At 45.5% G+C, this 137939-nt stretch overlaps 1 protein-coding gene across 3 annotated transcripts; it reads right to left on the bottom strand.

Annotated features, from left to right (window-relative positions):
• Nucleotides 1–29890: 29890 nt before the first annotated feature.
• Nucleotides 29891–124514, bottom strand: TMEM116 (transmembrane protein 116). 3 transcript variants are annotated; one of them, XM_030219758.1, is made up of 11 exons: nt 124494–124514; nt 105033–105079; nt 103304–103367; nt 73285–73416; nt 65559–65651; nt 52390–52439; nt 51276–51359; nt 47953–48070; nt 47440–47584; nt 41598–41674; nt 29891–31234 (listed from the first exon to the last, which is right to left on the bottom strand). In XM_030219758.1, exons 2-11 carry the CDS (start codon nt 105035–105037, stop codon nt 31037–31039), a joined length of 966 nt encoding a protein of 321 aa, XP_030075618.1. In that variant the 5' UTR covers nt 105038–105079; nt 124494–124514; the 3' UTR covers nt 29891–31036. The 3 variants fall into 3 exon arrangements, with proteins under 3 accessions (XP_030075618.1, XP_030075617.1, XP_030075616.1); XM_030219757.1 differs by lacking the exon at nt 124494–124514 and adding an exon at nt 124439–124483; XM_030219756.1 differs by lacking the exon at nt 124494–124514 and adding an exon at nt 121368–121835.
• Nucleotides 124515–137939: the final 13425 nt, after the last annotated feature.

The raw sequence follows: 137939 nt of genomic DNA, 5'->3' as shown, positions 1-137939 counted from the left end.
ACACTGAAACAAGAAAATCCACATGAAACCTAAAACTTATCTCTCTGAAATCTCAATTACCGTACAGAACATACATACACGTGGGATATTTCACTAGACATTTATTGTACAAATCCTACTGAGGTAGGTACAGAGAATAGGCAAGAAATAGTTAAATGTATATACAGAGAAACAAAAATAAGAGAAACAAAAATTGTAGAATTTTTTCTTTTTATTCAACTGCCATTTGGATGACAGGGCTATGCAAGAATATTACATAGGAAGCAAGTATAGGAACAATCTCATCAAATACAGAGATGAAGTTGCCTGTTAAGAAGTTGCTTGCTAATACAATTGTCTCCTTTCTTATATGCACATAATTCTGGCATCATCACACATTCCTTGCATTTTATTTAGCTCGTTACTAGTTTATCTCAAACCTTCTGGCGTCTAACTTTCTCTCCCCTTTTTTTCCCTTCTGCAGTACTATCAGACACCTGTTTCACATGTCTTGCCAACCTCTGTTCTTACTTTCATCTCATGGTCATGCTGTAGACATCCTGTTACTCTACTCCCTTCTTTCTCAGGACTCTCAGCACATTCTTTATAAAGGTTATTATAATGTCAGATTTTCTGTGTCAGCTATTCCAGCTGCACTTCTGGAGTCCATTTTATATTTGTGACTCCATTTTGTCAGTTTTAATATATACAAAGCGCATGTCATCTCATTTATAATCTCTGTTATATGCAAATTAATTTCTCATATATATATTCATTGTGGGTGCCCCCAAAAATCTGAATGGCTAAGTGTGTCCTGAGAACCTCTGCGTTAGGGATACCTGAAAACCTGAGCTGTTTCTGGCGCTTGAGGTCTGAACTCCTGCATTTCTGCACCAGGTGTTTTTTCAGTCCTCAACATGGACCTTAAGTGCATTCCACTGAGTAATGACTGGCTCCCACTAAGGGCCATGGACTCTACTTCTGCAGTACTTCTAGCAAGCCCATGTAGCAGAAGCTGGCTCTGAAATCAAACCCAGCTCTTTCAGTGGGGTGGCCCCAGGGATGTGCTGGTAAATTTTTAACAGGCTCTTTCTCCGGACGTAGCTAGCTCTGCAGTTGGAAGGGCCAGGGGTGGCTGGGAGGGGGGGGGGGGCAACACTTGCCTCTCTCTCCTCCCTCCGTGCGGGCACGCTAGGCATACCTTTGCTGGCAGCCACCACTCCCAAGGTCTTGCTCTGAGCAGCATGCTGGAACTTCTCTCACATGCTCGAGAAGTCCCAGCCTGCTGCCCAGAGCTGGAAACAAGGAGCGGGGAGCAGCAGTAGTCTATTTACTTGGTTGGCAGGGCTCAGCATCCCCACCAGCAAAGTAAAAGAGAATTCAGCAGGGGGTCCAAGCCCACATTTTGGGAGCCAGTTAAAGTAGCCATGGAGGGCCCTACTTTAACAACCGGCTCCCAAAATTCTTAAAAACTTAACAAGCGGCTCTTGCGAGCCTGTGAGAGCCTGCTCCAGCACACCACTGGGTGGCCCCTAGCTGAGTTGGAGCTGTTTATACACTGTGATAGATCAGTCCATGGCTTCAGTCTGCTGTATGACACACCTATTTGTCTGAAATAGAATGCTGGCCTGTTACGTACCAGCAGATGGCAGCGTTAGATAGGGTTATGAAAGGAGCTCAAGCAGGTTTTTAGATACTGTGCCTGAGCAAATGAGCTTTTTTTTGACCTGGGATTCTGTTTGCATTAATCATAGCATGAAAATATTCATATTAAGTACATAAAACTTTTTGCTACATTTGTCTATATCCTTGACATTTTTCTGTTACACCAATTCATAAGCATTAACGTGAATTTATATTCATGCAGGTCACGTGTGTAGGTAGACTAAATATATTTGACTGCATTTGCTTATTCCAGTATAACATTTGTTGCTCTGTTCTTGCAGATTATTTTATGTGTACAGATGTTTAAAATTAATATGATATAATAAATTTTAAAAATGGGACACAACCATTATGTTAACTGATGTGTGGGCCAGGAGGTTTACATTCACCATATGCAGGCCGTGTCGTTATCTCTAGAGAATGGTTCTCTGTCAGAGTTAATGTTAGCTGTTGTAGTGTTACTGATTTACTCTTGAAGTGTGTATTTATTGGGCATATTTGATAGTGAAGTTAGCACTTGAAGGTACTTTTTAATCTAATCTTGTCCCTAAGCACTTGATAACTGCTTCCAATGTTCCAGGAGAAGTTTATCAAGTGACTGCAGCAGAAGGATGGAGCAGCCAGGGCCGAAGGCTGAGAGTTAACGTGGCTGAAAAAGTGACTGTCGGTACTGCTGTAACAGCATGGAGAGAGCACCAGAGTCAGAGGATGCTGAAGAGTAAACAGCAGATGGACAGACATGAAGGATGCTGAGAGAACAGGCGAAATCAGTGGTTCCCAAACCTGATCCTGGAGGCACCCCAGCCAGTCAGGTTTTTGGGATAGCCACAATGAATATTCATGAGAGATTTGCATGCAGTGGAGGCAGTGCTTGCAAATGTCTCTCATGAATATTCATTATGGATATCCCAAAAACCTGGCTGGCTGGGGGTGCCTCCAGGATCAGGTTTGGGAACCACTGGGCTAAATCGATATCAGCCGGCAATTTGTATCAATCAGGCTACTTTTGAATTCTCTTTGTTTATTAAAGATGATAATGCCCTTTCCTTAGAGAATCAAGTTTCCTTTATCTTTAGTTAAGAGATGTTTTCTCTTAATGAAGAAACGGCAATGTGTTTTCAAGTTACTTTGAAACCGATCAATTTAAACTTTTAATATAGGACTTTTTAGTCTCTCAATTAAACTATTGTAATCTCATATATCTGGGTTGCAATAAGGGCCTTATTAGAAGGATACAAACTATATAAAATACTGTAGTCTATTTGATTTTTTTTTTATATAGCCTTTTATTGTTAACCAAGCATTATACAATCCAACCAAAACAGAAACAAAATTCGCTTGTACAAGCAATCATCCCCATCCCCAACTGTATAGATTTCCTCCCCCTCCCCCTCCCCCCTACTCCATAGTCTATTTGATTTTTGTTTTATCCAAATTTGATAACATTTTCTCCACTGGTTGCCTATCAAGGCCAGAGCAATTTTGAAAGTTATGTATGGACCTACACCCAAATTATTTTGATGATCATTTCCAGTTTCTTGCTGCCAAGAGGGCATGAAGAAAGGGTGATGCGGCCTTCTCGTTCCTCTCGGTTAGGGGGAAGAAGAGACTACATTTACTTGAATTAACTTTGGCCTTCCAGGCAGCCAGACACTGGAAGGATCTTGCTGACATTTTTCACTCAGTCTACTTCGTTTTCAGGAATAGGGTTAAATCTTTTCTGTTTCAGAAATTTGTCTTGCATCAAAATCCCCGATTGTAATTATTTTCTCTAGTTCCTTATTCCTAGAAGATAGTTCTGGTTTCTTGTGATTGTTACCTGCTTTGTACTGTGAGGCATTAGCAGGATGCAAGACCAGATTATCATTATCATATCATATATATACTGGAGTGTTCTATTCATATTGGAATGTCCTATTTATATAGTGGATTGTTTTGTCTTTTATTGTAAACATACGCATTTAATCAAGTTTGTATGTGTAAATAAATCCAATATGCAGTGTGTTTTATTTTCTAGCAAAAAAGGTGCCGTACTCAAATGCTAGGAGGCCACATTTCAGAGGTGGGGGTCTCACCTCACAGTAGCCAGGCCCCCTGCAACCAGTCACAGAGTCTATGACAAGGCACAATTGGTGTGTAGAGCTTTAGCTCTTTCATTAAAACTTGGGATCCTGCTAATATGTAAACTCAGGTTTCTAATGTTATATGGTCTATTTTTTTTTTTCGCCAATTGTGAATTTTATGGATGGAAGACTTGTTAACTGTGACTTGTGCTGTGTTGATAATTAAGTTAAATTACTGTAATTCGTTGTATATTGGGGTTGCCCAAGAGACAGCTGAGTTGCAACCAGTCCACAATACAGCATCTCGTTTGTTTCAGGCCCTGCTATACTGGTCCTGAAGTAACATAACAATACAGTTTATATTCCGCGGTCAACCTCATGGTTCTATGCAGATCACAGTGACCTGTTGTAGGAGGTGGAAGGCCTCCAATTGTTTAATATACAGAATAAATTCCTCATATTTGGACAGGGAGAAATGGAGGTTTTTCTCTTTCCAAAAACAGGGGCAAGCTTGCTGGAATAGCAAGTCACTTCACACTCTACCTCCCCCCTCTTGCCAAGTCAGGTGATTAAACCTGATTGCCCACACTATCTCTCTCATTGAGCAAGATCAGGCCTCAGGGAATACTACAGACAGAAGTCTTTCTCAGGTCTTTTGTATAAGGCTATTTCAAAGCAAATGAGATTGACTTTATCTTGTAACAGTGAGGGAAATAACAGTTGCAGAAGACCAGGTAACACCTTATTTCCTTCTCTGCCTAGAACAATTCAAACACTATCTCCCTGATCCCTGGAGTCAATAGCAATAGTTCTATTGACAAGAGAAACCTAACATCTCTATAGCAACTGGAAGCAGTAGTTAACTTTTGTCTCCTCTTTTAGAATAGGGGAAATACTAATTAAAGGTTTGAGAAATGTATTCTTGTGTGAGGCTGTAAAGATGAATAGAAGAGGTCCAAAACATTTGGACAACAGACCAAATGCATCTTCAAAAGGAAATATAAACAGATGCTATATATTTCTTTATTGTTAGGAGATCCTGCCTGACTGTAAGATGCTAATTAAGGGGGTAAGAAGAAACCCTCCCCCCTTCTTGTGCTCCTCTGGTATTGAAAGGGAAAAGAAATCCTATATAATATCTCTCTGCCAGATAGGAGGTTGGGCAGTGTACATCTCTTTTGGCTCCCAAGCCAGGGAGTCTGTGAATGTCCTGACCCCATTTTCCTTATATTTCAATTTCTATAATATGCTCTTCTTTCTATCCTGATCTGTATCTATTCTATTTCTTATTTTTTGTCCTAATTCTGGATAAAGAATAAACCTGTGTTTTCCCCCCAACAGAAGTTTCTCTTGGTTTTTTTCTTTTTGTCTTTATTTGTTGTAGTGCAAGTAGTCCTTAATCCAGCTGTTCGGTTTCTAAAAAGATAACAGTTGAGAGGGTTTGTCTGCGTAGTACTGCTGGACTCCGCTGGCGGCAGGAACAGGTGCAAACAGACCCAACACACATTTGACCCCAATTATTACAGAATAAACCTAAGAGACTAAAATTATCTATTTAGATATACAAATCTAGATTGCTGTAACATACATAGTAACATAGTAGATGACGGCAGAAAAGACCTGCACGGTCCATCCAGTCTGCACAACAAGATAAACTCACATGTGCTACTTTTTGTGTATACCTTACCTTGATTTGTACCTGTCCTTTTCAGGGCACAGACCGTATACAAGTCTGCCCAGCACTTTCCCCGCCTCCCAACCACCAGCCCCGCCTCCCACCACTGGCACTATTTATCAACTCTCTTATGGAAATGTCCTCTAATATTTAATTTATATTTACTAGCTAAAAATATGTTAAACTAATTTCTGAAGAGCATAAAATCACTCTTTAAGGTATTAACCACTAGTGTTCAACACATTTCCTAAATAAAAATATTTTAAGCTAATTTCTAAAATGCATATAATCTACATTAGTTAATATTAACCCCCTCCCCCAACCCTGCCTGTTTACTAAGCCCGCACTAGGTCTGCTGTGTGCTAATGCCTTAGAATGGGCTATGTCTGCATTGCCATGCCACTTAGTAAACAGGGCCTTAAGTTAAGTACCTCTTTATCTAACCTGCTGCTTGGAAGGCAAATAAGATATCCATTAATTTTAGGAGGTCTTTTACTAAAGCTTAGCTCAGTAATCTGAAGCAAGGCCCATAGGAATAAAATGGGACCTGCTGCAGATAGATGGGAAAATGTGGGATACAAATGCAATAAAAAAATAAATAAACTCGAGCTAAGCTTTAGTAAAAGCTCCCCTTAGTCTTTTTGTATTTTAAAGGCGGATAAGTAACTAAATTTACATTTCTAGTAAATTTGGTAGTTATCAAAAAGACAAGATGATCCAACAAATATAATGGAGAGAGACCAAAAAGCACCTTATACAATAAGCAGCAAAATAAAAAAAACAACCTAGCTTGTACTGGGAGCCAGTGAACTTTCAGAAATTACGCTGGCTGCCAGTGGCATTTAGAATATAGTTCACATTTGATGTCTGTCATTTTTTAAGATATCACAGTTGTGTGTGCCAGGTTACATAAGACAATGTATACAGTATTATTCTCCTGTGAGAAATTTGCAGGGTGCCCTTTTATATTCCCCATCCACAGTAGGTACAAAGGGGAAAAAAAGGCTTTTTCCTGTTGCTGGTCCTGAATTATGGAATCTAATTCCTAAAGAAATACGTTATAGTCTTATCTGACTTTTCATAAATAATGTAAAGCATTTTTTAAATAAAACATTTGAGCTCTGAGTGAGTGGTTTTAAACTATACAACCTGATTTTTTTTTTAAGTGGGAAGTTTTAATTGTAGTGCTGTATTGTCTTATTTGTGAGTGTTTTAATTTTGTTTCCTTTTCATGCTAGACCAGTGTAGAGCAATGGTTTGTGCTCCCCAACCTGCAGATGGTTGCAGGTTGGATTGAAGGCATATCAATTCCCCGTAGTCCACCTGTTTATGTAGGAAGAGCTTCTCTTTCACATTTCCTAGATGACTTCCTCTTTGAAGTTGGCAGACACACCCATGGAGGAATTTAGAAGGTCTGAAGAGACCCTCAATATCCTTCCCACTTCATAAGGTTCTGTGGCAGATGGTGCAGGAAAAGTGAGATAACCCAGATGGCATGCTCGGGGCACTAAGGTCATGGGGAGACTTTACCATCTTCTCTAGGCGGACCTCGAGCAGTTCTTTAGGCTCCCCAGGTTGGACATGCTTCAGATGGCTTTCATGAAGACAACAAATATCCTGGTGGAAGGAGGCATGGTACTCAAAGATGTCCAGGACAGGAGAGTTGAGTTGTATCTGAAGCAAGTTTTCATAGCTTTAGACATGGGGATCTAACCTGCGTTATGCATGAGCTGTGTAGCCAGGGCTCTGCTCCATTGGGTCCATCAGCTCCTGCAATCTCTGGAGATAGGTCAGTTGGAATCAGGAGCTGCTTTGTGACAGATGCCCTCTATGACTGTGTGTATTGGGGCCAAATCAGGAACCTCTGTGGTGATACTACTACTACTACTACTATTTAGCATTTCTATAGTGCTACAAGGCGTACACAGCGCTGCACAAACATAGAAGAAAGACAGTCCCTGCTCAAAGAGCTTACAATCTAATAGACAAAAAGTAAATAAAGTAAGCAAATCAAATCAATTAATGTGAACGGGAAGGAAGAGAGGAGGGTAGGTGGGGGCGAGTGGTTACGAGTCAAAAGCAATGTTAAAGAGGTGGGCTTTCAGTCTAGATTTAAAGGTGGCCAAGGATGGGGCAAGATGTAGGGGCTCAGGAAGTTTATTCCAGGCGTAGGTTGCAGCGAGACAGAAGGCGCAAAGTCTGGAGTTGGCAGTAGTGGAGAAGGGAACAGATAAGAAGGATTTATCCATGGAGCGGAGTGCACGGGAAGGGGTGTAGGGAAGGACGAGTGTGGAGAGATACTGGGGAGCAGCAGAGTGAGTACATTTATAGGTTAGTAGAAGAAGTTTGAACAGGATGCAAAAACAGATAGGGAGCCAGTGAAGGGTCTTGAGGAGAGGGGTAGTATGAGTAAAGCGACCCTGGCGGAAGACAAGATGGGCAGCAGAGTTTTGAACTGACTGGAGAGGGGAGAGGTGACTAAGTGGGAGGCCAGCAAGAAGCAGATTGCAGTAGTCTAAACGAGAGGTGACAAGGGTGTGGATGAGGGTTTTGGTAGAGTGCTCGGAAAGAAAGGGGCGGATTTTACGGATGTTGTAAAGAAAGAAACGACAGGTCTTGGCAATCTGCTGGATATGAGCAGAGAAGGAGAGAGAAGAGTCAAAGATGACCCCAAGGTTTCGAGCTGAGGAGACAGGGAGAATGAGAGAGCCATCAACAGAAATAGAAAACGGGGGGAGCGGGGAGGTGGGTTTGGGGGGGGGGGGAAATGAGAAGCTCGGTTTTGCACATATTTAATTTCAGGTGGCGTTGAGATATCCAGACAGCAATGTCAGACAAGCACGCTGAAACTTTGGTTTGGATGCAAGGTGAGATATCAGGGGTAGAAAGGTAGATTTGGGAGTCATCAGCATAGAGATGGTAGGAAAAGCCATGGGATGAGATAAATGAACCAAGGGAAGAAGTGTAGATAGAAAAGAGGAGGGGACCAAGAACAGAACCCTGAGGTACGCCAACAGGCAGAGGGATAGAAGTAGAAGAGGATCCACCAGAGTGAACACTCAAGGTGCGGAGGGAGAGGTAGGAAGAGAACCAGGAAAGGACAGAGCCCTGGAATCCAAGTGAGGACAGGGTATCGAGAAGTATGCTGTGATCGACAGTGTCAAAAGCAGCGGAAAGATCAAGAAGAATGAGGATGGAATATTGACCTCTGGATTTAGCCAGTAATAGGTCATTGGAGAATTTAGTAAACGCAGTTTTGGTTGAGTGGAGAGGGCAAAAACCAGATTGTAGTGGGTCAAGAATAGCATGTGAGAAGAGAAAATCAAGGCAGTGGCGGTGAACAAGCACGCTCAAGTAATTTGGAGAGAAAATGAAGGAGGGAGATGGGTCGGTAATTAGAGGGACAAGTAGGGTCGAGTGAAGGCTTCTTAAGGAGAGGTGTGACCACAGCAGGGACAGTCGCAGTGGAAAGTGAGAGGTTGAGAATGTGACAGATAAAAGAAATAAGAGCAGGAGAGATGGCAATAAGAAGGTGGGTGGGAATGGGATCAGAGGAACAGGTGGTACATTTTGAGGAAGAAAGGAGAAGTGTAGTTTCCTCAATAGTAACTTCAGGAAAGGAGGAAAGGGAATGAGGGGAAGGAGAGAGAGGGGAATGGACTAGTGGAGGGAGAGGTGGTGAGGTAGAGAAAGCAAGGTTTATCTTTTGAACTTTGTTGTGAAAGAATTCAGCAAGGGTCTGAGGAGATAATGAAGGGGGAGTTGGGGGAGGGGGCACCTTGAGGAGAGAGTTCAATGTGGTGAAGAGAAGTCGAGGATTAGAGCCAAGAGAGTTGGTCAGTTGGATATAATAATCCTGTTTGGCACGTAAAAGAGCAAATTGGAAGGAGGTCAGCATGAACTTAAAGTGTAAGAAATCAGCAAGGGCCCGAGATTTCCGCCAGAGGCGTTCGGCGGAGCGGGTACAGGAATGTAGGTAGCGGATATTAGAAGTCAGCCAAGGTTGGGGTTTTGTATGCCTTACAGGGCGGGTCATCAAAGGTGCAAGAGTGTCTAAGGCAGAGGATAGAGTAGTGTTGTAAGAAGAAACAGCCTCGTTGACAGACGTGGATGGTGCCACAGTAGAGAGGAGGTTTGAAACATGGGAGGATAGAGATGAAGGGTCAATATCATGAAGATTCCTAGATAAATTAGATAAGATAGGACGGGACTGGGAGGGAGGAGATTTAAGTGTGAAAGTTATAAGATGGTGATCAGAGGAGGGAAGATCAGAGGCAAGGAAACTAGAGGGTGAACAGTTGGAGGAGAAGATGAGATCAAGACAGTGACCATTTTGATGAGTGGGGGAGGTGGAGCATAGTTGGAGATTAAAGGAAGACGTTAAAGCGAGTAACTTGGAAATATAAGAGTTGGAAGGATCATTAGCAGGAATATTAAAGTCACCAAGGATGAGAGAGGGGGAGGAAGGATCATGGAAGAAGGCAAGCCAGGTGTGGTATGCACTCTAGTTCTAGAATTGGACCATGGATTTGGCTTCTAAGTTGTGGCTCAACAAACTTCTCTTTGGGGAGATTAGAGAAGTTGGTAAAGAACTTGAGTAAAGCCAGGCCACAGAAGTGAGGACAAGGTAAGGAGAACTGGTAAAGCTTCCTCCAGAAAGGCTTGCCATAGGGACTGGAGTCACACCCAGTCTGGTAAGCAGGTTACAATGCTAGATACTTTAAGAAGTCACAGTCCTTTCAAGGGGCTCATAAACCCAGGAAAAGGGAAGGGCCTTCCAGCATGGGAGCCAAAGGACTACAACAAGGGCCATCGAGTCTGTTCCAAGGAGATACAGCTAGTACAGATGGATGGTCGCTTCACTCTATTTGACTTGGAGTAGGCCAAAGTCACTGCAGACCAGTGGATCACTGAGGTGGTTCAGCACAGGTATGCACTAGAGTTCGCAAATGTCCTTTCAGAGACTTTTTATGTTTTTTCCCTGTGGCACGGATACCAAATGGAAAGCCATGACTGACACTTTGGCCAGCCTGTGCAGTTAGAGCATGGTTGAATCAGTTCCTTCAGCAGAAGAGGGCTAGGGTCGGTGCACCATCTACTTTGTGGTACCAAAAAGGGGGGGACCTTCCACTCAATCCTGGTTCTCAAGGGCATCGGCTTTTGTTGTTAACCACCCCAGCCTCATCCTGTTGTTCTTTTTCCTGACTTGAAAATTCTTCAGTCAGCGTGGTAACTCCCAGAGGTCAGGATTGTGGTCTGATTTTCTGTGGTTCAAAATGGTGATTTTGTCTTAAGACGAAGATGTGTTCATTTGCGTGGAGTAGCAGCTTAGTGGCTAGAGCAGCAGGCTAAATAGCAGGGAAACAAGAGTTCAAATCCCACTGATATACCTTGTGATTTTGGGTACATCATTTAACCTTTCATTGTTAGAAAAGACATGGTGAAAGCTAAAAGGATGCTTGGGTGCATAGGGAGAGGAATGGCCAGTAGGAAAAAGGTGATAATGCCCCTGAATAAGAGACTGGTAAGACCTCATTTAGAATATTGTGTACAATTCTGGAGACCTCACCTTCAAAAAGATATAAACAGGATGGAGTCAGTCCAGAGGGCGGCTACTAAAATGGTCAGTGATCTTTGTCCTAACGTGTATGGGGACAGACTTAAAGATCCGAATATGCACACTATGGTGGAAAGAAGATTATAAAATGGAGGGGAAAGTCCTGAGCAGTATAAAGGACAGATTTAAGATTTGTGCTCTTAGGAGAGGGAAGGGTTAGGTTTCTCTCCCTTACACTACACTGCATTTTTTTTTTTTACAATCATCCTCTGAGCACGTATTAATTCTTCCGTCAATTAAAGCAGCACATCTAGATTCCACCAAAAATTCTGTTGTTCCCCCCCCCCCCCCCTTTCTGGGCCCCCATCTCTGAAATGTACTTCCAGTGGATTTGCAATTTGAACTCTAATTCCCCAAATTCAATGCTACCCTGAAAACCCACTTATTCTTACTGGCATACGGAGTGTGACTGGGGAGTAGCAGAGTGAAGGGCATCAGCTCTTGACTCTTTCTGTTCTCTTACTCGTCTTGTCCTATTTATTTTATACGGAGTTCCTTTCTCCCTCATTTTGGGTTATCACTATTGTAAACCAGCTTTGACTGACAGAAAGGTGGTACATGAAATAAACATATCATAGAGCAAGGAAAGGGAAATGGGACGCGATATACCGCCTTTCTGTGGTATTTTTCAACTACATTCAAAGCGGTTTACATAGTATATACAGGTACTTATTTTGTACCTGAGGCAATGGAGGGTTAAGTGACTTGCCCAGAGTCACAAGGAGCTGCAGTGGGAATCAAACCCAGTTCCCCAGGATCAAAGTCCGCTGCACTAACCACTAGGCTACTCCACAAGGACTTAAGCCAAGCAAAATCACTCTTGTTTAGGCCTATTTTTGTTATTTGGTGCCTTCAGAATTTGGCACCCAGTCAGTTACCTACAGTATGCCTAAATCTGGGCCTGAATGTTATGACTAGAGGCCCATTCCACATCCCAGCCTGGTTGTGACTGAGCTGGAGGAGAAGCAACAGGAGCAATCTTCCAGGTCAGGAAAAAAAACAAAATTTGAAAGAAGCTTATTGTGTGGCTTGGATTTTATGGTCAATTACGATTTCCTGCTGTGTTTCATCTACTGTTTCCTTCCTTAAACTGCTACAGAAAAGGTGGGTTATAAAATAAGGGTGAAATTGCTGGTTTCTGGGGAAAGGCCCAGTATGCCAGGAAAGGCATTCGAGAGGCTGTGAAATACTTTCCAATAATTTCTCCACTCATTGTGGCACTATTGGTTTCAGGAGTGCTGGATTTCTAGCTGTTTGTGACTCATAGCACATGAACACACCCTGCTGTCCGTCCCCTGCCATGCAGTGAGGTAAAGTCTCGGGGATTACAACACATTCAAGTGTATGTCAAGTATAAGTCAACATACAGAGCCACTAAGGAGTTGCTCAATTCCTTCTGATTCATTTTCAAACTATGTCAAAATGGTTGTATTCGAGGAGGACAAATGCAGGACAAGTGCGGGTAAACTTTGAAAAACTGAGTTCCTTACATTCCTAGGGAGCTCTCTGGTATAGTTTCCAAGCTTCTCCTGCAGTGGGTGAGGTTTTTTACCTGTCTGATCAGGAAGCATGTATAGTATAAGAGGCCTTTGGTCTCTTCACTGTTGGCTTCCATGTCCTTTCACATACGTGCAGTGCATTATTTCTAGCAAAGAAGGTGCCGATATTTTAATGTCAGGCCCCCCTTCAGGGGTAGGGTGATCACTGAGGGACCCACCCCACAAGAGCTGGGCCTCCTGCAACCAAGAATCTATGACAAATCATAATTGGTGTGTAGAGCCTGAGCTCTTCCATTAAAACTTGGTGACCACGGGTCAATTTTAGCAGACAACAGAAAAGGTGCCGGTACTCAGTACCCCACCAAAAAAAGGCCTGCATACGTGTAAGATGTTTTTTTAACATACAAGCTCATTTGCCCAGATTCTGAACTGTGATGCACGATAGTTTACCATAGATCTCATAAGGATAAGTCCTTAGGCCAAGGTACAAGTTTTGATTTGTACATCAACAGTCTCAAAATGGCTAGGGCTCTTCAGCTTGGAGAAAAGGCGGCTGAAGGGAGATATGATAGAGGTCTATAAAATAATGAGTGGAGTTGAACAGGTAGATATGAAGCGTCTGTTTACGCTTTCCAAAAATACTAGGACTAGGGGGCATGCGATGAAGCTACAATTTAGTAAATTTAAAATGAATTGGAGAAAATGTTTCTTCACTCAAAGTGTAGTTAAACTCTGGAATTTGTTGCCAGAGAATGTGGTAAAGGTGGTTAGCTTAGCGGAGTTTAAAAAAGGTTTGGACGGCTTCCTAAAGGAAAAGTCCATAGACCATTATTAAATTGACTTGGGGAAAATCCACTATTTCTGTATTTGCAGGTGGGCTAAGAGGTATGGGACTAGACTGGAGCAGAATGGGTCTGTATAGGTTGTATGCATGTTTGGGGGCTGTTCTATCTTGATGGTGTGTGTTGCTTTTAAGGGGTTCAGGGGAGCAGAGCTGGCTGCTGCTCCAATTTGAAAACAAAATGAACATGAAAGAAGTGTTTTAAATATATATTTTTTTCAAAACAAAGTTTGATTTTGGTGGTTTCCTAAATTGTTTGAAAAAGTTGATTCCAAATAACTTCCATATGAAAGTAAATCTCTAGTTTTGTTGATACACTTCACAGTGTTCAATGGAAGTATTACTCAGAGTGGAGGAACACTCAATCCCTATGAGCATTGTCAGAGAAAATCCAGAGAGTAGGGTGGGCTGGCTCTTCCAAAGAAACCAAGGGAGATTCTTGCTCAATGATATGGTCTTTATTGAAGGTCATTAGGGCAACGTGCTCTCTACCTGAATCACTGCCAGCCCACGGCCACGAGTTGCTGATACACCAGGATGGCTCCAGCCTTGCTGAGTACCTGTAATGATATCTCCTGGGAGGAGGACACAGGACCGGTCCTCCGAAGTCACCATATGGAGCTCAAACTCACCACACTACACCAAAGATCACCACTAATGATACCTCTCAACTAGAATAATAAAGCCAGAAAAGCTGAGGACAAACCTATCAACTGGCAGCATTGCACATCAAACACTCCCTAAAAATCCAAGTTCACTGGATCTACACCTTCAGACCCTACTGATCTTGCCTTAAAATAACAGAAACCGATTAATCTATGATACAAAGTGGCAATATACAACATTGACGGGACACCTGGAACAAGACTCAGCTAATATTAAACTCTCTAATGCTCTACTCCAAATGAACCAAATTCACAATGAACACTGGCAAAGCACTCCTAGTAATCTACTCCTTATTGCTAATCCACCTAACACTCACCACCCCACTTGTAGAAATTAACACTATACCTATACAGCACAACTACCAAACAGATATACCACACCTCACTACACCGCTAACAACCAAAATGAAGGAAGAACACACACAAATGGACACCCCCAACAAAAGGGAAAAAAAGATCATAAAAAACCCTCACATATTATGAACCGACAACTGACAAAAATCCACATAACACCAAACACAAAAGACCCACACCAAATTATTCAAGTAGGCTACGTTAATGCCAGATCCATAGTAAACAAAACAACAACAACAATAACAGACAGGATCATGTCAGCAAAACTTGATCTACTCTTCATCACTGAAACCTGGATCCATAATCAAGAGGACCCAATCATCCTAAACCTATGCCCTCCATGTTATAAAATCACTCACTGGACCAGAAAAGAAAAGAGAGGTGGAGGCATAGCACTTATATACCGATCCCATTTCATTATCAAAACCACAGGCAAATCCATAACAATCCAATTCGAAATAGCTTTGATCAGAATCCAACACAAAACCTTGCTTGACCACCTAAACTGTGTCCTGTTTTACAGACCACCATGCAACTGGAATGAAAGCCAGTCAAACTTCATGGACTTCATTTCAAACACCTGCATACCCAATTCCAATGTACTAGTACTAGGGGACATTAATCTTCACCTTGAAGACAGAGTTTGTCTATAAATGAAGGAAGTCCTTGCATTCTTGTGCATTCGTACACAAGAATGCAAGGACTTCCTTCATTTATGTGATCTTAAATGGCTACATATGCAACCAACCCTTGAGAAAGGGCACACACTCGACCTCATCTCATGTAAATTGTCCACGGACCAGAACCTAACAATAACAGAAACTGAATAGTCAGAAACACCATGGATGGACCATTACAAACTAAACCTATCCCTAGAATGGCGGAAAAAAGGTTCTCTCCACATACGAGAACACACATCCTACACCACAAGAGGCCAAATAGACGCGGAAACATTCTGGAAACAGATATACATTAATGATTGGATAACACAAACAGACTCCATACAATACCTCTCAGAATGGGACAAAAGATGCAAACACATATTATACGAAATAGCACCCCTACGAACAAGAACCTCACGCAGACACAACTCGACACCGTGGTTCAACGAAGAATTGAAAAATGTAAAAACAAAATCCAGAAAATTGGAACACGCATGGAAAAAAAATAAAAGATGAACATACACTCAACACATAGAAACAATTACAAATGAAATACAAATACGCAATAAGACACACCAAAAGATCATACCACAAAACTAAAATAGGGCCGGATTACAAAGACACAAAGAAACTATACCATCTTGTGAACAAATTACTAGATATAGCGCCAATCACCACAACCAATACTAACATCCCATCTGTAGACAACCTTGCTAAATACTTTAACGAAAAAATTGCAAACCTACGCAAAACGCTACCTCAGGACAACACGGACATCGATAACTTCATCAATGAACTAGACCCATCCCCTGGGGAACACCCAGCTGACCGAACCTGGACAAATTTCGCTCCCCTCACCGCCGATACAGTCACCCACGCGCTTAAGAGGTACTCCAATAGTCACTGTCAATTGGACACCTGCCCCAGCTACCTAATAAAATCTGCCCCCCACTTAAACTTCATGCTTCAACAAGGTACCTTCCCAAAAGAAAAAGGCAACATTCTACTTACCCCAATACCAAAAGACACCAAGAAAAAAACAAATGACATTACCAACTACCATCCAATAGCATCAATCCCACTGGCAGTCAAATTAATGGAAGGCTTGGTAACTAAACAACTTAATGATTACATAGATAAATTCACAATACTACAGGAATCACAATCAGGATTCTGCCCCCTACACAGCAACGAAACAGTGTTACTTACTCTCCTACCTAAATTCAAGCATGAAATAGCAAAAGGGAAAAGTATACTTCTCCTACAATTTGACATGTTCAGCGCATTCGACATGGTCAATCACAATATATTTCTAAGAGGGGCATAATCGAATGTGAACACCCATCTCCATGGGCGTCTATGTCCGAGAACGGGTACGTGAAGGGGCGGGACAGACCGTATTTTCGAAAAAAAAATGGGCGTCTATCTTTTTTTTTGATAATACGGTTTGTGCCCGGCACATGCATCAGATTTGTGCGGATTTGAGCTGGGCAGTTTCGTTTCCCTGTGATAATGGAAACTGAAGGCTCCCAGCTCAAAATGAACAAATCCAAGGCATTGGGTCATGGGAGGGGCCAGGATTCGTAGTGCACTGGTCCCCCTCACATGCCAGGACACCAACTGTGCACCCTAGGGGCACTTGTAACAAGTAAAAAAAAAATTTAAATACCTCCCAAGTCCATAGCTCCCATCCCTTGGGTGCTGTGCCCCTCAAATCTCCCCCCCAAAACCCACTGCCCACAACTCTACACCATTACCATAGCCCTTATGGCTGAAGGGGGGCACCTACATGTGGGTACAGTGGGTTTTGGGGGCAGTTTGGAGGGCTCCCATTTACCACCACAAGTGTAACAGGTGGGGGGGGGGATGGGCCTGGGTCCACCTGGCTGAAGTCCACTGCACCCACTAACAACTGCACCAGGGTCCTGCACAGGGGCGTAGCCACGGGTGGGCCTGGGCCCACCCAATTTGGGGTCAGGCCTGCCCAGCAGCACAGCGATACCGGAGGCTCCGGTCCCCATCATCATCCATTCCCCCGTGGCGTGCCGCAACTTTCATCCCCATCTTCCCTCACCCTCGCAGGCCCGCCCAGCAGCGATTTCGATCGCAGGCAGCTCCTTCGGCTCGCACACGCTGCCTGCCGGCTGCCGCTCAAATCTCCTTGCAGCTACTAGCAGCGCTAACCCGGAAGCCTCTCCTCTGAGCTTCCGGGTTAGCGCTGCTAGTAGCTGCAAGGAGATTTGAGCGGCAGCCGGCAGGCAGCGTGTGCGAGCCGAAGGAGCTGCCTGCGATCGAAATCGCTGCTGGGCGGGCCTGCGAGGGTGAGGGAAGATGGGGGTGAAAGTTGTGGCACGCAACGGGGCAAGGGATGATGGGGAAAAGATGTTGGAATGGGGGAGGGAAGACGGGGACAGCAGCTGCACGGGGGGGGGGGGGAGGGAAGAAGATGGAAGGAAAGATGCTGCACAGGGAGGAGGGAAGATGGAATGATGAGGCATGGTGGGTGGGGGAGAAGCTGCATGGGGAAGAAGGGAGAGATCCAGTAAAGGGGTGGAGGGGTCAGGAAGGGAGAAGTCTTGGCTGCATAGGAGGTGGAGGAGAGGGAGACATGCTGCATAGAGAGGGGATAGGTGGTGAGAGGGGGAGAAATGTTAAACATAGGGGTGGAGAGGAGGGCAAAATGGTGGGCATAGGGGTGGAGGGAAGGGAGAAATGTTAGACATGCTGGTAGAGGGGAGGAAGGTAGATATGCTGTATGGGAAGGGGAGAGAAACGTTGGACAGTGGGAATGAGAGGGGGAGATAGACATGGAGGTGGATGAGAGGTACACAGTAGGTGGTGAGGGGGAAATGCTGGGCCATGGGGGAGAGGACTACTACTATTACTATTTAACAGGAATGAAGAGAGAAGGGGCAGGAAAATATAAGGCTACCATGGTGGGGTGGGGAGGGGATCAGATGCTGGTTAGAAGGGTGGAGGGAGAAGATGATGGAAATGGTGGAACCCTGTGGGAGAGGGCAAGAGGGGGAGGAGGGGGTGGCAAGGAAATGAATGAGAGATAGTGATTACAGAGGGTAGAAATATGGTAATGGGGAGTAGATTAAAGATAAAAGAGAAAGTAGGGATGGGGAGGAGTAAGATGGGGAATGGGAGAGCTAGTGGGTGAAAGAAGAAGATGGAAATTTGACAGGTAGTTGAAAAGTAAAAAGGAGACAAAGAAGGGTGAGAGAGAGGCAGAAAAGAGCTACAAAGGAATGACCAACATGTCAGAGGCAGGAATATTGAGGGAACAGACAGGAGAGAGGAGAAAAGACAAATGGACTACAGCCGCTTGAAGAAGAATTAGCAGACGGCAGAGAGGAAAGCAGAAAAGAGAAATTGGAACCAGCAAGATGGAAAAATAAAATGTCCAGACAACAAAGGTAGAAACAAAGCATTTTATTTCAAATGTTTTAAATGGAATATGTTAGCTTTTGGAAATGTGCATAGCAAATGCCTTTCTATTGTGTTCTGTAGAAAAGGAAATGCATCTCTGTTTTATGTCTCCAGTGTTGCAGTAATGCTATGTTTAACTTCTTAGGGTTCCCTTTCAATTTTTGTCTAAATATTTTTATTTCTAATTTGTGATCCCTTGTTCTGTGTTTGGTGAGGTTCTGTTGGTGTGATAGTAATGGCAGGTGGAAATTGGAAGGGAGGCAAAGAGGAGAGGGACTCGGGGAGGGGAGCCCTCCTTTATTTTCTGACCTGGGCCAAGTAGGTCTAACAACAGTCCTAACCCTTGCTGTATAGCTGGCGAGGATTCCCAGGCATCCCCAGCTAAGGACCTCCTCCAAAGGTGGCCAGAACTCCCTTCTACCAAGCTCTGGCAACAGCATCCTTGAGCCATCGACAGCTAAGCATGTGTGGGGTGCTGGCATCAGTGGCTTAGGGTCATTGCTGCTGCCTGCCAAGCTTGGTAAAAGAGAGTTCTGGCCACCTTCAGAGAAAGTCTTCAGCTGACTGAGCTTGAGGATCCTCATTAGCTAAAGTATTTATATTTTGAGGTGGAGGTAGGGCGGAGCAGAGAAAATTTTGTGCCCACCCACTTTGGGCTCAGGCCCACCCAAAACTGGCTGTCTGGCTACGCCACTGGTCCTGCATACTGCTGTGATGGAGCTGGGTATGGCATTTGAGGCTGGCATACAGACTGGGAAAAAAGTTCTTAAAGTTTGTTTTTTTTATGGTGGGAGGGGGTTAGTGACCACTGGGGGAGTCAGGGGTGATCATCCCCAATTCCCTCCGGTGGTCATTTAGGGCACTTTTTTGGGACTTGTTCGTGGAAAAAAAGGGTCCAAAAAATGACCCAAATTTGCGCTAAAAACGCCTTTCTTTTTTCGATTATCGGCCAAAGGTGCCCATCTCTCCTCGGACAATAAACACAGGCACAGTCTTGCCTTCACCACACCTCTGACACACCCCCATCAACTTTGCCCATTTCCGCGACAGATTGCAGTTGAAGACGCCCAAAATCGGCTTTCGATTATACCGATTTGGGCGCCCACGGGAGAAAGGCGCCCATCTCCCGATTTGGGTCAAAATATGGGCGTCTTTCTCTTTCGAAAATAAGGCTGTAAGACTCCTAGATTACTTCAGAATCAGCGGAACTACACTCAAATGGATCAAGGGTTTCTTAACCACAAGAACATATCAAGTGAAAGCTAACACAAACATATTGCCACCTTGGAAACCAGACTGCGGAGTATCGCAAGGATCAACATTATCACCAATCCTTTTCAAATTCATGATGACCCCACTAGCCAAGTCCTTATCCACTCAAGGCCTTAACCCATTCATATATGCTGATGACGTTACAATATATATCCCCTACAAACACAACCTAGCAGAAATCACCAATGAAATCAAGCTCGGTTTGAACATCATGGACTCATGGGCAAACGCATTCCAATTAAAACTTAACACAGAAAAAACACACTGTCTCATCATCTCATCCCAATACAACACATATAAACCCACAGACATAAACACCCCAGGCTACACCCTTCCCATCGCAGACAGCCTGAAAATTCTGGTAGTAACAATCGACTGAAACCTCTCACTAGAGAACCAAGCAAAATCTACCATAAAGAAAATGTTTCATTCAAAGTGGAAACTAAAACGTGTGAAACCGTTCTCCCGAGGGAAACATTCCGCAACTTGATCCAATCAATGGTACTAAGCCATGCAGACTACTGCAATGGAATCTATGCGGGTTGCAAAGAACAAATTATAAAGAAACTCCAGACCGCTCAGAACACAGCAGCCAGGCTTATATTTAGAAAAACGCGTTTTGAAAGTGCCAAACCCCTCAGAGAAAAACTGTACTGGCTCCCAATCAAAGAACGTATTGCTTTCAAAATCTGCACCCTGGTTCACAAAAACATCTACGGCGAAGCCCCGGGATACATGACAGACCTCATAGACCTGCCAACCAGAAACACAACGAGATCAGCATGAACATACTTAAATCTTCACTACCCAAGCAGTAAAAGGACTCAAATACAAATCAACGTATGCATCCAGTTTCTCTTATTTAAGCGCACAACTATGGAACACATTGCCAAAAATAGCGTACGACCACCTACATTTCCGGAAAGAACTAAAAACAAACCTATTCAGGAAGGCATATCCCACTGACCCAACATAACAGACCTACTACCCGCAACACAACACAACCAAAGATCGTTATGGACATATCCCAACTTCCCGCTTCCTCCTTAAATTCCCTATATACCTACCATTCATAACCCTATTCTACCATAATAACACCTTGTATTTGTTCATACCGGAACTGGTGAACGCCATTACGGTACTATGTAAGCCACATTGAGCCTGCAAATGGGAAAATGTGGGATACAAATGCAACAAATAAATAAATAAACTCAAACTACTAGATACAGCTGCTCTGTTTTGGCGCCAAGGCAATACATCTGACAGCAGAAGCCGAAAGATCAGTGAGTTTCCTCACTGATCTTTCAACTTCTGCTGTCAGATGTTGTGTGCATTCGCTTTACACTGCGAATAAACCTTATTTTTTTGGTTGAATTTGACCTTGGAATCACCATCGTACAACATGTATCATAAGACTCCTAAGGCAGGTGCCTTGGCGCCAAAACACAGCAGCTGTGTCGTTTGAGTTGTTTATGACCTTCAATAAAGACCATATCATTGCGCAAACATCTCCCTTGGTTTCTTTGGAAGAGCCAGCCCACCCTACTCTCTGGACTTTCTCTTTCAATGGAAGTATTACACAATATTGCTACGGGAGCTAGCTTAGACAATACATTGTTTGTTTGCTATAATTGCTAAGATGCATTCCGAACTGGCAGGGTAATTAATACTTTGAGAAGTCAAAGGAGACAGGAGTCTATGGCAGAACAGCAGCAGCAGAGCTGAACAGACCAGAAAAACCTTCCTGCCCCTATCTGCTGTTATTTTCTTTTAAGCAACAACAACAAAAAGGTGTTAATATTGGAAACCATGCTGCTCCTGCATTGTATAATAACAGAATAAGTCATAAAGCACACAAAACCAAGCAAAACCAACCAATACTACAAAACTGAAATTGGACCAAACTACAAAGACACACACAAACTCTTCCAACTTGTAAATAAATTATTAGATACCACTCCAGTCACCAACAACAGCAAAGACATACCGGGAGCTGACAACTTGGCGAAGTACTTCAAGGAGAAAATCATACAACTGCGACTTAAAATACCTGTCAGCCACACCGAAAACATCACACTCCTGGACTGCCTAGACCCAGATCCTGGAATATATCCAGCAGACAGAATCTGGATGGATTTCACAATAATACCGGAAGATCTTATCTCACAAACGCTTAAAAGATTCGCCAAATCTCACTGCAAACTAGATATATGCCCAAACAACCTCATGAAATCGGCCCCTCAACAATTTATAAAAGACCTAACAAACCACATAAACTATATGCTACAAAATGGACTTTTCCCAAGGGAAAAAGGTAACATTTTACTCACCCCTATACCCAAGGATGCAAAGAAAAATGCAAATGAACTAACGAACTAAAGATCAGTAGCATCCATCCCCTTAATTACCAAAATAATAGAAGGCATAGTGACCAAACAACTCACAGACTATCTAAACAAGTTCTCGATATTACACGATTCTCAATCAGGATTTCGCTCTAACCACAGTACTGAAACCGTACTAGTCACGCTCATGAACAAATTCAAACAATTGATAGCAAACGGCAACAACATTCTACTGCTACAATTTGACATGTCAAGTGCATTCGACATGGTTGACCATGGAATTTTATTACACATCCTCGAATACTTCGGAATTGGAGGCAACGTTCTCAATTGGTTGAAAGGGTTCCTCACTACACGCTCATATCGAGTGACTTCAAACTCGATTACATCAGCGACATGGAAACCTAAATGCGGAGTTCCACAGGGATCCCCCCTCTCACTGACCATATTCAACCTAATGATGACACCCTTGGCCAAATTACTATCGAATCAGAACCTAAACCCATATATATACGCTGATGATGTAACGATCTTCATCCCATTCCATCAAGATTTAAGGGAAATCTCCAATGAAATCAAGCAAAGCCTACATATTATGAATTCCTGGGCAGATGCATTTCAGCTGAAACTCAATGCTGAGAAAACCCAGTGCCTGGTACTCACCTCGCAAAACAATAAGAATAAATTTACCACCATCAACACAACTAAACTAAATCTACCAGTTTCGGACACCCTGAAAATCCTCGGAGTCACCATTGATCGACATCTTACACTTGAGAACCATGCAAATAACATAACCAAAAAGATGTTTAATTCAATGTGGAAACTAAAAAGAGTTAGACCATTTTTTCCAAGGATTGTCTTCCGCAATCTGGTACAATCACTGGTACTCAGTCATCTGGACTATTGTAATTCACTCTACGCTGGCTGTAAAGAGCAAATACTCAAAAAACTCCAGACAGCTCAGAATACGGCAGCCAGACTAATATTCGGCACACCAAAATACGAAAGCGCGAAACCCCTACATGAAAAACTACACTGGCTCCCACTAAAAGAATGCATCACGTTCAAACTTTGCACTTTAGTCCATAAAATCATCCATGGTAATGCCCCAGCCTACATGTCAGATCTAATAGAACTACCACCCAGGAACGCAAAAAAAATCTTGCCGCACACCCCTCATTCTTCATCCTCCCAAGTGTAAGGGTTTGAAATACAAATCAAAGCATGCATCTACCTTTTCCTATACGAGCAAGCAGGTCTGAAATGCGCTGCCACGTAACTTGAAAACGGTCTATGAACTGACCAATTTCCGCAAATTATTAAAAACCTCTCTCTTTGACGAGATACATCACAAAGATCAACATGTGTAATTGTATAATCTTTTGAACTTTTAGTACTGTCTTATAATGTCTTTTGCTTTAACACCATCATGTAATTCACCACCATGTAACACAAACCCTCTGTAAACCTAATGTATATTCACTTCTATTTCCAGTACCCATAATGTATTGTAAGCCACATTGAGCCTGCAAAAAGGTGGGATAATGTGGGATACAAATGCAATAAATAAATAAATAAATAAATAAATAAATAAATAAATAAATAAATAAATAAATAAATAAAATAAAATAAAATAAAATAAATGTTAAACTTGCCAAAATGAATCCTTGCTAAGCATGCTAAGAATTCTGCTGCTTATGTCTACCTATATTACTTAAATTGTTTCTTCACTGGTTGGATCTATACCTGATTTATTAAACAAAAAAAAATCTTACTTTGTCTCGCTAACAAAGAAAACAGTTGGCTAATTTCTAGATATCTGACTTTTTTTTACCCTACATGCTCGTTCTTTGTACATTGCTGAAAATTTGTGGCTCTTACCTTTAGAAATTCTAGCTTCCCTGTTTGACCTGTTTTCTTTGTTTTATAAGCAAGATTTGGGATTGCCCTCAATTCAGAAGGTCTTGTAGGCTTTGGGCACTTTAAGTCTCTCCCTCCCCATCTCTCACCCCTAGCTATAGCATTGGCGCAATTTGAACCCAATGCCAACAGGGGCATGGGGAATTGGGGATCCACTCCTGTCCTGGAACCCCCTGGACTTCAGGGATTGAGGTAGGCCGGGGGGGGGGGGGGGTAGGGAGAGGTCTGGAAGATGTTTTCAGCAGGGGAGGGAGGACCATGCTTTAACTTCAGCCCCTTTAAGATGGTGTTCAGGAATATCGGACCATGAATTAGTGGTCAGATGTTCTTGTGGTCGGATGTTCTTGCACAGGAAAAATTATGTCAGCTTTTAGCTGGTGTAATTCTTCCTACAATAACACAGCTTGGGATTTCACTGCAAGCTGTGCTCAGTTTATATAATAATGACGTGCTTTGCATCTCAATATGTTTCCCAGGGTGACTTAATGTGTATTGAGGCAGATATCATGTGTTATTGCATTTTAGCAACTACCCCCTAATTGATCTTTTTGACCTGAGTCTGTAATCCACAGATCTGGGAGGGATAGTGGTGAGGTCATCATAGGTTGATCCAAATTGTGGAGAGGGGTGGCTTAATTTGGTGAGAGTGCAGTACAGAGCAAGATGAAGGTATACCTAGGGTGCCTTATTCCTCCTTGAACCTTAGCAGAGCCAGTGCAAGGGCATGAACTTAAAGCCAGAGACTGGTCAGGCCTTGAAATCTTTATCTGCTTTCCAGGTCAGCAACCTGGAACTTTTTTGAACTGGAGCAAATTGCTTCTTCTTTCCCGGTGATGCTGGACTGGACTATGAAGACCACTGCTGTTCCCAGCCCAATACTGGCCATTATTTTCTATTTATGTGAGGTTCCAGCAGTAGTAGAGGTCCCTACCATGTGGGATAGTCATTCATTGCTCCGTGGTTGCCTCTGTGCATTGGGTGCAGCTTGGTGTTTCCACAGACACTAAGCTCTGAAGAAGAAGAGGCCAAATTCTACCAAGGTGCAGTAACAAGTGTGCCAGCATGCACAACACAAGAGAAAAAGCAGTAAGGCAACCACAGGAAACTTTAGTGGAGCAAATCATGAAAGGAAACCTGACACGACCACGCTTCAGCGAAAAGCATTGACAGACCATAGTTAGATGTGATTCTCTGTTTTATGTGAAGGCACAGTTATATTATATTACATTATAACATATATTTTATATTCTACAGTTAGCCTTCCGCTTCTAAGCAGATTACAACAAAAAGAAGCCGGACATGATCCAGGAAGTTACAAAGGAGAGACTTGTCAACCACAGGGGAACGATCAGAAGCAAACGCCGGCGCTAGAGACTGTTAGCACCATACTAGCACCGGCGTTTGCTAACACCCCATGATCAGAGCCCTCAAGCGCGTAAAACAACGCACTCGAGGGCTCTGAATGCAACTAGCATGCAAATGCATGCTAAACAGGGCTAAACATATTCATCCCCAATGATCAGCGGCCAGTGCGCCAAAGATTGTGTTGCTGGCCACGGCAAACCCTACGCCGGCTCCGAGCTGGCGTTAGGGTTTGCAGAACATTGGGGAGGAATGGTGAGCCCTGTCCAGCATCCATGTCCCCCCGACGTGCCCCCCCCCCCCAGGTTCAGGGAGGGCTGGAGATCCGGTGGGTCTCCAGCCTCCCCTAACTCCCCCCAGCAAAAGGTTCCTGGTGGCTTAGTGGGCGACCAACCAACCCCCCCCCCCTCAGCAACAGGGAGGCTGGAGGTCCGCTGCACCTCCAATCCCCCCCCCCCAGGTTCAGGGAGGGCTGGAGATCTGGTGGGTCTCCAGCCCCCCCCTAGTCCCACAGCAAGGGGTCCTTGGTGGTCCAGTCACCCCTACCCCCCTGCCTTGTGTATTGGAGGAGGAAGGGTAGCCTGCCTCCCTCCTCTTCCTGCGATGCCGCAAAATGGTGGTGCCCAGCCCTGCCCAGTGTATCCTGGGATGCGCTGGGCGGGGCTATACACCATATAAGGGAGAAACTTTTGATGGCTCAGACCTGTCAAACAAGTGCGGGATGATTGTGCTGAGCACATGCTCAGGCACAATTCTCCCGCACTTCTACCCCATGATCAGAGATAATTGCGTGCTTAAATTTGCATGCAATTATCTCTGATCATAGGTCTAATAACGCCCCATGCTGTTCCAGAGCTATTTTTGGAGTGCTGTTCGGAACAGCGCGGGGTTTTGATCATCTGTCTGCCAGTGTTTAAGCATGGGTGGCTGGGACCTGCACAGAGGGGCAGGCACGGCTCTGACCACCTTGTGGGGCAGACTGGATGGACCGTGCGGGTCTTTATCTGCCGTCATTTACTGTGTTACGGTGTGTAGAAAGATTACCTTTTGGTGGAGAAAAGGTTGTTTGCTTTTGCGGATGTCTGTTGTGCTGCTCAAGTTCAGAGGAAAGCTTTCCTGCACCAGGGACCTTGGGTATTGGCTTTTCTCCTTAATTTTCCTAATTTTCCATGTAAGTGGAGTGGAGGAGTGGCCTAGTGGTTAGGGTGGTGGACTTTGGTCCTGGGGAACTGAGTTCGATTCCCAACACAGGCAGCTCCTTGTGACTCTGGGCAAGTCACTTAACCCTCCATTGCCCCATGTAAGCTGCATTGAGCCTGCCATGAGTGGGAAAGCGTGGGGTACAAGTGTAACAAAAATAAAATAGATACTATTGGAGATTCTACATGGAATGTTGCTATTCCACTAGCAACATTCCATGTAGAAGGCTGCACAGGCTTCTGTTTCTGTGAGTGCAGGACATCAGACTCACAGAAGCAGAAGCCTGCGCGGCCACATTGGTGGAATAGCAACATTCCATGTAGAATCTCAAATAGTAGCAACAGTGGAAGAGTGGCCTAGTGGTTAGGGTGGTGGACTTTGGTCCTGAGGAACTGAGTTCAATTCCCACTTCAGACACAGGCAGCTCCTTGTGACTCTGAGCAAGTCACTTAACCCTCCATTGCCTGCTGCATTGAGCCTGCCATGAGTGGGAAAGTGCGGGGTACAAATGTAACAAAAATAAAATATTTGGTTACCCTTCAGAAAATCAAATAGCATTTCAAATATATTTATCCAAACAAAAATCTCTAATTGCACAGCTTCAAAGAAAATATGTTTTTCTTTATTTTGGGTAATAAGAGTTTTTTCTAGAGGGGTGAGTTTAAAATTCAAGTAATGTTATTGGAGAATATTATAACTAAGAGCTCTTTGATAATTTCTTTCTTTTTTTTTCTTTGTCTGTGGTTCTTTCTCAAAATGGGGTTATGTGATTATAATGAATTGGTTTACTAGATTGTGTGATTATGGGTTTTTCTGTATAATTTCTTTGATTTATTTAATGTATCATGTATTGTAAATGCTAATTTAAATCTTTCTGATGTCCTGATCAGAATGAGATGGGCAGGGCAGAATAAATATTTTTAAACAAATATACAATGTGCAGAAAGAAAGTAACAAAACAATAAAGCTGAATAGATTATAAGTAGGGGCTTGTATTCTTAGGTGTTTATGAATTGTAAATGTAGGTGTTTTGTTTTTTTTCTAACTAAGTAGTTCTTTTGAGGCTAAAAAAAAGTCTGGGTTAGATTAAAAAAAAAACAAAAAAACTATGAGCTCCTAAATTTGTGCCCTATGTCCAATTAAAAAGTCACCTTATCTGCTTAAAAGTGATAAATTTAGGCCTGTTGTTTGCCTAGATTTATGAGCTGGGCGATGAAAATTAGTGCTAACCATGCTAAATCTGCTCCGTTGCCAGCCACTTCTGTTCCTAGGTTTGACAAGGAAGAGAGTATTTGCTTTCACATGTCAGCCCTTCCCTTTGGAACTCTTTACCAGATGAATTGCACAATGCTCCTTCATATTTTAGCTTTCGTAAGCCTTTAGAAACGTGGCTGTTTCAGCAATGTTTTAATGAAGAATCTGCATTGCTCTTATTCCATTTCTTTGAATGATAGGTTTATGTTAGATTGAAATTGTTAATTAACACATTGTACAAAATGGTCTACAACATTAATAAATCCAATTCCATTTAGGAATAAATCCTTCTCCTCCACCGCTAACTCCAGACTCCGTTCCTTTTATCTTGCTGCACCATATGCCTGGAATAGACTTCCTGAGCCGGTACGTCAAGCTCCATCTCTGGCCGTCTTCAAATCTAAGCTAAAAGCCCACCTTTTTGATGCTGCTTTTAACTCCTAACCCTTGTTCACTTGTTCAGAACCTTTATTTTATCATCCTCACTTTAATATTCCCCTATCTCTTGTTTGTCTGTCCTAATTAGATTGTAAGCTCTGTCGAGCAGGGACTGTCTCTTCATGTTCAAGTGTACAGCGCTGCGTACGTCTAGAAGTGCTTTAGAAATGATAAGTAGTAGTAGTAGTCTTTGGATTCCGGAATCTTGCTACTTTTGGGGATTCCGCACAGAATCTTGCTACTCCTTGGGATTCCGGAATCTTGCTACTCTTTGTCCTTATCCCTTATTTGTCCTGTTTGTCTGTCTTGATTAGATTGTAAGCTCTGTCGAGCAGGGACTGTCTCTTCATGTTCAAGTGTACAGCGCTGCGTACGTCTAGTAGCGCTATAGAAATGATAAGTAGTAGTGGTAGTAATATTTTGAGTACAATTTTAAACACTTCCTAATAAATTTCAGTAAGGTTAATTTTGGAACATAAATCCTGTATAATCAAGCCTTCGGTGTTTTATGCCACAGGTACTGTTGCTGGGTAACTTCTCTGATGGAACCAAATATGTTCATTTGTACCATGTAGAAGTCATTAGCACACAAAAGGCACTGGAGAATTCCAGATAAGCCAAGTGAGCCCTGTGACCGAGTACCATGGGGAGTGGTGTTTTTCTGGTGTTTATCCAACAGACATCTTTTTTTTTTATCAGAGCGCTTTATTGGTGTTGATTGGTTAAAATCAGAAGCCCTAACTATAACCTTTCTTTCTTTTTTTTTTATCTTTATTTCCACACAGTCAAGTGGGCCAGCACAGCAGCCACACTCCTTTAATGCAAGAAAAATGCCTGGGCCCTGAACGGTTTCAATTTTACAAGTCTGTAATGTAGAAATGCCCAGAGCAGAAGACACATGCCTGGCATCGCAAACACTAGGCAATAGGACAGAGCAGTTTGCATATCCCTAGAATTCCAACATTTCTCTAGAATATAACAAAAGACATTCAAGTAAGATGCTGTTTTAATTAAATAGTTTAATGATACAAAAGAGAACTACTTATAAATCTATACTCTTGGAAGAATGCAAGAATATAGAAACACTCCATAAAAACGAGTAAACTCTTCTTACAAGTACAAGTGATTTTACGCCGGATCACTGAACCGGAACCAAGGAGACAACATCAGCAACCTTTACAGCCCGAGACAGGAGGAAGACGTGGCAGAAGGTTGCATGGGCCAAGGTAGGAGGAAGGAAGAAGGGTGATGTTGGAAGCCCTGAGGGAAGAACAGCAGGTGGGTCTGGATGGTGGAGAGGGGCTGAGGCCTGCAACTTATAGTAAGAAGGAGGTTGGGGCAGGGGCATAGCCAGACACCCAAGTTTGGGTGGGCAGCACTCCACCTTGTCCTACAAGTAATTTGGTTTCTCCCTCTCTTGCCTGCATGCCATATGGTCTTTCAAACATCCCCTCTCCCCCATATACCTTTTAAATACCAGATTTTCACCAGTAGCAAAAAGTTGTTGGGAGTTTTTGGCTGGTGGGGCTTGGGGTCCCTGCCAGCCACATTATAGGTGTGCTGCTATTTGGTGGGCCTGAACCTAAAGTGGGTGGGCTGGGAAGTGGGTGGGCCTGGGCCCACCCTTGGCTACGCCACTGGGTTGGGGGGAGGGGAGAAAGATGGTATTTAAGACAGGCTTGCCTTTTATTTTACTCTCCTCTTTGCCCTTTATCACTCCCTCCAGCACTAAATTAGCTCTTTGGCTCCAGAATCCAAATACATGCCATCAAATCTTATTTCCTTTTGACCAGGTGTCCATCACAGTTCTTCCATATTCTATAATTTCAGGCATGTAGCTAGACCTCACATTTGGTGGCTGGGGAGCCAGGGTTAACATGGTTGGCCATTAGATCAATAGACATGCAGGTCTGAGCCCCACCCCACCATGGCATCCACTGCTAGTAACAACCAGAGTCTACCATTCCACTCCTCACGGCTTTGCCTTCCTTCCCCCCATGTGCATCTGGTAACACATGCAAATTGAAACCTCATGGGCCACATTTTTTGTTACATAGTTACATACCAGCTAAAGACCTACATGGTCAATTAATTTTACTCAACGAGGTGGCCAGATTTGTACCTACCATTCTGGGCAGGATGCATTCCTTCACGATTCTTGTAAGACCATGAAAAGGAAGTGCTACTTATAAGGTTTTGATGCCGCAGTGCAGGTGGTTGCCAGAGAGAAGCTCTGGAGTGAATCAACTGGTAGGGCCTGGGAATCGCTGCCAGCTATGGGTTTGAACCCTGTAGGCCCACCTCTGGCTAAGCTCCTGCTAGATACATGTCCTTACAACCAATCATTTTTGAATAATACCATTCTTCATAAAAAAAATGTTTCTTTGTAATCTCTTTACTGTAAGTCCATGTTTGCTTTCACTGGATCTTTAGTTTTCAGAAGATGAAATGGTTGTACATTTTGTAATACACCTCTCCCAATGCTCAAGGTAGAATTACGAACGAATTGAATTAACTTAGTTTTTTGCTTTCCAGTTTTTTGGTTTTTTTTTGCTAAGCTTTTCCGTTTTCTGTGATCCAATTACCTTAAATCTTTAGAGTCTTACTGGTTCCACTGCCATTCCTTCGGCAAAATTTCCAGATCTGTGGTATTCGTTTTGCTGATCGTAGAACACCACAGCATTCATGCGATGATAAATAAATACTTTAGTTGAGTATAGTCTTGGCAGCCTCGTCCTGTGCTGCTCGAGGAAGGTACACGGCTAGTCACTAGCCAGACGAGTGGTCTCAGAGCCCTGTGCTGGTTGCCGAGTCTGCACAAGTAGTGGTGGGTTGGATGCTGGCATAAAATTTCTTCTGCTGGCGTGAAAGCAGAGTCTGTGTTGCCTCATCACAGCGTGTTACTTGTTTCTTGTAGGAAAGCATTTGCTGTGTCCTTCCATACACAAGACAGTTCAGTAGCCCCTGGGATACAGCTGTCAATGCCTATAGGAAATACAGCATAGATAATTCAACTTCCTTCACTGGCATTTAACAATTACAACTTACTGTGATCAATTATATCAGCTTATTAGCTGAATAAGACTCTCCTTCCTTGACATGCATGACAAAATGTATAAGTTCTCCCATGTTCTCTGGCACTGATGCCCGTGAGAGGCCTGGAGTACTGTCCCAGGCATCAGAAAAGGATGAAAGCATTTTAATAGAGCACAACTGTTAGAATAATTTTTACACCACCACTTGGCTCCCTTTAATAAATTCAGGCTCTTCCCACCATGCTGCCTAGTGGTGACCTTCTATACGACAGACTTAAGTTAACACTTTTTAGCATTTTTACAGGATGCAGCTGCATAAGGAAGCTTCTGGCAGGTATTTCGTAATATAAATGTAGCGCAACAAAACTGTTCTGTGCAATAACACATTTTTAAAAATGACCCTTCAGATTTGACCATGCAGGGCTAGTTTCATGGTTCGGGATGTTGCATGGCAGCATGCAGAAGCTGGGATCAAATCCTACATCCATCAGGGTCGGGCAAGCATGGAGGCAGCACAGAACTGGAGAAAGGGGGGGGGGGGATATTCTAGCAGCTCTTGCTGGCCAAAGATTGGAACTATACGTACTCCTCAAAGGCAGTATACCTTTAGCTTTGTGGCTGGAGCTATGCTCTGACCTACAGAAGGGGACTTCTCAAGGACTTGCCAGTCTTGTTGGGGGACAGGTCATATTTCTCTTTCCCTGAAACTTCATGTTGTGGAGCTAGTCTCACTAGAGTAGATTGTGGAAATCTTCCTACACTGATACTGGGCAATTCCACTTACTGGGTAAATCATTCTTATCTGTGCTTATCATCTCCACTGCCAGTTACAACCTCTGGTATTTTCACCTTGCTGTGCAATATGTCTGTGTTTATTATAGATAACTTAATTACTGTTCAATGAAAGGCTCAATGTCACAGTCCCAACTATGCCACAAAAATGTACAGTTTATTCACGGTTAATTTTTCACAGTTTTGTATTCACATATTACTTGAATTTTTTGCGCCAATGGATGGAGGGGGTTCTTGTCAATGATTAAACTCAGCCGCAAAGAGGTCTTTGAAGTAAAAGATAGGACCTGGTGTTTAATGAGACTCCCCCCCCCCCCCCCCCACACACACATTCAAAAATGAGTGTATTTTGAGATTACATGGTCCAATTTAGGTTATTATATAGATAAACCAGTTTACAATGCAAAAAATTAATTCCAGTGAATAACATAAAGCAAATAAAATCAGGATCTCCATTATTAATAGGAAAGCCCAACTCATTCATACAAGAGATATGCATACTAAATTGGGTTTCACAGTTTCTTTGATTCCCTCTTCACTGCCATTAATCACTTTCAAAAGTTTGAGTAAATTATTATTTGTTGCATTTGTATCCTGCGGGTTTACTAACACAGAAAGTGAGACTAGAACAAAGAACGGAGCCCGGAAGAGACCTCAGACTTGTGAAAATCCAGCACAACCGCTGGTAACACTCTGATTAGTGAATCACCATAAATCAATCCTTGGTCTCGGTCCAACCACCTCCCTTTACGTGGAACAAAATATATATTTTTTTATGTTTTCTAAAAAATGCTTGATCCATTGGCCTGCTTATAATCGAACGAGAAAAACACCCAAGTTCCGACCTAAATCGGGAGATGGAAGTTTATCTCACAAAAATGAATAACACGGTATAATCGAAAGCCGAACTTGGACGTTTTCAACTGCACTCCATCGCGGAAGCGTACAAAGTTGATGGAGGCGTGTCGGAGGCATGGTGAAGGCGGGATTGGATATAACAAAAGAGAGGGAACAAAGTACAAACTAAAGTCCAAACAAAAAAAACAAACAAACAAAAAAAAAAAACAGCACCACGGGCCTTTAAAAATGGAACACAGTTCTTTAATGAATGAGCCTGTGTTCCATTTTTAAAGGCCCATGGTGCTGTTTTTTTTTGTTTGAAGGCGGGATTGGGGCATGGTTATCACCCGAACAGAGATGGGCGTCTTTCGCCGATAATGGAAAAAAAGTATGCGTTTGTAGCTAGAATTTAGGGCACTTTTCCTGGACCCTGTTTTTTCACGAATAAGGCCCCAAAAAGTGCCCTAAATGACCAGATTACCACCAGAGGGAATCGGGGATGACCTCCCTTGACTCCCCCAGTGGTCACTAACCCCCTCCCACCACAAAAAATGATGTTTCACAACTTTTTATTTTCACCCTCAAATGTCATACCCACCTCCCTGGCAGCAGTATGCAGGTCCCTGGAGCAGTTGTTAGGGGGTGCAGTGGACTTCAGGCAGGTGGACCCAGGCCCATCCCCCCCCTACCTGTTACAATTGTGCTGCTTAATGCTTATTAGTTGTCCAACCCCCCAAACCCACTGTACACACATGTAGGTGCCGCCCTTCACCCCTTAGGGCTATAGTAATGGTTTAGACTTGTGGGCAGTGGGTTTTGAGGGGCTCAACACACAAGGGAAGGGTGCTATGCACCTGGGAGCTTTTTTAACCTTTTTTTTTTGTTTTTGTAAAAGTGCCCCCTAGGGTGCCCGGTTGGTGTCCTGGCATGTGAGGGGGACCAGTGCACTACGACTCCTGGCCCCTCCCACGAACAAATGCCTTGGATTTATTCGTTTTTGAGCTGGGCGCTTTCATTTTCCATTATCGCTGAAAAACAAAAACGCCCAGCTCACAAATTGTCGAATAAAACATGGACGTCTATTTTTTTCGAAAATACGGTTCGGTCCGCCCCTTCACGGACCCGTTCTCGGAGATAAACACCCATGGAGATAGACGTTTTCGTTCGATTATGCCCCTCTGTGTGTCCCAAAATTCAAACAACATATAATGTGTGAAAAACACTTAGCTCTACGCAGCCTCGGAAACGGGGTTCCCCACCCAACAGTCCCGTTTCGCCGAAAGGGCTTCTTCGGGGGAAACACGAACACCCGGTCCAAAAAACGCTGCTCAAGTGGTGGTCACCAAATTATTTAAACAGCCTAACTCACGGCTGAGCAGCTTTTTCAGTTTCCACAAGTGTGAAAGGTAGAGGGAGGTAGGGACCTGAGTCCCCCACTCCATAGTGCACTGCACAGACCACTACACTACTCCAGGGACCTGCATGCTGCTCTAATAGACCTGCCTTTAACATCTGAAGCTGTCATAGAGACTGGTAAGTCATATTTTTATTCACATTGTTGGGGGTTGGGAGGGGGGGGGGTCACCCCTGATTTCCTGCAGTGGTCATTTAGGGCACCTTTTTGTGCCTTATTCGTTGTAAAAACAGGTCTAGCTCAAAACATCTTAGTTTTAGTCCTGGACAGTTTTGCTTTATTCCATTATGGATGAAAAATGTCTCTAAGTCTTAGGAACACTCATATCCCGCTCTTAACATGCCCCTGACATGCTGCTCCCTTGAGATTTGGACACATTGCTGAAGAACAGCATAGAAAAACATCTGAAAAATAGGTTTTGAAAATACTGATTTGGACATTCAAATGTTGCTTTATGCCACTTTTTAGATGTTTTTCTCTCTCAAAAATGAGCCCTATAATAATCTATGGAACTTTGTATATCTAAGTGATTTGAAAATGAGCCCCCCACCCCAGTAGCCTAACTGCCATGTTTGTAGTTGTTTCAGATCTGAGTGCGCCATTACCATAGTCATAAGAACATAAGAGTAGCCACACTAGGTCAGACCAATGGTCCATCTAGCTCAGTATCCTGTTTTCCAAACAGTGGCCAAGCCAGGTCACAAGTACCTGGCAGTCTAATTTTGAGTGCGCCATTACCATAGTCATAAGAACATAAGAGTAGTCTAATTTTGAGACCAGGCACATATGTATTAATGTGTGTAGAGTGGGTTCATCAAAGCAGTGGAGGAGTGGCCTAGTGGTTAGAGCACCGGTCTTACAATCCAGAGGTGGCTGGTTCAAATCCCACTGCTGCTTCTTGTGACCTTGGGCAAGTCACTTAACCCGCCATTGCCTCAGGTACAAACTTAGATTGTGAGCCCTCCTTGAGCTACTACTGAAAAAGGTGTGAGCAAAATCCAAATAAATTATTTGAGATTCTACATGGAATGTTGCTATTCCACTAGCAACATTCCATGTAGAAGCCTGCCCTTTGAGATCAGCAACAAAGCCGCACAGGCTTCTGTTTCTGTGAGTCTGACGTCCTGCACATATGTGCAGGACGTCAGACTCACAGAAGCCTGCGCGGCCGCATTGCTGATCTGCAAGGGCAGGCTTCTACATGGAATGTTGCTAGTGGAGGAGTAGCCTAGTGGTTAGTGCAGTGGAACATCGAACGTTGCTACTATTTGAGATTCTACATGGAATGTTGCTATTATTGGTGATTCTACATGGAATGTTGCTGAGTGGAGGAGTGGCCTAGTGGTTAGAGCACCGGCCTTGCAATCCAGAGGTGGCCGGTTCAAATCCCACTGCTGCTCCTTGTGATCTTGGGCAAATCACTTAACCCTCCATTGCCTCAGGTACAAACTTAGATTGTGAGCCCTCCTGGGACAGAGAAATATCCAGAGTACCTGAATGTAACTCACCTTGAGCTACTAATGAAAAAGGTGTGAGCAAAATCTAAATAAATAAAGCAATGCTTTACTGATCTCAATTGACAAAGGGTATAAAGAACCCTTTATTATTAATTTGGAGACTTGCTCATCAAAATTCAGATTACAGCCAATAACTCCTAAATACTTGAAACTATTTACTAGTATCATAGTTTTACCAAATAAAATACGTATAATAGGTGGATTTGTTTAGCCTGTAATCTAGCATAGTATTATTTCTCAATATTTAACGTCAGACAATTTGTCTTTACCCAATGGGTTAGTGCTGATAAACAGTTTTAAAGATTAGATAAGTTAGAAACTAAAGAATTTAGCTGCTATTAAGATTTCATCTGCGTAGCAATAGGTACTGAGTCCAAATGATTGAATTAAATAAAGCAAGTAATGGGCTAAGATATATATTGAATAAAACTGGTGAGAGAGCCAATCCCTGTAGTACTCCATATTTCATTTGAAAACTCTTTACTTAGTAGTACTTTAGACATGACTATAAAAGTTCCGTTAAGAAAAGAGGTGAACCAAGCCAAGGCCACTTCTTTGCTCGGAATAGACTTCCTGAGTCTACATCATGCTTCAGTTCTGGCCCTATTTAAATTCAGACTCAAAGCCTACCTTTCTGAGGCTGCTTTTAAATCTTAACCCCTTAGGCTGCCTGTTTAATAGCCATGTTTTAATCATTCCCATAATAAATGAAACTCCTAATCTCTTATCTGTCCTGGTCTTATAACCCCTCTCCTCAAGTCACTTCACTGGCTTCCGATCAGATACCGCATACAGTTCACGCTTCTCCTATTAACCTACAAACGCACTCGATCTACAGCCCCTCCCTACCCTCATCTCCCCTTACATTCCTACCCGTAACCTCCGTTCTCAAGACAAATCCCTCCTGTCAGTACCCTTCTCCACCACCGCCAACTCCAGGCTCCGCCCTTTCTGCCTCGCCTCACCCCATGCTTGGAATAAACTTCCTGAGCCCGTACGCCAGGCCCCCTCCCTGCCCATCTTTAAATCCTTGCTCAAAGCCCACCTCTTCAATGTCGCCTTTCGCTCCTAACCACTATACCTCTATTCAGTAAATCTAGACTGCCCCAACTTGACATTTCGTCCTTTAGATTGTAAGCTCCTTTGAACAGGGACTGTCCTTCGTTGTTAAACTGTACAGCGCTGCGTAAACCTAGTAGCGCTCTAGAAATGTTAAGTAGTAGTAGTAGTTTGTAAGCTTAGTTGGGAGGGATGGTCTTTAACAAGTTTGTGTATGCCTGGTAGCAGTAGAATGAGCGTATCCAGGGAGCTCATCCCCACACTGATGGGTCGATGCTCAGAACTCCGGTGCTATTAGTAAATAGCACAGGAACAACACCGGAAAACAGCTGTTTAATGCTGGAAACTAATGCCATGCAAATTTTGTGTGCACTGTAAGAGGGAGGGGAATGTGCCTGGTGCATGTGCACAAAACCTTTGCAGTAAGCACGGCTCTCATGCGCTTGCCCAGGCAAACCTGGAAATGAAGCACACATCAGTGCTGTTCCTCTGAGACTTTAAATATAAGCCTTTCAAAATAATTTTTTTTTCACTGGAAGGCTTATATTTAAGTGCAGAAATCGGGCACCAATATGTGCTTTCATTTTTGGCTTTGCTCACACTCACACACATGCAATGGTGTAGGAAGGGCGGGGCAGTGGGGGCAGTCCACCCCGGGTGCACGCTGCTGGAGGGTGCAGAGAGCAGCCGCGCCTGTCGGCTCCTCTGGTTCCCTGCTCCCTCTGCCCGGAACAGGTTACTTCCTGTTCCGGGGCAGAGGGAGCAGGGAGCCAGCGGAGCTGACAGGTGCGCAGCTGCTCTCTGCACTCTCCAACAGTCAAGAATGCACCCGGGGAGGGGGGTGTCATTGTGCTGGGGGGGGGGGGGCTTGATGCGCCGGGGGGGTGTCATTGCACTGGGGGGGGGGGTATCGTGCTGCACCCTGGGGGGATGACGGATGCTGCTGCACCCGGGGGGGTGGTGGCAGTCGGCCTTGCTACGCCACTGCACATATGTATCTCTCACTCCCAGTGCTTAGAAGCTTGCAGGGGCTTCCTTCTGCTTCCAAATTAAATCAAAACCAGCAGATTTTAAGAAGAAAATAATGGGCAATCCTCCCTTCAAAAACACCAGTGCAAGCTCCGATTTGACATTAGGTTCCCAGTGGTAAGAGTGGCTTTGTTTTATGTGCTGTTCTCTGATCATGGGGAGGGAATAGGACATGACCTCATTTGCATCCATTTGACTACATTTAAATACTATTTGCACTAATCTTTGGTACGTGTGTTTCCTGCACTAGATCCCTCTGAACGTCCAGTGCAGGTTAACACCAGCTCTAATCGGCTCTAGCAATGGCATTAGGTTCTGAGCATCGGTCCATGAGGGGATGGGGCTTGATATACTGCCTTTCTGTGGTTACAATCAAAGCTGTTTACATATTGTATACACGTACTTATTTTGTCCAAAGATATAGAGGCGATTAAGAGTCACTTGGTGAAGATTGTTCAGAGAACAAAAAGGGAGGCTGCGGATCTCCAGGCTCTTGGCCTAGGATGGGTGGGTAGTTTTTCTTCGCCCTTGTGGAAATGTATTCTTCCCCTCAGTTGGCCTGTCTCAGGAGGATCCAGGTTTAAAAGCAAAGTGGAAGACCACTTTGGTTGAATTTAAAAGGTAATGGGTGGATTGGTTACAGAACTGTTCTCACAAACCAGCTATTTTGATGATGTTTCATAAGTGGGAGAAGATGATTTAAGACTCAAATGGGTTCTAAAGGAGGTTCTACTTGGCTACTGCCAGGGCCGCCAAGAGGGGGGCAGGGGGGCAAAATTCCCCAGGCCCGGGCCTCCAAGGGGGGCCCGGCGCCAGGATCTCTCTCTCTCTCTCTCTCCTGCTCCTGATGGGACTTGGGTGATTGCGTTCCGACAGGAGCAGAAGAGAGAAAACTCCGGCGCTGGGCCCTCCTTGGAGGCTGAGGAGGAGCAGACACAGCAGGTCCCCACCAGCAGAAGAGGTCTTCCTCCAGCGCTGCTCTTCACTCTGCCGCATTGCCTGCCAAGTGGCTGCATTTCCCCTCAGGCCGCACATGCGCGACGTGAGAGAAAAAGCAGACGCAAAGGAAGGCCATGCAGCCAAGGCATTTGCAGTTGTGGTGGGTGGAAGTGGTGATCTTGGGAGGGCGGCAGTGGTGCCGATCCTGGGGGGGGGGGGGGTGGCAGCGGCCCTACCCTGGGTCCGGCTCAGTCTCTCGGCAGCCCTGGCTACTGCTAATCTATGGCAGCACCTTGAAGAACTGTGCTTTTTTTTTTCTTTGTCTATTATCTTTTTTTTTTTAATCCAAAATCAAATAAAGTGATATAAGACAGCAAAATACAGCTAGTTCGGAATAGTAGTGTTTCACTAGAAAAATTCTAATGCAAAATTGAACTTAACCCATACCTAAACAAGAAGTGCCCTGGGAAATAGGGCAATCAGGCATGCAAGGAAAGAATCCTACAGTGAAGGAAGCCAAATTATAGCCTTCTATTCAAGGCTCACAAATTGAAAACAGAAAAACCTAACTTCCTATAATCAGCTTCAGAATCTGAGATGCCAAGCAGGTCTAATTTTGAGCCTGCCTTCCAGCCCATGCCCCATCTCCAAAGCACTTTTCTGCCAGAATTGTGCACTAAGTCATCCCTCCCCCCCAGACAGGTCTGTCTGTTAACCTTGCAGGGGGACATGTCAGGGGATAGATTTGAAGTTGCTTGTGGCCACCTGCAGGGAGAGAGAAAGTGGTTGGCTAGTCCTGAGTCTCCTGGATTCTGTGGGAGTTTTCTAAGTTGGTTTTGGGAGATGGATCTCTGAAGCAGGGGCTGCCAACAGTATGGGAGACTTGGCAGATACAGAATCCATGTACTCAGTACTCACCCTGCGCTAACTTTAAGCAGCGTGGGGCTTGTTACTAGATCACCAAGGCAACCGATGTGATCCAAACTAATAATTATTTTAGAAAATACATGATCAATAATCCTCCTCATGAGCAATTGACACAGCAAAATCAAGACGAGAAACTATACAAATTCATCAGAAGGAATGAGCAAGTAGGATAACCAGGCAGGGTTATCCTTGCAAACGCCTCTCTGGTACTATGTAAGCCACATTGAGCCTACAAATAGGTGGGGAAATGTGGGATACAAATGTAACAGATAAATAAATAAAAGGTTCTTACCGCTCCCTCTCCCTCCACAGCCTATGTGGTTCGGAATAATTGGTTCTTTGAATTGTATAGATATTGTAGACATAAAATGCCACACGGCTCGAACAGCTGATCAGTAGGTTATGCAGGTTACAGAAGAGCATGTGTGTAATGGAACACAATATTCCATCACCACTTGAGCTGCACCAGTGAGCTCCCCGATGGGCATGTGCCACTTAAAGGGAGCTAAGCCTATAGACCAGTGTTTCCCAAATTGGTCATGGAGTATCCCCTTCCCAGTCAGATTTTCAGGATATCCACAATGAATATGCATGAAAGAAATCTGCATTCAATGGAAGGAGTATATACAAATGAATCCCCTGCATATTCATTGTGGATATCCTGAAAACCTGTCTGGCAAGGGAATACTCCAAGACTGACTTGGGAAACGCTACTATAGACAGCTTGTATCAGTGGTTCGCAAACCTCTCCTAGGGAACTGCAGCCAGTCAAGTTTTCAGGATATCCACAATGAATATTCATGAGAAAGAGAGTTGCATACACTGCCTCTACTGAATGCAAATCTCTCTCATGAATATTCATTGTGGATATCTTGAAAACCTGACTGGCTGGGGAGACCCCAGGACAGATTTGGGAACCCCTAGCTTGTATCTAGAAAGCCAAGCGAAAACTACAACAAAGAAAATGTTCCACTCAATGTGGAAACTCAAACGAGTAAAACCTTTCTTCCCGAGGGAAATATTCTGCAGCCTGGTACAATCAATGGTGCTAAGTCACCTAGACTACTGTAACGCAATCTATGCCGGATGCAAAGAATAAATCATTAAGAAACTCCAAACTGCCCAAAACACCGCAGCCAGACTCATATTTGGAAAAACAAGATACGAAAGCGCCAAACCCTTAAGAGAAAAACTGCATTGGCTCCCAATCAAAGAAAGAATTGCATTCAAAATCTGCACCCTGGTTCATAAAATAATTCACGGAGAGGCCCCAGTCTACATGGCAGATCTCATAGACTTACCAACCAGAAACACAAAAAGGTCAGCACGCACATACCTAAATCTCCACTACCCTAGCTGCAAAGTACTAAAATATAAATCAAAATATGCATCCAGCTTCTCCTACATAAGCACGCAACTATGGAATGCACTACCAAACGTCATGAAAACAATGCACGACCTAACAAACTTCCAGAAATCATTAAAAACCAACTTGTTCAAAAAGGCATACCATAACGATCCAACCTAAACACCTGAACCCTGCAACACAACGAAACTTATACTAGAACTGGACAAAACTTAACTCTTTCTCCTTGACTTCCTAATTTACTTTGTCACTCATGAACTTTAACGCAATACCACTCATACCGGAACTTTCTCATACCGGAATTGGCGATTGCCATCACGGTACTATGTAAGCCACATTGAGCCTGCAAATAGGTGGGAAAATGTGGGATACAAATGCAACAAATAAATAAATAAATAACAGTGAGCAGAAATATTATGAGGGGATTTACCTGAAGAAAAGACAGTATGATGTGGAAATCGGTGTGTTCCTCTGGATCAATCAGCTTTGAAGTTGAAAGAACAGCAGCTGTAAAAAGAATGATATAAAGCTACACTCGATTATCTCAAATCTCTGCTTTCTGCTTATTGCTGTTCTGCATCTCCAGTGTGTATGCTTTTAGTTAAGATTAATGAAACAAATTCTGCACATGCCAAAGCTGTGTGGCTTCCTTTAAAAGGGTATTTTGTATCAAAGCATTTTCTCCAAGAGCAGGCTTGTCCTAAGTTCAGTCCTTGAGGGCTGCAAACAGGCAAGGTTTCAGAATACCCCTAATGAATATGTATGAGAGAGATTTGCATGCCCATTACATCTCTCATGCATATTCATTACAGATATCCTCAAAACCTGGTTTGCTTACAGCCCTCAAGGACTGAACTTGGACGAGCCTATTCTAGAGCAGGGGTTCTCAACATAGCCAGTTTGGTTTTCAGGATATACCCAATGGATATGAATGAGCTAGATTTGCATGCACTGCCTTCATGATATGCAAATCTATCTCATGCATATTCAGTGGGCATATCCTGAAACTCTGTCTGGCTAGATGTCCCCCGAAGACTGGGTTGAGACACCCCTGATGTAGAACAAGCCATATATGCCTGTTTACAAAGCCATACCCATATACTATTTGGAGGGTAATGATTCCCAAACCTGTCTCGGAGGAACCCCAGCCAGTCAGATGTTCAGAATATCCACAAGGAATAGTCATGAGATTGATTTGCATATATTTTGTGGATACCCTGACTGGCTGAGGTTCCTCAGGTACAAGTCTGGGAATCACTGACTTTGACCTTGAATTCCTAAGATCATAGTTCAACCTTAAGCTGAACTTTTCAGATGCTTCCATACCATTCCTAAGACTGAAATTAAGTTTGCAGAGTGGCCTAGTGGTTAGGGTGGTGGACTTTGGTCCTGTGGAACGGAGGAACTGAGTTCGATTCCCACTTCAGCCACAGGCAGCTCCTTGTGACTCTGGGCAAGTCACTTAACCCTCCATTGCCCCATGTAAGCCGCATTGAGCCTGCCATGAGTGGGAAAGCGCAGGGTACAAATGTAACAAAAAAAAAAAGCACTAGAAACTGGCACCAAAATGCACTTCCATGAGGAGCAACATTGGCAAAACTAAGAGATGTCCAGGAGGCCCACTTACATAGTAACATAGTAGATGACGGCAGAAAAAGACCTGCATGGTCCATCCAGTCTGCCCAACAAGACAACTCATGTGTGCTACTTTTGTGTATACCCTACTTTGATTTGTACCTGTGCTCTTCAGGGCACAGACCATATAAGTCTGCCCAGCACTAGCCCCGCCTCCCAACCACCGGCTCTGGCACAGACCGTATAAGTCTGCCCCGCACTATCCCCGCCGCCCAACCTCCAGCCCCGCTTCCCACTACCGGCTCTGCTATCCAATCTCGGTTAAGCTCCTGAGGATCCTTTCCTTCTGAACAGGATTCCTTTATGTTTATCCCACGCATGTTTGAATTCCGTTACCGTTTTCACTTATTTTATGTCTTGGGCCCCGAGCATGTCTCTGACTAGCCCTGCACCAGTACAATTGAATAAATAGTGCTCCTTTTCCCCCTCATACAAGGGGCTCATTTTCAAAGCACTTTGACACAAAGTACCATAGGTTACTATAGTACTTTGTATGTCTTAGGACCCTGTTTACTAAGGTGCGCTAGCGTTTTTAGTGTGCGCTAATGCTAGAGACACCCTTATATTCTTATGGGTGTCACTAGTGTTAGCGTGCGCTAAAAACGTTAAGTGCGCCTACAGCGCGGCTTAGTAAACAGGGCCCCAAGTGCTTTGAAAATGAGTCCTTTTTCAAGTGAGCCTGGGTAAGTGACATAACCCTCCACTGCTCCAAGTACAAAACTTAGATTGAAAGCTCACTGGGGACAGAGAAAGTACCCGTATATAATAAATGTAAACCACTTTGGTTGTGCCACACAAAGGCAGTATATCAAATCCATGACCCTTTACCCTTTACTAAGGCGTCTAGACCAATAGCTCTCAACCTGGACCTTGAGGCAGTAGCTCAAGGCGAGGTAAGTTTAGGTACACTAGGTATTTCCCTGTCCCCAACACATTTACAAACTAAGAGCCCCTTTTAGCTGCGTTAGGCGCTAATGTGTACCTAGCGCTGCTTAAAATGGCCTACCGAGGGACGTGCTCAAGCGACCTTCAGTAACTGCTCAATGTGCATGTGCTAACCATGTCCTAAAAAAAAATATTTTTTTTTTCAGGGGTATGTCAGAAGGCAGAGAGTGGACATTTTTGCACTAAATAGCACATCTGCATAAGTGCATGCTAACTGGTTAGCACAGGAATAAAATGTGAGCCTTTACTGTCTACAAAATGGGTGGAGGTAAGTGTTCATGAGGTAATATATATATATATTTTATGTTTCAACGTTTTTTATTGAAGACAGTACAAAGGTAACAATTGCATCAGTGAATACACAACAGTCGAACTTAAACCATGTCCAGTGAAGCTCGAATAGTATAAACCGTCATCAAATTTTTATCCTTTCATCGCCTCCCCCTTTCTAGTTATGGAATGTATAAACCCATTCCTGCAACAGCAGGCGAGCTGCAAATGTCATCCTGATAAAACTTTAATATTACATAAATCCTATTACTTGATGTAACTTTATTAGTTAGATCCCAACTTAAATGCTAACATATGATTACACCACTCTACACCCAACACATACCATTAACAGTACCAAAGGTACTCGCATCAACAGGTTTAACATCCCTTCCCTACACCAAGAGACACCCCCCCAACACCCCTTACAACCTCTTCCCACTAAAGAGGCCTCCCAAAAACTCATAAATCCCCCTCCCTATCCACCCCTCCCCAATCCTACTTCCCCCCTCCCCCCCACCTAATGTCCCAATCATCTATAGCGATAGCTACAAACCAAACTGGACAATATTTTGCTCTTAAAGATCTTAAATCTATACTTTGTTCACTATTAAGCTGTAACTCCGAGGACTAAGAGACTGCAAATCTGAAAAAATTTCTTCTTGCATCCCGGGGAGCCCCTCGCCGACCTTGCCTCCCACGTGACCAAAAGGTGTATCTGATTCCTCCAATGCCAAAAAGCGGGAGGATCCGGTGATGTCCAGTACTGCAATACCATTTTCCAGGCTACTAAACTCAATTTACGACACAAAACACTGGCCTGCCTAGAAATGGGGCAAAAAGCCTTGGGTTTGTCCAACAAGAATTGAGCCTCTGTCCCTTGGATCGTACAGCCCATTAAGAGGGGCATAATCGAACGGGGTGCCCAAGTTTTCCTGGGGCCGTCCTCGCAGGACGACCCCGTGAAGGGGCGGGAAAACCCATATTATTGAAACAAGATGGGCGTCCATTTTTCGTTGCGATAATACGATCGGGGATACCCAAATCTAACATTTATGTCGACCTTAGAGATGGTCGTCCTTAGCTCATCCTTAGAGATGGTCGTCCCCGGTTTTCGGCCATAATGGAAACAAAGGATGCCCATCTCAGAAACTTACCTTCCAGAAATGCTAAAAGATCTTCCCGTACACTCCTCAACCTACACTTCCCGAATTGCGAAGGATTAAAATACAGAATAACACACGTGACTAGCTTTTCCTACCTGAGCATGAAGATGTGGAATGCATTACCAACAAATTTGAAAACAATTAATGAAATCTCCAACTTCCGCAAATCTCTGAAAACCTATCTCTTCAACAAAGCCTATCACGAGAACCCATAGCGTCATTATTCAACACCTCACCACTCTACCTTACGCTGAACGACACCCTTCTATGACTGTTTGCCTATCTCTTCTATGTCATCCTTGATCTCACTGTAATACCAAATGTATCTTCTACCCTGAAATGGCGATGCCATTACAGGTCTCTGTAAGCCACATTGAGCCTGGAAATAGGTGGGAAAATGTGGGATACAAGTGCAATAAATAAATAAATAAATACATGTATACTGTAGTGTAATTTTATCCTGCTCCCTTTAGGCAGTATACATTAAGAGGACTGGCTTGAAAAAGCATAGGCGAAACACGTGTTGGCATGTATCCCCTTTGGAAGACTATTTGAAGATAAGTATTTAATTTGTAGCAAAAAAAGTAAAAAGTGCATAAGTAAATAAGTGGAAAATAGAATTTAAAAAACCCCATACATATAAACAATTCCAGGAATAACATGTATAGAATGTTTGTACGTTTGGGAAGCTCACCAGGTGCCCTTGGCCTGGATTGGCCACTGTCATGGACAGGATGCTGGGCTCGATGGACCCTTGGTCTTTCCCAGTGTGGCATTACTTATGTACTTAATTTAAAAGAACTGTTATACGAACTGATGATGACATAAGGTGTTCCACCTACTTCCAAAAAAATTAGGTATCTTAATGGAAGCTCACCTCTGATGCAGTGGCGTACCAAGGGGGGGGGGGGGGCGGTCCGCCCTGGGTGCACGCCGCTGGGGGGTGCCGCGGCGTGCGCCTGCTTCGAGTTCGCTAAACTTCATCTCTCATTCACTGCAGCTCCCTCTGCCCCGGAACAGGCTACTTCCTGTTCTGGGGCAGAGGGAGCTGCAGCGAAGCGAAGTTTAGCGAACTCGGAGCAGGCGCGCGCCGCGGCACCCCCCCCCCAGCGGTGTGCACCCGGGGGGGGGGTGTCATTTAGCGGGGGGGCGCTGTACCCAGGGGGGGCGCATCGGCGCTCCGCCCCGGGTGCCATCCAGGCCAGGAACGCCACTGCTCTGATGGTCTGTTGCTAAATATATTTCATTTGGAGAATTTAAAGTGCAGATAGTTTATATTGTATAAATATACGCACACAGCCATTAATACAAAATACAGAAAATCAGCCATTTTATGACTGCAGTAAAATGGCCTCAACAAGGGAAAAATAAAACACATAAGGGCGCACTAAGGCCACTTTTTACTGCAGCTTAGTAAAAATACCCCTAAATTTGTAGCTGAGACAGTGGAAGGTTATCTGACTTGCCCAAGGTCACTAGGAGTGTCAGTGAGATTTGGACCTTGATGCTCTAGTTCTCAGTCTGCTGCTCTAACGACTAGAGGGGTCTTTTACTAAAGCTTAGCTTCAGTTATCTGCAGCAGGGTCCATTTTATTCCTATGGGCCCTGCTGCAGATAACTCGAGCTAAGCTTTAGTAAAAGACCCCCTAGGTTACTGCAAAAAAGGAGCATATCAGAAGCAGGGGCGGACTGAGACTACTCTGGCCCCCCCCACTATATTGTTGCCACGGCCACCAGTGCCCCACCCCCGCTGTGCTGCCTCCCTCCCACCGTGTTGCCGCTGTAAATCCCCCCTCCACCTTGGAAGCCCTGGTGGTCTAGTGGCTGTGGCTTCGTCAGGGGCAGGAAATAAATCCTCTCTTTCCTGCCCACCCACTGCCTCTACTCTGGTACGGCACCGTGTTTACAAAATGGCTGCCGAGACTTTCCATAGTAGTTTCACCTCTTGCATGTACCGCGGGAGTCTCGGCAGCCATTTTGTAAACACAGAGGTGCAACCAGGGAGAATAATGGCAGCAGCCACTAGACCACCAGGGCCCCGTGGGGGCTGTAGTGTGCGGCAGCGGGAAACTGGACACAGCCTCTGGGCCCTGGGGCACTGCCTGGTTCCCGAATGGTCAGTCCACCCCTGATCAGAACTGGGATTTAAACACACATCACCACTTGCAGACCAAGGACAAATGTTTAAGTCTAGCACCTCAGCTTTTCCACAAACCAGTCCTATTCTGTCATCTTTTAGTTTGCTTTCACACTAACCTGGTGTCCAACAGATGAAAAATACCACTGGATAGAGAACCATCCGCTGCTTTGCCACACTGATCACTGCCCACTTCTGATCACTCACAGATGTCAAGCAGCTAGTGTATTTTTTATACAAAACACAGGCTTTCAGGAGCAAAACCTATGGTGGTGAAAACAGACAGCATTCTGAAACAGCAACTCCGTCTAACCAGATGCAGAGAATACAACATTAATCATGCAAATAAATCAGTTTTTCTACAAAGAGCGTTTTTAAATCATTTTCTTAGTTCAAATACAAGCACACAATAAACAGAAAAAAAAAACTGAGCAACAGAACCATCTATTTTAGCACAAATACCAATTCCCCCAACCACCCCACCCCACTACAAAAGAGATTATAAAAACGTACACACTTCTGATACCCCTGGCCACAGCATTGTGCATGCACTTTCTAAGCATGATTATCCCTACCGTAATAGGATAATATTCATAATTTATATCTTTGTAAATTTGAAAAGCATTTCCTACCACAGTGGCTATCACAGTGACTAGGAAGGTGACTTGGAACACGCCACTTCCGTAGAAATACAAGCCCGTACAGATGGAGCTGTTTGGGTTTGGCACCCCCGTATGGAGTAGGAGACACCTGCATTTCAAAAAAAGAAGGATTTCCTGCTTAGCCAGGCAGTGTCACAGTCAGAGTTCGGAACTATGGCTCAGTTCACCACCATGCACTGAGGCCCTCATGATCAAACCTTGACGCTACTTTAGATAGCGCTCTAGAAATAGCGCTGTTCCAACGCCGTAGTAACAGGGTGCAACGTTATGGCATGATCAGAACTTAATACATGCAAAAATATGCAGCGGTGTAGCGGCGCAAATCTCTGTTGACGGCGTAGTCAAATGAGGGTAAGTTGCCGTGACGCATGCGCACTAATGTAACGCGCTAATCAGACACGCTAGTCAACGAACAGTACGCATGCGCGTTGGGGTGGTTGTCGTTTTGTAGTAAAGTGTGTTAAACCGTAAAACGTTTCTCGCGGAGGGTATGTATTTTTAAAGGGGCTGCATTTTATGTATTTTGCATGTAATTTACAATCGTGCATAGGATCCAAAGTGTTCAAAATTAAAGGGGGGTGCTAAGGCCAGTGGAAACAAGCCCTCCCTGTACACATACAAGGAATATCTCAAAAAAGAAAATATAACAGCAGTACAAACAATTTCCCCACCAACCCATAACAATACGTGCTCTGATGTTTACACCTTGCACTTCCGGCCCACATGGAGAAAGGAAGAGGAAATGACCTTTTTCGGGGGGGGGGGGGGAGGGGGGTTCTGATGGGGCCTGCCTCACAAGAACGCCAGCTAGGACCTGGCGTTATTCTGCGGCGCTGTTTCACAGCATAGCGTCGTTCGACAACTCTGTTCATGAGGCGCTAGTCTTTGATCATCAGAGAGGAATAAAAAAGGACCTCATTACATTGATTACATTAAAATGTCATTTACGCTAGTGCCTGGCGCGCTTCCAGTTTACGGCGGTAATCACGTTGATCATCACACGTTGTTAAAAGCGTGCGCAAAAACGGCGATAATGGGCTGCGTATAAGCATTGACTTTTAATCATGAAGCGTTGACTTTTGATCATGAGGGCCTGGGTGACCTGGACCATATCACAACTTTCCTGTGCTCAAGTTCAGACTGTAAATGTAGACAAGGAAAAATTGTAATCAGGCAATTTATCATGTACAACTCTTACATACTGTGCATAAATAATTATCTATTGTTATCTCTTTTCAGTCCTCTGGGCCCAGGAAATTTAGTTTAACCAGAGCACTGCTTTTTAACCTGTCCTGGGGAACACAAGCCAGTTGGGTTTTTAGGGTATCCACAATGAATATTTATAAGAGAGATTTGTATGCAATGGAGACAGTGCATACAGTTTTCTCTCGTGCATATTCATTTTTGATATCCTGAAAACTTAACTAGCTGGGGTCCCCCAGGACAGGTTTGGGAACCACTGAACTAGATTATTTGCAAATTCTTACTGGACTGATCACATGCACATGGGGGGAGATACCAGTGCCAGAAATGGTATTCAATGCTGATGAGCCAGAGAAACTTAAAACAAATCTCTGTAAACCTGGAAAATGTAATGGGGCAATTTAACAAATCGAAGAGTAGCAAATCACCTGGACTGGATGGTATACATTCCAGAGTACTGACAGAATTGAAAAATGAACTTACAGAGCTATTTTTAGTAATATGCACTTTATCTTTAAAATCAAGCTAGGTACTAGAAGATTGGAGGGTGACCAATGTAATGCCAATTTTTAAAAAGAGTTGCAGAGGTGATCTGGGAAATTAGTCTGATGTCTGTGCCGGGCAAAATGGTAGAGACTATTATAAAGAACAAAATTACAAAGCATGTACAAAGGCATGGATTAATGAGTCAAAGCTAACATGGATTTAGTAAAGGGACATTTTGCTCATCAGTCTTCTACATTTCTTTGAAGGGGTGAATAAACATGTGGAGAAAGGTGAGCCAGTCGATATTGTATATCTGGATTTTCAAAAGGCATTTGATAAAGTACATCATGATCAACTCCTGAGGAAATTAGAAAGTCATGGGACAGTAGGTAATATCCTATTGTGGATTAAGAACTGGTTAAAAGATAGAAAACAAAGTAGGGTTAAATGGTCAGTATTCTCAATGGAGAAGGGTAGATGGTGGGGCTCCCCAGAGATCTGTGCTGGGACTGCTGCTTTTTAACTTATTTATAAATGATCTACAGATAGGAATAACTAGTGAGGTAATTACACTTGCTGATGACACAAAGTTATTCAAAACTGTTAAATCACAAGACGATAGCGATTAATTGCAAGAGATCCTTACGAGACTGGGCATCCAAAAGGCAGAGGACGTTTAATGTGAGCAAATACAAAGTGATGCATATGAGAAAGAGGAACCCAAATTATAGCAAGGCTCCACATTAGGTGTCACCGCCCAGGAAAAGGATCTAGGTGTCATTGTTGATGATACGTTGAAACCCTCTGCTCAGTGTGCAGCAGAGGCTATGAAAGCAGATATTAGGAATTGTCAGAAATGTAATGGAAAACAAAACTGAGAATGTTATAATGCCTTTGTATTGCTCCACACCTCGAATACTGTGTGCAATTCCGGTCACCACATCTCAAAAAAGATATTATGAAATTAGAAAAGGTACAGAGAAGGGTGACAAACGGTGACAAACATGATAATGGGAATGGGATGACTTCCCTATGAGGAAAGGCTAAAGCAGCTAGGGTTCTTCAACTTGGAGAAGAGACGACTGGGGGGAGATCTGACAGAGGTCTAAAAAATGCTAGGACTATGGGGCACGTAAGGAAACTACTAAGCAGCAAATTTAAAACAAACCAGAGAAATATTTCTTAACTCAACATATAATTAAACACTAGAATTCATTGCCAGAGAATGTGGTAAAAGCAGTTAGCTTAGTAGGGTTTAAAAGGTTTGGATAATGTCCTAAAAGAAAAGTCCATAAGCCATTATTAAGATGGACGTGGGAAAATCCACTGCTTGTTTCTAGGATAAGCAGCATAAAATCTGTTTTACTCTTTTGGGATCTTGCCAGGTACTGGTGACCTGGATTGGCCACTGCTGGAAACAGGATACTGAGCTTGATGGATCTTTGGTCTGACCCAGTATGGCAAAGCTTATGTTCATATGTTCTTATGTTTAAAATGCAACTAACATGGAGAGCAATGTAATAGCAGGAGTTCAAACCTATCATTATGAGACCCACAGTTCTCTGACCCCAATGCAAAAGCAGGTTGATAGTTTTAATGCTTACCTGTGAGACTGATTAAAGTTACTGTAGCATTCAGTGTAATTTCCCAATGACAGGACAGGAATCACAAGCACCAAAGGTAGCAGACTAAAGAGAAGAAAAGTACAGAACTTTATTTCTGAATCCATTGACAACCATACAATATTACAACAGCTTTCTATAATGGAAAATGATAAGTCATCAGCTTTTCATATTTGCAACTCATTCTGTTTTGTACAACTGTCTACTTAAAATGTATAATCTTGTCCTCATATCATCTAATTAAGCTGAGTACTTCTGTCACAAAATGCCTAGCCACCCGCCTGGGGTAACCCCGCAGCCACTTAGATGGTCTATCCCCAGCACAGCTTATGTCAGCCTGTACCTGCTACTTGTGCCTAGCACCTTCCTCCCACCTACTGAGTCATAACCGCCTCTGGGCGAGTCTCCCACTCTCAAAACATCTCCAGTGATTTCTAGGTTACTGGAGTCACACTTCTAGTGGTCCCATAGCTCCCAGAAAGCACTCACAGATCCAAAACACAAACCACCAGGATTCTTTATCAGTCCAGACAAAGGCAATAAACTAAATATTGTTTACCGTCTTAAAAATTGAACAATGAACAAAAAATGTGCAATCAGCAGAACAATAACAGGTAACTAAAATATGGATCAATTATAACACTAATTAAACATCTGTATACTGTCTAAACAGTACCGAGGAAGATCAGATTATATAACTGTTCACAGAGCCTCAGCATAGAGTTCAGTCTCTCTTTTCTTCCTGGCTAAGACTGGAGGCAAAACCAGCACACTTCAAAGGAAATTAGCTCCTGGGCCAATCAGAGACCAGTCAACAAGATTTAAAAGTATACTGCTGCTTGCTTCCTGCTTGTGTTAAGGAAAAAGAACATTCAGTTCCCTGTAACAGCTTTACAGCAAAGAAACACCACCTGTTGGCCAAACAGGAGAAATACACTTCAGGATATAATTAAAGCAGGAAAATATCTAATACATTTTACAGGCTTAAAACACACTGTTTCTTCACAACTTACATCTATGGAAGGCAATTAATACCTTAGCATTCTGATGGATCTTTTACCCAAACAATAAGAAAGCAACAAGAATTATTTCTTACCCTGACAATATTGTCCCGATTCGACCCACCCGGTAAGCATATTCCGTGGCCTGTATAATTTGAAGAGATATTGTTGGTCATAATCATATAATGATATTATACAGATTCTTTTCTCTTTTTCAGTCAGCCTTCTCTCCATGTTCAATGCCGTCAGTAGTGTCACAATCTACTGTCTGTGGTGATGTTCCCTGTCATGGAAACACCTGTGATGTCACAGAGAGTAACTTATGACATCACTGATGAAGAATTGGTGGATTACAGAGGCCCATCTTCTTGGGCAGTTTCTCTTTAGCACACTGAGGACCCGATGATCAATTCCTCACGCTGTTCTGAAACAGCGCCATAAAATTGCATCGGAACAGCACAGGGAATTAACTCCACAATGATCAACTCTAATAACATGCAAATGTAGGCATGTTATTAGCATTGGTTGACCATCAGGGGCAAGCGCAGGAGGATTGTGCCTAGGCATGCGCTCAGGCACAATCCTCCCACACTGGCTTGACAGGTCCGGGCTGTCAAAAAAAAAAGCCAGGACCTGTCAAACATTCCAAGGGGCTAGAGGTCTGGTGGAGCCCCAGACCCTCCCCCCGAAAGGCAAGGCGGCCTAGTGCCCCTAATTCTTCCTCCCACCCCTCCCCCAACCAAAGAGAGGGTCACCGAACCTCCAGCTTACACCTGGTGGTCTAGCGGACCCATTCCTCCCCCTGTACCAGATGCCAGAGAAGGGAGTAGCACTTCCTCCTCCTTCCAGTGCCGCCTCCAAAATGGTGGTGCCCTGCTCTGCCCAGAGCATCCTGAGTTTCCCTTATATGGTATGGAAGCCCATTTTGGAGGAGGTGCTTAAAGGAGGGAGAGCTATTCCCTCCTCTGGCATTTGAAGGAGAGAGTAGATTAAAACCAGTAGATGAAGTGTTCTGTCAACACTATGGGTTTGTTTATTTATTTATTTATTTATTTATTGCATTTGTATCCCACATTTTCCCACCTCTTTGCAGGCTCAATGTGGCTTACAATACATCATGAATAAAGGTAATATATTAGAAAATACATATTTAGTGTTATAGGAGGGTCTTGGTCAACATGATAATGATAAAACATGATAGTAGTATTACAAGAAGATATTGTAAGACAGTCCTGAATATCTTTGGAGGAGTTGTGTATATTCACATTGGTTGATCTTTTGGTATGCCTTGTTAAAGAGATGGGTCTTCAGTAGTTTGCGGAAGCTCGTTAGTTCGTGGATCATTTTTAAGTTGCGCGGCAATGCGTTCCATAACTGTGTGCTCAAGTAGGTAAAGTTTGACGCGTGCATTAGTTTGTATTTTAGACCTTTGCAGTTAGGGAAGTGCAGATTGAGGAATGTGCGGGATGATCTTTTGGCATTCTTGAGTGGTAAGTCTTTCAGATCTGCCATGTAGGCTGGTGCATCTCCGTGAATGATTTTGTGAACTAGGGAGCACATTTTGAACGTGATGCGTTCTTTAAGTGGGAGCCAAACCCCTGATGCAGCCCTTTGAGAAGGTGAAACATGGCCGCGTCGGGCTTTTAATTATTTATGCATTTATTTTTTTTAGTGGTAGATAAATTGAACATTTTGTACATCTTGGAATTTTTGTGAGATCTACTGCTTTTTTTTTTTTTCTGTGCTGGATCTTGTAGATCGATTGCCTATTTGTTTTCTTGGAGGGAAGGAAGGAGACATAATTTGAACGCCCAAGGTTTGCCCAGATCTCTGGGCAATTAGATGCACAAGAGCTTTAAAACAAAACTGTGGAACAGGGCTATGAAACTGTAATGCTTGAAGATTATAAATTGTGTATCCATGCAAGGCTGTGTATATGTAGAAGCACTTTAAAAATAGAAACGGAGAAAAATGAAGGCAGATCAAGCCCATATAGCTTATCCAGTCTGCCCAGCCTTCACACATGGGCCATACTGGAGAAGGAGTGGCCTAGTGGTTAGGGTGGTGGACTTTGGTCCTGGGGAACTGAGGAACTGAGTTCGATTCCCGGCACAGGCAGCTCCTTGTGACTCTGGGCAACTCACTTAACCCTCCATTGCCCCATGTAAGCCGCATTGAGCCTGCCATGAGTGGGAAAGCGCGGGGTACAAATGTAACAAAAATAAAATAGATACTATTGGAGATTCTACATGGAATGTTGCTACTATTGGAGATTCTACATGGAATGTTGCTATTCCACTAGCAACATTCCATGTAGAAGGCTGCGCAGGCTTCTGTTTCTGTGAGTCTGACGTCCTGCACATACGTGCAGGACGTCAGACTCACAGAAGCAGAAGCCTGCGCGGCCACATTGGTGATCTGCAAGGGCCGACTTCTACATGGAATGTTAGAATAGCAACATTCCATGTAGAATCTCAAATAGTAGCAACAGTGGAGGAGTGGCCTAGTGGTTAGGGTGGTGGACTTTGGTCCTGAGGAACTGAGTTTGATTCCCACTTCAGGCACAGGCAGCTCCTTGTGACTCTGGGCAAGTCACTTAACCCTCCGTTGCCTACCGCATTGAGCCTGCCATGAGTGGGAATGCGCGGGGTACAAATGTAACAAAAAATACAGAAATTAACTTGTACTGCGGGTTATGTCATTATTTCCCAATCACTGCCCCACTCTCTCCACTTTGGTGAACACCACACTAGTAATTTAAAGGGCCCTTTTACTAAAGCTTAGCATGCACTAAGTGCCACCTGACCCATAGGTCTAAAATAGGATTAGCAGCATTTCGCATGTGCTAAACTGTAGTAAAAAGAGTCCCTTAGTCTTCATCCTTTGCTTTTAATGCTTATTCTTAAATAAGCAGTGCTATTAATGAATATGCAAAAGATATATGTGTATTATACACCTTGTCCTTAAAAAACAAATTCTTTAAAAAATGATTCTGTATTTTTATGCTTTCATCATTCTGTGCTTTGAAGAATGAATTCTTTCTTTTTTTTAATTCATTTGAATTCTGATATATGAGGGAGGGTAGTTTGTTTTCATTCAAGACTGAACTCATTTTGTCCATAGTAATTTGTGGAACCAACTTTACCTCATACACATTCATCAGGGATATCCTGAAAACAGGGCCAGTGTAAATGTACCGGGCACTCTAGATAAACCTTCAGCCTTGCTCCCTCCCCCGGTTGACGTTCCCCCAACATGTTGATAGATAAACTCAAAAATCATAGTCACCCCAATATCATGCTTCCCAGAAAGGTCCTATTAAAATACAGAATCAGACATCTTAATAGTCTAAAAAATTACCCCTTGCTATCCTGTCTTATATAGAAAGGGCTCCTTTTAATGAGATGCATAGCGCGTGCTTACCATAGCTGAAAAGGGCTTAGCGCAGGACACGCTGAGGCATCCAGCGGTACATTCCAAAAGTATGTACGCAAACTGTGCGCTAAAAATTATTCGCATGTCTGGGGACAGAGAGTGGGTGTTTCTGTGCTAATCAGTTACTGCATCTACATTGCCGCATGCTAATTGATTAACACAGGATTAGCGCAATATCACTGTATGAGCATTAATTTGGAAAATGGAAAATTTTCCTTTTTCTGGCTGTGGTGAAAACAGCCTTAACGCATGGGAAAAACCCACATAAGGGCAGTCTAAGGCCACTTTCTACTGCAGTTTTGTAAAAGGACCACAAACTGAGGAACTTTCCAAAATCCCATCCTCCCGGCAGTACAAAGCATGCCCTGATGAGGACTTCTTTTCAGGGGGTACTTGGTGATACTGAATACTGGCACCTTTTCCATTGTCTCCTAAAACTGACCTACTGTTCAAGTATTAATGAAAGAGCCCAGGCTCTGCACAGCTCAAACACACCCACAGCGAGAGCTCCACAGGAGAAGCAGTGTCATCAGCCAGCCCCCACAGGAGAGTGAGGAGCCAGCACATAGATAGAACAGCCTTTGCAAAGCGTAGGGGACATGGGCCACAGAGGCTAAGCAGGGGTGGGCAACCATGGTCCTAGAGGGCCACAACCCAGTCAGGTTTTCAAGTTTTCCACAATAAATAGGCATGAGAATGATTTGCAGGTCCTGCTTCCACTGAGTGCAAATCAATCTTGTGCAAATTCATTATGGAAATCTTGAAACCCCGACTGGGTTGTGGCCCTCGAGGACTGTGGTTGCCCACCCCTGGACCAAGCTAGCCTCACACTACAAGGTAGAAAAACAAATTAAGCTTTGGTTTAATGATTTGAATCTGAATGTGCATTTCTCTTTCTACGGTGTGGTACTGCAGACAGAGCCTAGCTTCCTGGGGTTTCCAGTTCAGTTATTGTCTGCATATTTTTATTTGTTATTAGGATTTATTTCCTGCCTTTTATTCTGTAGTTGGTAAGGTACCTGAATGTAACTCACCTTGAAAAAAAGTGTGATCAAAATCTAAATAAATATATAAGGCTCTATCTGTATTTGGCAAACATGTTGTTTCTTTGTAGGAATTGTTGCAGTCTGGCTTGTCCCTTTTTGTGACAATTAGTGCGTTCTAAAGGCTGAGGTAATATTTGCAGTGCTGCCTTTCCATAGTGTCATGCAAGGCGTAGTGCCCCATAGGGTGCACGCAGCCAAAAATAATATGGCGCCGTGCTCCGACGGGCATGCCCACCAAGCCCCAGCGAGCGAGGTATTTGCAGTGCTGCCTTTCCATAGTGTCATGCAAGGCGTAGTGCCCCACAGGGTGCACGGAGCCAAAAATAATATGGCGCCGTGCTCCGACGGGCATGCCCACCAAGCCCCAGCGAGCGAGGTATTTGCAGTGCTGCCTTTCCATAGTGTCATGCAAGGCGTAGTGCCCCACAGGGTGCACGGAGCCAAAAATAATATGGCGCCGTGCTCCGACGGGCATGCCCACCAAGCCCCAGCGAGCGAGGTATTTGCAGTGCTGCCTTTCCATAGTGTCATGCAAGGCGTAGTGCCCCACAGGGTGCACGGAGCCAAAAATAATATGGCGCCGTGCCCCGACGGGCATGCCCACCAAGCCCCAGCGAGCGAGGTATTTGCAGTGCTGCCTTTCCATAGTGTCATGCAAGGCGTAGTGCCCCACAGGGTGCACGGAGCCAAAAATAATATGGCGCCGTGCCCCGACGGGCATGCCCACCAAGCCCCAGCGAGCGAGGTATTTGCAGTGCTGCCTTTCCATAGTGTCTGTAGCTAGTTGCAGGGGTCTGGCCATTGTGGAGACAGACTCACAGTGCTCACCCCACCCTCTATGCATGCACATACTAGCGCCTGTTTTGCTAGAAAAAAAAAACAAAACCCCAAACAAAAAACACTGGCTCTGATGGTTCTTGGAGTTAGGGGACTGTCAGATGCTCATTAGAAGGTGCCACCCCAGGTGGCCACCTGTGTAAGGGTGAAGCTGGCCCTGCCTAAAAACCAGATGTGTTTGTGGGCTTTCAGGCGCAGTTTCATACCTCTGCCATTAAGGGAAATGGAAACAAACACAGCACATTTTCCACAGGCTGGTTCCAAAGATTACTCACCAGAGTAAATATTTAATGCAAAGAAACCAAATAAAATGCTACAGAACAATTATTTGAAGCTTTCAGTATGCAGTTTTAATCCTTGCTTTGGTTAGTAGGAGAACATTTGATCGAGCCAAATATCGCATGTAGCAGCTGTTAAGAAAGAATGATCAGTCCATGGTTGGTACAGTGTGGCTGTGCTTAACTGTCAGTAAAACTGCCTGACTGGAAAGTTTGCAAGTTTCCCAGACTCAGAACGTACAGGGCTCCAGGAAGTGAGTAGAGAGAGCCTCTACATACAACAGGAAGGGACAAGCAGAGAAGTCTGATGATGGGACTTTCTGTACCCATCCTCCTGCAAAAGGCCTTGCAATTCTGTGAGGTTACAGATCAAATTCTGCTTCAGTTGAAGGGCTGATTCTGTAACATTTTCCAGCATTAATACGTGTTTTGCTCAATAAGGCACAATTCATGGTTAGTCTTGGGATTCCCTTGCACAGAAAGGCTACATTTTGACACAGAAAAGGATATTTGATAAGTTTGGGGAACCAAAACGATCACATTGCATTAAACATCATCCTCAGGATATTCCTGAATCTCACAACCCGTTTCCTTTTATGGAAAACCACTTCCCTGTCATCCTTAAACCGTGGAACTGAGTGCAGGAAGGGAAAAGGGTACCCACCCAACAGGATGCTGCTGGCTCAGACTGAGGTCAAATATGCTTATTTCTATTTCAGTCATCTCACTGCTGCATTGAAATATGCTACAAAACATTTGCAGGACCTGTCTCAAAAGAAACCAAAATATTTATTACTGCTATTATTTGGCTTCTGTTTTTCTATTGGGAGCTCAAGGCAAGCTATAATCAGGTAACGTAGGACAAAATGCTTTCAGGAGCAGAAGGAAGTTATAGTGGATTTGCAGTGCCGTAGCGAGGGCAGCTGACACCCGGGGCAGGTCGCCGCTGCGCACCCCCCCCCCCCCGGGTGCAGCACAGCGCACCCTCCCCCTTCTGGAGCACCCCCCCCCCGGAGCGCGTACTTACGAGGGAAAGCGACGAGGGATGGGCGGGAGGGCCGAACTGCCCCGAGTGCATGTCGCTGGGAGCTGCATCGGCTCCACTGGTTCCCTGCTCTCTCTGCCCCGGAACAGGAAGTAACCTGTTCCGGGGCAGAGGGAGCAGGGAACCAGCGGAGCTGACACCCCCCCCCCCAGCGGCGTGCACCCGGGGCGGACCGCCCCACCGCCCCCCCCTTCCTACGCCACTGTGGACTTGGAAAATAATATCTGCACAATTTACTTCTCTTCCATCACACATCAGAAATGAGACGCGTTTATGAAGGGAATGATGCTAAGAACATAAGAATTGTCACTTGGTCAGACCAAAGGCCCATCGAGCCCAGTATCTTGCTTCCAACAGTGGCCAGCAGGGGCAGATTGACAGTGCTCTGAGCCCCCAGGCAGTAGGGGTCATCGGTCCCTCCCTCAGGCACTGCCTTTGTCTCCCATCCGCAAACCGCTGCCTCCCCCCCCCCCCCCCCCGGCATCCTGCACACTAGTGCACCCTCCCCGGCAGTGGCATAGCTAGGTGGGGCGGTTGCTCCCCTAAATCGATTTTTCAAAAAAACCGGCGCCTATGCGGCGTGCATGCAAGGCAGCATCTCACCTTCCCGCTTATGCACATGTGCCGCCAACTTCCCGCTTGCACGCGGGAACAGGATCGTCGTCCGGTCGTCGTCGCCTGCTGCTGTGAGCCGTCCAGTGTCCGCACACTCCCCGTCTCCCGTCCCCACACTGTGCTGCCTGCAGAAGTGCTTGAAGCCAGGAGAAGGAGAAAGTCGTCCAGAGAGCTGCTCAGCCGGAGCTGCAGCGGCTGTTGTGAGCTGTCTCAACAACATTCTTCTCCTCCTGCTCCTGGCTTCAAGCAGTGCAGGCAAGTGGGCAGCAATGTGGGGGTGCGTGGGGCCCAGGCCAGGGTCCTGTTCAGCGCACGGTCCTCGTCACCCGGTGTGTGGTCGATGCAGGGCAGGCTGCACTGCTGCAGCCCAACTGTTTGGCGGTGGCGCTTGGCCTTGGCTGTGTGAGGCTGATGGATGTGAGCTCCGAGCTGTTCTTCTTTCTTTTTTAACGGCTGGCTTGGCTATAGGGGATAAGGAAAGAAGGGTCCAGAGACCATTCCGCAGTGCGTGCTGTGTGTGTGCTAAAGCAGTAGCAAAAGATTATTAAAAATAAATGTGTAGTCCTACTGTAAAAAGTTTAAAGCTATGCCAGTTGGATAAGCATTAGGCAGTGCCTTCAAAGGTGGATGACAAAAGATTTTGTTTTCTTTTTTTACTTATTTGACAGCTTTTTAATTTATTTGAAAGCTTCCCATATCTAGATTTAAATACCATGAAATAAAAATTGAACATCACTAAAACAGCTTTTAGTGATGTTCAATTTTGATTATTTATTATTTTTATTTGTTACATTTGTATCCCACATTTTCCCACCTCTTTGCAGGCTCAATGTGGCTTACATAGTACCGTAAACGGCGTTAACCGATTCCAGTATGAACAAATACAAGGTATGAACAATTACAAGGTGATTTTATGGTAGAATGAGGTACATGTATGCTAGAGACAATTGGGAAGAACTTAGAGAGGGAGAGGAAGAGTTAGAATATGTCTATTAAGGTCTTTGATTACATTGTGTCGCAAGTGTCCAGGTTTTTTTAATTGGGTCAGTGGGATATGCCCTTCTGAACAGATCTGTTTTTAGTGCTTTCCGGAAATTCAGGTGGTCGAGCGTAGTTTTTATTATGTATAAGCCTTCCTATGCTTGGCCTGTTCCTAAGGGCTAGGCCTAAGGCCTGTACTTTGCTCAGTTTGGTTCTCACATGTTAGCCTACTAACTCAGCATCTTGTGTAACAATCACTGCTTTCTCAGGAGCTGAGAACTGACACTTCATAACATTTAGTTTGCAGCTGAATATGTTTTTCATATAAGGTGGATGTAACCTTGGCAGTTGCTGACAGACTGAGGACACAGTGTGAGGGCTAAGGGAGATAGACAGAGAGAGGACACAAGGGTATTGTTCTGGCTGTGCACGCAGAACTGACACAGAACTCATAAGTAATGAACCAATGGCCACCGACTGTTCATGTGCAAACACATCAGGAGAGACTGATAGAATACAGGAACAATTCCATATATGGTATAAGGCTACCTAATGGTTCTGGTTTATGGGAAATCACATGATTTCTGGGAAAACGTAACTTGTAACAGTATATATGTGATCTCCGGGGCAGTATTAGATGAGCAGACCTTGTCTTTCAGGATGTGCACTGCTGATTGGCAACCTGCTCCAGGGAGAGAACTATTTTGTATTTTTGGCTCTGTGAGATACTAATAAAGGTAATTTACTGGCTGCGCCTAATGGAGTCGAAATTCTCTTTCTTATTATTATTTTCCTATGCTTCCCCCTTTCCTATGAGGGCTAAGAAAGGGGAGGAAGTAATACAATTACTTTTGGTAGTGCGTTCCACAGTTGTGCACTCAAGTAGGAAAAGCTGGATGCATAAGTGGATTTGTATTTGAGGCCTTTGTTGCTTGAGTAGTGGAGGTTTAGGTATGATCGTGCTGATTTTGTGGTGTTTCTGATTGGCAGGTCGATGAGGTCTGTCATGTATCCCGGTGCCTCGCCGTAAACAATTTTATGAACTGTCGTGCAGATTTTGAAAACGATACGTTCCTTAATTGGAAGCCAGTGCAGTTTTTCTCTGAGTGGTTTGGCACTGTCAAAACGTGTTTTTCCAAATATAAGCCTTCTGCTGTGTTTTGGATGGTCTGAAGTTTCTTTATAATTTGTTCTTTGCATCCTGCATATATTCCATTACAGTAGTCTGCGTAGATATGGGAAGCTGGTAGAAACAAGCAGTTATCTCTGTATTTTGTGCTCATTTTTCTGCACTACATAGTAACAGTAGATGACGGCAGAGAAAGACCTGCACGGTCCATCCAGTCTGCCCAACAAGGTAACTCATATGTGCTACTTTTTGTGTATACCTGACCTTGATTAGTATCTGCCATTTTCATGGCACAGACTGTAGAAGTCTGCCCAGCACTAGCCCCGCCTCCCAACCACCAGCCCCACCCCCCACCGGCTCTGCCACCGAATCTCCACTAAGCTTCTGAGGATCCATTCCTTCTGAACAGGATTCTTTTATGTTTATCCCACGCATTTTTTAGTTCCGCTACCGTTTTCATCTCCACCACCTCCCATGGGAGGGCATTCCAAGCATCCACCACTCTCTCCGTGAAAAAATACTTCCTGACATTTTTCTTGAGTCTGCCCCCCTTCAATCTCATTTCATGTCCTCTAGTTCCACCGCCTTCCCATCTCCGGAAAAGGTTCGTTTGCGGATTAATACCTTTCAAATATTTGAACGTCTGTATCATATCACCCCTGTTTCTCCTTTCCTCCAGGGTATACATGTTCAGGTCAGTTCTATACAATACAGATGTAGAAATTTCAGTGAGAATATCCTGTTTCTTGATCTTGATCTTAACTGTTCATCTGTTTCTGTAATCTGCCTTTGGGAAGTCTAGTGTTATAAAGATGGAATATATTGAAATTAAATGGAAATAGAATTAAACTCTCTTTCCATTGGGGCACATGGAATCACATCTGCATCTGATGTCAGTTTTGGTCACTTGGTGGCTCTTTACTAACATCTCTGCGTGAATACAGGGGGCATCCCTATAGCCAGCCCCTCCAAATGACACTGATTTAAAATGTAGAACAAATTAGTACTCTAATCGATGAAACCAATACTTCCTCTATGTACATCCATATGCTGCATAAGCCAGCATGTTTGAAAATAAGTGAGATTAAATAAAAATGCTACCAACAATAAAGAACGACAACAAGGATGTAGCAGCTCATAGGTTTGCTTGCTTTGTTTTGAATGTACTAGATGACGGCTGCGCAGGGAAGGGGGAAACATAGACTAACTTAATTGGCTTCAACTTTTTGATGTCATCATCCCATCTCCTGTTTTCTTCAACCTTCTTGATGTCAGACTTGATGGGATTGGAAGGAGGCAAGGGAAACAAGGAGGAGATACCAGAACTTCGGAGGGGGGACAAGGGGAGGAATGAGGAGATGCTGGATCCGGGCAGAGGGAAGGAGCAGAAGATGGATGGGACTGGGAGAGGTTGGGGCAGAGGGAAGGAGCAGGAGATGGATGGGACTGGGAGGGGTGGTGAGCAGAGGGAAGAAGCAGTAGATGGATGGGACTGGGAGAGGTGGGGCAGAGGGAAGGAGCAGGAGATGGATGGGACTGAGGGGTGGGAGAGGGGAAGAAGCAGGATGTGAAAATAGGGATATGAGAAGAAGGGCAAGTAAAGGGGATGATGTGGGGAAAGGTTGAGAAATAATGTGAATGACCTGGAAGACTGGAAAGAGGATAAGAAGCATTGAAAAGAGATTGGGGTACTGGTGAGGGGTATAGGAGAAGGGGATGAGTTTCTGAAGGGAGTTTAATTAGGGTAGAAAGGGGTTAAAAGATGGTGAAAGAGAAGCTATTGGGCATGGGATATAGGGTAACAGACAGAAGAGTGACTTTGGAGGCAAGGGAGGGAAGGAGACGTGGATGGAGCTGGGACCGATAGGGTGATGAGATGCAGTGGAGGGTAGATGATGGCAAAGAGAGTGAGTACAGAGGATGGGAATTGGGGACTAATGAAGTGGGTGAAAGATGGGAGAGAAACTTAGGAGACTAGGTAAGGGAGAGATAGAGGGGGGAACGGGAGTGATGGAAAAGGAATTAGAGGGAGATGGTCAAAGCCAGTAGGTAGACGGATACTAAGGACTAAAGAGTGAGAGAAAAGTGGGCAAAAAAAAAAACATAAAATGAAAGATCAGTGCCAGACAGATGCAGAGAAGGATGGGAAGACAAGAGAAGAGCAAAGAAATGGAAAAGCCAACCTGGAAAAGAATTTAAGAGAAGACTGACACATGAAAAGTGGAAAAGAGACTGGGACCAGCCCAACTAGAAAATTAGAATGCTCAGACAACAAAGGTAGAAAAAAAACATTCTGCTTCACTTTTTTTTCCTGTCTGTTTTATTATTTTTACATAATTTGTAGATTATTAGATACTTTTCCTGAACAAGAGGATTGTCTTGTAAAATATTGGATAATATTAATAAATATATTATAAAACAAAACATTCTTTTTATGTAATGCTTTTTAAGGACTGCTTTGTGAAATGTACATTTTTTTTCGTATTGTTGTATTTTGCAGAGTACAGGAGAAAATACACTTCTGTTTCTCTTTCACCAGTATTTGCACTGCTTACAGAGTCTGGCTTTCTGGAACAGATCTATATTTCATTTTTGTGGGCATTTTTTTGTGGTTCCCTATTTTGTATCACATGAGAGTCTGTCTGTGTTCTGCATATGTGAATGAGGTGACAGATTCTGCTAGCATGTAGTGTTTTGTGTAGGAATGTGTAACAGTCAAGCTTGTTCCATTTTCCAGTAGCAGGTATATTGGTGCTCTAGGGTCCAGTGTCTTTTCATAGGTGGGTTACCTCTTGTGTGTTAAGTTTTCTGTATAGATTTTGAGTGTCTTTTTGTAGGGTTTTCTGTTATTTCATAAAGTGTCTGGCCCTATTGTTTTTGATATGCTGGCTTCATATTCAGCATTTTAGTCTGGTGCATGTGTGTGTGAGAATATGTATGAGATGTACATATGCAAATGAATATGCAAAAGTGCCAAGCCACACCCTTTGCCCCCCAAAATGAAACAAACTATGCCCATGTCTGGCGCCTATTTTACAAAAGTCTGCTCCCCCAGACATCAAAACCTAGCTAAGCCTCTGCTCCCCGGTACTACCTGGAAGGACCCTGGTGGTCTATTGGCCTCTTCAGGGGCAGGAAAGATCCCCACTCTTTCCTGCCTGATGATACTGCTCTGCCCAACACCGCCATGTTTTCAAAATGGCTGCTGAGACTTCCTGCGGTAGTCTTGTGGGTCTCGGCAGTCTCGAGGGAAGTCTCAGCAGCCATTTTGAAAATGCGGTGGCGCCGGAAAAAATGGTGGCAGCTGGCAGGAAAGAATGGGGATCTTTCCTACCCCCAAAGAGTCCACTAGACCACCAGGGCCCTTTAATGTGGGATCGGGGTGGGGGGGGGGGGGGCGGGAAAAGAGCCCCAGAAATAAGCAGATCTACATTAACAGTTTATAGACTTTTCTTCCAGGAATTTGTTCAAACTTTCTGTAAACATAGCTACGCTAACTGCTTGTACCACATCCTCCGGCAATGAGTTCCAGCACTGAGTGAATTAAAATGAATCAGAGAAAATGTTTACTATACAATTTGTAGTTTTATGGTGTTCCCCTTAGTCTTTATACTTTCTGGAAGAGTAAACAATTGATTTGCATTTACCTGTTCGACTGCATTGAGGATCTTATAGACCTCTGTGATATCTACCCTCAGTCATTTGATCTCCAAACTGAACAGCCCCAACCTCAATAGCCTTTCCTCATTTCTCCCTAATTTGGTCGCCCTTCTCTGTACTGTCTCTAATTCCACTTTATCTTTTTGGAGATGGAATGACCAGAATTGCACACAATCTGCTGTATCCCATATGTTTGCCTTTTTCACTCATGGTCAAGAAAATGAAGAGCTTTACTCACCCAGTGTGACATGCTGTACATTTTCCCCTTGAGATCGATGTAAAGGTGCCACGCATAGTTTACAGTGTAAAAAAAGGAGGCGATATAAAATAGCTGGAAAATAAAACATTTTTCTATTGTTACATCAGAAATTGATAACCTCTATTGTTTGGTGAAGTTTTGGTCATAATTGTTTTATGATGTTTGTAGTCACCACATCCTATATAATAAAACGCACCTCCCACATTCTGAAGCTGACTGCATGGCTGAGGCATTCCTGCTCTCTGTATCCATCTCCTGAATTGACATCACGTACTTCCGGGTTCGTCACAAGCAGAAGTGACCAACCACACGAGGTTTCTCGGCTTCAGAATGTTGGAGGTGCATTCTATGAAATAGGATTGGTCAGTTCCTTGAAGCACAGCCAGAGCTCAGCATCCCGCACAGTAACGCTCAGACACCAGAGAGAGGGAGGGGGGGAGGTATCTCTGTCACACACACACACTCTCTCTCTCACACACAGTCAATGTCTTTCTCTCACTCTCACACACTCTATGTCTCACACTGTATCCCATTCACTATCTATGTGTCACACGGTCACTCACACACTGTCTTGGTCTCTTACACTCAGTCTCACAGAGAGTCTGTGTCTCACACACACTCTCTCTCGCACACACTGTATCTGTGTGAAACACACTCTCTCACACTGTGTCTCACATACGCACTTGCACACACTCTCATTCTCACACACACACACTCTCTTTCTCACAGACACACTCGCACCCAGACTCACTCTCTCTCTCTCTCATACATTCGCACAGTCACTCTCACATACACTCTCTCAAACATACACACTCCGAGGAAAACCTTGCTAGCGCCCGTTACATTTGTGTCAGAAACGGGCCTTTTTTACTAGTAAGATTATATTTTGCATTTATAGATGACCTTTTATAATTTTAGCTCCAGGCAGTTTACATTTTCTCAAGGTCCCTTCCCCAAAGAGCTTACCAGTGGATAACTAAACCAACTAGTAAGAAAGAAAGTGACCTGCAGCATCAGTGGTGAACCCAGGATTCTTTGAGTTATAGCCCACTGCTGTAACCACTGAGTCACACTTTCTCACAAAGAAAGATAGAGGCAAAACTACAACAGCTGGAACATGAAAATGGTCAAATGTTCCTTTCCTCACATGGCCAATGGATTCTTTGCAGACCATCGAGAGCTGCCTCTTTAATGGCAACCGTTCTGAAGTAATGTGAAAAGGTTAATACAAAGTGACACTGTTGGACAGACCTTGGAATCATCATAGCTTCATGGCTTCCTGTAAAACGTGTTTCTAGCTAATGCAGGCCACAATGACCAAGGTATAGAACAGATCTGCTTTTCCATTTTCAGAATGATTTGGAAGAAAAATCCATACTTAGCAAAAAATGTTTGCCTGAGGATTTCATTTCGTATTAATTCGTTTGTAAGCATATTTAAAAAAATATCTGAATTTAAAAAAAAAACCCAAACCTGAGCAAAGTATTAGAAATTCCAAAGAAATCTATTGTCTGCCTGTCTTCCTCCTTCCAGCTCAGTTGGAAATGACGTCTTTCGAGTTGTGTCACCACAAGCCTTCATTTGTTTGAGGGGATTTTTCCATATTTTCAGAACAATCTCTCCCCGGCAGTTGTGGTGACGGGCTTTGGTCAGGGAACCCAGTACTTGTCCACATCACCTGTATAGCCGCAGGGGGTGGGGGTTTGGGGGAAGGTGAGCCTACCCACTTTGGGCTCAGGCCCCTACGAAAATTGCAGCGCTGTTGCTATGGCTGGCGGGGATCCCGAAGCCCCACCAGTGGAAGACAATTCTCCTCCAGAAGCCAGAAACTCCCCTATGCACATAGGGGTCCTTTTACTAAGCTGCGGCAAAACATGGCCTGCTGTAGTGTGGGCACGTGTTTTTGGCGTGCGCTGGCCAACCAAAAGGGGGTCCAAATCTCCCGCAAAGCGCACAAGCAACCACAAGAAGAGCGGAAGAAACCAAAAGGACCAGACTGAAGACCACAACGAGTAAGAGCACCAAAATAGTTTTATTAGGACCCTGCACGGTCCGTGTTTCGGCCAAATGGGCCTTCCTCAGGGGTCTTCAAATTGACGTATACAGATATTCCTCCAAAATTACACGGGGATAGAAAGAATAAGCACAAAAATACTGGTGCTATCTGAAACGGAGCATAGACACTAATAAAACTATTTTGGTGCTCTTACTCGATGTGGTCTCCAGTCTGGTCCTTTTGGTTTCTTCCGCTCTTCTTGCGGTTGCTTTGGCGTGCGCTGGACCCGTTTTTACCGCGTCTGGGGAAAAGGTCTTTTTTTCAATGGGCCGGGAAAAGGGCCTGTGGTAAAATTGGAAACCAGCGCACGCCTATTTACGGCCTGAACCTTTAATGCCACCCATTGATCTAGAAAAGGTTCATGCGCTACAAGTGCGGTGACTGGTCAGCATGCGCCAACTGCCGATTAATGCCAGAAACGCCGTGTGTGGTAGGAAATTAAAAAAAAAAAATTTGTCCCGGCAGTGAGGGCACGTGCCAAATCTGAAATTACCGCCAGGGGCACGCTACCCTGGCGGTAGTATCGTTTTGGCGCACGCTACATGCGCGTACAGCCTACTGCACCTTTGTAAAAGGGCCCCATAGCCAGCTGTACTTTCTATAGGGGACCCCTGCCATGCCGCACTGCCTCTCTCTGAGCATGCATGGGGGGGCGGGGCAGTGTGGCAGAGGTGGATCTGACCAGATCAGGGGTTCTCAATCTAGTCCTCGGGACTCTCGGCGGCCATTTTGAATCGGCGCCGGGACCGTCAGCACTCAGCAAGCATTGCAAGGGGAATAGAATGCAGGGCAGCGCTCCGGGCAGGAAAGAGGGGGGCTCTTTCCTGCCCCGAAGAGGTCACTAGACCACCAGGGCAGTAGAGTAAGGTAAGAGGAGGGGATGCTAGGATAGGACACCATTAGGCCTGCCCGCCAGCCTGCCCAGCCATGTCCTAAAAAAAAAAAAGGACATGTCTGGGTAAAACTGGACATATGTGTGATAAGGAAGAGGCTATCCTACCCTGGTTAGGCCCCTAGAGGGCGCTGTTCCCCTAAAATGTCCAGGGAGAAGGGCTGGGTGAGTCACTAAAGGGAGCCAGAAAGGGGTGTATAGCAGGAGGTCGCTAGGACCGAGGAGAGTCCTGGGGATAGAAACAGGTGCAGCAGGTTATGGGCTGGGTCCTGTTTGGCTATTAACCACTTATGCTCCACCTGAGGGGAGAGAAGAGGAGAGCTGGCAGCTGAGGAAGAGGGCTGGTAACTGAAGCAGAGGGATCCCCATGAGAAGTACTGGCTGTGCCCTTTGGACTGGTGGTAGAACTGTGTGTTCCCAAGAAGGAAGCTGGCTGGGGTAAGATCCTGAGGTGGGAGCTTCATCTTCACAATAGCCTCATCATTTTCACAATATGGAGGGGCATAATTGAACGAAAATGTCTATCTCCATGGGCGTTTATCTCCGAGATTGGGTCCGTGAAGGGGCGGACCGAACCGTATTTTCGAAAAAAATAGACGTCCATGTTTTATTCGACAATTTGTGAGCTGGGTGTTTTTGTTTTTCAGTGATAATGGAAAATGAAAGCGCCCAGCTCAAAAATGAATAATCCAAGGCATTTGTTTGTGGGAGGGGCCAGGAGTCGTAGTGCACTGGTCCCCCTCACATGCCAGGACACCAACCGGGCACCCTAGGGGGCACTTTTACGAAAACAAAAAAAAAAGGTAAAAGAGCTCCCAGGTGCATAGCACCCTTCCCTTGTTTGTTGAGCCCCCCAAATCCCCCTCAAAACCCACTGCCCACAAGTCTACACCATTACTATAGCCCTAAGGGGTGAAGGGGGGCACCTACATGTGGGTACAGTGGGTTTGGGGGGGTTGGACGACTAAGCATTAAGCAGCACAATTGTAACAGGTAGGGGGGGATGGGCCTGGGTCCACCTGCCTGAAGTCCACTGCACCCCCTAACAACTGCTCCAGGGACCTGCTGCCAGGGAGGTGGGTATGACATTTGAGGGTGAAAATAAAAAGTTGTGAAACATCATTTTTTTGTGGTGGGAGGGGGTTAGTGACCACTGGGGGAGTCAGGGGAGGTCATCTCCGATTCCCTCTGGGGGTAATCTGGTCATTTAGGGCACTTTTTGGGGCCTTATTCGTGAAAAAAACAGGGTCCAGGAAAAGTGCCCTAAATTCTAGCTACAAACGCATACTTTTTTTCCATTATCGGCGAAAGGCGCCCATCTCTCCTCGGCCGATAACCACGCCCCAGTTCCACCTTCGCCACGCCTCCGACACGCCCCCGTCAACTTTGTACGCTTCCGCGATGGAGTGCAGTTGAAAACGTCCAAAATCGGCTTTCCATTATACCGATTTATTCGTTTTTCTGAGATAAACGTCTATCTCCCGATTTGGGTCGAAATCTAGGCGTTTTTCTCTTTCGATTATAAGGTGGATGGTAACCCTACCTTCAGAGGAATAGATTTTATTTGTTTGATGTCTAAGTTGACAGCTCTGAAGAAGCAGACTTTGGGCTCCTTTCTGAATGTTTGGCATCCCTATAGTAGATGAAGGAGGAGGCAAACTTAACATGCTTTGTCTGTTTGCTCTCCCTGCCATGGTTCTTCTTGCCCAGCGCTCCGGCACATCCTGGGTGGAAGGGTGGGGGGGGGAAGGGAGGGAGGGGAGGGGCGAACTGTGTCTTTTTTTCACGACAGTATGGATGAGTAGTGGTTTTGAGTGTTGCACAAATGTGTTGTTTCACTTGCATTCTCCTATTCTGTGGTTTGTCATTGTTTTGCTTTTAATAAAGTTGATTTCAAATTTTAAAAAAAATATATCACAACTGTACAAAATCATCAAATATCACATCTTAGAAACTTTTCATTATACAATACCTTATTTTTAAACAGTAATATCTTTAGTTGTTTTTGAAAAGACAACATTTGTTCTGTAGTTCTAAGGACAGTGTGTTCCAGAGATGAGAGCCTATCATTTGAAAGGTATTACAGTGGAGTGTATGCACTCTCGCTCTTCAAAATGCTGGCACATCTCAAAGATTTTTATTAGTGTGATGTATTTTCAAAGTTGATGCTGTAAGACATAATCCATGCAATACAACGTTGTTTCCTTTCAGCCTCTAATTTCTATTGTGCCATGTTCTTATCTCCCTTGGGGGGGCGGGGCTACAATTCGTCATCTAGTAGTAGACATTAAATGGATCTAAAAAAACGCCAGCGCCATCTTGGCTGTTAACTTTTGCTGAGCTGACGCTGTAAAGAAACACAGGGTGAGTTAATTTCTTATCTAAAATAGTATATCTTCTGGATATAGGTTTAATACCGAATTCTTGGAAGATTATTAATATTGTGATTTGTATGTTGCAGGGGAATGTCCTTGAGGCAGCCCATGTGGGGCGAAACGTGCATGTCGGGCAGACGATCCCTTGGGTCTGACAAGTACAACTAGTTGAAAAGCTAAGTAAAGACAAGCGAAGTCAATATATATTTTTCTAAAAAAATGAGAGGAGGCTATATATATGAAAAAAGAACCGGTGAAGAGTTTGATGTTGTTTAAATCGCTTTAATCTTGAAAGGATAGCAATTAACATCACTGAGGTTTTTTTTGTTGTTGTTACATTTGTACCCCGCGCTTTCCCACTCATGCGGCTTACATGGAGCAATGGAGGGTTAAGTGACTTGCCCAGAGTCACAAGGAGCTGCCTGTGCCTGAAGTGAGAATCAAACTCAGTTCCTCAGTTCCCCAGGACCAAAGTCCACCACCCTAACCACTAGGCCACTCCTCCACTGTTGCTACTATTTGAGATTCTACATGGAATATTGCTATTCCACTAGCAACATTCCATGTAGAAGCCTGCCCTTGCAGATCACCAATGTGGCCGCACAGGCTTCTAAATGGAATGTTGCTAGTGGAATAGTAATATTCCATGTAGAATCTCAAATAGTAGCAACATTCCATGTAGAATCTCCAATAGTATCTATTTTATTTTTGTTACATTTGTAGCCCGCGCTTTCCCACTCATGGCAGGCTCAATGCGGCTTACATGGGGCAATGGAGGGTTAAGTGACTTGCCCAGAGTCACAAGGAGCTGCCTGTGCCTGAAGTGGGAATCGAACTCAGTTCCTCAGGACCAGAGTCCACCACCCTAGGCCACGTAAAGTCTGAATATGATCTTGAAATATGTATGACTCAATATAAAGTTGTGTGTGCTGTGAAATAAATGTTACTGAAAAAGAATTATTAAAGGAAAATTGAATCTGGATTGGATAGCTGGAATTTCTAACTGATGTTCTTATCTCAGTCATCTCTGTTTTTTTACAACTCTTATTTTATGAGTAGCCGTTAAGCCCATAACAACGGGCTAGTGTTTTGTTTTCCTATGGCCTCCCCCCGTCCACCAACCCTGCTCTCTCCCCTGCCCTCCCCCCAGCGTCTGTTTCCCTCCGTACCGCCCCCTCCTTCCCTCCCTGCTCCCTCCTCCTCCGATTTCCACGCCCATGTCCAAGCCCTCCTCCCTATTGGGCTGTACTGCTGGTGGAGGCGGGGCTTGGACTTCTACATTCTCAGAGTTCCGACTCTACTGCGCATTTGCAGGTGAGTCGGTCACTTGCCGTTTATATGTTTGATGTTTTTGGTATTTCTAACAGCAAATAGGTACAGAAGTATTTTCTTCTTGGCTGCACCCACTGTACTGTTAAGGATCTCAGCAAAATAGGGCCTACCAGTGTTTGCACATTGCTAAGGAAGTAACTGCAAAGTGGTTGGTTGTTCCTCAGAGACCACTCAACTAATCTGGTTTTCAGGATAAACACTAGTATTATGAATACACATGAAACGTATTTAGATTCCAAAGAGGGGATTCATGAAAGATCTGGTAAGCCAAATTCATCAGGAAGAGCCCTAAAACTAGGCCGAGACCCTCAGACTAAGAACTAATCATGTCAGTGGGAAATGAAAGATGAAGTCACACAGGGTGGTTATATACACAATGCACTACCTTCTATAGAGCTTGAAAAGTTAAAGAGTTCTTAACTCTAGCTTCCAAAAACTGCAACCAGGCCTGGTTCTCAGGAATGCCAAGCTATGTCATACCAATTGCCAGTGGTGTAGCGGGGGCGGCCGCCACCCGGGGCGGATCGCCGCTGCACCCCCCGGGTGCAGACCAACACGACACCCCCCCCCCCCACCAGCGTCGACACTCCCCCCCCCCCCCAGCATAGCACCACCCCGACATGGTCCCCATCTGCCTACGAGCTCCATTCCATCTGCAGCGCTGCTGTTAAGAAGAAATCACTTCGTCGGCCCTTCCCTCACTCACTGTGTCCCGCCCTTGAGGAAATAGGAAGTTACGTCAGAGGGCGGGACACAGTGAGTGAGGGAAGGGCCGACGAAGCGATTTCTTCTTTACAGCAGCGTGTCGGGGGGGGGGGTGGACGAATGCACCCCCCCCACCCGTTGACACCCGGGGCGGACCGCCCCCACCACCCCGCCCTTGCTACGCCACTGCCAATTGCTTTCATTCTTAGACCCCCATATATGCAAAAATCAGCTGTAGGTTCAATGTAGAATGTCTGAAAAACAGTCCAATTTGTAAGGTCCACCTTAAGCAAATCAATTTAGAAGAAGCCGTCATAGGACTTCAGCTAAAATTAAGTCACTTACTTGTCCTGTGATCTGTAAGTTGTAGCAGGCTACATTTTGGTTTTTCAGTGCGTGCCGATAAAGTACAGACCCAGTGAGCCAACATAATCCCAACCAGAGATTGAAGAAGCTCAGATAGAAAAGAGGTCGAACCTGTGAAGTAGAAAGAAAAAAGCAATGTGCAATCACAAAACAAATTGCAAACCTTCATTTTCCTAACGAGGTGTGGGTTTTTTTTTTCTGATGCATGATTCACTAATTTAAATAGCATAGTAAATGGATATGTAGAAAAGGTTAAACTGAGAATCTACTGCTTTCAGTTTGGATGGAAGACATGACAAGCACACGTGAAATAATTGTTTTGAAGAGAGTTATAGAGAAACCTATTTGTATGACTTACATAAAACGTAATAGATAAAATCAAAACATGAAATGCACCCAAAGGGAAACTACAAATAGAAAAGAATAAGCCCCCCACCCTCACCCCTGATTTTCTACTGATTCGGCTCAATACAGAGCTTAATTGATTGTGCCAAATTCCTGAAAATGAGAAAAGGCGCCACATACTTAGGGCACCATCGCAGTGGTGTGCTGGAGCAGGCTCTCACAGGCTCTCGAGAGCCATTTGTTAAGTTTTTAAGAATTTTGGGAGCCGGTTCTCCATGGCTACTTTAACAAATGGATCCAAAAATGTGGGCTTGGGCCCCTCCTGAATTCTCTTTTACTTTGCTGGCGAGAGAGAGCCCCCATGTTAACAATTTACCAGCACACCCCTGGCACCATGAGCCTTTTCAAAGTTTGTAAGCTAGAGAGTGCCAGTGCCATGCTCATGAGTTGAAAAATACTCATGGTGCGAGGGGGGGGGGGGGTGTTCTAGAGGAAGGAGGTGGGATTGTGAGAGATTTCTGTGTCACTCCAATTTTTGTGGTGTTAAACCTCCATATTTGTTATTCTCTTGTTGATAGTGGCGATGCTGCTTTCACTCTGTATGGTTGTGTTTCAATAAAAAAAAAATTTTTTTAAGTACTCATGGTGCAAAGATGGAACAGCTGGCAGATCTCATTCCATCTGCTGTAGCAGCAGGCCCGACAGGAAAAGGGGAAGGGTAGAGGATGAAGAGAAAGAAGATGAGCATCCCCTCCCCTGACCTGCTACCTATTTTGTTACAAAATCATCCCTGGAAGGAAAATTCAGAATATGTAAAGACAGCCATGGATAGAGAATCCTTTGTTCTCAGGCCTGGTAGAATGGAGAGGAAAATCAAATAGAGTGGAGGAACCACCTAGTAGTTAAATCACTGGGCAAACAAGCAGGGCAGCCCCTTGCAAATCCCCTTGCTGTTCTTTGTGATCTCTCTCCACTGCCTCAGCTACAAACATTAGGAGTCTTTTTACTAAGCTGTGCTAAAAAGTGGCCTTAATGCACCCTGGTGTGGGTTTTTTTTTTCCGTGTGCTAAGGCCATTTTTACCACAGCTGTAAAAACTGCTTTTTAAATATTTTTTTGTATTAATGTCCATGTGCTAATGTCACCATTAGCATGCAGCCCTTACAAAATGTTACTGCAGTGTTTTGCTCAGACAAATGGTGATGGAACCCACGAGGGAGGGAGCGACACTGGATCTCGTGCTCACAAATGGGGATAGCGTGTCAAATATCCGAGTGGGTGCCCACTTGGGCAGCAGTGACCATCAAACGGTTTGGTTTGATATAACAGCTAAAGTGGAGAGCGGCCACTCAAAACTCAAAGTCCTGGATTTCAAGCGTGCTGACTTTAGTAAAATGGGGGAATACCTAAGGAGCTGATGGGCTGGGAGGACGTACAAGAAGTGGAAGGACAGTGGTCCAGGCTGAAAGAAGCTACAAATAGGGCCACGAACCTTTATGTAAGGAAAGTAAATAAAAGCAAGAGAAAAAGGAAACCGATATGGTTCTCCAAGCAAGTGGCTGAGAAAATAAAGGCTAAAGAGTTGGCGTTCCAGAAATACACAAAAACTCAAGAAAAGGAACACATGGAGGAATACCGGATGAAACTGAAAGAAGCCAAGAGAGAGATACGACTGGCAAAAGCGCAAGCGGAAGAACAAATGGCTAGAAATGTAAAGAGGGGTGACAAAAATTTCTTCAGGTATATTAGTGAAAGGAGAATGACTAAAAAGGGAATTGTGAGACTAAAAGATACTGCGAACCGCTATGTGGAAAATGATGAAGAAAAAGCAAATTTGCTAAATAGATACTTTTGTTCTGTTTTCACAGAAGAAAATCCTGGAGAAGGACCGCGATGGACTGGAAATAGTACAAATGAGAATGAAGTGGATAGAGCACCGTTCACGGAAGAAAGTGTGTATCAACAACTTGAAAAGCTAAAGGTGGACAAAGCCATGGGACCGGAAGGGATCCACCCCAGGATATTGAGGGAGCTCAGAGAGGTTTTGGCGGGTCCTCTTAAAGATTTGTTTAATATATCCTTGCAGACGGGAAAGGTTCTGAGGGATTGGAGATCGGCGGAGGTGGTCCCTCTTCACAAAAGTGGTGATAGGGAAGAAGCTGGAAACTACAGGCTGGTAAGCCTCACTTCGGTTATTGGAAAAGTAATGGAAGCGATGCTGAAGGAAAGGATAGTGAATTTCCTGGAAGCCAATAAGTTGCAAGATCCGAGACAACATGGTTTTACCAAAGGGAAATCGTGCCAAACGAATCTCACTGAATTCTTTGATTGGGTGACAGGAGAATTGAATCAGGGACGAGCTATGGACGTAATCTACTTAGATTTCAGCAAAGCTTTTGACACGGTTCCCCACAGGAGGCTCTTAAATAAACTGGAAGGGCTGAAGATAGGACCCGAAGTGGTGAACTGGATTAGGAACTGGTTGACGGACAGAAGCCAGAGGGTGGTGGTGAATGGAATTCGCTCGGAGGAGGGGAAGGTGAGTAGTGGAGTGCCTCAAGGATCGGTGCTGGGACCGATTCTGTTCAATATATTTGTGAGTGACATTGCCGAAGGGTTAGAAGGTAAAGTTTGCCTATTTGCGGATGATACTAAGATCTGTAACATAGCAGACACCCGGGAGGGAGTGGAAAACATGAAAAAGGAAGCTAGAAGAATGGTCTAAGGTTTGGCAATTAAAATTCAATGCGAAGAAATGCAAAGTGATGCACTTAGGGAATAGAAATCCACGGGAGATGTATGTGTTAGGCGGGGAGAGTCTGATAGGTATGGGCGGAGAGAGGGATCTTGGGGTGATAGTATCTGAGGATTTGAAGGTGACGAAACAGTGTGACAAGGCGGTGGCCGTAGCTAGAAGGTTGTTAGGCTGTATAGAGAGAGGTGTGACCAGCAGAAGAAAGGGGGTGTTGATGCCCCTGTATAAGTCGTTGGTGAGGCCCCACCTGGAGTACTGTGTTCAGTTTAGGAGGCCGTATCTTGTTAAGGATGTAAAAAGAATTGAAGCGGTGCAAAGAAAAGCTACGAGAATGGTATGGGATTTGTGTTACAAGACGTATGAGGAGAGACTTGCTGAACTAAACATGTATACTCTGGAGGAAAGGAGAAACAGGGGTGATATGATACAGACATTCAAATATTTGAAAGGTATTAATCCGCAAACAAACCTTTTCCGGAGATGGGAAGATGGTAGAACGAGAGGACATGAAATGAGATTGAAGGGGGGCAGACTCAAGAAAAATGTCAGGAAGTATTTTTTCACGGAGAGAGTAGTGGATGCTTGGAATGCCCTCCCGCGGGAGGTGGTGGAAATGAAAACGGTAACGGAATTCAAACATGCGTGGGATAAGCATAAAGGAATCCTGTGCCGAAGGAATGGATCCTCAGGAGCTTAGTCAAGATCGGGAGGCGGGGATAGTGCTGGGCAGACTTATACGGTCTGTTCCAGAGCCGGTGGTTGGGAGGCGGGGCTGGTGGTTGGGAGGCGGGGATAGTGCTGGGCAGACTTATACGGTCTGTGCCAGAGCCGGTGGTGGGAAGCGGGACTGGTGGTTGGGAGGCGGGGATAGTGCTGGGCAGACTTATACGGTCTGTGCCAGAGCCGGTGGTTGGGAGGCGGGGCTGGTGGTTGGGAGGCGGGGATAGTGCTGTGCAGACTTATACGGTCTGTGCCAGAGCCGGTGGTGGGAGACGGGGCTGGTGGTTGGGAGGCGGGGATAGTGCTGGGCAGACTTATACGGTCTGTGCCCTGAAAAGGACAGGTACAAATCAAGGTAAGGTATACACAAAAAGTAGCACATATGAGTTTATCTTGTTGGGCAGACTGGATGGACCATGCAGGTCTTTTTCTGCCGTCATCTACTATGTTACTATGACCACTTCAACCACCCATTTTGTAGGTGATAAGTGCTCAGGTAGTATTCCTGTGCTAATCAGTTACTGCAAAGTAATGTAGCTGAGGTAACTGGCATCTTGGCATTTACAGCCAGCTGATTTCTTCCGCGAGGTAAAAAACGCTACCCTGGTTTAGTAAAAGACCCCCTAAACTAATAAACTAAACTAGAGATTTGGGGAGGATGTATCACAGTTAGAGATAAGCAGAAGATCTCAACTGGGGCAGAGGGAATTCACAGTTCAACTGAAGAGATTTAGAAAAGAAGCAGGTTGGAGAAAAGAGGGTGTGAAGGTAAAAGTCTAGGGCTCAAAACAGGAGAAAGCGTCCTTCCAGTGTCCTTGACTCAACTTTCTCCTGGTAGTTAAAATGGTTAATGTTTTCCCTCCTTTATAGCATTGTCAATTATTGTCCCTGGAAATGCTGAATCATGGGTCTGTGGTTAACCAGATTTCCATGTATTCAAAACAAGAGTCATTATGCCCTCCGGGTTTTGATACTTACCATATTTTTTTCACTGCAGCTATTTCTTTATTTATTTTGGAACATATTAAATGTCAGGACGTGTCAGCACAGAGTTCTGCTCTACTTACTTTCCATATGAACAAATATCTGATATTGCACCCTCTCAAGCTATTGCAGCCTTTGATTTATTTCAATATTATGATGGATTACGCAGTTTAGTGATTAAAGCTGTGTCACAGCTTTGTTAACTACAGAGAGACGCATGTATTAGCACATTTTAAGAAGTGTAGTGCAAGCAAAATTAAGTACATAGGTAACGCCACACTGGGAAAAGACCAAGGGTCCATCGAGCCCAGCATCCTGTCCACGACAGCGGCCAATCCAGGCCAAGGGCACCTGGCGAGCTTCCCAAACGTACAAACATTCTATACAATCAAGCCATTGTGACATCACTAATGAGGTTGGCTCTTATTGGTGGAATGAGCCACTATGACATCACAATAGGTTAAATCACTGCTCTATGTAATAAAAGTGAGCCAAGTAGAGGACCTAAGTACATAAGTAACGCCACACTGGGAAAAGACCAAGGGTCCATCGAGTCCAGCATCCTGTCCACGACAGCGGCCAATCCAGACCAAGGGCACCTGGCGAGCTTCCCAAACGTACAAACATTCTATACAATCAAGCCATTGTGACATCACTAATGAGGTTGGCTCTTATTGGTGGAATGAGCCACTATGACATCACAATAGGTTAAATCACTGCTCTATGTAATAAAAGTGAGCCAAGTAGAGGACATAAGTACATAAGTAATGCCACACTGGGAAAAGACCAAGGGTCCATCGAGCCCAGCATCCTGTCCACGACAGCAGCCAATCCAGGCCAAGGGCACCTGGCAAGCTTCCCAAACGTGCAAACATTCTATACAATCAAGCCATTGTGACATCACTAATGAGGTTGGCTCTTATTGGTGGAATGAGCCACTATGACATCACAATAGGTTAAATCACTGCTCTATGTAATAAAAGTGAGCCAAGTAGAGGACATAAGTACATAAGTAATGCCACACTGGGAAAAGACCAAGGGTCCATCGAGCCCAGCATCCTGTCCATGACAGCGGCCAATCCAGGCCAAGGGCACCTGGCGAGCTTCCTAAACGTGCAAACATTCTATACATGTTATTCCTGGAATTGTGGATTTTTCCTGTCCATTTGGTTATGGTTTATGGACTTGTCCTTTAGGAAACCGTCTAACCCCTTTTTAAACTCTGCCAAGCTAACCACCTTCACCACGTTCTCCAGCAACGAATTCCAGAGTTTAATTACGCGTTGGGTGAAGAACAATTTTCTCTGATTTGTTTTAAATTTACTACACTGTAGTTTCATCGCATGCCCCCTAGTCCTAGTATTTTTGGAAAGCGTGAACAGACGCTTCACATCCACCTGTTCCACTCCACTCATTATTTTATACACCTCTATCATGTCTCCCCTCAGCCGTCTCTTCTCCAAGCTGAAAAGCCCTAGCCTCCTTAGTCTTTCTTCATAGGGAAGTCGTCCCATCCCCGCTATCATTTTCGTCGCCCTTCGCTGCACCTTTTCCAATTCCACTATATCTTTCTTGAGATGCGGCGACCAGAATTGAACACAATACTCAAGGTGCGGTCGCACCATGGAGTGATATAACGGCATTATAACATCCTCACACCTGTTTTCCATATCTTTCCTAATAATACCCAACATTCTATTCGCTTTCCGAGCCGCAGCAGCACACTGAGCAGAAGGTTTCAGTGTATTATCGACAACGACACCCAGATCCCTTTCTTGGTCTGTAGCTCCTAACGTGGAACCTTGTATGACATAGCTATAATTTGGGTTCTTTTTTCCCACATGCATCACCTTGCACTTGCTCACATTAAACGTCATCTGCCATTTAGCCGCCCAGTCTCCCAGTCTCGTAAGGTCCTTCTGTAATTTTTCACAATCCTGTCGCAAGTTAACGACTTTGAGTAACTTTGTGTCATCAGCAAATTTAATTACCTCACTAGTTACTCCCATCTCTCAATCATTTATAAATATATTAAAAAGCAGAGGTCCTAGCACAGACCCCTGAGGAACCCCACTAACTACCCTTCTCCATTGTGAATACTGCCCATTTAACCCCACTCTCTGTTTCCTATCCTTCAACCAGTTTTTAATCCACAATAGGACTTTTCCTCCTATCCCATGACCCTCCAATTTCCTCTGTAGCCTTTGAACTATGGATTTATGTGTATTGAAAAGTTCTAATCTGAATTAACTTTTTTTTTAAAATTAAAACGAATGTTTGAAACTGGAAAAAAAAACCACCCCAAAATCACGAAAAGTCTGAAAAAATTAAAAAACAAACTGAAACTGTTTTGCGTGTGCATCCCTAGTAAACAAGACTGATTTTTTTTCAAAGTTCCCAATAATCCTTTAAGAAGCTCAAATTACCCCCCCCCCCCCCCTCCCCACACATAAATGTAAAAATTAGTCATTGAGGGACCCTATTACCAAGCTGCAGCAAGCACTAATGTTTGCTTACTGCGGCTTAACGTGGCATATCGTGGAGCACGCTGAGACATCCTGTGGTAAGTTGCAAATGTTTGCCCACATGCTCAAAAATATGACACTAACCGGGCAGTAATCGGCAGTGTACGTGTGCTGACGATTACTGCCCAGTTAATGTGCGAGACCTTACCGCTTAGTCAACGGGTGGCAGTAAGATCTCAGGCCCAAAATGGATGCCTGCTGAATTTTATTTTGCTGCGCATCCATTTTCGGCAAAAAAAAGGCCTTTTTTGCAGGCGTGCTGAAAAATGGACCTGCACATGTCCAATACACCAACGCAGGCCATTTTTCAGCGCACCTTAGTACAAGGGCCCCTACGGTTTTTTATGTTTTAGCTGAGGGACACGTCTGCACTGATCAGTGCACCTACATTGCCATATGATAACTGATTAGCGCAGAAGTAGCATGTGAGCCTTTACCGGCTACAAAATAGGTGGCAGTAAGGGCATTTTGGTTAATGTTGGCCACTAAATTGGAAAATGGAAAACTGGCCATTTTCTGGCCATAGGACGAAGTGGCCTTAGCATGCAGGAAAGACCCACATAAGGGCACCTTAAGGCCAATTTTTGCCACAGCTTTGTAAAAGGGTCCCTGAATTTGTAACCTCACTTGGAAAGAATGATCTATATGTAATTGGATGCTAGCACTTTGGGAATGCAGTATGTCAGGCACTCTTAAAACAAAGAGGGCAGCATTCTGCAAACGTGCCTATCTCAGTTGACAACACCCTCATCGTCCCCGTCTCATCTGCCCGCAACCTTGGAGTCATCTTCGACTCCTCCCTCTCCTTCTCTGCGCATATGCAGCAGATAGCCAAGACCTGTCGCTTCTTCCTTTACAACATTAGCAAAATTCGCCCTTTCCTCTCTGAGCACACCACCCGAACTCTCATCCACTCTCTCATTACCTCTCGCCTCGACTACTGCAACCTACTCCTCACTTGCCTCCCACTTTGCCACCTATCCCCCCTTCAGTCCGTTCAGAACTCTGCTGCACGTCTTATCTTCCGCCTGGACCGATATACTCACATCTCCCCCCTCCTCAAATCACTTCACTGGCTTCCAATCAGCTACCGCATACAGTTCAAGCTTCTCCTCCTAACCTACAAATGCACTCGATCTGCAGCCCCTCCCTACCTCTCTACCCTCATCTCCCCTTACGTTCCTACCCGTAACCTCCGCTCTCAAGACAAATCCCTCCTTTCAGTACCCTTCTCCACCACCGCCAACTCCAGGCTCCGCCCTTTCTGCCTCGCCTCACCCCATGCGTGGAATAATCTCCCTGAGCCCATATGCCAGGCCCCTTCCCTGCCCATCTTCAAATCCCTGCTAAAAGCAATGTCGCCTTTGGCACCTAACCACTACTCAAGAAATCTAGACTACCCCAACTTGTCATTTCGTCCATTAGATCGTAAGCTCCTTTGAGCAGGGACTGCCCCTTTTTGTTAAATTGTACAGCGCTGCGTAACCCTTGTAGCGCTATACAAATGTCAAGTAGTAGTAGTAGTAGTAGTAATGTGTACTGAGTAGTTAGAAGGAACAAAATCTAGGAGCACACCATGAGGTCCTTTTACAAAGCCACAGTAAAAAATGGCCTGCGGTATTGAGTGGAAGACAATGAAGCAGATCAATGGTAAAGGTAAACAAGCTTTATTATTAAAATGATATCATATATAGAGTACAGGCCGTGTTTCGCACAGCAGGGCTGCGTCGGGGGCTACTCAACGATGCTTACTATAACTGTCGTTGTTTTCCAGCCATCACTGTGACGGAAGGACACATGCCGGTTACTAGATGTTGCCCTCTGCTTAATATGGTTTGTGCTGGTTGTTTTGCGCTATGAACATTATAATTTACTGGAACAAGCATTTATTATATGACAGTTATAGAAAGCATCGTTGAGTAGCCCCCGACGCAGGCCTGCTGTGCGAAACACGGCCTGTGTCTGCAGTATACTCTCTATATTATATCATTTTAATAATAAAGCTTGTTTACCATTGATCTGCTTCGTTGTCTTCCACTTTGGAGTTTGCGGATCGTTTGCCTTGCTGTTTTCTTGGACCCTCCCTGCGGCATTGAGGGCATGTCTTTTGGGTGCGTGCTGGGCCACTTTTTACTTCGGCTGGGGAAAAAGGCCATTTTTTAATGGGCCAGGAAATGGGCGTGTGCAAAAATTAAAACTAATGCGTACCTATTTATGGCCTGAGCCCTTACCGCCAGCCATTGACTTAGAAATAAGGGCTCAAGCACTACCTGTGTGGTAACCATGCAGCGCACGCCAACGTGGCCATGCTGCCGATTACCGCCGGAAACGCCCCTCCCCCTCGGTAGAAAACAGACAACTATTTTCTATTGCAGGATTTGGCATGTGTAAAACTCAGAATTATTGCCAGGTGCATTCGCTGCCCCAGATATAGTGCTGATTTGGCGCCCGCTACTCACACGTTAGCCCTCCCACGGCTTTGTAAAAGGGACCCAAAATTTCTAATCACACCATTTTATGGAGTGCAAAACAAATTATATATATACCTTGGCATTGGAGCCGACTCTGTGGGTGCTGTGGGTGCTTGAGCACCCCCAATATTGAGAAAAATTCCTTGTATGTGTTCAGGGAGGGGTCATTTTCATTGGGCTTAGCACCCCCAATAATTTTGAAACGTTGGCTACTATGTACCTTGGATATCAGTTAAAAGGAAAAGAATGCATTTTTATTTTAAGCTGACTTACTTCCTAAGGTTTTGTTTTGTTCATGGGTTGGGTTTTTTTTTCTTTTTTTGGACAAACAATCTAAATTTCATCAGTAACTCTGGGGTTTTGGGTTACGATTTGTTGCATTTGGCAGCATTGGCTAGCGGTGAAATCCTTGCCACATCATCAAACCAGTAAGTCCCAGCCCTGTCTGATTAAACAGATATTTAAAAAAAAAATCTGGATCTTTCAGGATCCTGCAAGACAAAAATTAAGCTGTTTTTAGGACAGAGGGTGCTTTTTTTTTTGTTACATTTGTACCCCGCGCTTTCCCACTCATGGCAGGCTCAATGCAGCGCCCCCCCCCAGGAACAGCGCGACCCCCCCGGCGAAATAACCCCCCGGGTGCAGCGCGACTCCCCAGCGAAAGAACCCCCCCGGGTGTACGCCGCTGAGGGGGGGGGGGGGTGCCGCGCGCCTGTCGGCTCTTCGTTTCCATGCTCCTTCTGCCCCGGAACAGGTTACTTCCTGTTCCGGGGCAGAAGGAGCATGGAAACGAAGAGCCGACAGGCGCGCGGCACCCCCCCAGCGGCGTGCACCTGGGGTGGACCGCCCCCCCCCCCCCCTTGGTACGCCACTGGCTCAATGTGGCTTACATATTATATACAGGTACAGTGAATGATACATACCTGTAGCAGGTGTTCTCCGAGGACAGCAGGCTGATTGTTCTCATGACTGGGTGACGTCCGCGGCAGCCCCCACCAACCGGAAAAGGCTTCGCGGGACGGTCGGCACGCAGGGCACGCCCACCGCGCATGCGCGGCCGTCTTCCCGCCCGTGCGCGACCGCTCCCGCCAGTTGAATGACAAGCAATAAAATATGAAACACAACTCCAAAGGGGAGGAGGGAGGGTAGGTGAGAACAATCAGCCTGCTGTCCTCGGAGAACACCTGCTACAGGTATGTATCATTCACTTTCTCCGAGGACAAGCAGGCTGCTTGTTCTCACGACTGGGGTATCCCTAGCTCTCAGGCTCACTCAAAACAAGAACCCAGGTCAATTGAACCTCGCAACGGCGAGGGTACAACAGAAAATTGACCTACGAAGAACAACTAACTGAGAGTGCAGCCTGGCCAGAATAAATTCGGGTCCTGGAGGGTGGAGGGTGGAGTTGGATTTACACCCCAAACAGATTCTGCAGCACCGACTGCCCGAACCGACTGTCGCGTCGGGTATCCTGCTGGAGGCAGTAATGTGATGTGAATGTGTGGACAGATGACCACGTCGCAGCCTTGCAAATCTCTTCAATAGTGGCTGACTTCAAGTGGGCCACCGACGCTGCCATGGCTCTGACACTATGAGCCGTGACATGACCCTCAAGAGTCAGCCCAGCCTGGGCGTAAGTGAAGGAAATGCAATCTGCTAGCCAATTGGAGATGGTGCGTTTCCCGACAGCGACCCCTAGCCTGTTAGGGTCGAAAGAAATAAACAATTGAGCGGACTGTCTGTGGGGCTGTGTCCGCTCCAAGTAGAAGGCCAATGCTCTCTTGCAGTCCAATGTGTGCAACTGACGTTCAGCAGGGCGGGTATGCGGCCTGGGGAAGAATGTTGGCAAGACAATTGACTGGTTAAGATGGAACTCTGACACCACCTTCGGCAGGAATGTTGGGTGGGTGCGGAGCACTACTCTGTTGTGATGAAATTTGGTATATGGAGCGTGAGCTACCAGGGCTTGAAGCTCACTGACCCTACGAGCTGAAGTGACTGCCACCAAGAAAATGACCTTCCAGGTCAAGTACTTCAGATGGCAGGTATTCAGTGGCTCAAAAGGAGGTCTCATCAGCTGGGTGAGGACGACGTTGAGATCCCATGACACTGTAGGAGGCTTGATAGGGGGCTTGGACAAAAGCAAGCCTCTCATGAATCGAACGACTAAAGGCTCTCCAGAGATGGCTTTACCTTCCACATGATAATGGTAAGCACTAATCGCACTAAGGTGATTCTTTACTGAGTTGGTCTTGAGGCCAGACTCTGATAAGTGCAGAAGGTATTCAAGCAGGTTCTGTGCAGGGCAAGAACGAGGTTCTAGGGCCTTGCTCTCACACCACACGACAAACCTCCTCCACTTGAAAAAGTAACTCTTTTTAGTGGAATCCTTCCTAGAGGCAAGCAAGACCCGGGAGACACCCTCAGACAGACCCAACGCAGCGAAGTCTACGCCCTCAACATCCAGGCCGTGAGAGCCAGGGATTGAAGGTTGGGGTGCAGCAACGCTCCGTCGTTCTGCGAGATGAGAGTCGGAAAACACTCCAATCTCCACGGTTCTTCGGAGGACAACTCCAGAAGAAGAGGGAACCAGATCTGACGGGGCCAAAAGGGCGCCACCAGAATCATGGTGCCGCGGTCTTGCTTGAGCTTCAGTAAGGTCTTCCCCACCAAAGGTATGGGAGGATAAGCATACAGGAGGCCGGTCCCCCAATGGAGGAGAAAGGCATCCGACGCTAGCCTGCCGTGTGCCTGAAGTCTGGAACAGAACAGAGGCAGCTTGTGGTTGGTCTGAGAGGCGAAAAGGTCCACCGAGGGGGTGCCCCACTCTCGGAAGATCTTGCGTACCACTCTGGAATGGAGCGACCACTCGTGCGGTTGCATGACTCTGCTCAGTCTGTCGGCCAGACTGTTGTTTACGCCTGCCAGGTACGTGGCTTGGAGGAGCATGCCGAACCGGCACGCCCAACGCCACATCCCGACGGCTTCCTGACACAGGGGGCGATATCCGGTGCCCCCCTGCTTGTTGACGTAATACATTGCAACCTGATTGTCTGTCCGAATTTGGATAATTTGGCAGGACAGCCGATCTCTGAAAGCCTTCAGTGCGTTCCAGATCGCTCGGAGCTCCAGGAGGTTGATCTGCAGATCCTTTTCCTGGAGGGACCACAGACCCTAGGTGTGAAGCCCATCGACATGAGCTCCCCACCCCAGGCGAGATGCATCCGTCGTCAGCACTTTCGTGGGCTGTGGAATTTGGAATGGGCGTCCCAGGGTCAAATTGGTCCGGATGGTCCACCAGAGCAGTGAAGTGCGGCAACTGGTGGAGAGGCGGATGACATCTTCTAGATTCCCGGTGGCTTGGAACCACTGGGAAGCTAGGGTCCATTGAGCAGATCTCATGTGAAGACGAGCCATGGGAGTCACATGAACTGTGGAGGCCATATGACCCAGAAGTCTCAACATCTGCCGAGCTGTGACCTGCTGAGACGCTCTGGTCTGCGAAGCCAGGGACAGGAGGTTGTTGGCCCTCGCTTCGGGAAGGAAGGCCTGAGCCGTCTGAGTATTCAGCAGAGCTCCTATGAATTCCAGAGACTGCGTTGGCTGGAGATGGGACTTTGGGTAATTTATCACAAACCCCAGCAGCTCCAGGAGTCGAGTAGTGCACTGCATAGACCGGAGGGCTCCCGCCTCCGAGGTGTTCTTGACCAGCCAATCGTCGAGATATGGGAACACGTGCACTCCCAGCTTGCGTAGGTAGGCCGCCACCACCACGAGGCACTTGGTAAACACTCGAGGGGCAGAGGCGAGCCCAAAGGGCAGCACACAATACTGAAAGTGCCGTGCGCCCAGGCGGAATCTGAGATACTGTCTGTGAGCTGGCAGTATCGGTATGTGAGTATATGCGTCCTTTAAATCCAGGGAACATAGCCAATCGTTTTTCTGAATCATTGGCAGAAGGGTGCCCAAGGAAAGCATCCTGAACTTTTCTTTGACCAGGAATTTGTTCAGGCCTCTCAGGTCTAGGATGGGACGCATCCCCCCTGTTTTCTTTTCCACAAGGAAGTACCTGGAATAGAATCCCTGCCCTTCCTGCCCGGGTGGTACGGGCTCGACCGCATTGGCGCTGAGAAGGGCGGAGAGTTCCTCTGCAAGTACCTGCTTGTGATGGGAGCTGAAGGATTGAGCTCCCGGAGGACAATTTGGTGGCAGGGAGGCCAAATTCAGGGCGTATCCGCACCGCACTATTTGGAGAACCCACTGGTCGGAGGTTATGAGAGGCCACCTTTGGTGAAAAAAACTTAACCTCCCCCCGACCGGCAGATCGTCCTGTACGGACACTTTGAGGGCGGCTATGTTCCCATGGATCCAGTCAAAAGCCCGTCCCCGGCTTTTGCTGTGGAGGCGCAGGGGGCTGCTTAGGCGCACGCTGTTGACGGGAACGAGCGCGCTGGGGCTGTCCCTGTGCCTGACGAGGCCTTCGGGCCGGCTGGTTGTACCTACGCTTTGCAAAAGAATAGGGTGCAACCTGCCGGGCCCGGGAAAAACGTCCACCTGCTGAGGTGGATGCTGAAGGCGCCCGGTGGGAGAGCTTGTCGAGAGCGGTTTCCCGCTGATGCAGTTGGTCCACCATCTGCTCGACCTTCTCACCAAAAATGTTATCCCCCCGGCAAGGGACGTCGGCCAGTCTCTGCTGGGTGCGGTTGTCCAGGTCAGAGGCACGCAGCCATGAGAGCCTGCGCATCACTATACCTTGGGCCGCAGCACGAGATGCCACGTCACAGGTGTCATAGATACCCCTGGACAGGAACTTTCTGCACGCCTTCAGCTGCCTGACCACCTCCTGATAAGGCCTGGACTGCTCCGGCGGGAGCTTATCGACCAGGTCCGCCAGTTGTTGCACATTAGTCCGCATGTGGATGCTCATATAGAGCAGGTATGACTGGATGCGGGTCACGAGCATGGAGGATTGGTAGGCCTTCCTCCCAAACGAGTCCAGAGTGCGAGACTCCCGCCCCGGGGGCGCCGAGGCGGTATCCCTCGAACTCCGTGCCCTCTTGAGAGCAGAATCCACGACCGCCGAGTCATGGGGCAATTGGGGCCGCATTAACTCTGGGTCAGAGTGGATCCTGTACTGGGACTCTGCTTTCTTGGGAATGGTGGGGTTAGTTAACGGTCGCACCCAGTTCCGAAGCAGTGTCTCCTTGAGGACATTGTGCAGCGGTACCGTGGAGGACTGTCTAGGTGGTGATGGATAGTCGAGGACCTCGAGCATCTCGGCCCTCGGCTCTTCCACAGAGACCACGGGAAAGGGAATGCTAATAGACATATCCCGCACAAAGGAGGCAAAGGAGAGACTCTCAGGAGGTGAGAGCTTCCTCTCCGGTGAAGGCGTGGGGTCCGAGGGAAGGCCCGTAGACTCCTCTGAGGAGAAATATCTAGGGTCCTCCTCTTCCCCCCACGAGGCCTCATCCTCGGTATCGGACATAAGCTCGTGTAGCTGAGTCCTGAACCGGGCCCGGCTCGACGTCGAGGCACCGAGGTCTCGGTGTCGTCGAGCGGTGGACTCCCGCGCCGGCGGGGACGGAGCTCCCTCCATCGACGTCGACGGGGACTCCACCTGTGTGGCGGTCGAGACCAGCGCCGCAAGCGGCGGCGGTGTCGACGGCCCCGGCGCCAGGCTAGAGCTCGCCGGCGCCACAGACATCGGCGCCGAGGGCGCAAGCACCCCCGGCGCCGGCACAGCCTGGCGCATCAGCCCTTCCAGGATCCCCGGAAGGATGGCTCTGAGGCACTCGTCCAGGCCCGCTGCCGGGAAAGGCGGTGGGGCCGGTAAGGGTGTCGGTGCCAGAAGCTGATGGGGGCCAGGAGACGGCACCGAGGTGCCGGAACCCTGACGCGTCGGTACCTCCACAACCGACGGGGACCTCTCCTCTCGACGATGACGCTTCGGCGTCGCCTCCTCTCCGATGTCCGGATGCACCGAGGGCGACCGGTGACGACGCTTCTTGTTTTTCTTTCGATGCGCGTCACCGGCGCCGGGAGGTATGGAGGAGGAGGAGGACGATCCCCCTCGGTCCCGAGGAGCCGGGTCAGACAGGGTTCGGTCCCGTGGGCCAAGGGCTGAGGGAGTGACCGGGGCCGACTGCCCACGCGGCCGCTCACCTCTACCCTCGCCGGCGGACCGGCGGGCTGACGGGACCTGTTCTCCTGGGGTCGATGCCATCGGTGCCGATGTCTCGGGCATCGATACCGGTACCGAAGGACCGGGCGTCGATACCGATGCCGTCGAGGTCGACGTCGAGGGGCCGGCGCAAGTTCCAAAAAGACGGTCCCGCAGAACTTGCCTCGCAACCTGAGTCCGTTTCCGGAGACCGAGACACAGGGAACACGACTTGATATTGTGCTCCGGCCCGAGGCACTGGAGGCACCAAGTGTGGGTGTCGGTCTGCGAGATCGGCCGGCCGCAGCGACCACACTTTTTAAATCCACTCGGGACCTTCGAGGACATCGACGGAAAAATCGCGTCGGCGAAGTCAAAGTCGTCAATGGTGGCTGAAATCACACCTCGAAAAAAGAAAACGACCGTGCGGCCACTAAGCCGCAACCCGGCGTCCCCGCTGGAAACGAGGGAAAAAAGGAAGCGCGTGCTCCACACGCTCAGGTTTTTTTTGTTTTTTTTTTCTTTTGAAAAAGGAAACCGGCGGTAACAAAAAACTAAGAGAAAAAGCAACGATCCGCGTAAACGCGATCGAAAATCCGGCGGCTGAAAACAGAGAGAGCGGCAAAGCACAACTCTCTCCAGACGCGGAAAAAAAGGAACTGGCGGGAGCGGTCGCGCACGGGCGGGAAGACGGCCGCGCATGCGCGGTGGGCGTGCCCTGCGTGCCGACCGTCCCGCGAAGCCTTTTCCGGTTGGTGGGGGCTGCCGCGGACGTCACCCAGTCGTGAGAACAAGCAGCCTGCTTGTCCTCGGAGAATTATTTGTACCTGGGGCAATGGAGGGTTAAGTGACTTGCCCAGAGTCACAAGGAGCTGCCTGTGATCTGGTTAGTGAAAGAACATCTGAAAGCAAGGAGGCCAAAAGGCAGTTTAAAAAGTGTAATTATTATTCTGTATACAAGATAAATTTCCCAATTATAAAATCCCTGCTCCAACAGGCCTGTTATGAAATTACCTTATTCTGGAAGATGTTTTTCCTGTATTGTGCCTATGCGACAGGGACAAAAATATATTTTCATATTCTATCTCTGTGGAAAAACCTGGCCCTAAGTGATGTGGAGGGGCATAATCGAATGGGGCGCCCAAGTTTTCCTGAGGGCGTCCTCGCAGAACGTCCCCGCAAAGAGGTGGGGAAACCCGTATTATCGAAACAAGATGGGTGGCCATCTTTCGTTTCGATAATACGGTCGGGGACGCCCAAATCTCAAAATTTAGGCCGACCTTATAGATGGTCGTCTCTAGAGATGGTCGTCCCCGATTTTCGGCGATAATGGAAACTGAGGACACCCATCTCAGAAACGACCAAATCCAAGCTATTTGGTCATGGGAGGAGCCAGCATTCGTAGTGCACTGGTCCCCCTCACATGCCAGGACACCAACCGTGCACCCTAGGGGGCACTGCAGTTGACTTCAGAAAAAGCTCCCAGGTGCATAGCTCCCTTACCTTGTGTGCTGAGCCCCCCAACCCCCCCCCCCCCAACCCCACTCCCCCACAACTGTACACCACTACCACAGTCCTTACGGATGAAAGGGAATCACTTAGATGTGGGTACAGTGGGTTTGTGGAGGGGTTAGGAGGACTCACATTTACCAACACAAGTTTAACAGGAGGGGGGGGGGGGGGGGGGATGGGCCTGGGTCCGCCTGCCTGAAGTGCACTGCAGTGCCCACTAAAACTGATCCAGGGACCTGCATACTGCTGTCATGGAACTGGGTATGATATTTGAGGCTGGCACAGAGGCTGGAAAGAATATTTTAAAAATTTATTTTTAGGGTGGGAGGGGGGTTAGTGACCACTAGGGGAGTAGGGGGAGGTCATCCCCGATTCCCTCCGGTGGTCATCTGGTCATTTAGGGCACATTTTTGTGGCTTGGTCGTAAAAAAAAAGGACCGAGTCGGCCAAGTGTTCGTCAGGGACGCCCTTCTTTTTTCCATTATCGGCCGAGGACGCCCATGTGTTAAGCACGCCCCAGTCCCGCCTTCGTTATGCTTCCTACACGCCCCAGTGAACTTTGGTTGTCTATGCGACGGAAAGCAGTTGAGGACGCCCAAAATCAGCTTTCGATTATGCCGATTTGGACGACCCTAGGAAAAGGACGCCCATCTCCCAATTTGTGTCGAAAGTTGGTCACCCTTCTTTTTTGAAAATAAGCCTGATAGGGGGTCTTTTAAATGATTACAGTGACACTTATCTGGAAAACGGTCCTACCCGACAGGCACCCGCTTCGCCACTGCTTCTTCACAGAGTGGAACCAGTTGTCACATTGCAACTTCACATCATCCATTCGCCACTGTGATGTGCAGTGTTGTAATGTGACAACGGGCTCCACCCTATCAAGAAACAGTAGCGAAACGGGTGCCTGTCAGGTAAGACTGTTTTCCAGATAAGTGTCACTGTAATCATTTGAATTGCTGCTATTTATACAATGCATGCAAAGAAAATGATTAAGACAAGTTGACGCTGGAAGTTGAAAACCTATATTACTGAATGATAAAAGATTAAAAATAAAAAACAAAATAAGAGAAGACAGGAGGTTTTTGGTCAATGATTGATATCAAATCACCACTGTGGATTATGCTTAAACCCATATGAATAACATGGGCAGCTTCCAGGTGATATCTGAGACCTTTGGCTCCAATTAAAGTGAACAATTTGTCCATTTCGATGTGTTATGTTTTTCCTTGTTTGAACTTGTGGACTTTTTCAGCCAGTTTGGATAGTAATGTGTTCTTACACAAAAAAAGTTAAGTTTTATGGCAGCCTTATACAGTGGCCTGCTGTGTTACAGGATCATGGGATGAGAAAGACATCAAAACATATAAGGACAATTATTTCTTGCACTTCCTTCCCCCTTAATAGGTTAATAGTTATTTATGAGAAAAATATTTTGAATGTTATGGAAATCCTACACCACCGAAAAAAAATACATAGATATTTTTTAAAGAAAGGCCTTATCAACTACCAAATTTCTTTCTAACTTTTGGGAATTCTTTTTTTTTTTAAATCAGGAAAAGATAGAAGGAAAAAACTTGCCCCCTTATTTTACAAAGACTATCAAACCATAAGAAGGTTTAATGGATTAAGGGGGCCTTTTACAAAGCCGCGCTAACGTTTTTTAGCTCACGTAAAAATCAGCTGGCGGTAAATGCTGACAAACCAATAGGAATATAATGGGTGTCTCAGTGTTTACCATCACCTGATTTTTACCGCAAGCTAAAAAACGTTAGTGCGGCTTTGTGAAAGGCCCCCTAATTTGGTTGCCGTGTCAATCCACCTGTATGCACAAGCATAAAGGTTAATAAAGTGATACTTGTTGGATTTGGGGGGGGGGGGGCTTTTACTAAGGCACACTAGTGGGTTTAGTGCGTGCTAAAAATTAGTGGGTACTAAACACTAAGATGCCAAAGGAATATAATATATATATACTAGTAAAAAAAAGGCCCGTTTCTGACAAAAATGAAATGGGCGCTAGCAAGGTTTTCCTCGGAGTATGTATGTTTGAGTGTATGTAAGAGTGACTGTGTGTGACAGAGAGAGTGAATGTGCGAGTATGTGTGTGTGAAAGAGTGTGTGTGTGAGAATGAGAGTGTGTGCAAGTGCGTATGTGAGACACAGTGTGAGAGAGAGAGAGTGTGTTTCACACAGGTACAGTGTGTGTCAGAGAGAGAGAGTGTGTGTGACACAGACTCTCTGTGAGACTGAGTTTATGAGACCAAGAAAGTGTGTGAGTGACTGTGTGACACATAGAGAGTGAATGTGATACAGTGTGAGACATAGAGTGTGTGAGAGACAGTGTGTAAGAGTGAGAGAGAGAAAGACATTGACTGTGAGAGACAGTGTGTAAGAGTGAGAGAGAGAAAGACATTGACTGTGAGAGAGAGAGTGTGTGTGAGAGAGAGAGAGTGTGTGCGTGACAGAGATACCTCCCCCCCCCACTGGTGTCAGGCCCCCCCTCTGGTGTCTGAGCGTTACTGTGCAGTACGCTGAGCTCTAGCTGTGCTTCAAGGAACTGACCAATCCTATTTAATAGAATGCACCTCCAACATTCTGAAGCCGAGAAACCTCATGTGGTTGGTCACTTCTGCTTGTGACGAACCCGGAAGTACGTGATGTCAATTCAGGAGATGGATACAGAGAGCAGGAATGCCTCAGCTATGCAGTCAGCTTCAGAATGTTGGAGGTGCGTTTTATTATATAGGATATAGACCTTATAGACCTACCAAACAGGAACTCTACTAAATCATCACGCATGTTCCTGAACCTTCACTACCCCAACTGCAAAGGAGTGAAATAGAAATTAACATATGCATCCAGTTTCTCCTATATAAGTACGCAAAAGGTCCATCGAGGACAGGATGCTGGGCTCAGTGGACCCTTGGTCTTTTCCCAGTGTGGCGTTACTTATGTAGTTATGTACTTATAATATGGAACAAACTACCTAAATCAATAAAAACAACATACGACATAAATAATTTCTGCAAATTATTGAAAACTAACCTATTCCACAAAGCATACTACAATAATCCATCCTAAATTCCAGTTAATCAAAATTTTACACCAAATCTTCACTAAACTTAATTCTGTACTTCCCGATTGTCCATACTAATCAACAAGATTGAAGTTTAATATTTCTGATTGTCCACGTTAATCTATCACGATTGAATTTAATTCAACATCTCTTATTTCTGAATATGAAAAATGCACTTTCTGTAACCGTATTCCTAATCCTCTCTGTCTCCGTCACCTTAAATATGCATTTCTCTTCCGGAATTGGTGATCACCATTATGGAAAACGTAAGCCACATTGAGCCTGTAAATAGGTGGGCAAAATGTGGGATACAAATGCAACAAATAAATAAATAAATAAATAATGGGCACCTTAGGCATTTAGCACTAAATCCACTAGCATACCTTAGTAAAAGGGGCCATAATTTAAAGGCCCTTTTACAATGCCGTGGTAGAGCTACCACGCCATTGCCGTTTACCAATCTGGAACTACCACCTCCTAAAAAAGGTGGCAGTAGAGCTTCCCCCAGAAGTGGCTGCTCAGCAAGTGTGTACTTAACACACAGCCATTTCCTTATTTGTTGCCTTTTATCCGCTGTGGGGGGCCTTGGGGAATGACAAATCCACACACTGATGCTACCGCAGGGTCCCTTTTACCACCACTTGGTTAATTTCTTGACTAGATTTTAGGAGTTAATCTTCTCTTCCTTGGGTCCAAACAGAATCAAGTTGATCAATGGATTGTAAACTTATTCAATTCATTAATTTAGAACGTCATACCATTATGCTTCATATACATGCTGTACAAGCTGGGAGGAGGCCACATTTCCTTATTGTATGCCCTCTTAAAAGTATGTACAGGCAGTGAGTGTTCCTAGCCTGTTCGCCACCTAGGGTAAGTCGCTGCTGTGCCCCCCTTGAAGCGCATAACACCCCCCCGGCGTGTCACCCTTCCCCGAAGCACATCACCAGACCTTTCTTCCCAGCAAGGAGGTGTGGGAGTGGCTGTCAGCTCTGCCAGTCCCAGTGGCGTAGCCAGACCTGACATTTTGGGTGGGCCCAGAGCTGATATGGGTGGGCACTAGGTGTGCGTAGTGTTTCTTGGGATACTCCCTAATAATGCCTTAGAGTGCACTTGATGATGGATTTCTAAGTAAACAGTCTATGCAACAGCTCTCCTGCATTAACACAAACCACATACCTGGTTCATGGAACACCGACATTTTTAAATATAGTGATTTTATCCCTATATCTTAAACGTGACCAAATATGACTGCTATAAGGCAAACATGTCAATGGCACATATCCTTCAAACTTTGCTTTGTAACAAATGCAAATGCCTGATGAAGCTGTATTCATAAAACAGGTCAATTCTGAAACTGACATTCCCATTTAAAAAGCCAGAGAAGTCAGACTCATATAGATCCCCACACGAACTACATGCACACAGAATCTTTTACGTTGGTCACATGCAGAACAGACCACCCCTTACAACCTGCAGAATAAAACACAAAAAAAATTGCAAATCACAGAGATGGCAAATTACCCAGTTCCAGGCTTCAGATTTTGTGCAGTCCTGATTTAAACTTTATAACCCAAATCAGTGTGGGATTTGCAGTGCCTGATTCTGCCCATGGAAATCAGTGCTGCAAGTCCCATAACAATAGGGTGGTCAGAAATGCAGGACTGTCCCAAAATCTCCAGCCTGGAACTGTAGCCTGGCATCAACCCTGCCCTTCCCCCTCCCCCATAGTTTGGCATCAGCTGCGGGAGAATAGGCAGCGACAGCGATCAAAGCAGTGGCGTACCTAGGGTAGTTGACACCCGGGGCTGGTCATTTTTTAACACCCCCTCCAAAATCCAGTACCAGGCATACCGAGAATACAAAACACTCAGGACCTATAGAGCAATTGTAGCATACCATAAGCAGTCATTTCTACAAGTCACACAAGGAAAAGGAAAGCATCTTAAACACTACAGTGAGCACTAGAACATCAATTCACCTATTGTAAAACGAAACCAGACAGAATAGTACAGATCGTCAATCCTGCACAGTCAATGCCAACTGAAAGCCATGTCTTTTTCACAAACACAGATACACCCTAATCCACTATAGAATAAGTAATCATAAACTTTCTATTTAGACAAAAATTAAACTGAACCCCCAAGATGCCAAACTCTGCATACAATGCAATGCCACAGAAACAGAAAATGTCCCCTAGTACTACGCAAAATATAAAGACAGCAGATGTAAATTTGAAAAAAAACCTAACAAATACCAATCACCACTTTACAAATTAACAAATAGAAATAAAACAAACATTTATTATAAACATTTATTAACACATCTACAATACTACTTTATCCTAAAGCAAAAAAATAAAAATATATATTTTAGTTACAGTTTGTTGTCTCTGGTTTCTGCTTTCCTCATCTTCTTTTCACTGTCTTCCTTCCATCCAGCACCTGTCTTCGCTCTCTCTCTTCCATCCACTGTCTGCCCTTTCTCTCTGCCCCTTCAATCCACCATTTGCCCTCTCTCTCCCATCCATCCAGGGTCTGCCCTCCCTCTCGCTGCCCCTTTTTTTTGGCCCCCAGTTCCAGCCCCATTATCCCACCTGCCCCTAGTTCCAGCCCTAGCCCACATCTCCCACCTGCCCCTCCTTTTCAGTCCCCAGTTTCAGCCCCACTATCCCACCAGTCCCCAGTTTCAGCCCCAGCCCTTTTCTCCCACCAGTCCAGAGCGTCAGCCCCCTGCCACTTCTCCCTGTCCCCTTTTCAGCCCCCAGCCCGCACAGTTTCAGCCTCTGCCCCTTTTCAGCCCCCAGTTCTAGTACTAGCCCCCTTATCCCACCTACCCTCCTTTTCAGCCCCCAGTTCCCTTCATCCACATGTCTTGCATTAGGCCCCCCTTTTCAGCCCCAGACCCATTCTCCCACCTGCCCCAGGCATGGCACCATTCTCCCTCCTGCCCCCTTCTCAGACCCCAGTTCCAACTCCAGGCCCCTTCTCCCTTCTGAGCCCACCCCACCCACACCCAGTCCCCTTCTCCCATCAGAGCCCCCCTCCCCGACCCAGTCCCCTTCTCCCATCTGAGCCCCCCTCCCCGACCCAGTCCCCACCTGCCTACCAGCTCCTTCAACTGTCAGATGACCCTCTTCTACTACTACTACTTATCATTTCTATAGCGCTACTAGACGTACGCAGCACTGTACACTTGAACATGAAGAGACAGTCCCTTGCTCGACAGAGCTTACAATCTAATCAAGACAGACAAACAGGACCAATAAGAGATAAGGACAAAGAGCAGCAAGATTCCGGAATCCCAAGGAGTAGCAAGATTCTGTGCGGAATCCCAAAGAGCAGCAACATTCCAGAATCCCAAGACTACTACTACTACTTATCATTTCTAAAGCGCTACTAGACGTATGCAGCACTGTACACTTGAACATGAAGAGACAGTCCCTGCTCGACAGAGCTTACAATCTAATTAGGACAGACAAACAGGACAAATAAGGGATAAGGACAAAGAGTAGCAAGATTCGGGGCGGAATCCCAAAGAATAGCAAGATTCTGAGCGGAATCCCAAAGAGTAGCAAGATTCTGGAATCCCAAAGACTACTACTACTTATCATTTCTATAGCACTACTAGACATACGCAGCACTGCACACTTGAACATGAAGAGACAGTCCCTGCTTGACGAAGCTTACAATCTAATTAGGACAGACAGACAGAACAAATAAGGGATAAGGACAAAGAGTAGCAAGATTCTGTGCAGAATCCCAAAGAGTAGCAAGATTCCGGAATCCCAAGACTACTACTACTACATATCATTTCTAAAGCGCTACTAGACGTACGCAGCACTGTACACTTGAACATGAAGAGACAGTCCCTGCTCGACAGAGCTTACAATCTAATTAGGACAGACAAACAGGACAAACAAGGGAATATTAAAGTGAGGATTATAAAATAAGGGTTCTGTACAAGTGAATAAAGGTTAGGAGTTACAAGCAGTTTAAAAGGAGTTAAAAGAGAGGATCTGGAATTCCCCTTGAAGCTCTGGTGAAAGAAAGAAGAGAAATCAGGGCTCCAAGTCTCTTTAAACCTTGGGATGTCTGCATGGTGGGTGGGTGACCTGTCAATAATTGGGCTGCCTGGCAATCTCTTATGAAAACTGCTGGGGGGAGGGACAGCAGAAGGAAGGAAGGGCTTAGTATCCGCATGCATAGTAGTGTGCCAATACTCAGAAACAGGGAGCTCCAGTTAATATAATCATGAAGGTGAAAAGTTAACATAGATTTCTGCATTAAACCAAGCTGTGCCAATGTTTAAAGCTGACATGCACTATATTTTTTTGAATATTAATCAAATTATTTAAATTTCAACAAGGAAGTCAGTATTGAAACATAAAAACCGGACTGAATTAGTGTTAACATACAGACTGTAAAGCATGTTAATTCTGCGTTAATACCAAAGTGAGGACTAAACTTACTAAAAAGGCCCCTCAGTATTCAGCCTTCATAAATAAATGACATTAGGACACTATCTCACTTGATCTTTTTGTAAATTTGCTTCTTCCACCAGTTGCACGCTGTCTCGCACTCTTGCCAAAGCCTCATATCTCTCTTCTTCCAGATCTGAACACTTTGCTTGAAGCTCCCCGGCTTGTTTTTCCAAACTCGTTCTTTCTCTTCCTAATTGCTCCGCATCTTGGGCAGCACCCAGCCTTTAAAAAAATAAATAATCGGCGAAGCGCCTCGCGTCTGCTCTGCATTGCTGTACAGCAAGCAAACTGCCTCGTCGCGTCAGCCTTTCCTTCACTGTGTCCCGCCCTCGCAGAAATAGGAAGTTACATCAGAGGGCGGGACACAGTGAAGGAAAGGCCGACGTGACGAGGCAATTTGCTTGCTCTACAGCAGTGCAGAGCAGACGCGAGGCGCTTCGCCGATTTATTTTTTTCTTTAAGGCTGGGTGCTGGAGAAGAGGGTCGTCTGACAGTGGAAGGAGCTGGTGCGGACCGCCCCGCCCTTGGTACGAGCATGTTGGCTGGGCGGGCCTGGAAGGAAAGTGGGTGGGCCTGGGCCCGTCCAGCCCCGCCCGTGGCTACGCCCCTGGCCGGTCCCCTGTCCCGGAACAGGAAGTAACATTAGAGGGGGCAGGGGACCGGAAGAGCCAACAGATGCACCCCTGCTCTGTGCACTCCCTTACTGCCTGCACTCGGGGTGGACCGCCCCCACCACCCTGCCTTGGTACACTACTGCATTCAAACCATCACTCAAAAGCTCATAGAAATAAATTATACTCGTCATAATTCTGTTGATGGTTATTTATGATCAATTAGAGTGCAGAGAGTCATTTAGAAGCAACTGAAACCCATAGTTCCTGTGACATTAACTCCATGGGAGTCTGAACATAAGAATAGCCATACTGGGCCAGACCAATGGTCCATCAAGCCCAGTATCCTGTTTCACAAGTACCTGACAGAATCCCAAAGAATAGCAAGATTCCGGAATCCAAAAGAGTAGCAAGATTCCAGAATCCCAAAGAGTAGCAAGATTCTATGCTACCAATCCCAGGGCAAGCAATGGCTTCCTCATTTCCACATTTTATAGAAATGCTTAATGCTAGAAATAATTGTTACCATATTTTTCTTCAGCATGCAGTATCTCTCTAACTTTATAATCTTGCACACACAATTTGACATTTACTCATGGATTCTATATATGGAGCTCAAATTTGGGCATGATGCTGAGATGTGCACACAATTTAATTGCTTAATGCATTTTCAATTAGCAATAATTGGGTGCTAACAACCAATTATTGACATTTATTGGCAACAATTAGGTTTTGCGCATGCGATTGGCTGTGAGCTATTTTATAATGCTGGGCACCCAAATCCCATAGCGCACAACCCAAATGGGGTGTGGCCATAGGAGGGGCATGGGTGTGTCAAGGGCATTCCAAAAAACATTTCCCGCATTGTTACAGGACACTGGCTCAGCATGCCCAACTTGGGCACCAGTATTTGCACCTGGTTTCAGCAGGCGTAAGTCTGATGCCCAAAGTTAGGGTGCAGGAATCGGCGCTAAGCACAATTCTAGAAAGGGAGTGCACCCTTCACAGAATCATGCTCAGCGCCAATCTTTTCCTGGCATCCATTTTTGATCTATAAAGTTTTCACCTTAGGGCCTTATTCTATAAAGGTTATGCTCCTAAATTATGAGTTTAACATACTCCTAAATGTATGCTAAATCTATGAGCGTAATAGGCCCTAAATTAGAAGGATAAATTTAGGAGCACAGATTATACAGAATAAGGCCCATAAAACATCAAGGATTCGAATGAACATCATTTTAACTAATTGGAAGACACAATGGCATCAGATGCTCATAAAAAAAGAGCTATGAGACCTCTTACAGCACTCAGCTATTCCAAATCAGTGGCATACCAAGGGGGGGGGGGCGGTAGGGGCGGTCCATCCCGGGTGCACGCCGCTGGGGGGTGCCGCGGCGCGCCTGCTGCGAGAGTTCACTAACTTCTCTCGTTCGCTGCAGCTCCCTCTGCCCCGGAACAGGTTACTTCCTGTTCCGGGGCAGAGGGAGCTGCAGCGAACGAGCAAAGTTAGTAAACTCGCAGCAGGCACGCGCTGCAGCACCCCCCCCCCCAGCGGCATGCACCCGGGGGGGGGGTCTTTCGCTGGGGGGGGGGTTCGCGCTGCATCAGGGGGGGGGCACTGCACCCGGTGGGCGGGGCGCCGCCCCGAGTGTCCGCCCCCCTAGGAACGCCACTGTTCCAAATCAAAGCTTCTTAACTTGTCATCAATCACTTGCTGAAGTATCTGTACTTTATTCATCTAAATAACTAAGTACAACACAACAACACGCCTCCCTGATTACGAATGTCTTTTTTTCTACAACTGTTTGACTAGATCCATATGTTAAGCTTACTACTCTTGTCATCTTTGTAACACCAATTGTATTTCTGTACCCTGAAATGGTGATACCATTACAGGTGTTTGTAATCCACATTGAGCCTGCAAATAGGTGGGAAAATGTGGGATACAAGTGCAATAAATAAATAAATAAAATTCTATATAAGACAGCTAGAAAATCTGCATGGGAAACATTTCTGCCTAAGCATATTCTATAAGGAGTGCCTATATTTAGGTGCAGTATATAGAATACTCTTAATTGATATCCCAGCTCCTAAAACAACACGCCTCCATTTATACCAATGAAAACGTGCCGTAAATCCCGGTGCGTAGATTTAGGCGCATTGGGCTATATTCTATAACAATGCATGCAAATTTTGGAATGCCCATGAAATACCCACTTCCCCGCGCATAACCATGCCCCTTTTTGCCTGCGCGCATTAGAATTTAGTCGCAGTGCATTACAGAATACACTTAGCAAGTTGTGCATGTAAAATTCTAATAAGTACATAAGTATTGCCATATTGGAACAGACCAAAGGTCCATCAAGCCCAGCATCCTGTTTCCAACAGTGGCCAATCCAGGTCACAAATACCTGGCAAGATCCTTAAAAAGTACAAAACATTTTATAAAGCTTATCCCAGAAACAGTGGATTTTTCCCGTCCATTTAATAACGGTCTATAGACTTTTCCTTTAGGAAGCCATCCAAACCTTTTTAAAACACCGCTAAGCTAACCACCTTTATCACATTCTCTGGCAATGAATTCCAGAGTTTAATTGCCAATTAGTGCTCATTATTGCTTTTTAAGTGCTGCTAACAATGCTGATTGGCTTATTAAGCCAATTAAGTTACACACGTTGTTACAGAATACGCTTGGATTTTGGCGTGGAATGCTACATGCGCTATACAGAATCCAGGAGACACTGCCCAGATTTGGTCATGCTCCTGAGATGTATGTGCAATTTAATTAGCTAACAAGCTGTCAACCATCAATAATTGGATGCTAGCAACCAATTATTGACTTTAATTGGCACTGATTAGGATTTGCACACACATCTGGCTATGTGATATTCTATAATGCTGGGCACCTAAATCCTATAGAGGTCCTTTTACTATGCTACAGTAAAAGGGGACTTGTGCTAGCATCAGCAGTTAAAAGGCTGGCCATTTCAGTGGGAAGCCCTTACCACCACCCATTGGGATGATGGCAAGTGCTCCCGTGTTAACCCGGCAGTAACCGGGCAGTGCGGTTAAGTTCCGGTGCTACAAAAATCCAAAAAATGACTGTAGTGCCGTAAATGGTGCTTGCTGGGGGTGGGAACTACCGCTAGGTTCCTGCGGTACTTCTAGATTGCTGTGCGGCAAGCCTGTTGCTGCATGCCAACCCTTTAGTAAAAGGATCCCATAGGGGAAGATTCTATGTACAGCGCCTAAAACATTGGCGCTGAAATCAGTGCCAAATAAGCATATTCTATAATCGGTGCCTCGATTTAGGCGCCGATTATACAATACACTCAGTTGACATTTCAGCGCCTAAATCTACGCACATCCATTTACACCAATGGAAATTTGGTATAAATCCTTGTGCGTAGATTTAGCCTCACTGGGCCACCATATTCCATAACTAGGCACATGAATTTCAGAACGCCCATGAAACGCCCATTTCCCCGCCCACAACCACACCCCTTTTTACCTGCACGCATTAGAAGTTTGGCGCACATTGTTACAGAACACCCTTAGCGAGCTGTGCGCCTAAATTCTAATCAGTGTCAATTAATGCTCATTATTGCTTGTTACGTGCTGATATCAGCGCTCATTAGCTTGTTAAGCTTGCTAAATTATGCACATTATTATAGAATCAGGGCTGATTTGGGCGCCCATTTCTAGGCACGCTATATAACATCCAGGGAATAGCGTGCAACCAAAAGGGGTGTGGCCATTGGAGGGGCATGGATGGGTGAGGGGCACACTGCAGCTCCTTGTGACTCTGGACAAGTCATTTAACACTCCATTGGCCCAGGTATAAATAACTACCTGTATTTACTACGTAAACCGCTTTGAATGTAGTTGCAAAAACCACAGAAAGGCGGTATATCAAGTCATCGGAGCCAACTCTGTGGGTGCCGTGGGTGCTTGAGCACCCCCAATATTGAGAAATTTTTTTTGTATGTGTCCAAGGAGGGGTCATTTCCATTGGGCTTAGCACCCTCAATAATTTTGAAAAGTTGGTTCCTATGTATCAAGTCCCATTTCCATTTCCCTTTCCAAAACGTTGCACACCGTGTTATAGAATAACGGTTCAGGGCGTTCAACTTGGGCACCAGGATTTACACCAAGTATCAGCAGGCGTAAATCTGGCAGCCAGAGAATCAGTGCTAAGTGCTATTATATAAAGGGCAGGGCACACCCCTTATCAAACATTTTTTAGAATTCCCCTCTATGTGACTATGCATTCAAGAATCTTACATGAAAGCGTCACTAGTGGAAGAAGAACTGCAGTTGATAAATCTTGGAAAAGGAATGAATAGTTTCTTACCTCTGGGGATCGTAGCAAATTTTGAAACACTGCATAAGCCATAATGGAGCTGGAACCTATAATACTGAGAGAAGGATAAAACAGTGTGGTTTGACATGTTAGTCCACTGTAAAGGTAATAAATAAAAATGTCTAATTATTACCTGAGAGAAAGATGTATCTGTGAAGAATGCTTTTGACATTTCTTACTTATCCGACTTTGGGAGCCAGTTACTAACATTAAGGGCTCCAGATCCTATACAGGAGCAGACTGAGAGTGATTTGGGCCCCCGGGCTCTGAAGGTGGCCTGGGCCCCCCGCCCGGCTGCTGCCTGACACCCCCACTTCTGCCGCGCTGCTGCCCCCCTACCACCACAGCTGACGCTCCCGCTGTCCCGGGCCTACCTGAAGGGCCCCGGTGCTCTAGTGGTCTCTGCGGGGGGGTGTGTGTGTGGAGCATGTTATTTCCTGCCTGTTGTGCTGACGCTATTCCCCGCCTGCCAGCGCTGTTGTGTTTTCAAAATGGGGGCTGAGACTTCCCGAGGTAGTCTTGGAGGTCTCAACAGTCTGACTTCCACAGGGAGACTTGGCTGCCATTTTTAAAGTACAGTGGTGCCGGGCAGGAAGACTAGTGGTAGCACAATGGGCAGAAAAGAACATGTACCTGCCCCCCCCCCCCCCCGAGGCCACTAAATCACCAGCAGTGCACCTTTAACGGTAGGACCAGGGAGGCCTGTAATGTGCAGCAGGCATCTGGGCAAAGCCTCTGGGCCCTTGGGCACTGCCCGGTTGCCCGAATAGTCAGTCCGCCCATGATTCTATATATGGCGCCTGAAAGTTCCATGTGGAAAAAAAATACGTCTAGACATATTCTCTAAAGCAAACTTAAAGAACAGGCTTAAATTTCCATGCGGTATATAGAATATGCCGAGCACCTTTCTATGTGATCAAATTTAGTCGCGGTCATTTATGCCACGTTTTACTTGGTGCAAATCCCAATGTCTAAATTAGGCGCATTGTGGTTGTATTCTATAACAATGCATCTAGATTTTAGAAATGCCCATGGCCACGCCCCCTTTTCAACTATGCAACTTAGAATTTAAGCGCACCACATTACAGAATACACTTAGCGAGTTGAAAGTCTACATCTTAACTAATGCCAATTAGTCCTGATAATTGCTTTTTAACATCCAATTGACAACGCTGATTAGCTAGTTAGAATATGCTTTGTTTCCACGTGGAAATTAAGGCGCCATATATAGAATCCCAGGGTAAATGGGTAATATTAAGATGCGTTTTATTTGTGACAGGGACTATTTTATGCAGCGTACCTTGTAGCAAATAAGGCATGTTACCATTCTTAGTAAATGACCCTCTTTAATTTTAACTTAAACCTTACGCATTTCTTACTTTTCTTAAACTGAGGTTTTTTTTTAAGTTTTAATGGTTTTTATTAAGGATCAAAAGGAAGAGATAGCAAAGAGCTGAGCATCAATACAAGGCAAATGCAACAGCCATGTACACGAGAACGAAAAACAGGCATAACAGTGAATAAAGTTCTCTAAAGCTTGAAACAAAGGGAAAACTTAAGAACCAGGTTTTCACACCCTCCGCAAAACCCTCACTGCCACCCATCCCCTGAACCCTACACAGCTATGACGGCCCTGTTGTCTGAACTCTAAGATTCCAGGCCATCCTGGTAAGACGAGCATACCCATTAACTCTTTAATTGAGTTTTAAAAATGAAATACCTCATGGTGGCCGTGAAAAACTGTATCCATTCTATAGCGGAATATATCTAGAGAGAACAAAGAGAATAATGTTACAGTTCCTTAACAATATTTAAGTAGAGTTACTGCATGAACGAATAGAAGTGAAGGTTAATAAATACATTTTAAAAAGGTGACACACACTTTTGTATTGATCACTTGCCAACCCTTCCCCTTCAGGCTATCAGTTCAATACATTTTAGGATTCATTTCATTGCTCTAGTATTTGCCATCTCTGCAATCTGACAAAATGAGATTAGCTCCTGGAAGCTAGTTAAGAAATATATTACATTAGGGGCCTTTTTCCTAAGGTGTGCTAAGCCCTACTGTGCAGTGGCATAGCCACAGGTGGGCCTGGGTGGGCGGAGTAGCCTAGTGGTTAGTGCAGTGGACTTTGATCCTGGGGAACTGAGTTCAATTCCCACTGCAGCTCCTTGTGACTATGGGCAAGTCACTTAACCCTCCATTGCCCCAGGTACAAAATAAGTACCTGAATATATGTAAACCGCTTTGAATGTAGTTGCAAAAACCTCAGAAAGGTGGTATATCAAGTCCCATTTCCCTTTCCCTATTTGAAGATTCTACATGGAATGTTGCTGTTGGAGGAGTAGCCTAGTGGTTAGTGCAGTGGACTTTGATCCTGGGGAACTGAGTTCAATTCCCACTGCAGCTCCTTGTGACTATGGGCAAGTCACTTAACCCTCCATTGCCCCAGGTACAAAATAAGTACCTGAATATATGTAAACCGCTTTGAATGTAATTGCAAAAAACCTCAGAAAGGCGGTATATCAAGTCCCAGTTCCCTTCCCTTTCCCTTCAGGCCCACCCAACAGTAGCACACGTTTAGTGGTAGCTGGTGGGGATCCCCAGCTCCACCAGCTGAATACCTCCCCCTAATGGTAATGAAAACACTACTCTCCTTGATACTGTCACCTGCGCATGCTCAGTCTTTAGCGCATGCCTGCTGCAGACTATCAAGGTGGAAAGAAGCATTTTCTCGCCAGCTCAGATATTTTTTTTGTGGTGGTGCGGGGGGGTGGGGGTGGGGGGAGAACACTTTGTGCCCACCCACTTCTTGCCTAGGCCCACCCAAAATCTGTTGTCTGGCTACGCCCCTGCTACTGTGGGCTTAGGGGTCCTTTTACCAAGCTGTGATAAAAACGGCCCTGCACTAGCAGCGGGAGCCATTTTTACTTATTTATTTATTTATTGCATTTGTATCCCACATTTTCCCACCTATTTGCATGCTCAATGTGGCTTACAATGCTCCGTTATGGCTTTCGCCATTCCAGAGTAGAAGATACCAATTGGTGTTTCATAAAGATCATGGATGACATAATAGAATTAAGTAAACAGATATAGGAAGAAACAGTTCAGCATTTAAGGTAAAGTGATGATGTGTTACATTTACAGTTCTTGAGCATTGTGGTATGCCTTGTTAAAGAGATAGGTCGTCAGAGATTTACGAAAGTTGATTAGTTCGTAAATTGACCCCTCACTACCTCTCCTCTCTCATCTCTCCTTACATTTCTCCCCGTGAACTCCGCTCTCTGAACAAATCTCTCTTGTCGTGCCCTTTCTCCTCCACCGCTAACTCCAGACTTCGTTCCTTTTATCTTGCGGCACCTTATGCCTGGAACCATCCTCCCGAACCCATACGTCTAGCTCCATCTCTACCTGTCTTCAAATTTATGCTGAAAGCTCACCTTTTCACTACTGCCTTTGGCTCCTAACCACTACTCATTTGCCCCCCTCCCCTGTTCCTCTTTACCCTGTAATTTCCTTGCCCGTAATGTCTTGTCTGTTTGTGTTACCTAGATTGTAAGCTCTTTGAGCAGGGACTGTCTCTCTATGTCAACTGTACAGCGCTGCGTGCGTCTGGTAGCGCTATATAAATGCTATTAGTAGTAGTAGTAGGTTAAACGGTACTGCATTCCACAGCTGCGTACATATGTACATATGCTCACTGCAGCCCTTTTACCGCAGCTGGTAAAAAAAGGCTGAAAATAGCCATTGCCATGCAATAAGATTGCTCTTACCATATAGCACTTACTGCCACCGTTGAGGTGGCAGTAAGGGCTCCAACGCTAACCAAGCAGTAACTGGGTAGCGCACGGCACTGCCCAATTACCGCCGGGTTAGCACTGCGCTAAAAAATATGAGCCGATTTTCCCTAGCACGGGAAATGGCGCGTGCCAGGGCTGGAATTACCACCGGTGCCCATTTAGGGCCGGCGGTAGCTCCTGATTAGCATGTGGTAAAAGTGCCCCTTAGTGCTCCGAGAGGCTTACCACAAGATGTGCTAAAGCGTCTTGTAATAATCGTGCTTAAACTAATTTTTAAATAGTTTTTTTTTGAGGGACAGAGAGTGGGCTTGGAAGAGCTAACCCACTAGCAAGCTGGCGTCACCACGTACTACTGGGGAAATCCTATAAATGATCCCTAAAGTTAGGTGTGCAGAAACACATTCCGATGGATGCAAGGCACCAAAACGAGTCTGCAAAAGTAGTCCGGCAGAGAAACACACTTACGAGCCCAGTTATAAGCTAGCGCCTCAGTGTATCTGCATCCAACTGCAAAGGGGTGTTCCCATGGGAGGGGCATGAGCAGTTCAAGGGCGTTCCATAAAACTGCATGCAGTACTAGAATACCGCGAATGTGCGTCCAACTTGTGTGCCAGGATTTACGCGTATTTTCACTTGGTGTAAGTCTTTGATATGACAAAAGCGTTCATACGTTCTCATTTAGACCTGAAATGAGTGTACATCATAATTAAATGTGTCTTTCATGTTAGAAATCCGAATTAAAATTTTTGCTTTTTATTTCTGTGTTTATTTTGATTTCGAAGTTTGCCCTTATAATACTTAAGGACTTTCATTTTCAAGTTTCAACTGAATTTCAAACAAAAATTGCCAGCTCTTCTGAAAGGCAAAAATTGGTTTAAACTGATATTCACACAAATGTTATCACAGTAGCTGCCTTTTAAACATGTGATCACAGTTACAATCCCACAGGCCCAGCACAAACTCTTACTGTTCTAGCTAACAAAAGATGGGGAACAGACTGATGACTCTCAGCTCCGCGTCACTCTTAGACACCTGGAGCCAGACGGTACCCATAAGCCCATACTGCACCATCATAACTGGCCAGAACTGTGGAGTACAGGTGCAGCATGTGACTCCAAGACCTGATATGAGGGGCGTAGCCAGACCTCATGGTGAGAGGGGGCCAGAGCCCGAGGTTGGGGGCACATATTGAGTGCGACCCCCCCCCCACCGCCACACCTCGCCTCGCCTCCTCGTCCCCCCCCCATTTCCTCTCCTCGCCGCTTCGCCTCACAAACAAATACCTTTGCTGGTGGGGGGTCCCCAACCCACACCAGCCAAAGCCTTCTTTAGCGCCGGTCTCTGGTGCAGCCATGATCACAGCCTGCCCCCTGCTTTTTCTTCTTGCACAGGAGGAGCAAGAAGAAAGAAGAGCAGGAGGCAGGCTGCGAACACGGCTGCGCCGGAGACCAGCGCTGAAGAAGGCTTCAGCTGGTGGGGGTTGGGGACCCCCGCCAGCCAAACCAGGGGCCCGGATGAAATTTGCAGGGACCCAGGCCCCCGTGGCTCCCGTAGCTACGCCCCTGGTGTAGTGGGCTGAGATTCCGGGGAACTGAGTTTAGTTCCCAGTGCAGCTCCTTGAGACTCTGGGAAAGTTGCTTAACCCCCCCCCCCCCACCCCCCTATTGCCCCAGGTACAAAAACTGAGGGACCCTTTTACAAAGGTGCGGGAGGGCTAACGCACGGGTAGCATGCGCCCAATCGGCACTACCAATGGCAGTAATTTGAATTTTAGTGCACGATGAAACCTGAGGTAGAAAATAATGGTTACCCCGTGTGTAGCGCATGAGCCCTTACCGCTAGGTCAATGGGTGGTGGTCAGGGCTCAGGCTGTAAATAGGTGTGCGCTAATTTTAATATTAGCGCAGGCCCATTAAAAAATTGCTTTATTCTCAGCCATGGTACAGACTGGCCCAGCGCGCACCTAAAAGACGCAGCCACACTACCGCAGGCCACTTTTATACCATGGCTTTGTGAAAGGACACCTTAGATCGTAAGCCCACCAGGGACAGAGAAAGTACGCCTGCATATAGGGGTCCTTTTACTAAGGCACGCCCAAAAGTGGCATGTGCTGGTGTAGGTGTGTGTTTTGGACGCGCGCTGGTCCATTTCTTCAGCGCGCCTGGAAACAATGCATTTTTTTTAATATGGCGGAAAATGGACATGAGGCAAAATGAAAACCAGCGCACATCCATTTTCAGCCTGAGACCTTACTGCCACCCACTGACTTAGCGGTAAGGTCTCACGTGCTAACCGGGCAGTAAGCATCCAGTGTGCGTCAACTGCCAATTACCGCTGGGTAAGCGCCACGCAGTAGAAAATAGAAAATATTTTCTGCTGCATGCTTTGGACGCACCAAAAATGGAATTACCGCCCGGGGCATGTGGTAGCCGGGCGGCAGTGCCAATTTGATGTGCGCTGGATGTGCGGAGGTGCCTGCGCACCTTTGTACAAGGGTCCCGTAATGTGTGCAGAGCTGTGTACATCTAGTAGTTCTATAGAAATGATTAGTAGTATTTGGATAAGGAGATCAACGGAGAAAATAAACAAGCTGGCATAGCACAACATATCCCTGATCGACTTAATCCGATACCCAACCCTTATTAAACACATTTTTTTTTCATTCTATGAAAGTGTTCAAGTGTTCAAGAGTAAAGAAAACATATTTAGTTCCACTAGCTGAACCAGACAGGGAAACGGGAAAGTTGGGGCAACAAACAATTTATTGGAAAAGACCACAAATTCACATTAAACCCAAAGCGACCGTGTCTCAGTCAATGCCTGCATCAGAGGCGTAGCAATAGATCTGCCGATACTGCAAGAAATTTGTGACTCAATAAATTTATAATGTTAAAGGTGACTCTAATTAAGTATAACCTTAATATTTATAAAAGAGGCTGTAAATTGACTACTCATAAATACATTGTGATTTGCATTTAATAGGTCTTGGGGGACTTTGTAAGTCAATGAAAACAACAATCTTAGCAAATCACTTCTTCCCAACGCAGCAGGAAGTGAGACTAGACAAGAAACAAAACAGAAGAAAGGGATTCCACAGAAATGTAGATGGAAAGCTATGACCACAAATGCTCGCAGTCTAAGCAATAAAGTTCATGACCTTCAAGCCCTGATGTTGGAGGTAGACTTAGACATTGTTGACGTGGCTCAATGGTTCCCATGAATGGGATGCAAACATACCAGGCTATAATCTATTTAGGAAGGATAGAGATGGTCATAAAGGTGGAGGGGTAGCTCTGTATGTGAGAAATGATATCGCAGCGACTGAAATGACAGGGTTCTGGGGAAAGGAAGAAGCGATATAGATCACCTTAAAAAGAGAGGATAGAACCTCTGTCCATGTGGGTGTTGTCTACAGACCTCCGACAAAATTGGAGGAATTAGATAAAGATATTCAAAAGTTGGGAAAGAAGAGAGAGGTGCTGTTGATGGGAGATTTCAATCTGCCGGATGTAGATTGGAAGGTTCCATCTGCGCAATCGGAAAGAAGTAGAGAGATCGTGAATGCTTTCCAAAGTGCTCTGCTCAGACAAATGGTGATGGAACCCATGAGGGAGGGAGCGACGCTGGATCTGGTGCTCACAAATGAGGATAGTGTGTCAAATGTCCGAGTGGGTGCCCACCTGAGCAGCAGTGACCATCAAACAGTTTGGTTTGATATGACTGCTGAAGTGGAGGGCGGCCACTCAAAACTCAAGGTCCTGGATTTAGTAAAAAGGGGGAATACCTGAGGAAGGAGCTGATGGGCTGGGAGGACGTACAAGAAGTGGAAGGACAGTGGTCCACGCTGAAAGAAGCTATAAATAGGGCTACAAACCTTTATGTAAGGAGAGTAAATAAATGCAAGAGAAAAAGGAAACCGATATGGTTCTCCAAGCAAGTGGCTGAGAAAATAAAGGCTAAAGAGTTGGCGTTCCTGAAATACAGAAAAACTCAAAAAGAGGAACACGGAGAGGAATACCAGATGAAACTGAAAGAAGCCAAGAGAGAGATACATCTGGTGAAAGCGCAAGCGGAAGAACAAATGGCTAGAAATGTAAGGAGGGGTGACAAAAATTTCTTCAGATATATTAGTGAACGGCGAATGACTAAAAAGGGAATTGTGAGACTAAAAGATGCTGCGAACCGCTATGTAGATAATGATGAAGAAAAAGCAAATTTGATAAATAGATACTGTTAGAATATCAATGATATGCTTTGATGTCCCCATGCATACCTCCTACCCTCCCCCATCCTCCCACCCTGTCAGACTGTCATAGTAATGCTTGAATGTTTTCACTTATATACACTGTCAGCTAGCACATTTGCTTATTTCCGATCTGACAAAGAAGGGCAACCTTCGAAAGCTAATCAAGAAATGTATTAAGTTATGTCCAATAAAATAGGTATCATCTTATTTTCTTTTCCATGTTTTATTTTGTTTGATTTCTATGGAAAAGTAATGGAAGCGATGCTGAAGGAAAGGATAGTGAATTTCCTGGAAGCCAATAAGTTGCAAGATCCGAGACAACATGGTTTTACCAAAAGTAAATCGTGCCAAACGAATCTCATTGAATTCTTTGACTGGGTGACCGGAGAACTGAATCAGGGACGTGCTATAGATGTAATCTACTTAGATTTCAGCAAAGCTTTTGACACGGTTCCCCACAGGAGGCTCTTAAATAAACTGGACAGGCTGAAGATAGGACCTGAAGTGGTGAACTGGATTAGGAACAAGTTGATGGACAGACACTCGAATGAGGGAAAGGTGAGTAGTGGAGTGCCTCAGGGATCGGTGCTGGGGCCGATTCTGTTCAATATATTTGTGAGTGACATTACTGAAGGGTTAGAAGGTAAAGTTTGCCTTTTTGCGGATAATACTAAGATTTGTAACAGAGTGGACACCTGGGAGGGAGTGGAAAACATGAAAAAAGATCTGCAGAAGCTAGAAGAATGGTCTAAGGTTTGGCAACTAAAATTCAATGCGAAGAAATGCAAAGTGATGCACTTAGGGAGTAGAAATCCACGGGAGACGTATGTGTTAGGCGGTGAGAGTCTGATATGTACGGATGGGGAGAGGGATCTTGGGGTGATAGTATCTGAGGCTGAAGGCGACGAAACGGTGTGGCAAGGTGGTAACCATAGCTAGAAGGTTGTTAGGCTGTATAAAGAGAGGTGTGACCAGCAGAAGAAAGGGGGTGTTGATGCCCCTTTATACGTCGTTGGTGAGGCCCCACCTGAAGTATTGTGTTCAGTTTTGGAGGCTGTATCTTGCTAAGGATGTAAAAAGAATTGAAGCGGTGCAAAGAAAAGCTACAGAAATGGTATGGAATTTGCGTTACAAGATGTATGAGGAGAGACTTGCTGACCTCAACATGTATACCCTGGAGGAAAGGAGAAACAGGGGTGATATGATACAGACGTTCAAATATTTGAAAGGTATTAATCCGCAAACAAACCTTTTCCGTAGATGGGAAGGCAGTAGAACTAGAGGACATGAAATGAGATTGAAGGGGGGCAGACTCAAGAAAAATGTCAGGAAGTATTTTTTCACAGAGAGAGTGGTGGATACTTGGAGTGCCCTCCTGCGGGAGGTGGTGGAGATGAAAACGGTAACAGAGTTAAAAAATGTGTGGGATAAACATAAAGGAATCCTGTTCAGAAGGAATGGATCCTCAGAAGCTTAGCGGAGATTGGGTGGCAGAGCTGGTTGGGGAGGCGGGGCTAGTGGTTGGGAGGCGGGACTAGTGCTGCGCAGACTTTTACAGTCTATGCCCTGAAAATGGAAGATACAAATCAAGGTCAGGTATGCACATAAAGTAGCACATGTCATCTACTATGTTACTATCACGCTTATTTTCGAAAGAGAAGGACGCCCATCTTTAGACATAAATCGGGAGATGGGCGTCCTTCTTGCAAGGTCATCCAAATCGGCATAATCGAAAGCCAATTTTTTGACACCCTGAACTGCTTTCTGTCACGGGGACGACCAAAGTTCACGGGGGCGTGTCGGCAGGGTAGCAAAGGCGGGACTGGGGCGTGATTAGGAGATGGTCGTCCTTGGCCGATAATAGAAAAAAGAAGGGCGTCCTGACATGCACTTGGCCAACTTTACTTGGTCCATTTTTTTTCATGACCAAGCCTCAAAAAGGTGCCCCAACTGACCAGATGACCACTGGAGGGAATAGGGGATGACCTCCCCTTACTCCCCCAGTGGTCACTAACCCCCTCGCACCATAAAAATACTTTTTTGCCAGCCTCTATGCCAGCCTCAAATGCCATACTCAGGTCCATCGCAGCAGTATACAGGTCCCTGGAGCAGTTGTAGTGGGTGCAGTGTACTTCAGGCAGGCGGACCTGGGGGGGGGGGGGGTTGGGGGGCTCAGCACCCAAGGTAAGGGAGCTATGCACCTGGGAGCAATTTTTGAAGTCCACTGCAGTGCCCCCTAGGGTGCCCGGTTGGTGTCCTGGCATGTCAAAGGGACCAGTGCACTACAAATGCTGGCTCCTCCCACGACCAAAGGGCTTGGATTTGGACGTTTTTGAGATAGACGTATTTGGTTTCCATTATCGCCAAAAACCGAGGACGACCATCTCTAAGGTCAACCTAAATGTCAAGATTTGGGCATCCCCGACCGTATTATCGAAACGAAAGATGGACGTTTCAATAATATGGGTTTCCCCACCCCTTCGCCGGAACGTCCTTAGAGATGGACGCCCTTAGAGATGGTCGTCCCCGTTCGATTATGCCCCTCCACGTTACTATGTTACTATGTCAATGCTGCAGTGGAAATAAAATCCTCATGAAATCTCTTGAGGTTAGTGATATTCAATATGCTATCCATGTAATTATCTGGACAAATTAAACCAGTAAAAAGGCTGCGCTAAATTTATGCAGATAGCTATAAGAATAGCAGACTGGACATCCCCACTATCCTCCTGATTCGATAACAGTCGCCAAAAATTGCACATGCAAATTTAGACATGTCCCTGATTTGCATATGCAATTTAATGGAATAATGAGCCAATTAGTACAAATAATTGGCTTTTAATACGCAATTAGCACTAATTAGATTTAATTGGGACTTACATGCCTAAAACTTACATGTGGCCTGAAAAAAGCAGCACAGAAATGGGAGGGACATGGGCATTTTGGGGGTGTGGTTTTGAGTTACATGCATAGACTGTGCGTGCTCCATGCGTAAATTTAGGCAAGGGCATATGGCAGCGCCTAAATTTACACATGACCTCTCCACTTAAGTGATATTCCATACACACAATGAAGCTGCAAAGTAGTAAATTTAAAACGAATCAGAGAAAATATTTCTTCACTCAACGTGTAATTAAACTCTGCAATTTGTTGCCAGAGAATGTAGTAAAAAAGTTAGCTTAGCGGGGTTTAAAAATGGTTTGGGTGGCTTCCTAAAGGAAAAGTTCATAGACCGTTATTAAAATGACTTATTTCTAGGATAAGCAGCATAAAATGTATTGTACTGTTTTGGGATCTTGCCAGGTCCTTGTGACCTGGATTGGCCACTGTTGGAAACAGGATGCTGGGCTTGATGGACCTTCAGTCTGTCCCAGTATGACAATACTTATGTACTTATGTATTTAGAAAAGCATGCAGTGCCAATTCCCATGCACGCCTATCTTTCAGCGTCAGACTTACGCCTGCTGAAACCTGGTGCCCAAGTGTGCATAACTTTTCAGAATGCCTCTGACACGCCTATGTTCTTCCCATGGCCACGCCCCTTTACGGGATATTTTCTATGCGAGTTAGGTGCCTTGCCTTATAGAATAATGCACAGTGCAGGTGCAAATTTTAATGCATGCCACTTCACACCAATAATTGTTCATTGGCACCCAATTATTGATGGTTAAAAGTTCATTAACCAATTAATATGCAAGCATATCTCGGCAGCATGCCCAAATTTGGGTGCCATATACAGAATTCAGGGGATAGTGGCAGTGCTAACTGCTCTATACATACATTGAGTGCTACTTGGTGTTGAATATATGTGAATAATTTAGATGCCACAGCTGGTATTTAAAAGGAATGCCAACCACAATGTTTAAAGTGGAGTGGAGTGGAGGAGTGGCCTAGTGGTTAGGGTGGTGGACTTTGGTCCTGGGGAACTGAGTTCAATTCCCGGCACAGGTAGCTCCTTGTGACTCTGGGCAAGTCACTTAACCCTCCATTGCCCGTTGCATAGAGCCTGCCATGAGTGGAAAAGCTCGGGGTACAAACGTAATAAAAAATAAAATAAATATCAGGGCAAAGCGCCAAGAATTGACAGGAGCCAGAAAAGCCACCTAGGAGTGAGAATGAGCGGTGAGGATTGCCAATAGAAACAACGCTTTTTAGCAGGGCTGCATTTCAATTAAAATTTGTAATTGCAATTAATCACAAGATCACATTTTTTAATCTCACAATTAAAAAAGAAAAACAGGAAGCAGGGAAAACGTCAAACAACATTGTATAATTATTTTACTACCGCTCTTCATCTCCTGGCATTTTGGGTGGGCCCAGAGCTAGTATGGGTGGACACTATGTATATAGGTGTGAGCAGTGTTTCTTGGGATACTTCTAAATAATGCCTTAGAATGCGCTTGATGACAGACTTTTAATAAACAGTCTGCCCAACAGCTGTCCTGCATCAACATACACCACATACATGGAGGAGTAGCCTAGTGGTTAGGGTGGTGGACTTTGGTCCTGGGGAACTGAGGAACTGAGTTCGATTCCCACTTCAGGCACAGGCAGCTCCTTGTGACTCTGGGCAAGTCACTTAACCCTCCATTGCCCCATGTAAGCCGCATTGAGCCTGCCATGAGTGGGAAAGCGCGGGGTACAAATGTAACAAAAATAAATAGATACTATTGGAGATTCTACATGGTGTTGAATATATGTGAATAATTTAGATACCACAGCTGGTATTTAAAAGGAATGCCAACCACAATGCCAACCACAGGCAGCTCCTTGTGACTCTGGGCAAGTCACTTAACCCTCCATTGCCCCATGTAAGCCGCATTGAGCCTGCCATGAGTGGGAAAGCACAGGGTACAAATGTAACAAAAATAAAATAGATACTATTGGAGATTCTACATGGAATGTTGCTACTATTGGAGATTCTACATGGAATGTTGCCATTCCACTAGCAACATTCCATGTAGAAGGCTGCGCAGGCTTCTGTTTCTGTGAGTCTGACGTCCTGCACGTATGTCAGACTCACAGAAGCAGAAGCCTGCGCGGCCACATTGGTGGAATAGCAACATTCCATGTAGAATCTCAAATAGTAGAAACAGTGGAGGAGTGGCCTAGTGGTTAGGGTGGTGGACTTTGGTCCTGGGGAACTGAGGAACTGAGTTCGATTCCCACTTCAGGCACAGGCAGCTCCTTGTGACTCTGGGCAAGTCACTTAACCCTCCACTGCCCCACGTAAGCCGCATTGAGCCTGCCATGAGTGGGAAAGCGCGGGGTACAAATGTAACAAAAATAAAAAAAATAAATACATACTTGGAACCTATGTTGCAAACCTTACCACCAATTCTGAACACTCAAATACCAATAACAGCACCTTTGAAAAGGAAGCGGTGAATATACACAACAGCAATACGTGTCCCATTGGAAAAGTCAGAGGTCAGACTGATATAGATCCCACCACAAACTACATGCCAGCAGTATCTCTCACCTGGATCATATGGAAAACACAGCCCTCATCAATTACAGAGTAAAGGATCAAAAATTTGAAATTGCCCTGTAGCTCTGCATAAGTCCCCACCCTTTCCTATGCCCCCATCACTCCACCCCTGTAGCTCAGCATCAGCCCTACCCTTCCCTTCCTAACCCCCTCCCCCATCCAGGAATCTGCCCTACCCTTCCCTTTCCCCCCTACTCCTCAGCCCTGCCCTGCCCCATACCTGTTCCTCAAGGTCTGGCATCTTCCCTGCCCTCCCAAACAGAACACCCACTTTCTACTTGTAAATTGGTTTGAAACTGCACTATAGCCACATAAATGCTTGGCTGGCAATACAGAACAAACTTGATAGTAATAATATTAAGGATATTCCATTACACACTGTAAACCTTCATTTCCTGTCTGTCTTGACTTCTGCTCCCTCCCACAAAAGTCAAAACAGTTCTTGCTACTAACTGCTACCCTCCAAAACCCTTATTAGGCTAACCTAGTGATTAGAGAAGACAGAGTTCAAATCCCGCTGCCTCTCTTTGAAATCTTAGGCAAGTCACTTCACCCTCCATTACTTCAGGTACAAACTTAGGTCTGGAGGCCCTCTCAGAGGACAATGAAATACCTATTTGAGCTACCAGTGAAAAGGCCAAGCTAAATCCAAATTAAAACAAGAAATCTAATAAATCCACATATCCCCATATTATACAAACTTGCATGCACAACTTTTTTTTAATTTTTTTATTTAGATCTTGCTCACACCTTTTCAGTAGAGGCTCAAGGTGAGTTACATTCAGGTAACAGTAGATGACGGCAGACAAAGACCTTTTCACCACTGCTTTTGGCTCCTAGCCACTACTCAATTTGCCCTCCCCTTGTTCCTTCTCACCCAGTACTTCCCTTGTCCTTAGTTGTCTTGTCTGTCTGTCTTATTTTTAGATTGTAAGCTCTTTTGAGCAGGGACTGTCTCTCTCTATGTTGGATGTTCAGCGCTGCGTACGTCTGGTAGCGCTATACAAATGTTAATAATAATAATGGTCCATCCAGTCTGCCCAACAAGATAAACTCCTAGCATAAGATATGATGTGCACTGAGTATTTCTCTGTCCCTAGAGGGCTCACCATCTAAGTTTGTACCTGAGGCAATGGAGGGTTAAGTGACTTGCCCAAGATTACAAGGAACAGCAGTGGGATTTGAACCAGCCATCTCTGGATGTCAGGACCAGTGCTCTAAGCACTAGGCCACTCCACTTTACACTTACCCCTGGATTCTATATAGTGCAACTAGAGATTTGTGCCAAAATCCAAGCATATGCTATACCAACACGCATAACTTAATTGGCTTAACAAACTAATCAGTGTTAATAACAGCTTTTAACAAGTAATAATGAGCACTAACTGGCCATAATTAGAATTTACATGCACAACTCGCTAGGCACATTCTGTAACGCAGTGCGCCTAACTTCTAACATGTGCAGGCAAAAAGGGGCATGGTTTTGGGTGGGGAAATGGGCGTTCCAAAATTTATGTGCGTGGTTATAGAATATGGTCCAGGGCTTCAGTAACGGTGGTTATTTTACATTCCCGCCAGATTTGCCACCAGCATCGATCGATTCTACAAGTCCAACCCAAGTTGAGGCATATGCCATATTGACAGCAATAAGAGACTCCTGAGGAAGGTCCATTGGCTGAAACATGGCTGTGTCGAGCCTATAGATTGTTCAATAAACTCTTTATCTAAGAGCATTGACCAGTCTGCCTTTCTGAGTCACCATCTCTGTTTTCCTGTGTGACTGCAAGTCTTGCCAGGGTCTTTGTTCTTCTGTATACACATTGACTAATTAACAGTTAACCATCTAACTGCCCTAAGTCAGTATTCTATAAACTGTGTGGGCAAAATCCAAAGTGTAAGTGCAAGAGGGCCTGGACATGGGTGAGTCAGGGGTGTGGGTGCAGGTTCTAGAACACTAGCGGTTAGGCTGGACATTTACACCAGCCAATGAGCTAGCCTAAGTGCTTATGCCTAAAGTTAGATGGGCAATTCCTGTTATAGAATTACTTTAGGCAATCTATAGGGAATTACCACCATAGACAGCTTTGTTGATGGATCATCCTCTCCAGTTTCCTGTTAACAACCTGGATCTTATAACTCAGGCTTTTATGCATTCACTGCTTTCATAGCTTCTGGCCTTGTAGGCCGTCTTCAAATCTAAGCTAAAAGCCCACCTTTTTGATGCTGCTTTTAACTCCTAACCCTTATTCACTTGTTCAGAACCCTTATTTTATCATCCTCACTTTAATATTCCCTTATTTCTTGTTTGTCCTGTTTGTCTGTCCTAATTAGATTGTAAGCTCTGACGAGCAGGGACTGTCTCTTCATATTCAAGTGTACAGCCCTGCGTACGTCTAGTCGCACTTTAGAAATGATAAGTAGTAGTAGTAGTCTTGGGATCCCGGAATCTTGCTACTCTTTGGGATTCTGCACAGAATCTTGCTACTATGGGATTCTGGAATCTTGCTACTCTTTAGGATTCTGCACGGAATCTTGGTACTCTTTGTCCTTATCTCTTATTTGTTCTCTTTGTCTGTGCTAATTAGATTGTAAGCTCTGTCGAGCAGGGACTGTCTCTTCATGTTCAAGTGTACAGCGCTGCGTATGTCTAGTAGCACTATAGAAATGATAAGTAGTAGTAGTATAAAAGAAATGAAATTAATAAAATTCAAACCACTCCAGTCCTGACCAGACTGAAGTTCAGCTTCTCTCATAAGCTCTCTTTACCGACCTTACATGAGACTGGTGTCTTTCATAATGTGAAAGAGAAAAGAAAGAGAGGTGGTCCCCATGCTGAATGCTAACCATACTTAAGACGTTTGATTTCGACCACTTGCAACCAATCTAGCGCGTACATTATTCAGCATCTAATGCAGAAATGGGTTCTGCATTGCTTTTCTCATTTGCGGTAGCAGCTACCAATAATTCTATGCAAATGTATTATAATGAGCTCATTAGTATTAAAATAAGCATTCCATGCGATGCATAGGAAGAAGTGCCTACCTTTAACGTTCAAAATTTTCCAGTAGGTCTGGAGCTGTTGTTGCATGAGAGCGACTTCTGCATTTGCACATGTGTGGGAAATGTGCCTCATGCGTATGTTCTAAGGTGTGTGTGTGTCCTGCACGAAACAGTAATGTGAAAAGTTGTGGACGCGCGCATATGACGTCCGTCTGTAGTGCGCGCACAAAGATTCGCTTTACGCCTGGAGAGTACCGTAAAGGTTGTTATGATAGTCTTCTCACTATTATTATTATTATTTATTGCATTTGTACCCCACATTATCCCACCTATTTGCAGGCTCAATGTGGCTTACAGAGTGTTGTTATGACATATAGTCATGGCAGGATCTAAGATACAATCGGTAGTATTCAGAAGATGTATGAGGGATTAGAGAGGTAAGTGATTAGGAAGGGTGGTTTAAGAGGTGTATTTTAATCCTTAAGTGGGTATAAATAAAACACTGTCACAAAACTGCAAAGAGGCATTTGTGACACACAACACACACCTATGGCGCGGTCGTCGCCTTTTTTTCCTGGGCCTGCGCAGAACATCAGTGCTTACTGCCAGACTACACGGTTGCCAGATGGGCGGTTTTCCCGCCCAATTGGGCGGTTTGCCGCAACCCGCCGCGGGAAACTTTTGCCCGTGGCGGGTTGCGGTTTTTTGGGCTCGTTTTGTTTTTTCTGTGCAGGTTTTGGGGCGGTTTTTCGGCCGGCGGGGGTGGGGCTAATGGTGACAGAGGCGGGGTTTGTGACATTTTGGGCAGGGTTTGCTGACATTTTGGGCGGGGCGATGACGGCGGGGGTGATGACGGAAGGGGTGGGGCTGATGACGGCAGTGGCGGGGGTGATGACGGAAGGGGCGGGGGTGATGACGGTGGGGGTGATGACGGAAGGGGCGGGGTTGATGACGGCGGGGTGGGGTGTGTGCGGTTTTTGGGCGGTTTTGTGTGGGGATTTTTTTTTTTTATTTGGCAGACTATTCTGTGCACGTGCTAAGGGGCTGTCCCTACTGTTTGCAGAATTTCTCTACATCTCATTTGCATGCGATTTCCTTCCAGTATCGACTGGGTTTCGGAAACCGGTAAGTCCCGACCGCACGGTATTTAACGGCAACTTTTGAACTCCTGCTCCTGTCCTGTTGGAAGCCCGCAAACCCCCCCCCCCCCCCCTTCCCCCAAATTTGCAAGAAACGTTGTAGAAATGCCAGGCAAAACACTGACTCTAGAATAACCTCGCACACACTCTGCTTCACTCGGAGAAACAAACAAACCATTAACTCACTACAGGCTGGGGAGCTCACAAAGGGAAAGTTAGACTTGCTGAAGCTAAAGATCTTTTGGTACTTCCTTCTTGAGTGGGATCTGCGAGATAATTCAGTGCCAGATGACCTCCTGGGACTCTTGCCATTAATGAGAAACAAAAACCTTCTGCTTTGAAGTCAATCCCGAAGGTAAGGAATCTCCAACTCACCTGGGTATAATCCGCGTATAATTTAGTTATATTAGTCAAATCGTGGTCGTCCATTGCGTGCGATGGGCTGTAACCGGAGCCAAGTCCCTTCGCGGGCATTAGAAATGTCATTTGAAAGCTGCGCCTTGAACGGGCAAAATATTCCTTGAGCTTTCGTTCCCCGCGACCGCTGATAACGCTGCAGTTCTTGGAAGCTCGAAACCGCGAGAAGATGCAACTGTTCCGGCTGGCCCTGGTGTCAGAAGGCGCAGATGCTCCGGGACTCCGGGAGCTCTAGTACAGATATTCCAGATCCCCAGGGGTAAGTTCAGATGTTCTGGGCTGCAGTGGGCGAAGGCTCAGTATCCCGCTGTCCTCTTCGTTCCTCCAAAGCAATCATTGAGCCGACAGGGATGAGGGTGGAGGAGGAGGAGGAGGTGGTAATGACGTACTGCAGGATTTACTCTGCTTCTTCTTAAATGCCAGAATGGAGCAGAACAGCGAGAGTCCTTGGCCCGCCTTACTGCCCTCACTCGGGCAACCACAGGGACCCGCCTCCTATCCCGCCCGTGCTGCCCTCGTTCTCTCTCGATCCTGAAGTTAGGCAGGAGGTCCAGCCGCAATTACTGCTTCCCCTGGCAGGGGCGTAGCCAGACCTCGGCGGGAGGGGGGTCCAGAGCCCAAGGTGGGGGTGCACAGTTTAGCCCCACCACCACCACTTTCGACCCCCCCTGCCACCCTCGACCCTCCCCCATTGCCACCAGGTACCTTTGCTGGCAGGGGTCCCCAACCCCCGCCAGCCGAAGTCTTCTTCAGCGCCGGTCTCCGTCGCCTTCGCTGATCTGTTTCTCTGCACACGCAGGACGTCAGGACTCACAGAAACAGATCAGCGAAGGCGCCGGAGACCTCGGCTGGCGGGGGTTGGGGACCCCCGCCAGCAAAGGTAGCAGGCAGCGGCGGGAGGGGGGAATCGAAAATAGAGGGGGCCAGGGCTAAATCTGTGGAGCCCATGCCCCCATGGCCCCACCTAGCTACGCCCCTGCCCTGAAGCATGCTTAAGCACTGCTAAAACATGTATTGAATTGGACCTCCGGTTAGTTTTAAAATTAGCCTAATAGGACCGAACTGGAAGCCAGAACCTTCTACCTGAGAATGCCAGTTAGCTTCTGGGGAAAGGTTAGCTTTTCGCTGGTACTCACACATATAAAATGCTGTCCGCTAGCCACAATCTTATAGTCTGGTCTGTTTTTCTGAAACAAGTAAAGTTTTTTGTTGCGTGCACTAGCTTTTTTTCACAGTTGACTCAAACTATTTAAGGGGCCCCTTTGACTAAGGCGCAGTAGACCTGACGCGGGCCCACTGCATGCTAAAAGACCACTACCGCAGGACATGCTGAGGCATGCCGCGGTAGGTTCCCGCTTAGCGCTCACCAGTGGCGTAGCTAAGGGTGGGCTGGGGTGGGCCCAGGCCCACCCACTTTAGGTTCAGGCCCACCAAGCGGCAGCACACCAACAACTGTTTGCTGCCGGTGAAAATCTGCTATTTAAAAGGTATACGGGGGGAGAAGGGATGTTTGAAAGACCATATGGCATGCAGGCGAGAGAGGGAGAAACCAAATCACTTGTAGGACAAGGCGGAGTTCTGCCCACTCACCTTGGGTCCAGGCCCACCCAAACATGGGTGTCTGGCTACGCCCCTGGCGCTCACTAATCCTGCACTGGAAAATATTTTTTATTTTCCAGCGTGGGGGGCATGCCTGTGGCGTAGAGTAGGTGTGCCTATGTTAATCGGGTAGTGAGGGCACATTACCGTGTTCTATCCGATTAGCATGGGAGTAACATAGGTTTATGGTAAGGGCTCCCATGTTAATGACCACACGCTAATGGGGAAATTAACGCGAGGCCATTACATACAAATATGACAAGATGGCTATTTCACTGCCACACTAAAAATGGCCACAGCACATGGAAAACTCATGTGCTGACACCAGCACTGGACACTTTTTAGTGCGGCTTGGTTAAAGGACCCCTAAATGCTATATAACGGAAAACTTAATTTATATTTTCATTTATATTTAAATATATTTTAGTGATGTCACCAAACATAACATACTCAAAACAGTGCCATAAGCTATGATATAGTTGTCTAGAGAGAATCCACTTGCGTGGAGAACTCAGTAGATCCCACGGGGCGTAAAATGAAAATCAAAAAAGGTGGGAGTGTGAGCCAGGCTATCCAAAGACTGAAACCAAGGTAAACTTAAAATATATGACGTTTAATAGTTTAAAACAAATAATAATAAAACAATTATACACAGAAAATGACTCGACACAACGTTGTGTTTCGGCCAGATGGCCTACTTCAGGAGTCTGATGCAAGGAGATAAGATGACTCCATGCCCACTGCAACGGTCTCAGTAATGAATGCTTTATTTTTATTTTTTATTTTTGTTACATTTGTACCCCACGCTTTCCTACTCATGGCAGGCTCAATGCGGCTTACATAGTATATACAGGTACTTATTTGTACCTGGGGCAATGGAGGGTTAAGTGACTTGCCCAGAGTCACAAGGAGCTGCCTGTGCCTGAAGTGGGAATCAAACTGAGTTCCCCAGTTCCCCAGGACCAAAGTCCACCACCCTAACCACTAGGCCACTTCTCCACTGTTGCTGCTATTTGAGATTCTACATGGATCACCGATGTGGCCGCGCAGGCTTCTGCTTCTCTGAGTCTGACGTCCTGCACGTACGTGCAGGACGTCAGACTCACAGAAACAGAAGCCTGCGCAGCCTTCTACATGGAATGTTGCTAGTGGAATAGCAACATTCCATGTAGAATCTCCAATAGTATCTATTTTATTTTTGTTACATTTGTACCCTGCGCTTTCCCACTCATGGCAGGCTCAATGCGGCTTACATGGGGCAATGGAGGGTTAAGTGACTTGCCCAGAGTCACAAGGAGCTGCCTGTGCCTGAAGTGGGAATTGAACTCAGTTCCTCAGTTCCCCAGGACCAAAGTCCACCACCCTAACCACTAGGCCACTGCTCCACTCCACTCCACGCCACTTCCGCAGCCAAGGAGATAAACACCTACTCGATACATTGTCGCGCCTCACGCGCTCGCCGCGCTCTCGAGGACCTTGGCATACCTTCAGGCTTCTTCCCCGGGAGCGCGGGGTTTGTGAGTCCTTAAGGCAAAATCACCTTCCAGGTAGAAAAGAGAAAAGACTGGACCGGAACTCCGGACTGGAGTTGTACACCGGAACCCTCGGAACTGGAACGCACCGGACGGGTGCGCACTGGAGTGGGGCCCACTGGCCTGGACACGCTGGAGTGGCCCCACTGGACTGGAACATACAAGAGTGAAACCCGCTGGGCTGGAACACACAGAACTGGAACCCCCTGGACCTAGTCTTCACCTACACTTGACTGCCTACCCCCTCGGGTTGGGCCTTCAGGTTCTGGCAGCCGGTAGGACTTACAGGAGCAGCAGGAATGAAGATCCAGGGGTGCCCCCGGGCACCTAGGCGAAGGCAAGGCAGCCAAGCAGGAACTATCCGGGTTCTGGCAGTCAGCAGGAATCAACACAATGACTAGTAAGCTGGACCCAGGCTCATAGGGACACTGTACCCGGGCAACCCAGTCATACACAGGAACATACACAGAGCAAACTCAGGAGACTTGGAAGGCTATACACCAGCTAACAGCTAAGCTGTGCCCCAGCTAACAAGTCATGCCCTGGACCCAAACGCAGAAGACTAGCAAGGCTTGCCACAGGCTACAAGCCAGCGGGGCCTAAGCTGGCTAGTCTACACTAAGAACAAACACAGTCTTGGAATCATGGCTAGCAAGGGCGGCTAGGCTCACTCTAGGAACAAACACAATCTTGGAATAGTGGCTAGCAAGGCGGCTAGTCTAACACTAGAAACAAACACAGACTTGGAAATGGCTAGCAGGACGGCTAGCTGACACGAGGAACAAACATGGTCTTGGAAATAGCTTAGCAGGACGGCTAGCTGACACGAGGAACAAACATAGTCTTGGAAATAGCTAACCGGACAGCTAGCTGGCATGGGGAACAATCACGGGGAACTAGCAGAGCTATGCACAGGCAACAAGCCAGACGGTGCCTAAGCTAACTAGTCAAACCTTGGAAACAAACATAGAGAACTAGTGGAGCTAAGCACAGGCAACCAGCCAGACGGTGCCTAAGCTAACTAGTCCTACCTTGGAAACAAACATAGAGAACTAGTAGAGCTATGCACAGGCAACAAGCCAGACGGTGCCTAAGCTAGCTAGTCAAACAAACATAAAACACTAGCAAAGCTATACACAGGCTATAAGCTACACGGTGCCTAAGCTAGCTAGTCAAACAAACATAGAACACTAGCAAAGCTATACACAGGCTATAAGCTACACGGTGCCTAAGCTAGCTAGTCAAACAAACATAGACACTAGCAAAGCTATACACAGGCTATAAGCTACACGGTGCCTAAGCTAGCTAGTCAAACAAACATAGAACACTAGCAAAGCTATACACAGGCTATAAGCTACACGGTGCCTAAGCTAGCTAGTCAAACAAACATAGAACACTAGCAAAGCTATACACAGGCTATAAGCTACACGGTGCCTAAGCTAGCTAGTCAAACAAACATAGAAACTCACACAGAGCAAACACTGACACCGGGTACAGCACTCTATACTCCAGGACCTTTGCATGAGATTAGATGAGGTGAGTAGATACAAAGGCCAGGACTGTAGTCTTCAGGTGACTAATAAAGCCCATCAACACCAGAGCCACAGGTGCAGCAATCACCTTGCAACCAAACAGAGGCTTGACACTCAGAGCAGGCATCCCATAGAAAGTAACAGCGGGAGCCATCTTGGATACTGGCAGAGACGAAGAGGCGGCAGCCATCTTGGAAGAGGCATAGCCCACACAGGTGAGGTTCAGTAGGGCAATCAGCACACAGAGCCAGAGAGAACCTAAGACAGACACAGACACAGAGACAAGCAGAAGCCAGCACAGACACTGACTCCCAGAAACAGGGTAAGTCTGAAGGGTGGCACGGCCACAAACGGGACATACATGTAATAGACATCCCAGTGACCAATCAGTATGGATCTCCCGTTTAAGTGCATTATTACAGATACTGTTTATTGTAAGCCACATTGAACTCAAACTTGTTTGGGATAATGTGGGATATAAATGTCAGAAATAAATAAATAAATAAAACTCTGAGGTGTCATATATCCAGTCTCTAATCTGTCGCATATGACACGCTATATTGTAAATTTTCAAGTCTGGAAAACCCATGCCCCCATCTCTGCAGCGAAGCTGAAGGTGGTGCAATGGCACGCGAGACTTTTTACCCTCACGCACACAGAAATGATCTTACAATCGCATTCTAGCTGCATAAATCAGCTGGCTTCATAATAAGCAGTAAATGCTGTAAGGGGTATAGCCATTCGGGTAGAAGAACCATCTTAATGAGATGGATCCTCCTCCCCCACAGGGACAAAGGCAGAGGGGTCCAGTGAGAACGTAAAGTCTTCATTATCAGCAACAGAGCTGGTACATTAACCTCATAGACACAGGCCGGGTTACGAGGGACATACAGCCCCAAACACTTCACTGTAGGTTTTGCCCAGCGTAAGGGGAAGGTACACAACTAATCTCGCTCCTGCCCCTCCCTTAAACTGAGTACCTCAGATTTATCAGTATTAATCCATAGACCAGAGGAAGATCCAAACTAACGCAAGAAATTTTATTTTCACTTAAATTGTATTGTTACTCTTTGTTCTATTTATGAGCACCACTTTGAGCAGGAATAAGGCAGCATATCAAATCAAAATTGCAAAAATAAATACATCAATAAATTCCTAAAGCTTCCCTCACTTTTTCAAGCAGTTTGGCCTAGAGCAGTGGTTCTCACCCCAGTACCTGGGACACACCCATCCAGTTGGGTTTTCAGGATATCCATAGGGGACATGTGTGAAATAGATTTACATACAATGTGAGGCAGTGCTGCAATTTTATCTCATATTGATCATGGACATCCTTAAACCTAAATATAGAACAGGAAAAGTTCTCTACGATGATGAATCACAGAAGGCAAAAGTAGAGACTAATAGACGATTCACCACTGGAGACGTGAGTCCAACAGTCTTTATTATATCAAAGTTAACGACCCAACACAGGCCATGTTTCGACGCTAAAAAAGCGTCTGCATCAGGGGTCAATAAATACACCAAGTAGTGAATACAAAATGAGGAGGCCTACTTGTATGTGTGTTGTCAACTCACTAAACACATAGCACTAAACAGAAAATGCTGGACACAAACTGTCAGAGCAAAAGTCCTTAAACCTGACTGGCTGGGTTGTCCCAGGTACTGGGATGAGAACCATTGCTCTAGAGGCAGGGTAACTTGTTGAACCCATGGTGTCGAAACTTTGAGGCCAGTGTATTAAAAATAATTATGCAGAAAAGAAGACAGGTCACCTGTCACATGCCATTTGCCATTTTTGCATGTGTAAATTTCTGATTCTAAATCGATTTGCAAAAATCATACAAAAATGCCAATGAGCTGAAGAATTATTCAAATCAGACCATTAGAAATTTCACATTAGCAAAGTTTTGCAATAACCAGCTCTTTGGCAAAATTTAACTATTCAGCAATATTGAGGTAGACTTTTCTTGGAAAACTCAATCCCACAAAGCAATTAGAATAATTGAAACAAATCAAAACTACCAGGAAAACTTAGGGGCTGTTTTATTAAAAAATGTGCAGTTAATGTGTGATATGTCAACGTTAATGTACACTTTTATACCACAGTATCTGCTCACTGGTTTAACTGCGGTTTACAGAAAAAGAAAAAAGAACATTATAAAATTGAGATAAAATACATCAATTAGATAAAACTAATAAAAAGTCAATTGTCCACAAGAAAGTTTTCAATTTCTTTCAAAATCTCAGGTATGTATTCTTCAATCTGACAGAGGAGGGTAAGGAGGTCCATGAGGAAATTACTTCAAACGAAAACCATGTGTTAAAAATTCTTTAAAACACACGCCTCAAGAGCTGGGAAAACTGAAAAACAATAATGCCTGTAACTGAGATGATTGACTAAGAATTCATTTAAGGTGCGTCGGTGTTAATTGAAGCTAATTAGCGGTTACATGTGTAACTGTCCTTAGTCAGTATTCTACCAAAATATGGGGCACCTACGTACGTGCATCCAACGTGCACCAAATTGCAACTACTGCCCGGCTACCGTGTGCTTCAGGTGGTAATTCCACTTTTGACGCACATGTAAAAACACGCGGCAGAAAATATTTTCTATTTTCTACTGCGTGGTGCTTAACCAGCAGCAATCGGCAGTTTACATATGCTGGCCGCTTACCGCCCAGTTAGCGCATGAGTCCTTACTGCTAAGTCAACGGGTGGCGGTACAGTCTCAAGCAAGAAATGGACATGCGCTGGTTTTAATTTTGCCGCACGTCCATTTTCAACCATACAAAAAATGCTTTTTTTCCAGGTGCACTCAAAAAATGGACCTGCGTGCATCCAAAACGCGTGCCTACACCAGCGCAGGCCACTTTTAGGTATGCGTTAGTAAAAGGATCCCTATATGCGCAATTACCATAGCACACAACTGCAAGGAGGGTATGGATTTGGGAGAGGAATGGGCAGGTCGGGGGCATGCCAATACATGCATTTATGTACCTAATTGCCTAAAGTTAAGCATAAGCATTTACACCAGTTATTTGGCTAGTGTTATATGCTCACGTTTACAGTCAGATGCATAACTGTGGATTTACACTAGTCTACACTAGTCTAATTTCCACCGCCAATGTTCTGAAGCTGACTCCGTGGCTTCACTGAAGTGAAAGGTTCGTTAGGTTCGTCAGTCTGTCACCATCTCTCTCTGTCCCGCCCTCGCGTCAAAACGTGATGACGTTGAGGGCGGAACAGTGAGAGGCAAGGCAACCAACCAACGTGTTTCCCTACTCCTCCCCCTGCCTGGAAATCAGCTGTCAGTGCGCTGCTCCCTGCCACTTCGGAGCATATGACAGGGAGCGGCACATCAAAAAACTACAAGCGCGGCACCACAGAGCCCCCCCCCCCGGCACATCAAACACCCCCTCCCCCCCCCCGAAGCACATCAAACACCCCCTCCCCCCACCCGAGGCACATCAACACCACCCCCCCCCCCCCCCGGCGCATCAAACACCCTTGCCACCCGCAGATGCCAGTAGTAACGCTGTCCGGTCGCTGCTGCTTCTCCTGTTGAGCAGCAGCGGCCGCTACAAAAAGAAAAGAAGTGAAAAATGTTTTTAAACACAGCCCAAATCATTCGCAAATGCCTGAGTCTTAAAACACAGTCTCTGCAGCCGCTCCTCCTCTCGCCTGTCACGTCACTGCGCGCCTCTGGGGTCTTACTCCAGGGGCAGTGACGTGGAGGCGAGAGGAGGAGCGGCTGCAGAGACTGCGTTTTAAGACTTGGGCATTTCCGAATGATTTGGGCTGGGTTTAAAAACATTTATAAACATGGGGGAAGCCACTGCTTGCACTGGGATTGGTAACATGAAATGTTGCTACTATTTGGGTTTCTGCCAAGTACTTATGACCTGGATTGGCCACTGTTGGAAGCAGGATACTGGGCTAGATGGACCACTGGTCTGACCCAGTATGGCTATTCTTATGTTCTTAAACAAAAACTGATTACTGGTACTGTGAAAAGGTAAAAACAATGTAAGATAATCATCTCTCTATATAAAAGGCAACACCAACGTTCTATGAAGCCTCCAGCCGGAAGTGTGAAGGGGGCGAGATATCCGGTTTCCCTATGAGTGTCTGCCCCGCCCTCTCTGTAACACAGTCAGTGAAGGAAAACAGCAGAGCACGAAATCAAATCGCTGGCTCTGTAACAGTGAAGGACTCAGAGGGGGGAGGGGAGAGAGGCCAGAGGGCAGGGACACACACACTCCCACATGCACACAGAAGAAAACATTGCTAGCCCCCATTTCATTTGCATCAGAAACGGGGCTTTTTAGAGCACGAAATCAAATCGCTGGCTCTGTAACAGTGAAGGACTCAGAGGGGGGAGGGGAGAGAGGCCTGAGGGCAGGGACACACACACTCCCACATGCACACAGAAGAAAACATTGCTAGCCCCCGTTTCATTTGCATCATAAACGGGGCTTTTTTACTAGTATGAAAATAAATTGAGTGTTAGTGAAATAGCAAAACAACCATATGTGGAACAGAAAGAGCAAATATAAGTAAAATCAAAACTCACCAGAGAGGAAATGTGCCCCTCCTCATTTAAACGAGCAGAACAGATACTACAAAATGAAGAACATACAAGATAAAGCTATGTCTATGCATGGATTTGATAGCACTCTTTAATTTGTTATGTATCAAGTCTGGTGAATTCCAGGACCAAAGCTGACCATCACACAACCCTTCCTTCCTCTTTGTCCCCAACCAGACAATCCCACCCCCTCTGTCTCGGTGAAGAAAGGTGCAGATACAGGTTGGAGAAGGATGCCCCATTAGCATGGGAAAAGGACAGCACCTGCTCCTTGCCTCCTGCCCAGCATCAGTACATTGTGAACAGGATTTCTCAGAGGTGGGCAACCTGCAGCCTGTGGGCTAAACATGACCCACCACAGAATTTTATGCAGCCCCTAAGAACATGGGAAGTATACACAAAAACATCATTAACCAAAATTTGGGCGATTTTAAATAATGTATTTCACAAATATTTTCAGAATAGCCACCCTATGAGTTAATTTTAATCATTTTTAGGTTTTTTCCCCCCTTATCACTGAAGGTCTGTTGCTCTGTGCATGTCCAGTTCTGAAATGATGTAATGTTACTGACATTCATGGGCCCTCTGTGTATAATAACTTAGAATACCTGGTTACTCATATCACAGTCTTTAAGATTTGCTGACAAGTCACTAGTTTATGATTCCTACATAAACCTGAACCATAAACAAATCTGCATCATAACCAAATACAAGAGAAAGGAAGGAAAGAAGAAAAAAAAAAGAAACCAGATGCTTCAGGGGAAAGCCCCAGTGCACAGGGGTTACATTTCAAAACTTTAATACAGGAAGGAACAATACAACAGGATTAGACTAAAGCCTAACTGTCTGAGCTCTGGGGAATTTCTGTATGCCACCATTAATGTTGCTTGACTCGGGTTTTCCTTCTTGGCCTTTTTAAACTGTAATATTAGGTACACCATCAACTTATCATAGAATGAGTTTCTTGGTACTGCTGAGGCTTCTTTCAGATTTATTGGTAGATTCTTTTTCTTTTCAGTTTTTATCCTACCATAGTTTATTTCTTACAAAGTTATACTTTTATCAAATTGAAAAGTACTATTAATTGTCGTGTGGGTATGTTGGTCCATCTGTCGAAGGAGCTGTCCAGACCATAGTGCTGAAAACATCCTTGAATAAGCCCCTCAGTTTATTGTGTAAAGATAATCAACAATGCATATCACTGAGAATAGCCATACACCGCTGTTAAATATATCCCTCCCTGCATCCACTCTGTCTGCATTGTATTCACCCTCTCAATATAATCGGTCTGATACCTATAGTTGATCCCAATAGGGGTCAGCACAGCAGTGTCCAGACCACATATGTTAAAGCCGATGAGAACTGTTGATTAGATGGAGCCCTCATAGCCTGTATGTCTATGTTTCAACTTTAGTTAGGCAACAGACATAAGGAGTACCACCACATTAAAAGGGAAAAGCCTTACCAAATACATTTAACTGCTAACTGAACAATAAAAAATATTTTGACCTGTAATCATGAAATATTTTCTGACTCATTTAGCAATCACAGATTTTCCGAGTTGCGTTTTAACAATGTAAAGCATTTTTACGTCCTAGTGCTCTGGTATGATCAAGTTAAACAAACAATGTACTGACTTCCGCCAGAATGAAATCTTAGCTAACTCCGTCTTAAAGGAAACAACTGACGAAAGCAGAAGGAAAGTCAATATTTATATAGAACAGCAATAAACCTCAATGTGCACAGGAAAAGAAATCAATACAGACTTTTTAAAAATTATTTTTAAATTTGCCTTTTCCAAATGATATTCAATTTTCTGCCCAAAATATAACTGGCAAGGCAAGACAGATTATCAGTGGGAAAAGTGGGGAAGTGGGATGCACAGGCTATTAACATATCTCATTCATGCAGACAAGGAAGTAGGGTTGATTAAATTATAACATTTGTGACTAGAAATCCACCTGCCAAGAAAAATGAGAAAAAGATATAAGTTATTTTGGGATCACCCTACCCTAGTGAATTCCTCACAAAGGTGGGACTTTGGAGTTTGCTGAAACACTATTCTCTACTAAGATAAGAAAAATGATCTTACCTTACTTGAGGATTTCCCCTTAAATTTTCCTTTCATCTAACCATTGTCCTTATTAACTTTTCAATATTAAGTCACTAAACTAAAGCCAGGTAAAAACATTACAGCAACTCTTTGATTGCAGAAGTGTAGCAGATTATGGCTTAGAGACAACGAAGGAGGGAAATATTAACATAGTAGATGACGGCAGAAAAAGACCTGCACGGTCCATCCAGTCTGCCCAACAAGACAACTCATGTGTGCTACTTTTTGTGTATACCCTACTTTGATTTGTACCTATGCTCTTCAGGGCACAGACCGTATAAGTCTGCCCAGCACTATCCCCGCCTCCCACCACCAGCTCTGGCACAGACCGTATAAGTCTGCCCAGCACTATCCCCGCCTCCCAACCACCAGCCCCGCCTCCCAACCACCGGCTCTGGCACAGACCGTATAAGTCTGCCCAGCACTATCCCTGTCTCCCACCGCCGGCTCTGGCACGGACCGTATAAGTCTGCCCAGCACTATCCCCGCCTCCCACCACCGGCTCTGGCACAGACCGTATAAGTCTGCCCAGCACTATCCCTGTCTCCCACCACCGGCTCTGGCACAGACCGTATAAGTCTGCCCAGCACTATCCCTGCCTCCCAACCTCCAGTCCCGCCTCCCACCACTGGCTCTGGCACAGAACGTATAAGTCTGCCCCGCACTATCCCTGCCTCCCAACCTCCAGCCCCACCTCCCAACCTCCAGCCCCGCCTCCCACTACCGGCTCTGCTATCCAATCTCGGTTAAGCTCCTGAGGATCCATTCCTTCTGAACAGAATTCCTTTATGTTTATCCCACGTGTGTGGTTTTCATATAAAAGCCAAGCCAGAGAACTTGTCTTGACAGGCTCAGATTAAACGAGGGTTGGGACTGTTCAATCCGGGTCTGCTTGGTGGCTAGTTGAGTACATGAGTGGGAGGGAGGGGGCCGGAGGTTCCTGGGCGGCGGCTATTGATGCAATTGAAAGAAAGCTGTTTGCCCAGGAACCTGCCGGCTAGGGGATTGGCTGGGAGGGTAGTTATAGGCAGGCTATGAGTGCCCTTTAAAATGCTTGCCCCCTCAGAGGATCAGGGTGTTCCTGCTCCTTGGAGGCGACTTTCCCACCCTCTCTCCCGGTCTTGTTGGCATGGGTGGGTGTGACTATATGTGATGTAGCCTTCTCTTTCAGGTGGTGAGATTTGGGTTGTCGCAGCGGCGGAAAACCTGAGCTACAGGAATGATGGCTCATGGGGGATGAACCAGGTCATTGAAAGGCAGGTTGGGTGACCCTGATTAAAGATGTGGAGGCCACATCAACTGGGGCTGCCGGGAGATTGGCGGCGATCACAGGAAGCGGATTTGCTACTTTGATGACTTGGCGAGCAGCGGTTGGGGAGGTTTGGATGTTGTTACCTTTTGACACCTGTAGCTCGGGGTGTATGTTCTTTTTTCTAATATGCTATATTTGAAAGTGGTTAATAAATTAAGCTGCGGTTTACTGTTATACCAAGTTGGCTTGTAAGTGAGTTTTATTGAGGTATGAGGTTGGTCTTAAAGAGGAATGCGAGTGGGAGGGGGGGGGGGAAATGGGAGGAGAGATGGGGGAGGGGAGTTGTATGTGCCCCAGTGAACAGGTCCCAGATCTGAGAGTTAATGTGGCAAACACATGCCAGGCAGCCTGCACCTAGTCTCAGCTGCTGGTGCTCTATCAGCAAATGAAAAAAAGAAAGTCAGAGGTAGCGTTTACGGGACAAAAAAGTCTGAGCCCAGGGTACTTATTACAACTAGTGCTGTTGATTGATTTCAGTTAGAGATCACATTTAACATGCAAGTCCTATAGGTATTTAAAAAGTTTAATGCCACTAACACTGACTACCACAGCCTGAATTGAGCATCGACCCCCTCGCATGGACTCTTTCACCCCCCTGTAGGTCCCCTGGTGCTAACCTTAGTGATGCCCTGGTGGTCCAGAATAGAGAGGGCAGGAGCAATCCCCAGTCACTCCTGCCCATGCTGGCTCTGGGTTGAAAACAGCAGCCGACCTGTAGCAGTAGGCGGTCGGTGGCCCAACTGTTTGGGGAGGCTAAAGGGGGTGGGGTCAGGGGGCCTTGCTTCTCTGCCCTCCCAAATATCCAACATCTAGCCTTGCTTCTCTGCCCCCCCCCCAAATATCCAACATCTAGCCTTGCTTCTCTCTCTCCCCCCCCCCTAGAATCCAACATTGTGCCTCTGCCTTTTCCCTCCCCCATCCTCTCTGTTTCCTCCCATTTCCTGCCTCCAGCATTATCTTCTCTCTCTTTTTCCTTCCCCCTGACCTAGCCACAAAAAGAAAAAGAAGCTGGAAGTTCTCTTCCATGCTGCCCTGCCGGGCCCTGCCCCTGGCAGCATCTGACCAGCTTCTACCCGGAGCCCTGCCCCAGCATCCTCCTCTGTCCAAATCCCTGCACTGTGTCCCAGCTCCTTCTCACCCTCCTGCCCACCCACCCACCCACCTGGAGCTCCGCTGTCGGCACACCTCGTGTTCCCGGGCATCTTCAGCAGCTCTTTCCTATTTCCGTCTCGATCAGCCGTTGCATCATAGAGGGTGGGACCGGAAGAGCTGTCAGCGCTGCCATGCGGAGCTCTATGGCTCCGTGCATAGTGTTTGTTTGCCGATTGCCACTGAATCGGAGAGGCAGCGGGTTTGGCGGCAGGGAAGTATGGAAGGGAAGTTCCAGCTTCTTTCCGGCAGGAACCGGCAATCTGCCAGGCAGCGACGTGCAGAGCCCCATGCTGCATTTGGGCTGGGAAGGCTTAGCCTCCCCAAGCCTCTTATACGGGGCGCCTATGCCTGTAGCAGTAGCCTCGCCAGCATGAGCAGGAACAACTGGGGATCTCTCCTGCTCATCCTACCCTAGACCACCAGGGCATCCTTAAGGTAGCCCCAGGGAGCCTACAGGTGGATAGGGGTGCTTTAGAAAGGTGTGGATGCTCTAAGGAGGTTCTTCTGCAGGGGCTCTTGGAGGTGTTCAGGAAGAGAAGGATGCTCTGGGGGTTTTAGAAGGGGGGGGCTCTTCCAGAGGGGGGAAACTCTTAGTGGGGTCTTTAGGAGGGGGTTCTTTCAGGGAGGCTCTTCAGGAGGGGATATGCTCTTGGGTGGCTTCAGGAGGGAGGGTTTTTTTCAGGGGCTTTTTGGGAGGGGAAAGCTCTTAGGGATCTTTAGGAGGGAAGTCTTCCAGGGAGGCTCTTCAGCAGTTGGGATGCTCTTGGGGGAGGGGGAGGAGATTCAAGAAAGGGTGGATGTTGTTTAGGAGGGGCTTTGGGTGGTGGAATATTCTTGGGGGAGGCTTCAGGGTGGATTGACAAAATTTCCTCCCCCCCCCCCCCCCCCAATATTCAGCCCACTACCTGGTTAGCTAATTAAGAAGTGGGCTGAGCATCACCACTATCGTTTATCGTTTATTCATTATACTATACTGTTTCAAATTGTAGTTACAAAACAGAACGGTTTACATATTGATAAAAATCATAATAAAAACAAACATAAAAGAACTCCATCAAATTGATAGGAAAGCAAGCTAAGACAACCATTCTAACAAGAAAAAAACACACCAATTCTTACTAAGCAGCCATTCATAACAAGTACATGACTAACATATAATTATAAGTACATAAGTAATGCCATACTGGGAAAAGACCAAGGGTCCATCGAGCCCAGCATCCTGTCCACGACAGCGGCCAATCCAGGCCAAGGGCACCTGGCGAGCTTCCCAAACGTACAAACATTCTATACAATCAAGCCATTGTGACATCACTAATGAGGTTGGCTCTTATTGGTGGAATGAGCCACTATGACATCACAATAGGTTAAATCACTGCTCTATGTAATAAAAGTGAGCCAAGTAGAGGACATAAGTACATAAGTAATGCCACACTGGGAAAAGACCAAGGGTCCATCGAGCCCAGCATCCTGTCCACGACAGCGGCCAATCCAGGCCAAGGGCACCTGGCGAGCTTCCCAAACGTACAAACATTCTATACATGTTATTCCTGGAATTTTGGAGTTTTCCAAGTCCGTTTAGTAGCGGTTTATGGACTTGTCCTTTAGGAAACCGTCCAACCCCTTTTTAAACTCTGCTAAGCTAACCGCCTTCACCACTTTCTCCGGCAACGAATTCCAGAGTTTAATTACACGTTGGGTGAAGAAAAATTTTCTCCGATTTGTTTTAAATTTACTACACTGTAGTTTCATCACATGCCCCCTAGTCCTAGTATTTTTGGAAAGCGTGAACAGACGCTTCACATCCACCTGTTCCACTCCACTCATTATTTTATATACCTCTATCATGTCTCCCCTCAGCCGTCTCTTCTCCATCTGCTGCATCTTCAATTCTGCCTAATATTGCCTTTTATCACAGATTATTTTCAAACGTATTCTGAAATAAATGTGTTTTCAGAAATTTTCGAAAATGAATATAGGACTCTTCCAATCTAAGATGTTTTGGGAGGCAATTCCAGAGAGAAGGGGCCAAAAAAAAAGAAGGCTGAATTTCTGGTAATTTCCCATCTGGCCTTTAGTGGAGACGGGATGATCAATCTATTGTCTGTAAGTGATCGAAGTGTTCGCCCAGGCGAGTACGGTAAGATAAGGTTAGATAAATACGATGGAATTAATAGATATAGTGCTTTATGAGTTAAGGTAAGGATTTTTAAATTTTATTCTGGCTTCTACTGGGAGCCAGTGAAGTTGGAACAAGAGTGGCGTAATTCTGTCATGTTTTGAAGCCCTGCAGATGACACGAGCTGCAGTGTTTTGTATCATCTGGTTAACTGCCCCTCTACCTCGACTTCACTCTTAATACAGTGATTTAAAAATGCAATCAAAAATGTTATTTTAAATATGTGTCCATTATGCCACTTGGCAGTTTAACAATCTGATTTCCATACGTTTCCTAGTGAAACTGAACAGAATTACAACATTTTTTGTTTTTCCCCTTTCCCCACAACCTCTTATACCTGCCCTACCCCAACCACCCTGTCACAAAATGCCTAGCCACCCACCTTTAGCTAACCCTGTGGCCACCTGGAAGGTCTGTCCCCAGCACAGCTCAGGTCCACCTGCCGCTTGTGCTCTACACTAGCACCCTCCTCCCAACTGGGTCCCAGCCGCCTCTGGGTGAGTCTCCTGCTCTTAAATTATTC

This window comes from Microcaecilia unicolor, chromosome 11 (genome assembly GCF_901765095.1).
Source record: "Microcaecilia unicolor chromosome 11, aMicUni1.1, whole genome shotgun sequence".
In the NCBI taxonomy this organism is placed as follows: domain Eukaryota; kingdom Metazoa; phylum Chordata; class Amphibia; order Gymnophiona; family Siphonopidae; genus Microcaecilia; species Microcaecilia unicolor.
Note: the sequence above shows the minus strand (reverse complement) of the source record. Positions and strands in the feature narration are given on the sequence as shown.

What these genes read in the sequence shown, in the direction of transcription:
- TMEM116 (XM_030219756.1), bottom strand. Translation starts at nt 121,478, where the DNA reads ATGACATTTCTAATGCCCGCGAAGGGACTTGGCTCCGGTTACAGCCCA. An exon ending in ATTTGCTACGATCCCCAGAG is followed by an intron (nt 73,417 to 103,303) that starts GTAAGAAACTAT and finishes TCTACTTCACAG; the next exon opens with GTTCGACCTCTTTTCTATCT. An exon ending in TGTACAGCATGTCACACTGG is followed by an intron (nt 52,440 to 65,558) that starts GTGAGTAAAGCT and finishes CAAATTATACAG; the next exon opens with GCCACGGAATATGCTTACCG.